Here is a 128,963-nt window from a genome sequence, read left to right as displayed (position 1 = left end):
TGGGTACACTGCTAGGATCCAAGTGGCTAAAGGCTCTCTTTGTTATCAAATTGGCTTCAAGTTATTTGGCACTAAAAAGTCGAATATATTTTGTGCATTTGAACTGCATTAAGGCCGATAGCGTATGTTCATGTGTCCTCAGAGAGCTTTCTGTGTGACACTTTGCCAAACCTGCATGCCTCATTGGCTCCAGATGCCATGCTAAGCATAAAGCATATAGAAAACACCAAATGGCTGCCATAGAGCAGCCCTCGGGGTGTGTGTGGGGGATGGGGGGTACATTGCCAAATTCTGCTCCATTGTGCCAACACACATATGCTCGATACGAGTGAACAAACGCCCCAGAGCCGTTGTTTTGCTGTGAATGCATGGCATGGCAGTCTATTTCATTTCAATTACTTCTGTATAAAGGTCTTACAATGCCCGAAAAGGAAAAAAACAACCCCACACCCTCCACATAAAGCCAGCCTGCCCTGAGGTGGTAGGTAGCGTCTGGGACGCGAGTTGGGGCAAACAGGGGCCATGGCATACACAGTGCTCCAGAAGGTAAGAGGGCCAAAGTCAAGTCGGGTCAGTCTGCCGAGGGACCTCAGAGGTCACTGAATGCAACGATTACCCCGATGGCAACTCAAAGATCAGTGTTCAAGTGTGTTCAGTTTTTTTTGTTGTTCTTTTTGCGCAGCTGATGTGGTGAAAAAAGGTCTGAATTAGCTGTCACAAAATAGTGAATGTGCTATACCTCCTCTTTAATATGGTGTTGCGTTCAATAAATGTACTGGTTAAATTCTATCACTGATGTTGAAAGTCACAGTTATTGCTTGGGGATTGAGCAGGCTGCATATACAGTACACTGCCCTTGAAAACAGCTAATAATTCCCCATGTTCCTTTCTCGCATGGAGAGATGTTACACTTGTGGTGGGTCAGCACATTGAAATACATAATATTGACATTGATTTTTACATTACCATGTTGTTAATGTTAACGTGTAATAAAGTACGAAACCAATTCTTCAAAATGTCAAGACCGGAAAAATCATCTGACACAAAGACAGTATTACAATGTACAGCCATCCTCGCTGGAAGGAAAATGCTTTACGAGCAGAAATTTCAGGAAAAGCACGTGCAGGAAGTCAGTGCCAATAGGGAATGATGATAAATGGGGTTGGACAGCATGTGAATGTGTGAAAGAGTCCAGTGTCACCTTTCTGTCTGGCCAGTTGAACTTTTCAAAGACCTCGTCGTACATCTTCGTCGCCCCGTCAGTCACAAGCATGATGGCTTGGCTGCACCCACTGCCGTGTCCAGTCTGGTTGAACTGCAGAGAGAGAGAGAGAACACCAGTGATGGAAAAAGTCGCTCACATTTTTTACATTAAGTATCAATACTGCAATGTAGAAACACTTTTACTACAAGTAAAATTTTACTTGAGTAAAAGTACAAAAGTATCGGCATCAAAATAAAAATATTCTTAAAGTACCAAAAGTAAAAGTACTCATTATGCAGAATGTCCCGTTTCACAATTATCATATGTATAGAATGTTTAAAACTCTTTTGAAAATATCCGATCTACAAGCTCACAACGCGTCACAATGTGACGCGGTGTGAGCTTGTAGATCGGATATTTTCAAATAGCCTAGGTATAAAATAGCAGTTAATGTATGTTTTATAATGTAACAATTTATATCTGCAAAGTAACTAGTAACTAGTTTTCAGATAATTGTAGTGGAGTAAAAGTATAATATTTGCCTCTGAGATGTATAGGGGAGTAGAAGTAAAAGTACAAATACCTCAAAATTGTACTTAAGTACAGTAATTGAGTACATGTACTTAGTTACTTTCCACCAATCTGTGTGCTATCACCTCGGACCATCAGATAGATACAGTCTTGTTTCGATTGCATCTGATGATGTCTGATATGGCAGCTGTGGTGTCTCGGGGACTAGATCACGCTATTGTCTTTGTAAATAAACTTGGGAAGTGTGTGGAACACACTAATCTGATGCCAGGAGATGCATTGCGGTAATTAACTGGCTTATTGACCTGTGACAGAGTGAATGTAGCGAAATACAACAGCATGAAGCACCATAATCACCGGATAAAAGCTGCTGAGTAGCTTACTGCCTACTACCACACACACGCACCCGCACCCCCACACCCACACCCACCCACCCACCCACCCACCCACCCACACACACACACACACACACACACACACACACACACACACACACACACACACACACACACACACCCACACCCACACACACACACACACACACACAGATGGGTGAAAATACAGCAAAAAGTATTTTGATACATTACAAATACTGGGTCAGAAATGTATCACAATGCAAATACAAAATACTGGTCTGAGAAATGCATTTATAGATACAAATACATATTGTGTATTTTGAAAATACATTTGATAAAAACTAATGCAATGATTAGTCAATTCATAGATTGATTGCCAAATATTAAATTAATTGCCTATGTCACCATTTCTAAGAATAAATTGATCTTACAAGCAGAGGTGTTTTCAGGGTGTTTGGAGCAGGCAGCAAAAATGTTTACCACTGTGTCAGAGTGCAGGCCAGAGTGACCGTGTTATCATCGAAAGCTAGACAAGAACTATGGCATGAGACTGAATGCACAATCCTACACAGAGCTGCCTCTACGCCTGTACTTCACAGACATCAGGATACTGACCATGATACTGAGAACAGGATACTGACACCAAGATACTGACACCAGGATACTGACACCAGGATACTGACACCAAGATACTGACACCAGGATACTGACACCAGTATACTGACACCAGGATACTGACACCAAGATACTGACACCAAGATACTGACACCAAGATATTGACACCAAGATATTGACACCAGTATACTGACACCAAGAAACTGACCAGGATACTGACACAGGATACTGAAGATACTGAAAGTATTTGAAATACATATTTCAAATACATGTATTTCAAATACTGCTCATCTCTGCAACACACGCGCGCGCGCACACACACACACACACACACACACACACACACACACACACACACACACACACACACACACACACACACACACACACACCTGTGTATGACTGCAGATTAATTGTTTGCGATTATAATACGATTATAATATATCGTTGCTGTCCGGCAGAAACCAGCTAACACCATTTTGACGCTTTTGCATTTTTTCCCATAAATCAGGGCCATTGAACACCCTCTACGTGGGCGGCCATAGCTGATTGGTTTGTGAGTCCGCCTAAGGAGCCAGAGGCCCTGGTTGCCGCAGGTTCGATTCCCGGCCAGGCCAGCATATGTGTCGATGAAATGAAATTTGTCCCTGAGCAAGACTCTTAACCCCAAATTGCTCACAGGTTCTCATTGGAAACAAGACCGCAAGGACTTTCATGAACGACCTGTTAAAAAGGAATTATCCTTATACGTCTGTGTGTTGGTAAAACAAATATTGAACCAATGAAAAGCATTAAAAAGCGCTTCTGACAAAACCAGCAAACTCCATTGGAGTTTTGCTGACTCCAGGCTCCACCCCCTTTTGACCTCCAACCTCATTGTGAGCTTGGAGGTCCATTCAGCTGTTCTTATCAATGATGAACAAAACCTCCTAACTCCACTTTTTTTCATTTCCTGAAAAATGAACATTTTGGAGTTTCTGTTGCCGGACAGCAGAGATATGTATCTACATTCACATATAATACTACATAATATCACATTTAATTTCATCATATCATGAGGTGTGCACTTCAAGGGAAGCTAGTGGATGCATCTCCTTTTGATACTGTCTGTGATAGGCTGCAGTCTGAATTTATTCCGTTGCCACCGGTGTAACAATGAATTTAAAGAGCAAGCTATTGGCTACCCGATTACCATATTCATTGCAGGGCTTTAATTAATCTGACAAATGCAGATGTAAAAGCTGTTCTCCCTCAGCCATTGTGGTGCAGCCAAAGCTTGCCTGAAAACAGTGAGATAAAAGGAGCGCAGAGTGGCTCCTGGTCTTATCTGCTTTGTGTTCCAATCAGCCACGTTATTAATCATCGACATTAATTAGAACCATTAATCACACTTCAGAATAGAGGTGTCTGTGTTCGGAGGGCAGAACAGGGACAGCGCTGGAGCGTTTCGATGGAAGACACCTCTTCCCAGCTCGCACGTACGTTTACAGGAGCACTTTTTATGATTTGGTTAGAACACACAAACCATTGTACTTGAACAAAATTACTCCAGTGCCAACTTCCTTCGATTGTAAATGAGAGTTTAAACGTTCATTCTAGTCAAGTGTAAATGTTCAATGTTATCAACAGACAACAGCTAAGGAATGAATGAATATTCACCTAAACTTGCTGTGGCTTATTGCATCAGCAGTTATGTTATAGTTATTCAAGTGGATTATAGTCTCATGACACAAAATGCATTTTGTTTAATCTTAAATCCTAAGAACTAAAGTGCACTTTAACATAAGGTGATATTAACATCCCACTGCGGTAGTAAATACAACTTGATTACATAACAGGTTAACATGTATATATGAACTTACATCGTTGAGGATAGTGAATGCTTCGGTCAGAGCGTCGCCCAGCAGCCCGATCCCCTTGGCAAACAATTTATCCAGATGATCCCGAAAATGCTGACAGATGACAAGGTTAGAGGTGACGAGAGGATTTAAACTGTAATAATAGCAAATTAAATCTGATAAGAACTGCGTATGTGTTCAATTACTGTCAGTCTGACTAGGACTCACCAGTTTATTAGCTCTGTCAGCGCGGACCAGCGTGCCATTCAAGCAAGGCTCCACGTAGTGTATCTCCTGATTATACTTTGGGCACAGAGGATATGTAGACATTAGAGGGTGAAATATACGCTGTACTAACCCAACACATTGAAATCTTCAGTGTTCATTTAACACTGAGGACTTTACTGTTTGGATCATTCAGTGATCTTTAGTAGAATCAATTCATTAGATAAGCAAGTGATGAGTCAGATATTACGCACAGACATACTGACGGACAAAGACACACATAGCATGCATGCAGTCACACATAAACACACAAACACACACACACACACTCACAAACAAATACATGTATTGGACACAAAATGCAGAACACAAAGTTTTGCAGTGGGATTTACCGCAAGGATGTTGAAGAAGTCATCATCTCCGAACGTGTCCAATATGGAGGCAACCGTCTGTCTGGCAATGGTCAGCCTCAGTCCCTTCATGCTTCCACTAACATCTACCAAGATTATAACATCCTTAGGAGATGTGGCTGCCTGAATGTACCTGCAATATGGAGAGGAACGCGTATGAGTATGGTAGTGGAGGACAGAGCAGACTAGAGCAAAGGTAATCATTTCTTTACTTTACTGACAATATGTTATGGGACCTGAGAAAACCTATAATTGACCGTATACAATTTACAATTTAGGCATTTAGCAGACGGACAACACAAGATAATACATCAAATGCAGTATATGTATATGTAAAGGCATACCACTTCCTGTTTCTGCAGTCAAAACCAATCACACCGTGCTCATCTGGATGCCACTTCACCCCTGGGGATAAAAGAACATCAGACAGTGACATCTGCACTCTCATAGTTAAATAAAATAATTCAGGGTGGGCAAACGCTGCGTTGGAAGGACAATACTATAGCAAATCTGAAAAGTAACAATAGAATGGTGCTGTCAGTTCAAAGAGTAAGCTCTAGAGCAGAGGTCTTCAACAGGGGGTCCGGGACCCCTAGGGGGTCCTCAGAGCTACTACAGGGGGGCCGCCAAATCTTTGTGTGATAGGATTTTGTTTTTTTACATTAACCACTTGAACCCTAGAATTATTTTTCTGAGGGGAACATTAGCCGAAAATAGCAGATCTACAAGCTCTCAACGCCTCGCAGCTTGTAGATCGGCTATTTTTGGCAAAGAGGCTATAGGTGTAGAGGGGAAAAAGAGCAGACTAAGTAAAAAAAAAATCTGAATCACAATTTTATACAATATAGAGTAGGGGGTCCCTGCTTCATCTCTCTCGCAGCTATGGGGTCCTTGGCCTGAAAACGTTGAAGACCCCGGATCTAGAGTACACAGTGACAGCTGATAAATGATGTCAAAGATGGCTGCAATAGAACTTCCTATTATTTAGATGTTAAAGCGGTAGGTGCATCACAGGGCCATATTATCTCCTGCTGTATATCAGATCTCAATGCCTTTGCTCTGTGCACCACATAGCGGGGCCTCCTGCACCCCTGCTATCATTGTAATGGTCCAATGGCTTCTGTAGGCTCCAATACATCTGGACTGCATTCCAATAGGCCATGGCTGCTGGCTGCTGCAGACCCGCATTGGCAAAATTCTGATTAATTCTCTACTGTATATATGCATCCTCTCTGATGGTCTGTAAAATTACAACATTAGCCAAATAACCCTTTTAGTGATCCTATTTCAAGTTTTCTCAATGCCCCCTCCACACTGATGGCTCCCTTGAGATATCAGCGGAGAGATGAGAGAGAGGAGAGAGAGAGAGAGAGAGAGAGAGAGAGAGAGAGAGAGAGAGAGAGAGAGAGAGAGAGAGAGAGAGAGAGATGCAGAAACAGACCCTGACAAAAGGTTAGAGAGACAGAGACAGGAGAACAAGCTCGACAAGCAGAGAGACAGAGGGACAAATGGAAAGCTATAAAACTCACCAGGGTACTGTCTGAAGAAGCCCTTGGCACTCCCGAAGTACTGCCAAATAAGTGACGGGTCCCTTTCAAAATTATCCACAAACACTTTATTTAGGGCTTCGGACCAATACACACCGTTCACTATATCAGGATCTGGGGACAGAAAGTTGGTGGGAAAGGATTCAGTGAAGAGACAACAGAGATGTACAGTGGAAAGTAACTAAGTACATTTACTTAAGTACTGTACTTATGTACAATTTTGAGGTATTTGTACTTTACTTGAGTATTTCCAATTTCTTTTACTCCATCACAAATTATTTGAAAACTTTAGTTACTAGTTGCTTTTTTTAAAGATTTTGATTATTATTACAAAACATACATTAACCACTTCAGCCCTATATATATATTATATACATTTCGGCAATTTGAATCTGCAGCTTGTCGAAAAAAGATTTGTATACATTTGAGAACTTGAAATGGGACATTCTGCATAATGAGCACTTTTACTTTTGGTACTTTAAGTACATTTTGATGCCAATACTTTTGTACTTTAACTCAAGTACATTTTGAATTCCGGACTTTTACTTGCATTTCTATATCGCAATATTGATACTTTTACTTAAGTAAGGTAAGGTAAACTTTATTGTCCCGAAGGAAATTTGGTTTGGGCTTTAACCCCAGCTGCAGCCACACATAAAACAATGACAAGTACAAAATACAAAATACAAAGTACATAACAGGGGGGGGGGACAACATTACACAAGTGCACAGATATAGTGATCGGTCTACTCTTAATGGTCAATGCAGGGCCTCATTTAGCATTTCAGTTGCCACAGGAACAAACGATTTTTTGAATCGTACATAATTCCATTTAGGTTTGCTATACCTTCTCCCAGAGGGCAGCATTACGAACTGTCCATGTAGAACATGGGTAGCATCACTGACTATTCTCTGAGCCTGTCTTAGCGTGGCCTGCTCGTAAATAGACTGCAGAGAGGGGAGTTGTCTTACTCCTATGATTTTCCCTGCAGTCTGCACCAATCGGAGCAATTTGGACCTCAGTTGCACTGAGAGGTTGCCAAACCAAACTGTGATGCCAAATCTGACCAGACTTTCCAAGACCGCTCGGTAGAACACTAACATAAACTTTTGGTCAACACCATGAACCCTGAGACGGCGGAGGAAATGCAGTCTTTGCTGTACTTTACTACAGAGACTGTCCACATGTGTATTCCACGTTAGCGAGTTGTCAATGCAAATGCCCAAGTATTTATATGAGGAGACCTGTGAGATGGTCGAGTCATGGATGACCACAGGCCTGTGGTCACCGATACTCCTAGGGTCAAACACCATCTCCTGTGTCTTCCTCACATTGAGAACAAGGTGGTTGTCATCGCACCATGCTACAAACCTCTGAACCTCTGAAAAATAGGTAGCTAAATCTCTATCCTTACCCAGTAGGGATAAGATGGCAGTGTCGTCCGAGAATTTAATAATGTAATTATTCGGGTTAAAGTAAAAGTAAAGTAAAAAATGAGAGTACTTTTTCCACCACTGTGTACAGTATACAGGCGGAAGAGAGACACAAACAGATTACTGTCATTTAGCAGAATTTGCACTGTTGACCTTTGTCCCTTACTCTGAACCTAACCCTCAAGGAGGAACAATGGCCGTGACTAAATAATTCCCCTCCCCTCCTGCTATTGGAAGTGCCGGCGGTCCGCTCCTCCTTTTGAGCTGAGAACAAGAGAGGAAAAGGAGCACTATCTGGGAACCAATTACAGCCAAACAAAGGGACTGGAGAGGTGTGACACACTCCACGCCGTAAAACAAGGAGCCACTGAACACCTCCTGCTCCATCATTACCTTCACTCCTTCCAATGTCTTTGAAAACTGCAAACAGTATCAGGCTGCTCTCTCTCTCTCTGTCTCACAAACACCATTATTGATCCCTCTGTTACACCTACCCAGCTGTAAAGAGTGCACCTGGCCATTAAGCCCAATTTACAGTGGTGGAAAAAGTACTCACATTTGTTACTTACGGTAATGTATCAATACTGCGATGTAGAAATACTCTGTCCGAAAGTCGAAAGTACTCATTATGCAGAATGTCCCATTTCACAAGTTTTCAAATGTATAATGAAATGACTAATCTTTTGAAAATAGCAGATCTACAAGCTCACAATGTGTCGCATTGCGATGCATTGTGAGCTTGTAGATGGGTTATTTTCAAATGGCTGAAATATAGGGCTGAAGTGTTTAATATATGTTTTGCGATTAATAATCAAAATCTACAAAGTAACTAGTAACTAAAGTTTTCAAGTAATTGTAGCGGAGTAAAAGTGCAATATTTGCCTCTGAGATGTAGTGGAGTAGAAGTAAAAGTACTGAAAATTGGAAATACTCCAGTAAAGTAAAAAATACCTCAAAATTGTACTTAAGGACAGTACTTGAGTAAATGTACTTAGTTACTTTACACCACTGCCAATTTATAATTTGGCGAGCAGCATTTGCAAAAATCTGTCATTTTTGGTGAAGATTTTGGTATGACAAAATATCAAATGTGCCATTACACTCCCCTTTCCTGTACTTTCCTTGGTCGCCAGCTCGGCAGGTAAATAATGCTGCCATTTACCTGGATAATGGTGGCATGTGTCAGTGCAGTGTGCTGTTGTTCTTACCTTTGTTGTACATATTGGTGGGCACCTGCACCACGCTCAGGCTGAGATTGACGGGGAGATCGTTGAAATGGTCGTTGGGCTCCAGCAGGAATTCTCCTCCCAGCTCCACGTTATTGCCCTCCTCGTCCACTTCATTGATCAGCACTGCGTTGAAATACTCATACTGAGGAGAAACAGTCACAGTGCACATGTTACAGCACACGTATACAGTGCAAATAGAAACATGACAAAATAGCAGATGTATACCAACATAGTCTCACTCCCCAAAATGCATATTGTGACTTCTTTGGGTCAGACATCCCAAGAAGTCAAATGGTGACTGGAAGGGGGTATATACCCTTCCAGTCAAACGGTGACTGGAAGGGGGTACCCTGTCTCGCCGGGCGCTATTATTGTTTCCATAGGAGGCAAGACGTAAGGGAGCACTTGTTTTCTGCCCTTGCGTTTTTCGGCTAAGAGGATTTGGTCTGGCACACCGGCCTGGCACACCCATACGGTTTGGTGCCACCATTACACTAACATGATTCATATTTTCTGAAGTCAAGATAGAGGTGTTTTTCCATAAACACAGTGAAGCAAGGGCAATGTCATAGCCACAGAGGGAGGAAACAAAAAATCACTGATTGTGCCCGAGTGACATCCCTGAGGTAAACCTTTCAGCACAACTTTGGCAGCGTTTCAGAGACACACACACTTACTCAGTGTTATGTCTGTGAATGAAGCATTCGACCCCACAACAAATAAGACAATATACGCGTTAATGTTGAACCTCAAGATGGTCTCCCTTTAAATATATTAGGTGGGCAATCTGGGCATAGTTAGCTCTGTGACTGTGGGACTGTCTGCCCATGGGTCTTTTCTTTTTTACAGTGAGTTTGACTGGCCTGTCCTTCACTGACACTGCTCCTGCAAGCCCTGTTAGAGGAGAGACTCTCTCATCCTGTCTAAGCAGCCTGCCTGCAGCCTCTGCTCCTGGGTGTGTGGCAGAGAGACAGAGAGAGAGAGAGTGAGAGAGAGAGAGAGAGAGAGAGAGAGAGAGAGAGAGAGAGAGAGAGAGAGAGAGAGAGAGAGAGAGAGAGAGAGAGAGAGCGAGAGGGTTGGGTGATGGACTCTATACCATACTTGGGGGAGGCATCACCATCCAGCAGCATCTGACAGCTCATACCACGCCTGAGCGCCTCTCTGACGAGCTGAGGCGGGGCAGTGGGGTTGGAGGGAGAGAGCTGCTAAGAGAGAGGGGCGGGGGAAGTAAAATGTGCACTCTCAGCAGAACTTATAGCACTGTAGAGAGAGAGAGAGAGGCACGTTAACCGCCGGGGTTATTACTGTAGAGCAGGTAGGGGACACTGCAGCTCCCTGAGACGCCCCAATGACTCTTACACCACTGCAGTTAGCTGGTGCCTATACTGCAGCCATTTGCACCATATACTATATAGTTGGCCCGGGACATTATTGCCGTTACCAGACCTGCCTTAATACTGGACATGTGGTGTCTCTCTCCAATGTTTATGCTACATAGGTTTAACAAGGCCAGATTGAGCATTGGTGTGGCTGTTACATCTTAACACCCTAATAGAGTGGTCCAAGTAAAAAGCCACCTTAAGTTGCCTTCCACTCAATGTATAGCAGCGTTTAAGAGCAAGTGCTGCACAAAATGCAGTGTAATATCGCTCATAGCAAAAACACAAACTTTCCTTTTCAAGAATGTTGCCTTTTTGCAATTTGTATGTAAACGTTAAGAATATAGTTTACCTCTTATTTTGTGATAAATATGGTGAAGTAGGACGTGGTCATGCCATAATGGTTGATATTTAAATATTATCATAATGATAACACAAATTCAAAAGCCATCTTAAAAAGTTTGAATGCAGAAACAGCAGAAATCAACTTGATTATTTACTATTTAATGGAGAATTAAAAATGTAAAAAACATTTTGTATGAAAAACAGAGATCCTATAAGGCTTGATTCTTAATTTTGCAGAACGAAAAAATAACATGGCCTACCTGATCATTTTGTAAGAAAACAAATTAACTATATATTTTTTAAAGCATATGGGCCCATTATTAGTATAGCCTAGCCTAGGCTACTACTTTAATAAAAGTTATAACTAAAAGTTGTAGGCTAAATAATCATCTTTTTTATCAAGATTAGACTAAAAGGTTATTTCCATCCTCTCAAAGTTTGTTTAATAAAAATAAAATAAAAAACACTACAGTACAACAACAGCATGAAATAAAGTTTTCAAACGAGGGAGAGGCCAGCCGTTGCTGCCACTTTATCTGAGCTGATCCATATGCCCTTGGATACCTGTGTGTCAAAGTAAAGCAGCACTCAGCAACCCTAACGCACGAGTCACGACACTGAGATACGAGAAGCCATCTTATCTCATTGTGGCTGCATCATGGTGATTATCATTATCATAACATCACGTCATTATCGCAGCGCAGGTGGATATTGGATTACATCCTTACCGTTAACTAGCTCAATGAAGTTGCTAGGCCAGGATGGTAGGCTGTAGGCTTATAGAAGTGAACGACACATTAGCCTAGTGTGGGGGGTTTATTTTTGAAGTATGGATCTGTCAGATGAATGTTTGGAAATTACTATAAAAAATAGCCAGCACATAGGACCTACCAAAAACGTCAAAACGGCTGAAAGCGAAATTAGCTACAATATTTCATTTGGCTCAAAAACGCGATATAACAACATGGTCATTTAGCATGTTTATTACATGATATAAAAAATAAAGAGAAACGGGCAGACTTATTTTGTGAATCATCTCACGTCGTAGCTAAATCTATGGAGTTTCACAAATCACAGATGTGTCGTTTATTGAATGGTGACTGACGTCGCACCCTAAGTTTGTTAACAACGGGTCAAAGAAATATTTTTTAATAGGAGAAATCCCCCGCCCCCAAACAACTCAAATGTATGGTAGGCTATGCACATTAAATATAGGCCTATCCATGCATGGGTAAAAGACAAAGCTAGCTTTTAGTGGAATGTTTTAAACTCGAAGGTAGAATGGAAATAACTTCCACGTTAATTAATGACATGAAAAAATATGAAATAAATAAAAAATACCTCAGAAAGCGGGTAAATTAGCCTACATAACAAAATCATACAAATGTTTTCTGAAAGAGGAAACGGTCAAAACCAACTTGCCCTGTAGGCTATATTTTCAGGCTTATAATAAATAATAGCCTACATTTATGACCATCAGAGAAACTGAGAGGCAATGAGGTGATTGAAATGTATTCATATGATGTAAATGCTTCTATTAACTGGAAAGCGGCTGCCATTATTTTAGTATTTTGTTGCTTGACTGGGTTTCCAATCTACACAGTCAGGAAAGTGAAACAATGCACCGTGGTGCACAAGACTTTCATTTATCTTTGTCTACTGGAGAAAAAAAGGAGAGAAAGAAAGAGATGGAGAAAGAGAGAGAGAAATGAGAGAGAGAGGCTATAGCCTATTCTCCATATGACAGAATTACTGCATTCCCTCCGCAGAGGAAGAGGAAGCTCACTGCGCCAAAAGAAGTCAGCAGCAGCTAAATAACGTCCTTTAAGGAGCTACAATCTGGACACCACAAGAACCCTTGTGTATATGAAATTCAATACCGAGGAATATATGGGCTACTTTTCATACAAATAAAATGAATAAATAAAATACATCTTTGGGTCCTGTATATTCATAAAGCAAAAGACAAAGCCATCTTTGTCTCTATAGCTTTATGAATAACAGGACCCCAAAGATGCATTTTATTTATTGGGCTGCCCATGTGTTACACTTTATAGTTTTTCTCTTTCATGCAGAATCCCTGGCTGTTCCTATAAATCAACATGCAGACAGCACGTGCACATGTTGGTTCAGAAGACATGAGGTTTAGTTACACACACACACACACACACACACACACACACACACACACACACACACACACACACACACACACACACACACACACACACACACACACACACACACACACACACACACACACACACACACACACACACACCTGACCATGGTGTGATGGTGACCAAGTTTAATTATCTGACCAACGGTGCAGCTTATTACAATTCCATTACTGTCCTACATGTTAAAATCCTCATTGCCACATGTTACCAAATGTTTAGATTAAAGAAGCTATAAGCCTACACGGTAAACAAAAAGAATCATCAGTGTTCATTTTGTAGGCTATATATAAGCCTACTTTCAGTTAATGCACAGGCTGCCTTTGATTTGGCTACACACTTGATAGATAATACGCCTTTAATAAGAGAAGCCATAGGACGAAGGCTGTCATAACTCACTACATTGTTTTAAACTTTAAAACAATATAGTGAGTTATGACAGCCTTCGTCCTATGGCTTCTTCTTATTAAAGGCGTATTATCTATCAAAGCGATAACAGGGCATTAAATTAGACACAAAGGGAAGGGCCTGCAGCCTGCAGCACGTTACCCTTCTCTCTCACCTTGCCGCTTCTCGCCAAACTCCATTTACAACGCTCCACCTTCTGACCTCATAACTTATCATAGTTTCCCCTCCATCTTTCTCTCTGTTTGCTTCTCTTCCTTTTGGACAAATCTTGTGTATATATCTATTTTTAAAATTACTTTAGACCTATATATTTTTCGACAGATGCCTCACCTGCAGGTCTGGGTTTTCCTCATGCTGGTGATGAGCTTCCTCCGCTGCCTCCACCAGCCTCTGATGGAAGGAAGGAAATGCACAAAATGATACTTATCATTATTAGACAGCAAAACAAAAATCGTCGGTGTTTATTTAAGAGTGTACAAATTGGGTCCATCTGTACATGCTCAGAAATAGATAAATGACGTTAAAAAAAAATGCATTTGTGTACAACTATATGTTTTTATCATTTTGTTTTTACCTCAGGCCTAATCAGTGAAATCTGCAGTGTTAATTTACTGTAGTTAAATGAACACTGTAGATTTAGGAATGTGTTGTACTATATGAAAAGCATACGTTCATTGTTAGTAAAATACACATTATGGAAGATAGTGCATAAGGTTCTTAAAATCCCTTTACTTGGAAGAATAGCCCATGTGGTTCCTTGGTAGCATTCCCTGGGTGTTTTTTTTAATAGCCCTGCAGAACCCTTTTTTTTCTCTCTCTTTTTACTTCTGTGGTCTATTGCATGCTGCCTCTCCAAGTCATTATTTTCACAGTCCAACAAATGTCATCAGTGGAAAAGGAATTTGAGAACAATTGGTTGGTTAGCTTTAGATTAGTCTTTAGTTTTTTCCAGACGAGTAGCCTAAAGGCCAACTGGAAAAAGCTGTCTCCAACAAAAAAAAAAGTTTGAATAGGCCTGTGTTCTTTCCGCAGCCATCTCCAAGTCTATATATGTAGTAGATGTCAATAGGCTACTGTATGTCTGAAAAATGATTGATAGGCAATTGAGGTAAGCAACGTTGGAGCCAGACTAAATGCCATTGCATTGCCCTAGATTTTCCTCCTTGAAATGTGCTTGCTGTGTCGTTTTGGGGGGAATTGCCGCCTAAACATTACAGTCACCCTTGCCTGTGGAACCGACCCGGTAATTAATAACTGTCAAATACGTCAAAAATAACTGCAATGTAAACAGAATTGAGGTTTTACTGCCAACACGGTTGCGGCGACAAAACTCATTTTACCCTGTCGAGTTTCATTCTTGAGTCGTCAGCATGACCAAACGTGAAATTGCAATAAGACTAAAATAGAATTATTCTTTCCGAATTAAGAAATATCCCTGCCCTGGTAGACCTATGTTATATTTGTCTTTTGATTAAACATTTCTTATAGGAATGAGACATGCCTTTTACCCACCTAACAAGCGTGTATTAAATTCAGTAAATTTTTCATAAACGCTATTTTTTCAATTTTGAGCAAAGTGATGACGTTGCCAATTATAGGGCTTTCATGTTGGAAAAGTCGTCTTTCACAATGCATAAAAACTACCTGATTTTTTCATAGGCCACCATGAAGTGTGCCTTCAACTGCCTTGTAAACGCACTCGACTTCTCAACATTGACGCATGTCATTATGTCAATTATTAAATCTGTTGTTGTTTTTATGAAATTGAATGAGGTTTCGTGTAGCCTAGCATTGGGTATTTCATGATTTATAGTGCACAACAACCCAGGCAGACAGAGATAACCGTTATCATCTCCCAACACTCACTGCAAGGTAGGCCTATAAGTACAGTAGGCCTAGCTATCTCTCTGCTAAGGGTCTCACGGGAAGAATGCCGGTGCTAAACAGGGCTTTGGGGACATGTGAACGGCATGTCGGCTCCAGTCGGTCCCAGTAGAATATTTGATTGATCTAACACAGCCATATTGCAACTGGCCATTCTATCTACATCTTTAAGATGTTGGGGTATTTATAGGACAAACAACAATGGGTATGGGCCATACCCATTGTGTATGGCTCCTTTAACAGAAGTTGCTATAAAAAAAAGTCCCAGGAAGAGAACTAATATTAGATTAACAGCAATAATAATAATAGGCTTAATAATAATAATAATTGTAGGTAATCTATATATATATATATATATATATATATATATATATATATTCGTATATATTATTGTATACTGAATAACATTTAAAAGCACTGTTTTTTCCACCTACCCTTGTGGCATCTTGTTTCCTCTTGAACATCTCCTCCATTTTTACTGCCAGGTTTTTGACCACTTTCATGCCATCTATTTCTTCCACTCTGACAGACTTTTCAAATTCCTTATATTTCTGGGAAAAAAATAGCACAAAACATATTGCTTCTGGGCTTTGCACTCAAGGGACACTTACATGACAAATCGTCTCACAGGTGCAGGTGTATGAAGAAAGTATAAGAAAACAAAACAAAATATACAAGATATGTGTTGTGAATGGATAATGAAATACAAATAAACACATAGAGAAAGAGAGTTGAATTCAATTGAATTGAGAGTTGAGAGTGTGTGTGTGTGTGTGTGTGTGTGTGTGTGTGTGTGTGTGTGTGTGTGTGTGTGTGTGTGTGTGTGTGTGTGTGTGTGTGTGTGTGTGTGTGTGTGTGTGTGTGTGTGTGTGTGTGTGTGTGTGTGTGGTGCGTGCGTGCGCGCGCGCGCGCAGCGGGTTTGGTGTTTTTTTTCTGTGTGAACAGTTAGACATTATTATGGTGTAATTATCGTCGTGTATTTACACCATTTCTTACCCATATAGAGGGGAAATGAAATCATTAAATAAAGCTTCTTCTAAGCCCTTAAGTGGCACCAACTATCTGACAAGCTTCAGCCAACCGGCCCCATCAGATCAGATGACTGGCTGATAAAATGTATCCCGCAAACAGACAGTGAATGATTGATGGGCTTTATCTTGTCTGACAAGATGTATCTCTCTGTCGCTCATTGGCTGAAGGGGCCAGGCTGGGTGGGCAAGGGGGCGGGTCCGAGTCTGAAGGCTATGCACGGTTGGAGGGTAATTGAAATGGAGTCAGAGCACAAGAGAAAGATAATAACGTGTCAAGCTCTGGCGATTCTGGATAATGAACTACACCTCACATAATGCTGATTCTGCTAGACTCACACAGGACACGCACTGATACAGAACAAAGCCCAGTAGAACAGACAGGGTATATCATTACATAACATCACAACTCCCTCCTGCATGCAAAAAAAATAAAAACAAAACCCTTAATGTTACACACGCTCCATTCACCCACGTTATAGATACAAATACACGTTAAAGTAGTACACACCCAAACACGCATTATACTAGGCTACAGACACACACACACACACACACACACACACACACACACACACACACACACACACACACACACACACACACACACACACACACACACACACACACACACACACACACACACACACGCACGGCCCAGTAGCAGCCTATACACGAGGCGACAAATTACCTAGTGAAAGGAAGAGTGTGGGCTCGCAGTGGAGCAGAACAGTTCATTTCACGCCTGTCCTCCTCGCCTCAGCAACCCAAGTCCCACCCAACCCCCCCCCCCCCCCCTCTCCCCCAACCCCCCCCGTCCACGCCCCTTGCTCACACTCCTCCAGTCATCAAAGGGAGGTTAACCCCCATCCATCAAAATCCATGATCATGATTATTGATTGTAGGAATAACCAATGCAGAGGTGAGAGGGGACACATGTGAGCCATGATGAATCACTGATCACATCACACACACAGCCACGAGAAAGCGCCTCTGTCTCCTTTCTCTCCCATGCTGTCCCCAGCAGAACTCTGAATGGAAATCAGGTTAATTCACCATAAAAGCATCTAATGATCACCCTTAATGTACAGTCCCTAATGAGCCGTCAGTTCCCTCCCACCTCGCCGCATTGTGCTGACTGGCTGAGAGCTGCTGTTCTCTTCTCACCAGACATGCCTCCATGAACAGGAACATGAGGAGTGCTTGCTACGCAAAAAACACACACACATCTGCTGGGTTTTTTTTTTTGTACCATTGACTGTTATTGTGCAAAGGCAAATGCATATTCAATGACGAGGAGAAATTAAAAAAAAAAAAAGAATAATATTTAATTTAAAGAATCGCCACCTTGCATCAGTGTGCATTATAATTTTTAGACATGGGTTAATAATACGAATTACGAAAGCTTTAGTCCAATGGAGAAGAATCTCTGCTTAACCTGACAGCTAAATCAAAAATGTAAAATGTTTTACTTTTAAAACAGAAAAAGAAAGTATTTGTCTGTCAAAGAAGAGCAGGCCTAATATAGCCTGTTGAGAAAATCTACTGGTAAAAACGTTACTGAAACTGATGTATTTCTACAAGATAATCTATTCCAGAATGACATAATATAAAACGTGTGGTCAGAAACTCAAGTGCATTATGCTACACACCAGCGCACACAATCATCATTATGACAAATTTTGGGTCTATTTTACACTGTCACATTTAAATTAACATTCAGAGACAATTAACATTAATTTCTCTGTGTACCTTCAATGCACAACCCATACAACAAAACGATAATTCACACAACAACACAAACAAGAAAGTCAAATTCAGCACTGACTGCTGTCCAATCACATGACTCAATTTTGAAACCTTTTTTTTGTTGCCTTGAGGCCTCTGCCACCACCTGGCCAGAGAGGTAAATTACATAATGAATCTACTACTACTACTACTGTAGCCTACTGTATGGCCAGTGGTTCTCAACTTGTGGGTCGGGACCCCCAGGGGGACGGTCGGGGACCCCAACATGACCTTTTCAATACCTCAAAAAAAGAGAAAAGAAAAAAGACCATTACTGCATCAAAAGTAATCAACAAACTATACTATGGGTCAAACATTGGCCAAATTGTCAAATACTATAAGAATATTATTTTGAAAATAGCCGATCTACAGAGCTTATATCTGCTATTGTCACAATATTTATCTGTGGAACTGAGTCAAGCAAACTGTAATGCCTCAGCTCCTACAATTCTAAGTGCTTGTTCAGGAAGGGAGGTCAAATATGATCATTTTGAGGGGTTGAGAACCACTGCTATAGGCTACCTGTCATCCTGTATTTTCCCTTACTACACCTTCTCCATCCACACCTTCTCATCCCACTAGGCTTATTCAATTTGTCTCCTTGTCGTGTTCATATCCCGCGGTTAACTTGGAACTCTTGACTCCAGAGAGTTTAACTGGAGAGATGAGATGAATCAGTGCTGTGGTTAATGGGCCGTATCGGACATATAGCACGCACGCACGCACAGGCACGCACGCACGCACACACACACACGCACGCACGCACGCACGCACGCACGCACGCACGCACGCACGCACGCACGCACGCGCGCACACACACACACACACACACACACACACACACACACACACACACACACACACACACACACACACACAGCTGAGTGCTGAACACACCTGTCTCCTCTGAAATCAGTATTCAGTTGAATGTATAGGCTACATTTGTACACGACGGACAAAGATGATTCACATTTAATCAAGTGTATATGTGAAGAGAGGTACAGCGAATAGAAAGTAAAGTAATACCTTTTGCAGTAGTTGTGATCCAGAATATTTTGCAGAAATAGATTTAATTTCTCCACCAAACGCTGATGCCCATAGCTTCACACTTGAACACAAAAGGAGGCAAAAATAGCATTTCAGCAAAAAAGCAAGTCTTTATAGCAACAAATAATGTCGATGTTTGCGATGTTTTATATTTCATTATACAGCATTATACAACATTATACAGCTAAGCCATTATAATGAGCCAAATGGTTCTCCTGCATTCTGTCCTCCTGCACATCAGGGTATAAGATTATGTGATTTTAAAGGCAGAGATTAAGTACCCTTGCGGTAAAAAAAAAAAAAAAAAAGAAGAAGAAGAAGGAAAAAAAAGTAAGGGTTCCAAAAAGGACTTCAGCAGTATTCTTAGTTACACTTTGAACCTTTCTCAAACATTTTGAAAAAGAAAGCTATAGTGTTATTAAAGGAAGAAAGGTTACAACCTGAAACATTCACAGACAGACATTTAGCTATATCCTACAAAAAATAAAGTTGGTTATTATTATTATTAAAAAAGTAATATGATCTTAGTTTTCTATTTCAGTTATTTATCTGACTGTATTTTAGAGACTCACACCTGAAAGACTTGTTAAAGGAGTAGTTCACCCAAAAAATGACCAATTTCTACCAATTACACACCCATGAAGCCTTGGAATTCATGGAGATTCTTATTTGTCGCATTCCTAAGCAATAATGAGTAGGAGACTCTATACCGGAGACTAGGCCGGTCATCAAATGATTGGCTCAGGAAAGGCTTCATGGGGTGTGTAATTGATAGAAAATACGTTTTTTGGGGGGGTGAACTACTCCTTTAAAATAACAAACTTAACAATAAATCCAATTAAATTGTTGCTCCAACTTTAAGAAAATGCTGAGGCACAATCTATTATAACAGAATCAGATGGGAATCACTAGCACAACGGAAGAGTTCTGCAATGCAGTGCATTCACATTCTATACCTTTGTGAATATTCATGGTGGTATATTACAGATACAATCTAGCCTTAAGACCTGCATGAAAAAGTCAATAGCAACTTTAATGTCTTCCTGTGTGGGGTATCATACTGTTGTACTGTTATTATTGTTTTTTGTTTTTTACACAGAGTAGCAGGTGTTTAACCTTATTTTTAAAAAAAAGTAAAAGTAACTGAGACCCATCACTGATGGAACTTCATATTTGAGTGGTCAGACGATAATAATTCTATAATAACAAGTTATAACAACTTCAGAAACCCCTTTCAGAAACCTAACGAAATATCTGAAAGATATCTGGGTTTACAAGAGGACAAAAGTTATGAGCAGAACCATTTTTAAACCTTAGGCTACTTTGGAGATTTTAGAGAACTAAGTAGCCTTCCAGTTCAATGGATCTCTAGGCTATTGCATGCAACTATTTCAATATATAGCCCACACTAAAAGGCAACAGTTTTAAACTTAAGTTTAAAACTAAAGTGCTAAGTCAATGCTTTTAATATGTGAAAATAATGTCTTCATTGCGATTGCATGCATTGCCAAAAAAAATACAAAGCCTAAATTGCGTGGATTGATCCGATTAGGCTACTCTAATTTGTCTGTTTGAATGATTTCGTTTGCAAATATCTAACATTTCGAGAGTGTAGCCTATAGAGTTAAATGAACACTGAGGAATTAACTGTGCATACTGGCTGCATAGCAAGATATAGCCTTGCTTTATTAGTTCTGTTTCATAAAAAGAAAAAGTTGTCAAACATCATTGATCACTCACACTGATAGTGGAATCCCTTGCTGGGACCCTACCGCCTCCGCCACGTTCATGCCGACAGCGATCCAAAACAGAGGGATGCTGGTGCAGCACATGTGACCAAAGAGCACCATCCAGTTCCACTGCATCTTCAGGATTTGGTATACCTTTCCAACACGGACTGGATTCCGGGTCAGCTTCTCGTTTCAATCCCGTGAACGAAATAACGGTCAGTCGGTCACGGCGCATTTGAAGGCTCAGTGCATTCCCACCACATCCCCCTCATCAGATCAGATACTCCTACTACTTCCAAGGGGGGCAGCAGTCAGTCCCGACGCGGCTCCCGTGCCGAAAGAAAAGGAAGAGGATGGCCTTTCACTTCAGCAACGGTCCTGGTTCTCAGGTTCTGGCCCTTCTCCACCAGAGGGCACAGAGAGAGAGAGAGAGAGAGAGAGAGAGAGAGAGAGAGAGAGAGAGAGGGGGGTGGGGGGGGGGGGTTGAGAGAGAGAAAGAGAATTGAGAGAGAGAGAGAGAGAGAGAGAGAGAGAGAGAACCTAATCTGTTTGCGGTTATGCCCCTAGTATTTTCTTACCGTGTGTTTCTGAGCGGCATATTAGGCTACCGGTATACGGTCTATCGCTGGCGTTTTGGAGATGAACTGTCCGCTTGATCACGGCTATTATGGTCCAAATGATCAATGTGTGGTCAACTTATAACTATGTAGGCTGAATATCAGAGTTGTACTCGAGAGACAGAGAACCAAACCCCGCTGAGGATGAGATCAATGGGTGCATGCGCTCAGTCGAAGACAGGCAGTTTTCTCTTCTTCAGTAAATGGGCAGCGATCTACAGTATAGCCTAGCCCTATACTACTTTCATAGGTTAGCCTAAGGTTTTCAGAAACACTGGTTTAATTTGTGAAATGTATAGAATTCTTACGGACTATAACGGCAATGGGCTGGCTGTCTCTTATATCTAGGCTATACTGTAGCACTGATTGTAAAACAATTTGTGAAACTGGGTGCTCTGATTGTGGTTGGCTAACTGAAACGATTTCGTAATATTTTCAGTTGTACATTTCAAATAAAAAAGTTTGTATAGATCATGCTTTTCAAGAGGAGTCCTCCTCTCCGATATATCTGCCGGGTGAGTAATGAGACTGCAGAGATTCGCCGCACCAGCACCAGCAGCAGCAGCAGCACAATACTCAGAAAGAGCAGAGCTACTGTAGATGGCCGCATCGAGCGCTATTTGTCAGCTACTTGTCACTTTGGCGTGCCAATAAGTGGCGAGTGGACAATCAGTAAAACAAAAGAAAACCGAGACATAAAGACTTGACGTTTCTGTGTGCAATATTCATCGGGATTTATTAGTAAAAACCCGACGATATTGCCCTATCTGAAGTACGCTGATTAGCCCGCGATAATGATGTCAAGGCAGGCAGGGAAGGGGTTGATGTATCTCCCGCCACACATGCAGTGTTTCGACACGAGCCTTTATTAACTTAGTAATTGCATCGTACATCAAACGCAAGAGGAGCCTGTACTGTCTGGGAGGCGTCGATAAGACACAATACAGGCTTCGCTTTGGATTTGATGACGAGCAATATCAGCCAATATCAGCCTCCTATCTGACTGGGCCCCAATCACATCTGGCGTGGAGGAGAGGTTGCTTTAATGCTTTAATTAACTATCGACTCCAAATAAACAGTCTTGCAGCACAAAGGAAAGTCCCACCTATTTTGCACGAGACTTCAAGGGGCCGCAATTGCATTGACATTAAATAGAACAGATTGGCTAAGAAGTGCCATCAATGACATTAGTGGTGCCTTTTTAAGCATGCGGCAAAGATGTCCACTTGAATCAGAATCACTAACTAAATTCTCCTCTTCTCCCCATTATTTCATGAACCATTATTATTACAGGCTTAATGAGCCAATCGCACGATCCAGAGAAAATGTATGTCATCTAATTAGAACAATTTTGAAATGAACAAAGGTCTGACAAAATGGTTTAACTGTTTTCATGCAAAAAAAGAAAAAAAAAGAAACGCTTGCGCTGTCCATGGTGGCTAAAAAAAAAAAGGCTGCAAGTGGAATATTGTCGGCGCTGTCCTTGGTGCTGATTCTGGTGCAAGGGGCCTGCGTCTTGAACAAAGCGATAAATAGGCTACTGTTCTTAAAACATAAAATACAATAATCTATGTGAAAGCAGAGGCTGATGACATAGGTCGAGTTGCAACGTAAAGCTGCATTCTGGGACTTATTTTAATGAATACAACGTTGAACCAATCTGTTTAGAGCAGTGGTTTTCAACCTTTTTCATGCCAAGGACCCCTAAATTGATATACATTTTGGCCACGGACCCAGATTTGAAAATGTTTGGTTACAGGGACCCCCAGAAGCAAAGATAACAGTTAATTTTCGCTTTAAAAAATATAAATATTCAAAGATATGGACACTTTTTCAAGGTTTTTCAAAAATAGCTGATCTACAAGCTCATAGCGTGCCGCGCTATGAGCTTGTATATCTGCTATTTTTCAATAGCCTAAGCTAAGTGAGGGGGTACCAGACCCCCTGGTACCCCCTCAAGGATCACTGGTGGTCCCCGGACCACTGGTTGAAAACCACTGGTTTAGAGTATGCTAATACAATATAGGCCTAACTGTGGGTGTACCCTACTCTTCCATTGCAAAATGTGGAGGGTAGTACACCTCCTGGTTGACAAGTAGTACTGCCTGAATCTCATAAACGCAATTTATCCATTCAGAGTGGTTTATTCTGGCATGCTTCAAATCCAGTTTCAAATCCAGGGTGAGACATGAACAGAGAATTGGCATTATGGCAAGAATAAACTTCATATGAGCTATATCTGTTCTCACTACAATTCAAGGAATGTTGCTATAAACATGGAAATCAATTTAGACCTATTACACAAAAGCATGTTAATCAGATCCATAATTCCTCTGGCTCTGCTTGGATTCCGTATAGCCAAACACTAATCCTTTCCTTGTCTTGATTAACCCGGCCTAAACCTCTTAGGTTATGGTCACACGCCTCTCTGTTGCACTCTCTCTCATTAGAACCCTTATATGATGCTTTGACTCAGTTCAAACCAACTGCCTTGTAGGTCTACCCATGGCTTCTCTGTCATGTACAATTTAAGAAGTTTGTCCTTTGAATGAATGAAAGCTTTATGGCTTAAGCACATTTCACCAGCACTAGTCAGTCTAGTAGGCATTCACCACGCAAAACCGAATACAAGCTGCATGTGCCTCAACATTTCTTTTTTCGGCTGATACTTTTTTCTTATTCTTTTTTAGTACCTAATTCTTTTTTAAAGTTTACAGTCAAAAACCTACCGATATACATCGGTAATGATTTATCAATATCAGTCAAACTTCGGCCGATTTGTTTTTTCTTTTCTTTTTTCGGCCTATCTGTACTTCAGAACAGCATCACAGCTTTCTATGTCCATGAACAAGTGAACTGGTACTGTGGTGCTTCCCTGTTTTCTATGGTGCTTCCTATGGTGCTTCCCTGTCATCTATGGTGCATCCTATGGTACTTCCCTATCTTATATGGTGCTTCGGTGCTTCCTTGTCTTCTATGGTGCTTCTCTGTCTTCTATGGTGCTTCCTTGTCTTCTATGGTGCTTCCCTGTCTTCTATGGTGCTTCTCTGTCTTCTATGGTGCTTCTCTGTCTTCTATGGTATGGTGCTTCCTATGGTGCTTCTCTATCTTCTATGGTGCTTCCCTGTCTTCTATGGCAGTGGTTCTCAACCTTTTTAGGTCACAACCCCCCCAAATAATCATATTTGAACTGGGGACCCCCCACCCTGATAAGCACTTGGGAATAGTAAGAGTTGAGGCATTACATTTAGTTTGACTCGGTTCCACAGATAAATATTCTTATATCATTTGACAATTTGGCCAATGTTTGACCAGTTTTTGTAATATAGTTTGTTGATTACTCTTAAAAGTCCCTAAATTGTCACTTTAATGTCATCTGGGACCCCCCCCCCCCCAATCATGTGGGGACCCCCCTGGGGGTCCCGACCCACAGGTAGAGAACCACTGTCCTATGGTATGGTGCTTCCTATGGTACTTCCCTGTCTTCTATGGTTCTATAACTAGCCTAAACGCAGTGTGAGTTTTATAATGTTTTATAATTGTTGGATAGCTAGAGGATCCTGTTTTGAGAGAAGCTCAGGAGGAATATTTTGTTTTGGATGAAAATAAAAGGTTGGACTCACTCATCTATCTATAATAATTAATGAATACTATTTCATTATAATTAATAAAAAATGATCATATCTATTAGTATAACTGCTCAAATCCTGATCAGATCTACTATGATCTATTCCACTCCTAACTGCTACCATGTCACTTTCGGCTAAGACACAGGAGGCTAGTCAGGGAGAGACAGTTTATGGAGTGCCCCTCACACACACACACACACACACACACACACTCTCTCCTTGTTAAATCCAGATCCGAGGGACTTATTCTTATCTTGGATGTAATCTGACGTGTGGCCCAAAATCAATCTCATAGAGTGGAGTTGTGGGCTGCTGAGGACGTGCAGTTCTCATATGTTGGCAAAGTGCACCAGTGTGTGTGATCCACGATGAATCCCTCTTCCGCCGCACCGAACGCCTCCTACTGGGGCCCAGAGCGGGACCCACCACTGTCCCGGGCAGGTTTCATCGCTCTCTCCATCATCATGGCAATTTTCACGGGCCCTGCCATCGTTCTCAACACTACAGTGATTATTGTGTCCCTCGTGCACAAGCAGCTGAGGCAGCCACTCAACTATGCTCTGGTGAACATGGCTGTGGCTGACCTAGGCTCAGCAATGACAGGAGGTGTGCTCTCTGTCATTAACAATGCCCAGGGGTACTTCTCCCTGGGCAGAACAGGCTGTGTGATGGAAGGCTTCGCAGTGTCACTGTGTGGTGAGTAATGCTTCATTTATACTCTATCGTGTATGACAGTGCACCTCGCTGACAATAGCCAATCTACAAGAAGAAACAGGGAATATATTGTGATAGGACAGGTATGGGTATTTCTTTCTTCACACAAAATAAGACAATGCCACATGTGGTTAATAACTTGCAGATTCAATACAATACTAAGGTAAAATAACAGGGCAGTTCTTCAGTGTAAAGTATCTTATTTTAAATATTTTTTCCCGCTTTTATACTGTTTTTTTTAAATACTTTTTTATTCTTTATACTTTATTGTGACTCTAGCAACCACCTATTAGGCTCAAGCGTTGAGCCCTGCCGTTATTATTTCTTGTGTAAGTAGGCCTATGGTTATGCTCCACTGCTGCTGCACTATCACTATGTATACACTGACATGTTTATTTGGCAGCCGCAGCTGGTGACTGTTTCTCACCTGCACAAGAGAGAGACTGTGCCTCCCATCCGACGCATGTGAGACTCCGAGTTCTTTTTATTGGTGTTTATTCAATGAAAACATCGTGGAACTGACAGTACATACAAGACACAAGACAAAAAACAAAACATTAACTTATACATTCTGACATTTACATTAATATTAATGACTTTCACAATAAGACTCACAAACAAATACTGACCACTTTGCCTGCTTGCACACGAATGGCGGGGGTCGACTTGGATGCGTCTTTTCTGCAAAACCTTTCCTTTTCTCTTCTTTACATTCTTTATTTTGCTTTACTTTACTTTCTTATATTTTACTTTACTGTCTTTCTTTCTGTTCAACTCTCCTTCTCTAATCATGCTCGCACTCAATCAAGTGAGAATGCTGCTTCCCTCTCAACCACTACAGGTGTAGCAAACAAAACTTGATTACAGAAACACAGATGTGACAAATGACCTAATTGGAAACTTACAACACATAGAACACACTTAGAGCGCCCCCAAGAGACATGAATCAGTCACTAAAAGGACAAATACACAAAAATAAAACAATGACTTGATGCCAGCAGTTACAGGGACAGACCATTCTGCTACTTTTTACAGTACCTGCCATGTTGTTGCTCCACTTGCAGAAGCATTTCAGTCTCCGTTGCTAATTTGAAACATGCTTGCACCATATCTATATTTAAATTAGGAATATTTCACACATCCGAGTTGTTTTTCTTGCTTATTTAACTGCAAACGTTGGGAGCTTGTAAAACAGAAATACACCTGCACATAAACCTGTGATGTGCCAATCAAGTTGAATCCAAATAGAGAGAGAGAGAGAGAGAGAGAGAGAGACACACAGACAGACAGAGAGACAGAGACATGGGGGATGTAGGGAGACTGGGAGAGGGTGTGGGTGTGGGAGGGGAGATAAAACGACAAGGAGAGTGAGAGTTAGAAGGGGATAGAGGGAGGGGGGTTCTAGGAGTCTGACATGCAGATATGAAGGTGTGGATCATGCTAACAAGAACACAAGGGACTGCTATGGGCCCTGTACCAACACACCTCGCTCCTATGTAATGTGGTGGTGGACACACCACCTGAAGGACAGCCTCGCCGCAACCGAATTGGAAGTTCTTTGCATTCCAGAAATTTCAGGAAGAATATAATGTCCTATGTTGACGTGGTTCTAATGTGCAGTTTCATGAAGCTACTTCAGTTGTAATAATAATGATACTAATTGACAACATTCAGAATAATTAGGTTCACTCTGTCTTGTGTCATGCAGGAATCACGTCTCTGTGCACGGTTGCTCTGATTGCAGTGGAGAGGATGTTTGTTGTATGTAAGCCTCTCGGACCAATGTCCTTCCAACTGAAGCATGCGGTGGGAGGCGTGGCCTTGTCTTGGCTGTGGTCCCTCATATGGAATGTGCCGCCTCTGTTTGGCTGGGGTCGCTATGAACTGGAGGGTGTGGGGACCTCCTGTGCACCGGACTGGCACAGTCAGGACCCAACAAACGTCTCATATGTCCTGTCGTATTTCACCCTGTGCTTTGCCGTGCCATTCGTCATCATCTTGACATCCTACGCAAAACTAATGTGGACCTTACACCAGGTGTGGTATAACCCATTGGTTCCCAAAGTGGGGTCCGGGGTCCCCCAGGGGTCCTTGAGGGAGTTCCAGGGGGTCCCCAGCTATATGAACCAAATGGACTCTTATGGGTCTGTAACTCTGAGAGTGTACAAATGGAACCAAATGGACCCTATACGGGTCCATTTGGTTCCATTTGTACACTCTCAGAGTTACATTAACATTGATTTTACAATACAAATTGGGGTCCCAGAGATAGAGATGCCATTAAATGGGGGTCCGTAGCCTAATACATGTCAAACTGGGGGGCCCTTGAAATTAAAATGGTTGAGAATCACTGCTAGAGCCGTAAAAAATCTTCTCTTATGTGGGTCCCTGGCTTATCTTTTCAAATGGGGGTCCGCGGGCTAATAAGTGTCAATTTGGGGGTCCTTGACATGAAAATGTTTGAGAACCACTGGTATAACCTACCATTTATAGCTCTGTTGGATGTTCAGTATTTCCTGTAAGCAAACCCCGGCTGATCAAGGATGAATTCTCAAACTGATGATATTGAAAGTGTATTCCAAAAACACTGTAAGAACTGTGTAGGTGGGAAAACAACAGAAAACAAAACATACATTACAATATGGCTGCTACAAACATATCCAACAAAACCATACTGTAACAAATTCAAATGATGCACGACATCAAATTGACAAAGAGCCTGTGAGATGCAAAACCTCAGCATAAATTGTTTTTTAACACAAAATGACAATCTCCTTTAGAGTGCAAACATGAGAAGTAGCAAAGATTATTAAAGCTTAATCACAATAAAATGTCTTATCTTCTTAACCAACAATACAGAAATAGTTACTGTACTGTACTTGTATGTATTTTAGCAAACATGAAATGCCCGTTTTACTCCATGAATTATGCATGGTAATTGTGGATTACCGAACTAAATCCACGGTAATTATTTAATTATTTAATCACGCCACTTCCTCCCAAAGGGTCCAAGAACAGATCGGCAGAACGACATTCACAGTGACTAATAACTTGGTGAAAATATGCAAAGAATACAACGTGACATAAAATATAAACAACACAAAGCAGCATGTAAAAAACATACCTTATGCCCTCAGCCAGGTGCTTAAAACAAATTAAACGTTTCGGTATGAACGCTGAAGTTCTTTGTTGTTATTGTTTTCATTCATTCATTGACGTGCCTTTTGCAAAGACGCGCGCTCTCAAACAGTACTACTTCCTACTTCCTTCTTGTTTAGGGCTTTTTCAAAATAAAAGCTTTACAAAGACAGACTAATAAAAACGAACTCAAAATAATTCTTTCAAGCAAACAAAGTAAAGTGTCAGTAAACCCAAGAATAATAACACATTATAAGACCAATATAAACAGTTAGAGGACCCAAAATAAGTGCAAATATTAAACTTTAGGCAAATGTCCACAGCAATGTAATTTTGATGTCCATAGGCTTGTGTTGTTTTAGTGACAATAGCGCCGTCTTCTGGCCAGGAGGTGCATCTGGTGGGCTTTTCTTATGGAAAATAATACTTAATTCTGGTAACAATTTCTCATGCAAGACAGTGCTTAAATGGTTAGTTACATTTCCATCTACAAACTGTCACCCTTTCATGCCCAAATCCACGATATTATGCCCCTTTCATTACATTGTGTTCAGGTGGCTAAGCTGGGCCGTATGGAAGGCGGTGCAGCAGCCAAAGCAGAAATGGAAGTGGCTCGCATGGTGGTTCTCATGGTGATGGCATTCCTGGTTGGCTGGTTGCCCTATGCCAGTCTTGCCCTGTTTGTGATCTTCAACCCTGACGTGAAGATTCCTCCACTGGTTGGCACCCTGCCTGTGTACCTGGCAAAGAGCAGCGCTGTTTACAACCCTATCATCTATATCCTCCTCAACAAACAGGTACTGTAAAACCACTGCACAATGTAGGCTATAGTGTATTTCTCTCCTCCATGCATGTACTAGGACAGTGGTTCTCAACCAGTGGTCCGGGGACCACCAGTGGTCCTTGAGGGGGTTCCAGGTGGTCCCCAGCTAAATGATGGAGAGTTGGTAACCAAATGGACCCTTATACAGTACATCTTTAACTCTTGAGTGTAAAATGAAACCAAATGGACCCCTACGGGTCCATTTGGTTACATTTTACTCTCTCAAGAGTTAAATTATTGTTAAACATCTGCATTACTTACAAGAAGTCTACACAATTAGAGAAGAATTGTTATTTTGATCAACGTTTGCCTGTTATCTCTCCTATGGTAGGCTACCAACTTCAATACAGCATGGAATTGTGGACAAAATCTTTTCCAACTTTTGGGTCTGATTGATTGATTGATGTACTTTATTTAGTAAGACATGAGAACAACAGTACATGGAAGTACAAATTCACAATACAAGGTCTACTAAACTGGAAGACTCATAAAAGCACTGAGCTTGTTTCAAATGAGTTCCCCATGCACACAAATCATGATACATATAAGAGACAGACAGATATACACAACTACTATAGAATGTCATACAATCAGTTTACAGGTTACTGGTATGAAGAGTGAGAAATATGTACAAAAGGAGAAGGAGAGAGGGCGGGGTAGGGGGGTAGGTTAGGTTAGGACTTAGACAGGGGCCATTTTCCAATTGCAGCCTCCTGAAGGTGTATCTTTAGGGCTGTTTTGAAAGAGAGTAGGGTTTTACACTCCTTTACTCCTTTTGGTAGGGCGTTCCACATTTTTGATGAATAGCATGAGAACGAGTTACTTCCCTTTGTTGAGCCAAAAAAGGGTTGGACAAGGTTTGTGGAGCTTCCTCTGGTATTGTGATCATGGACATCATTAACATTTTGGAAGTATTTTGACAAATACAGGGGGATCCCAATGTTATGGTATATCTTGAAGACCAGGCCCATAGCAAGTTGCTGTACTCTGTCCGCAACCCTAAGCCATCCAATCCTATCAAAATGATCAGGGGTTAGATGTTAGATGTCTGAGAGGCTAAATCTCATCAAATGGTGGTCCGTGGTTCAAATGGCGAATACAAAAATGGACCTTGATATGAAAAGGGTTGAAAACCACTGTACTAGGATATAACTGCAACAGATAAATTGTAAGGGAAGAGAGCATGCATTGCTGAGGACTGTAGAATGTGCTGGTGTAAGTTCAGCACACCAGCACCATCTAGTGATACATAAAGATAATACCTTGGCTTATTTGATCATTTCTTCTTAATAACTGTGTTATTGTATAGCTGTAACATCGAGTTTATTGCATATATTTGTGTCGTTCAGTTCCGGAGATATGCTCTGCCGTTTCTGCTGTGTGCCAGACAGCCCTTGGGAGAAGAAGATGGCGAGACTCAAACAACGGTGGAGTCTGCAAACAAAGTGTGTCCCTCTGAAATATAGGCTAGACCTGCAGACAGTAGATACTACAACATACACCCTCGTCCACTGTTGGACTGCATCATCGATAAGACAGTAATAAGAGAAGATGTTACCTGAAGCACTGACACGGTCTGACACTTCTGTGAGACAATGCTGATTTCGTTCATGTTTTTTGTTACTGTTAAGTGTATAATGTTCAATCGTGAATGTGTGATTTTCAGTGGTGGAAAGTAACTAAGTACATTTACTTAAGTACTGTATTTAAGTGCAATTTTGAGGTATTTGTACTTTACCCCAGTATTTCCAATTTCCAATACTTCTACTTCTACTCCACTACATCTCGGATCCAAATATTGTAACTTTTACTCCACTACATTTATTTGAAAACGTTACTAGTTACAGTACTTTGTAGATTTAGATTATTATTACAAAACCTACATTAACCACTTCTGCTCTGCATACATTTCGGCCAGATGTTTTATACATTTGAAAACTTGAAATGGGACATTCTGCATAATGAGTACTTTTACTTTTGGTGCTTTAAATACATTTTGATTCCAATATTTTTGTACCTTTACTCAAGTAAATTTAGAATTCCGGACTTTTACTTGTAACGGAGTATTTCTACATTGCAGTATTGATACTTTTACTTAAGTAAAGCAATTTAGTACTTTTTCCACCACTGGTGATTTTACAGTAGGCTATATGATGCTGCTGCTGTAAAAGATGTTTAACAAGGATGTTTTGGAATGCAAGCTACATACAAGAAAGAGCAGGTTGCATTTCAGTTGAAGTTTATTCAATAATAATCATTAGAAAATAAAATATTAGTATTGATTCAAATAAAGTCAAGGCTAAAATCAAATGGAAAAATACAAAAAATGTATTATATACAAAACCTAGAGGGTTATAGTAAAGCATTTGCTACTAAAGAGAAATGATGTTTACTGAATAAAAACATTACAGAGCAAATATCAAGACTTTCAAGTAGAGAACATTACCATGGGTCTTTCCAGAGTTTTGTACATATTGTTTTTTTTTTTTTTACATTATCTTCTTATTTTAATACATCTTTAAGAACATTAATAGTTGTAATAGTAGAATTGTAATCATAACATGATGAAAATGAATAAAAACGATCAAATCAATAGATGTTTCTCTGTAAACCGGTATTTTACCATTTTATTTTTTCTTACCCGCAAACAGAGGAACAGTGCACCTTGAAAAAGTTTTTTTTTCCCCCTTTAAATACTCTTTCAGTCCCAGCATTGTAAGGTGAGGTGTAAATGACAAATATAGAGTTCACTAAACCATACACAGTCACAAAAGGTACAAAATTGTCTCACCTTAATACACAAATGTTTAGAAAAAGGAGAAACAAAAGCACTATACAGTTACTTGTGCAAAGACAAACAGCTATGTGCTAATATTTAAATACCATTGGTATAGAGTGAACCAAATAATATTTTCTTCTTTCTTTTTTTCAGGAATTCCCTGACATGAGGTAAAAGTAAGTTGTTTTTTTATCTTTAGTTTAACACAACTTCTGAAAAATGTTTACAAAATAATGCATATCTTCAGTTCATCAGTACTGTATAAGGCCTGACCTATACTTAGTTGCACACCAGTGCCACACATAGAAAATAGCTGAGCTACAAGCTCACAACGTGTAGCACCGCAATGCATTGTGAGCTTGTAGATCAGCTATTTTCGATGCGCGACACGATGCACAACCCAAGTACAAATCAGACATAATTGCTACTATAATAGTACAATGTGCCTGTTATGTGCATTGGTCCTTTTATATGACAGCCATCAACAAAAAGGACAAGAACACATCAAACAACAATTCAAAGAGCCCTTTCAATGTGCACACAAAGCGGAAAACCTACATTTTCATGACAGTATTCGGTTGAATTAGAGTACAGTATGCACTCGACTACAAATCAAACACTCATGAACTACAGATCACATAGGTGTCTTAAGCCGAATTTATACTTGGACACACAACCGTGTCATTCAATAAGAATAACAGATATTCCCTTATTTTAGCTCCAAACCTTCGTCGGAGCGACACGGCCGGCTAGCAAAGTATAAATAAGTCCTTACCATAAACATCCTCTGTGCTAATTCAAACTCTCCAGGGTATAACGTTATTGCCTTAAAAAAAAGGCTATTTCAAGATTTTCTTTTCGTCCATTGTCATACATAAATAATTTATTGATCAGAAAACAAAAAGGATGTGATATTTCTTTATGCCTATAGCACGTGTTCAGGATTGGGTTTCACTCTGCCTATTATCCTCGATTCAAAAGTACAGTAAGAGGAAAAGTACAAAGCAAAACGAAAGACTGGTTTCAAGGGGCAGCATCACCCTATGTATATGCAGTTCAATCCTCTTATTAAAACTCTCTGACAAGACAAGTCGACACATTGATATGTTGTTCCCCGATGCTTAACGAGGTATACTTTATGCAGAAAACCAGACATAGGCTGAGAGAGAGAAGGGGTGGGGGGGACGGGGACGGGGGGACGTTAGTATTGCTTATAGCCTCTCTCCAGCTGGGAGACACACCCACACAACTGCTATCTAGCCGCCTCCTATAGACCAGTGGTTCTCAACCTTTTCAGGCCGCGACCCCCCAAAATAATCATATTTGAACCGGGGACCCCCCCCCCCAAAAAAAAAAATCATATTTGAACTGGGGAATTGTAGGAGTTGAGGCATTACATTTAGTTTGACTCGGTTCCACAGATAAATATTGGGAAAATAGCCGATCTACAAGCTCACAACGCCTCGCTTTGTGAGGCGTTGTGAGCTTGTAGATTGGCTATTTGAATTATATTATTTGATAATTTGGCCAATGTTTGACCAGTTTTTATAGTATAGTTTGTTGATTTAAAAAAAAATGTCTTAAAAGTCCTTAAATTGTCACTTTACTGTCATCTGTGACCCCCCAAAAAAATAAATCCACGTGGGGACTTCCCCTGGGGGTCCCGAACCCACAGCTTGAGAACCACTGTCCTAGACCAACAGAGGCATCTCTCACCTGTAGACAAGAGTTGGATGTGTTACTGTACAAGCATCTAAATCACAGGCTCTGTTCCAAGCCCTCACACACACACACACACACACACACACACACACACACACACACACACACACACACACACACACACACACACACACACACACACACACACACACACACACACACACACACACACACACACACACACACACACACACACACACACACACACACACACACAATCATGAAGGCTATGGTGTGATTAGGAAGATTTAGTTCAAAGGGATGGATGAAATCACACCACGAACAACAACAACATAAGAGCACGTCCTGGAAAATCCCAACACAAACCAATAGATTATAGTCATTTATATCCCTGTTATTAACATCTATCTCTACCATTTCCTCCCCTCTTTCTTTTCAGCAGCAAAAGGCATTTCAGCAGGGACTGATGAAAACCATAGGTTTGACTTTGATATAAACTAATAAATAAAATAAATAAAAGCAGCATTGTTTATGCACTATGTATGCATTTCAAATCATTGTGCATGCCCTGCACAAAATATGCAAACACACGTGTTCGTCACATCGGTATAAAAGTTTTAGCACAGGATCCTGGAGGTTTTTCCCTTCCAAAATGCGCCTTTAAAGGGGGGCGTAACCTTATGCAACTGGTGTTGGTTTGGTGAAATAAGTAACACATACAGTAACTCCTCCTATGCCGATAAAATACATTTGCATATCTTGTGCAGTAGTGTTGTCACACAAGCATAACCTCTTAAAAATGCTATTTTCACAGGCAAATTAAAGGGTGCATATTAGCGGAAACAGAAAAGGCAAACAAAATATCATACCCAAATAAAATAAAAACAATTCTGCTTTTCATGGCATAATAAGGATTCACAAAGGGTCCATATTGCTGATCTTTTAAATGGTACACAATTACAAAATATAGAATTCTCTTTACAAAGATTTCATTTTTTATATGTTACAATTCATTTACAGCATGTCAACTATGAAATATTAACCAGGCTATTCTAAAATTAAAACAACCTGCCCCGCTAGTAGTGCATTTATCACAAATGCTTTTTGTCGCATCAAAAGTGTGTATCTCAAGTTGAATGATGCTATAAGTAGGACAGAGATTTCCTGCATAAAATGGTACGACCCTACTGGTGCTGTTCTCACGTTTTGAGTCATCTAAAGCAATCCTGTAATGGCCTGGGATTCAAGGTCTAATCACTAAGGAAGGGGGATGTATGCCTTTCTATGCTTGCATTGAAAACTTGCATGATATGCCGATCCTTAATAAAGTGACTGAGGTAATGACATCTTACATCTGATTGTCATCACCCTGATAGGCCCGTCCCTCCAGAAATCTCACACTTTTTTTGCCAATGTGTCCATCTCCTGTACCGACAGCAATGTCTCGATCTTCGATTATGGCTGCAGGCAGAACCAGTATGTCTCCTCCGAGTCGTGGCCTTTGACAGGAAGGTTATAGGACGGTTCATTGTGTGCAGCAGTGGTGGTACCTGGCTCTGCTTCCTTTCCCTGGCAGGTGGAGAGAAGATCAGTGGACGGACCTAATGTGTCTCTCTTCTAGGTGCCTTTTTTCTCTTCAATGTAAAAGGCACTTCTTTTGGTCAGAGCCAATCGATGCATTTGTTTTTTTGTTTTTTATTTCACTGAAGGTAGTCTTAAAAAGGTTCAAATTCCTAGAGTAGTTCCTCCAGCCGCTGCTATAAAGTTGTGATACATATCATCTCATCTGCCAGATCCTCCTCATAGGGAGCTCTGGCTGGAGTCTCAGGCTCCTCGTCGCTGTAGCTGACCACCGTGTCCTGCAGATCAAAGTCTCGTGCATTCACCACGGGGAACACGTTTACTCCGTTAGCGGTCGGCGGCACCCCTCCGTTGAGCAGGTGGCTGGCTGCGCTCTCCATCTCGTCAATCGTCATCTCACAGGCGTCCGCTATCTCATGCTTGGTGGCGGCGACAAACTTGGGGTCCTTGGCAAATCTTCCAAGCCCTTCTGATATCAACACCTGTTCGACAGCGTGAGGGAAAAAACAATAAAAATATGACCAAATGTGTTATGTGATAAGAATCAGAATTTATTTTTTACACCTTGCCCTTACATCATGTGTCAGTCAAAATTGAATGTTGTGGCACATCAAGGCTGTGCTAGAACTGTTGAGGAAGCATGTCAAGTCTTAAATATAAACCCACGACCAACTGAGATAATTGATTTAGTCTAAAAGTTTACTTTTGCTTAGTAGAGGTACTGTGTGCTACCAGTGTAATGACATTTTTGAGCAATTCCAGTCTGGATTAAGAGCCCTTCACAGTACAGAGACCGCCCTCATTAAGCTCACAACGTGTCGCATCGGGACGCGTTGTGAGCTTGTAGATCTGCTATTTTCAAACATTTTAGTACTTTTACTTTTGGTACTTTAAGTACATTTTGACACCAATACTTTTGTACTTTTACGCAAGCAAATTTAGAATTACAGACTTTTACTTGTAACAGGGTACTTCTACATTGCAGTATTGATGCTTTTACTTAAGTAAAATATTTGAGTACTTTTTCCACCACTGCCCCAAGACTCACCGCCTCCACCAGGCTGGTGGCGCTGCCTCTCTTCTGGTGGTACTGGTTCCGGTATTCGGGGGGAACCTGCAGGTGGACCGGCGAGTAGGTCCTCTGGGAGTACTCGGGGTCGTCCGTGTACCAGGAGCTCTTGCGTACCGACACCTGGCTGCTCCCGATGCTCTCCCTGTGGGGGCGGTCCACGCGGATCAGCGGGGTGTAGTACGGCGACTGCTCTTTACTGGCTGGAGTGGCGGGGGGCGTGGCCCAGGATCGGGTGGAGCGGGTGGGCGAGAGACGGTGGGCCCTGCTGGAGTCCAGGCCTGCTACGGCCATGACCTGACGGTGCACAAGACAAGTCATGAAATACAACATTTAACTCATGGCTGGCTCACAAGCTATTGGCCACATTCACCCAAATATGACAGTACGGTGACTTCAATTCAAGTGACTGAGAAACTGTGATGGAGTGATAACACACACACAAGTGCACAAGTCCAAACCTTGGTGTGTGTAAAGCAATATTAGTGCTTACATAGGAAGTACAATACACACTAAAATCTTCAGTGTTCATTTATTCATTTGGAGCTACAATCTGGAATTTAACACAGATGCGTTCCCGGTCTTAAATAAACAACATGCTCTGAAAATGCACGCAGCCCGCCCATCTCACCACTTAACAAGGCAGCCTTTAAGTGGTGAGATAGGCAGGCCGCATATACGCTTTGTAGACTTTCAGTGGGCCCTGGTCCAGAACAGTTTGGGGACCACTGGCGTAGGTAGTGTGTGTTACCTGGTGCTGCATGAGGTGCAGTGTGAGGCATAGTGTGTTACCTGGTGCTGCATGAGGTGCAGTGTGAGGCATAGTGTGTTACCTGGTGCTGCATGAGGTGCAGTGTGAGGCATAGTGTGTTACCTGGTGCTGCATGAGGTGCAGTGTGAGGCATAGTGTGTTACCTGGTGCTGCATGAGGTGCAGTGTGAGGCATAGTGTGTTACCTGGTGCTGCATGAGGTGCAGTGTGAGGCATAGTGTGTTACCTGGTGCTGCATGAGGTGCAGTGGCAGCGCAGTGCGCTGGTGAGGCAGGTCGTCCTGGCTGCTCTGCCTGCGCAGACACTCAAAGTAGGACGGCCTCCTGGGACCTGAACATGTGAGGGAGTGGATCAGTGAGGGAGACACATGCGGGGCAACATGGAGGCATGCAAAGGTGTGCGTACACACACACGCACACAAGATGTGCGTACACACACGCACACGCACACACACACACACACACACACACACACACACACACACACACACACACACACACACACACACACACACACACTGCAATGCACCACCAATACAGAAACTAGGTGAGTGGATGGAACAGAGTGGAAACTGAATGTCCTACTGTATGTCATTTTAAACAGTATGATTATTGTGTGCTTTGGGGGAAGTGGCACAGTTGGTGACACATTAAGAAGGGAACAACACTAGAAGGATGCCAAGGGATACCTTGTCCTTGAGGCGTGGCGGGAAGCCGCCGTCTCTTTGGTGACCGCCGCGAGTCGCGGTAGAGCGGCTGCTCGTCATCGTCATAGTAACTGTCTGGTAGGTGATGGTAGCCTTTGGGAGTCTCATACTCTGTGTCGCTGTTCTGGTACCTGTTGACATAACTTCTGGTGAGATTTGCTGGAAGGCAACACTTTGGGCACAAGAACCAACAAAAAGTGTAATCACGGGTCAACTTAGTACTTAAAGGAGTAGTTCACCTAAAAAAATACTTATTTTCTATCAATTACACGCCCCATGAAGCCTTGAATTCATTTTTTTTGTCACATTCCTGAGCCAATCATTTGATGACCAGCGGTCCCCGGTAAGAGACTCAATTGAGTCTGACCAGCCACCCCGTCATCAAATTATTGGCTCAGGAATGCGACAAAAAAAAGAAAATCTCCATTAATTCATGGCTTTGAGGTGGCACCTGCAGCAGCAGCTGCAGGTGCCACAGCACCCACAAAAAGAAACAGGGGTGACCGGGCCTTTGCGGCGGCTGCCCCCATGGGCTCTGGAATAATTTGCCCATACACATCAAAGCTGCCCAGTCGATAGCTATTTTTAAACTTTTATTAAAGGCATTCAGTGACAGCTGATGTAGCCCTATTTTTTCCCTTACTGGTTCTAATGTTTGTTTGTGCTTATTTCATTGTATGCTATTGTCTGTTTATATTGCATTGTTTCTTTTCTTTCTTCTTTTTTTTTTACCTGTACAGCACTTTTGTTGACCTGGTCACGTTAAATGTGCTATATAAATACACTTTAATTTAGTTTGATTTGAAGGCTTCATGGGGTGGGTAATTGATAGAAAATAAGTAATTCTTTGGGTGAACTACTCCTTTAAGTTTTTTTTTAAATGCAAGTGATCCAAAATCACATAAAAAATCTGCTGTTCTATTTCATTTTCAGTAAATAGTAAAATAGTGGTGATTGCCACTTTAGAAGTAGTAAAATGTTACATTTTGATGAATGGAATGTAAACACAGTAGCACCCACCTATCTCCTGACAGCATGCTGTCTTCCTCATAAAACTCCTCGCCGCTGTAGTATTCTCCAGAGTAGCGGTCCTCATCAAACTCCTCCTCCCTGCAGATGGTGGGGTGGCGGCTGTCTCCTCCGTGGGATCTGGTACAAGGTGAGGGGACAGGGATCAAAGGTCAGAGAGGCTCTGACCTGCAGGAGGGGGGTGCGGGGGGGGGGGGGCGGGGGGGCATGGGAAGAGGGCCATGCACTGCCATGCAGACGCAAGCCTCCAGGGGGCAGCGATGCAACTGAACACCTACTACTAAAAACCACCACAGCCTATAAAGACAACAGGCAGAAGTGTCAAGCTTTGCATTCCTACAAGCATCACTCCATGAGTCACTTATATAAATTAAGCATTAGAATGTTTAAACGTAGGTTTTTACAAACATTCTATACATTTGGACATCCGTGTCTTCCTCCCGAGCAAGCACTTTCACCACGTCCTGTGGTGGCGGTTCTCCCTCCTCACATGCATAAGGCAAGACTAGTCTTAGTGGTATGCTGGCCACTCACACATGAAGAAGCAAGGTGTTGTGCACACTTATAAAAAGGAGACAGTTGTGTATGAGAGGACCTGAAAGCGTACGCGACAAAAAGACTTTTGCACACAGTCCATACTTGCAGAATATTCTATTCTACTCTATTCTATTCTATTCCATGACAAATTGTCCAATTATGGTCTTAGAACATTGTATTTCTTCCAATATATTATTTAATTTGGCCGAACGGTTAACCGTCTGGGCACCTAGGCTGGTGATCCAGCTTAACAGCATGTCGCGAGTTCCTGTCAATCTACGGTCCTTATAAAATAAAGGCATAAAAGCCCCAAAAAATACATCTTTAAATATCTGATTTAATTCGGCCCGGACCGCTGGCGTAGCGGTCCGGTTGTCGCGGGTTCGGGTCCCGATCCCGACGGCCTTTGCTGCGTGTCACTCCCCATCTCTCTCCCCATTTACTGTCCTGGACTAAAAAGCCCAAAAAATAGATAGATATATTAAAAATATATGATTTAATTGCAATTATAGACAGTGTGCAGGATCAATACAATATTTAGATTCTAAGACCTTTTATCAGACAATGTGTCCGATGAAGGTCTTAGAACCCAAATGATGAATTTCCTCAAAATAAATGTTTGAGGACGCATAGTGTGCAAGAGTCTCTATTTATGCTTTGGCCACTCATAATCAACATTTTCTTGACTTTACTTTCAATTTAGTGAACACAAACAAGCACGTGATAGAGATGGGCATGACTGGCCAGCATGTTGCACGTACTATCACTGACGTAGCAGAGGATGTAGTCATTCAGTGTCCCAAAACCAAGTCAAAGTGAATCAATAAATACGGTATATACAAATACTATAGATTTGTACAGGGACGTGCACAGATAGACTCTAGGTGGTGCTAGAGCACCTGCCCTTTGCCCTCTTGACCAGAAGCGCCCTTTTGAAAAAAAAAAAAAAAAGTTTTTAGTTTACTCAGGGGTCTTCATCAGGGGGTCCGGGACCCCTAGGGGTCCGCCGATTCTTTATGTGATATGATTTTTCTTTTTACCATAACCACTCGAAACCTAGCATCCCTTCTCTGAGGAGAACTTTAGTCAAAAATAGCAGATCTACAAGCCCACAACGCCTCGCGCTGCGAGGCGTTGTGGGCTTGTAGATCGGCTATTTTTGGCAAAGAGGTATAGGTGTAGAGGGAAAAAAAGAGCAGACCAAAAGAGCAGACCAACAAAAAAAAGTATAATTTACTTGAGCACCTGCCCCTCAAAATGTCTGTGCACGCCACTGGATTTGTATATACCGAATTTATAGCGTATTTATACCCCCCCCCCCCCCCCACCACTGTACTGCTGGAGCCATACCTAGGAAAACAACATACCTAACATAGGTCTCATAGTAGCGCCTTCTGTCCAAGAGAGCAGAGAAGGATGGTTGAGAGAAAGCATTTTGGTTAGGCAGGAGAAAGGGGAGAGTGGAGAGAGAACAAGAGATAACAGGGTGGAGAAAGGATGACATACTGTATATATAGTATATTAGTATATATATATATATATACAGTATATATATATATATATATATATATATATATATATATATATATATATATATATATATATATATATATCATACAGTATATGAGGCATATACAAGCGTTCTCATATATATGCATGAGGGAGGAGAGAGCATGATAAAAGGTGTGGAAGAGCGTTGGGTGACAATTCAATTTTCACTAAGAAAGATTGGAAACCAGCTGGAAATCATTTCTTTTTGGTAAAGGTGACAGGAATGAAATTGTCCCCCAACTTCTTTTTTTTAACCCATTAAAACCCGGGTAAGCATCCATGTCATTTGGGATTTTTTTTTGCGTTGGAAAAAATAGCAGAAATACAAGCTCACAGCGCGTCAGGAGCGGTGTCTTTTATGCATTGTGCAATGAAGTGTTTAACCCATTCAAATCCGGGAACGCATCTGTGTCATTTTAAGATTTCTTTGGCTATTCAAAAATAGCAGATATGCAAGCTCATAGCGCTTGTAGATCGTTTTTGAATAGCCCAAAGTATAAAATAATGGTTAAAGTGGTTGCTTTCCCGGTCTTAAGGGGTTAAACTACAGGTCTGAGACAAGAAGAGCAGGTTTGATGAGGAGAAACTGGTTCCTGTTTAAAGTTGCCAAAAATTAATCTTAAAGGTTTAGTTCACCCCCAAATCCCCCTTTTTTTCTATCGATTACTCACCCCATGGAGACTTGAATTGGATATTTTTTTGTTTTTGTCGCATTCCTAAGCCAATCATTTGACACAAAGAGTCTCCTTTGTCTCTCCTACCGGAACCGCTGCCTACCAGTCCGCCGGTCATCAAATCATTGGCTCAGGAATGTGACAAAAAACAAAAACAACTCCATGAATCCAAGGCTTCATGGGGTGACTAATCGTTAGAAAAAAAGTATTTTTTTGGGTGAACTATCCCTTTAATCATTCCTTTAAAAAAATCGTGCTGCCATTAAATCTTTTTTTGGGTCATTAGTTCCATTACCTTTGCCCCTGTGGGGTCCTGGGCTTGTCGTAGTCATAGTAGGCTCCGCGGTGGCCACCTGGGACGCCATTCGGTGGGCCGCCATGATCGTAGTATCGATTGTGGCCCCCGCCCCCGTTGGGCAGGCTGGACATGTTGGCGTTGTTGAGGTTGATGTTGGTCGATTTCGGCGACTTGCCGTAGGAGGAGTTGTGGTTGCGGTTGTGGTGCTGGTGGTGCTGGTGATGGTGGTGGTTGTTGTCGTCGGGGTGGGACATGGCGTTGGCGCGGCACAGGCGCCCCACCGGCTCGTCCATGTCGTTGTAGTGCGGCGGCGGCTGCACCTGGAGGGGCCGCTGCGTGGCGTTGGTTTGGTGGCCGTTGGAGCGGCGGTGGCCGCCGTTCATCTGGTTGACGTGGTTGCCAAAGAGGCCGCCGTTACGCTGCAAACGGAACACTCGTGGTCAAACGTTTTAGAGTGGCCTCACCACACTCGACACAGCAGAGGAGGAGACGGTGCTTATTTGATGTTAAGCTTTCTTTTTCAGAAATTGTTATGGGCAAAAATAAGTTCAAAAGCTGGTTCAATGGCATATGGCATAAGGGGCCCTATTTTCGCCAGTGCCTTACCCATTATCCGTAAACTTCTTTGCCATTTTTTACTATTTTTTTAGTTCAACTAGCCGATCTACATCGACACATTGGGAGCTTGTAGATTGGCTATTTTAAAGATTTGAAAAATGTTTTTAAAAATAGTAAAAAATGGCAAAGAAGTTTAGGGATAATAGGTAAAGCACTGGCGGAAATAGGGCCCAAGGTGAATAAAATGAATGCAGACTTTTGTAGTTTGTTTGAACTACAATGGAGGAAACAAAACAGAAACAAAGAAATTCAAATGCACTAAATAAAGCTAAAATGCTGTTATATACAATTGTACTGTTATGTAGACTAGTGTGTTCACTCAGTGGCTGTGTACATTTTTATTTATATTTTTGTTTTCAAACAGTTTTTATGATGTTTTGCATAGTAGTGTGTATCTGTCTGTCATTAAATGTCTCTATGAATTGAGTAGGAACCCAATGGAAACAAGCAATAGGCTTTCTTGGGTTTTAAATCCTCTTAGCTGAACTTGTATTGAACTGTACTTTCCTGTGCTTTTTTTCTGCAAACTGCTAATAAAATATTCAATCAATCAATCAATCAATCAAAGTGTATTGTGCTGTTTTACGTTCCACTAATTTAGGCAAGGATGTCTGTCAAGACATAAATGTCTTTCTATACAGTATGTACATTACCAGACAGCAGCCATATTGGACAGAAATTGGGCCCCTTCCTTGCTTCCTTCACAGGTGTTACCAATGACACTAATGACGGCTCTGTTCCATTTAGTGTAGCACAGTGGTTCTCAAACCTTTTAATTTCAAGGACCCCCATAACTCTTAGAGTGTACAAATGGATTGACAAATTTGTACACTCTCAGAGTTACACCCTCTCAAGGAACCATGAGGGTCCCTGGACCACACTTTGAGACCCACTAGTATTTCTAGTGAGCCAACATGCACAATATCAGCACCCTGACTCTGTTTGACCAGAATGGAACAGAGCCTTCATTAGTATCATTGGTAACACCTGTGAAGGAAGTAAGAAGAGGCCCAATTTTTCTCCAAAATGGCTGCTGTGCATAGAGCCTATTGGGTTGCCCTCATATTCCCAGGTCAATAATTAACAAGCAAAAATATTCAACCGAGTATACCTCTCAGGCAGGTAAAATTGAATTAGTTACCCTATAAACCTCCTCGTCTTCCTCTGGAATAAAGTCTACTAGATCGTCATCTTGCAGATCACATGATATCGCTCGGCGAATTTCGGGGCCAATATCATGCAGCGTGCGAAGGCCAGCCTGCAACCACAACAAAAGCACTAAGGGGGGGGCTACGGCCAGGACCCTTCTCTGAGCCAGAGATTCCTTTTTGCATTACCAAAATGTAACATCATAGGCCTGATTTATGCGTCGCCGTATGACGAAGTCGCACGCTGAAAATAGCCGATCTACAAGTGCACACTTAGCCTTGGCATGGCCAGACTAATATCACTGTGTAGATATTAGTCTGGAATCTCTGTGTGGAACCTGTATTTCCAAGGGGCGAATTAAAAAAATGCCTCTGGTGATAAACCTGCCCCATATTTGCATACTGGGCCCTGATTGGTCCCTCACTACTCCGGAGGGAGTGAAATCCAATCACAACTGAGTGGCGCCAGACCAAATCTGCCGAGGGCAATTTTTTTGTTTTGTTGCAATGGCAGATTCGTCTGGTTTCCAGGCTAGTGCACACTAGCGCGTTGTTGGTGTGGCGCGTTGTTGCGCTTGCAGATCGGCTATTCCCGGCGTGCGACTCCCGTCGTACGACAGAGTACAAATTAAGCGATACAAATCACAAACACACATACAAGGACATTACACACAGCAGCACTTCTGCTGGAATATGCATCACCCCCTGACATTTACAATGCAGACCGTGACAGATGGGAGACACTGCGAGACAGACACATGTCCTCTCCTGAATGTCCTGCTGTGAATGTGTGTTATTATTGACTGAGCTGTACTGTATTATTGTAGCAGTATAACCTTTTTATTTTATCTTCTTTGTCGTGCACATATTTATTATTAAGTGTAGGCTAAAGCATTAGTGGGTTTAAAATGACCAATCTATTGGGTGGTCTGAGAAGCAGCTTAACAAGGTGATCAGATTTCCCCTATAGGCAGTGGTGGAAAAAGTACTCATTATGCAGAAGGTCCCAAGTTTTCAAATGTTAAAAAAAAAAAATGTTAAAGAAAATCTTTTGAAAATAGCAGATCTATTTTCAAATGGCCGAAATGTATACAGCGCTGAAGTGGGTAATGTATGTTTTGTAATAATCTAAAAAAAGGGAACTAATAACTATTTGCCTCTGAGATGTAGTGGAGTAGGAGTAAAAGTACTGAAAATTGGAAGTACTCCAGTAAAGTAAAAATTCCTCAAAATCTTACTTAAATACATTACTTGAGAAAATGTACTTAGTCACTTTCCACCACTGCCTATAGGTTTATGATGATAAGACACATATGCCTTGAGAGCCTAACAGAAGGGTAACGGAAACAAGGCGGGGTTCATGTGGACTTCATGAGCCAATGGGTGACATGCGATGCATGGAAATTCACATATTGTCGCTGTCGGGCAGAAACCTTGTACGTCCCACTCCTAAACCATTACTACTCAGGAAATTAAAGAAAAGAAGAATTCCAATGGATCCAATGTAGTTATGTTTAGTCACAAGCTCTAGCAGATCCAAAAGCTCACAACATTTTGCGATGCGATGCGTTGTGAGCTTATAGATCTGCTATTTTTAAACATAAAGAAGTTAAATATGGAGATACGAGGTTACCGCCCGACAGTGATGATATGATGACAACGATGAATGGACTCAGACAGTGACACACACTTAACATCATCAGTACCACACACTGTAAAACTCTGAGTGTTCATTTAGCTATAGTAGTTCACACACACTATAGGACCACGAATGAACGCACAGGAACAAAACAATACTGTACATTCATATCACTGAATGACCTGCTGAATTATAACACAAGTCACATCATTAGAAACATGTCTTCACACAGAACTTAGAACACAAAACCCCATTTTACATGATATATACATTACGTTTTCACACACAGATCCTAATGTTCTCTCATTATCTCTCTCTCTCACACACACACACACACACACACACACGCACACGCACGCGCGGCGAAGCCTCACCTGCAGGGCGATGGCCGTGTTGTTGTTTTGGGAGGAGGGCGCACCCACCAGGCCTTCCTCTTTACGTTTTTTGAATTTCCTGAAGTAGTCCTGTATCAGGAAGGTGGCATAGAACTTCCCCACGGTTACCTCATCATCTGAGTGAACAGACCACACAAATGCTTCCTGGGTCAGACTCAGCAGGACCACTACACAACGAACGAACGAACGGCACCCTGGGAGAGAGAGGTCCTTGCCCGCGACCTTTGACCTTCTTCGGGTACAGCACACTGGGACCAAACCTCATGATGTCACACAAGTACGTATAAGCACGTCTTACTGTATATATATATATATATATATTAGTCAATGGCGATGCGCTCGCCGGCATCGACCAGCCTTTAAAATAAATTCAAATCATATACATCCATCTTGATGGTGTATATACTGTACCTCAAATCAACGAGATCCTCGTCTGTAGTTCAAAGAGAACAGAGAACCAGATGTATGCTACTATTTAACACGTATTCAACAGACAGACAGTCGCTTTACGGTCACCGCTGTTTGCTGTTCTCTATCCCCAGTGATGGGCTAAAGATAGAGAAAACGGAACAAGCGGGGTCAAGTACAAAGTGCCAGTTAACAGGACTGCATTGCTTTTACATATCAAAAAGTATTTACGTTTTTGTTCTTAGCTGCTTTGATCCATGGCACAGCAACCGTTTAGGATCTACTCACAGACGACATATTTGCTGTTGGTCCATCTCTATACAGTTTATGTCTGACGATGCCATTTAACTTACTCCACTACTTTAGCACATGCAAGCAAGCAGAACTAAGCATACATGTCAGTAGGTTAGTTAGTAGGTTAGTGTTTCTGCTCGTGTTGACCGTCTGTATCTGTATGTAATCAGTACTGTATGTAATGGTGTTGTATATTGTTTTGTTTTGTGTGTGTGTGTGTGTGTGTGTGTGTGTGTGTGTGTGTGTGTGTGTGTGTGTGTGTGTGTCTGTGTCTGTGTGTCTGTGTGTGCGCGCGTGAGTGAGTGCATGTGTGTGCGTGCGTGTGTGTGTGTAGGATTTTCTTTCTTTAAAGGGAGCTTGTGAGTGTGTGAGAGAATCATTCTGAAGCAGGGGTCTGAGTCACTTATTATACGTAACAAGGACGCTGGGGACAGAGATCGGAGAGACAGAGGCAACGCTAGTTCCATGCCACCACCCTGAAACAGAACTGCTTCAGAATATTCTGAAGCACTTACGACTGTTTGGATACATAGATATATACAGAGAATGAAGGAGAAGCTGTGGGAGCTCAAGCATGTGAGAGAAGGACGCAGATTTAAGACAACAGAGAAAGAGGCAAAGAGAGATAGAGAGAGATACAGGAAGGGAGAGAGAGAGAGAGAGAGAGAGAGAGAGAGAGAGAGAGAGAGAGAGAGAGAGAGAGAGGAATAAAAAGAGAGAGATTAGTGGAAAAAGACATAGCATGCATTGGCACAGTGGTCTACAACAGTGTTTCTCAACATGGGGTCTGGCGACCTCCAGGGGTCCGTGAGGGGGGTTCCAGGGGTCTCCAGCAAAATGACTTACAGTTAGGAATCAAATGGAGCCTTATACATAGGCCTGTAACTCTCAGAGGTATATTTTACAGTGTAGATTGGGGTCCCAGATATGAAAAAAATATCAAATGGGGGGTCTGTCTCCAAATGCATGTCAAACTGGGGGCCCTTGAATTTAAAAAGGTTGAGAATCACTGGTTCTACAAAGGCCATGCAAGCCCAAAGCCTAAGTGATCTCCATCAGCATCCAGGACAGGGAGGACTGTAGATAAAACACACACATGGATGAGGACAACACTGCTGAGCAGAGCAGAAATGGCCGGAAACAGCTGTCATTTGTGTATGAGACAAGGTTATCATAGTTAACCAAAACTAAATAACAAAAACGATTAACTTACGTCAACTGAAAAAAGAAAAAGAAAACATAACTAACTGAAACTGTATTGTGTGTTCACAAAACTAACAAAAACGAACTGAAATGATAGACAAAATGCCCTTAGTTTTCGTTTATGTCAAATTATTTATAAGCTTAATATGTAATGTAACTGAATATTAACATTATCAAAAATAAAAACTAATAAAAACTAGCAAATCCGCTCTGGAAACTAATTGAAACTAACTGAATTAGAAAACAAAAAATTCGAAATGAACTAAAACGAAAAATCCACAACTATTATAACCTTGGTAAGAGAGTGGCTGAGAGTAGACTGTTTGACTGCATCCTATTATGAATGAGGATGAACACATGTATTTTGGGAGAGTAGCTACAAGCGAAGGGAGTCTCTCTCCTCTGCACAGTTTAAACATGGAAACGTGGGGAATGGAGAACGTAATAAGCCTGTGGTGTCATTTGGTGTACTGTAGGTTCCTCCAATGAAGTTTTATGTGTATAACGTATCGCTGGGGGGGGGCTTTCAGGCACATGGAACGATTTGCTCGGACAGACAGACACAGGCTGTATTCACTGACCACCAGCAGGGGGCACCACTTGGTCTAGCAGCTTCGTGCTGGTCCTCTTCCAGATTTTTTTGATGACTGCTCGGAGCTCCTCGTTGGCCTGCTCTAGATTACCTGCACCAAGAAAAACAACAACAACAACAACACCCTGAGAAACTAGCTCACAAATCAATGGCCCTTTAAGCCTGATTTATACTTAGTCGTACGACGGTGTCATCGAGAGTACAAATTAAGCATTTTACAATCCACAAGCTGTAATAACTGATAGCAGGGAACACTGAATTTTATGTTTGTGGGGCAGTGGTACAGTGCAGTAGTTTGTCACATACCGTCAGTTTTTATCTTCAGGGCCGTGCGCACCAATGCAAACAGAGTGGCATTGAACATGACCGTGCCGTCACTGTTGAGAGGCATGTTCATGGCAACCAGTCTCTGAAAGAAGAGGGTTCCGTCAGGTCGTAATATAGGATCCATTAAGACCGGGAACGCATCTGTGTCATTTTAAGATTTCTTTGGCTATTCAAAAATAGCAGATATACAAGCTCATGAGCTTGTAGTTCTGCACAAGTTTTCAAGATTTTCAAAAATAGCAGATCTAAATTACACAGATGTGTTCCCAGATTGAACTGAATGTGAAGAGGAGAGAAGAGAAGAGAAGAGAAGAGAAGAGAAGAGAAGAGAAGAGAAGAGAAGAGAAGAGAAGAGAAGAGAAGAGAAGAGAGAAGAGAAGAGAAGAGAAGAGAAGAGAAGAGAAGAGAAGAGAAGAGAAGAGAAGAGAAGAGAAGAGAAGAGAAGAGAAGAGAAGAGAAGAGAAGAGAGAAGAGAAGAGAAGAGAAGAGAAGAGAAGAGAAGAGAAGAGAAGAGAAGAGAAGAGAAGAGAAGAGAAGAGAAGAGAGGAGAAGAATACCTTGCAAGCCACTCTATGAGGACATAGTTTCCCAAAGCCAAGAGGAGGCTGTATACGGCGGAGCAGAGTGACAACATCCAGATGCTTAATTCTGCCCCTGTTATGAGATGAAAGCACAAAAATAAGAGTCACTTACCAACGCACTTATTGAAAACCGCCTGCTAGATGTAGATAATACAATAGATATAGATACAGTATAGACATACAATTAAGCACATACTTAGCCTCTGGGTCGTACTCTGACCAGATTCTCTTCAACTCGTCTAAGTGATGTGGGCCCAGAATGGACCAATCGCGCGTCAGATAGTCAAAGTTGTCCATGATGACGGCCACAAACAAATTGATGATCTGGAAGAAGCACAACAATAGACAAGGTTTAGTATACATAACTCTCAGAGTTATGGGGGTCCTTGAAAATAAAACGTTAGTGTCCTCGTGGACTCCTAACGTGCCATACACAGTGTCATAGTAAATCAGTGTCATACATATTCTGAAGAAAAACCTGGAGACTTGACATTCAGTAATTGGGTCTTATGATCAAAATAAGAACATTATAATGTTATGTAAAAAAAACATTTTTTTCCCGCCACATTTGTCTGTGTACGGACACATTGATGACCCCTGTACACTAACGCATGGTGCATTACACAAGGACGTTCGTACCAGGAAGGCGCAGAGCATGTAGAAACTGATGAAATAGATGATGGCAAATCCACTGCCACAGACGTGCTCTCCGGGCGACTCTGACTCCGGGTCGCACAGCTTCCCTGACACACACGCCAGCATGATCTCCTGCCAGGATTCCCCCGTTGCCGACCTAAAACAGTCATAGTCATTTAGTCATGGTCTTTTGAATAAAATGATGTTTCGTTTTAGTCATATTTTAGTCACCTGAAATGTTTTACTTTTAGTCTAGTTTTAGTCGTCTAAATCTACAGTTGATCCAGTGGACTAAATTTTCGCTTTAAATAGCCGATCTACTTGTAGATCAACTATTTTGCGGTCTGTGACACCCGCGTGCGACCATGATGACTTGTCTTAGTTCTACTGGATCTCTTCTCCACTAGTCCCTCCAAAACATTTTAGTCAAGTTTTTATTTGTTGACGAAATTGTCGGTATATTTAGTCATTTAGTTTTAGTCATCATAGCTTAGTTTTTATTTTGTTTTCGTAAGTGAAAAAAGACATTTTTCATCATAGTTTTAGTCGACAAGATCAACACTGCTCTGATCAATGTACCTGATGATTTTCAACCTTTTCTGGATCAGGGCCAACTTGAAAATCTCAAGTGTTCGCGGCCCACCCATCTGACCACTTAAAGGAGTAGTTCACGCAAAAAAAAAAACGTATTTTCTATCAGTTACACACGCCACGAAGCCTTGAATTCATGGATATTTTTTTTGTTTTTGTCACATTCCTGAGCCAATTATTGAAGGATTCATGGCGTGTGTAATTGATAGAAGTATATTTTTGGATGAATTACTCCTTTAAATTAAGAACAACATTAAGTTCACATTTATCGGTATCGCAATAATAAAAAATACCCCCCCCCCCCCCCCCAAAGAAATACCATGATTTTTTTGTATTTTATACCAATGAATCATCATTACATCATTACAATCTTAGTGTTTTGCCAATTAGCTGGGGGGCCCACTTGCAATATCCTCAAGGCCCACCAGTGGTCCCTGGCCCCCAGGTTGAGAACCAGTGCCTTTACGTACCTAAAGAGCAGCAGCACAGCCTGAGGAAAGGTCTGGAAGTTGTTGTTCCTGTTGATCTGCGTGCCGTCCACCATGGCTACCTTGCCAAACATCTGAAATGGAGTCATTGTCAGTAATTTGGGTAAATATAGCAAGAAAATGCCAAGTACAGTCAATTCCTCAGTTACAGTTTAGACCCACTAGTCCAGGGGTCTTCAACAGGGGGTCTTCTGGGTTACTATAGGGGGGCTGCCAAATCTTTGTGTAATTTGATATTTATTTTTACATTAACCTCTTGAACCCTAGCATCTCTTTTCTGAGGAGAACTTTAGCCAAAAATAGCAGATCTACAAGCTCACAACGCCTCGCTCGGAGCTTGTAGATCGGCAAAGACCTTATTATGTGGGCATGTATGTACTGTACAGTATGTGTGTATATTGCCATCCATTGGTTTTACTTACTTATTGTTGCTTTTATTATTGTTTTGTTTTTAAGTGTAGCCCTTTGGACATGATGATAAAATGGCGCTTATTAGATTTACCAAATTGTAAGACCAACACACCAAACAACATGGGTGCTCGCCCATGAAAATGACAACCGCATTAGCTGGAACACAGGATTTTTTACTGTGTGGTAGGACTGAATAGATAAGAAATGTGATGAAACAAGCAATTTCCAACAAGCTCAGTCACTGACCTGCATGCCAATAACGGCATAGATGAAGAACATCATGGCTATCAGCAGAGCCACATATGGTAGAGCCTGAAAATGAAGAACATGATTAATGAATCCCAAGCCTTGGGAGATTTCCCCCTTGAATCACTGAGCAGGTCAACAGCACTGCACCCCACTGTTGATTTCGTCGACTAAAGAAAACTGAAAATACTGAAAATAGCAGATATACAAGCTCACAACGTGTCGTGCTGCGACGCGTTGTGAGCTCGTAGATCAGCTACTTTCAGCATGCAACCAAGTGTAAAATCAGCCATTACGACGCCATCAAGGCCCAACAAAAAAGATTTTTGTCGACTAAATTAACTGTATATTTAGTCGACTGAAACTAGAAAAAACAAAAACATTTCAGATTACTAAAATATGACAAAACCTCAATGGAAATGTATTCAAAAGACTATGACTAAAACTAAATCAAAATTTGCTCACCTGGAAAGATTTGATGAAAGTCCACAGCAGGGTGCGAATGCCCTCCCCTCGACTCAGCAGCTTGACCAATCGCATGACTCGGAACAAACGGAAGAAGGTGATGGAGATGCGAGCACTGTCCTCTGTGTTCTGTTGGGGGTGAAAGCATGGTCAGAGAACGGGAGGGCAACGGCGAGTTCACTGCAGGGTACCTGGCGGTTGCTTTGCTGGATGATTGAGGCCTAACACAGATACATATGGGCTGGCAGCATCACTGCATCCTCAGCAACGCGGAGAGTCATCAACTTAGGTTACAATTTAACCCATTAAAACCCGGGAACGCATCTGTGTAACCACTTAAACCATTATTTTGTACTTTGGCTATTCAAAAATAGCAGATGTACAAGCTCATGAGCTTGTAGATCAGCTATTTTTGAAAAATGTGTGCAAATCTTTGAATATACATATTTTTTAAAGCAAACATTTGTAACTCAAATCTTTACTTCTGGGGGTCCTTGGGACAAATTATTTTGAGATGGGGATTGGCAGCCAAATGTATATAATTTTGGGTGATCTTGACATGAAAATGTTTGAGCACCACTGACATAGAAACATTGTTTAAAAAAAAAAACTGTTAGGATTTAGAAGACATTTTGTAGAATCGGAACCTCAGGCCTTAATGGGTTAAACGAAGCATAGCATTGCAAATTTGAACCGTTTTCAATCCTTTTTTTGGGCGCGAACATTTTTGCCTACAGTTGATGAGCCAGAGTTGTGTCCCCATGCAGCGCGGCCACAGCTGATATGTTTCTGTGAGATTTGTTTCGAAAGCACCGACAGGGGCCTTGCCAACTGTACAGAACCTACAGGGGGAGGAAGCAAGGAGGCAAGCATGCTGGTAAAACCTCGCCATACTTGACAGGACACATCTGCACAAGCATGGCACCCTCTGTCCAGAGTCACTGCATGCGGAGTCACAGTGGGAGTCACCAACCCGTAAGCGGGTCAGCTGGGAGGTTCAAAAGGTCAAAGCTGGGTGACCTGATCCTAGGATAGGGGAGGGGGAGGGGGGGGGGCATCCATGGGTCACTCACCGCCCCACGTGAGGTGGTGGAAGTGACCATGTACTGTAGGGTTGTCAACTTTACAAACGTGAGGAGCGGCCTCTCCCACAACAAAACAAAACAAAACAAACGAAAGCACTCCTGCCGCTCCCACTCCTGCGCCACCACGTTTGAGTGACACTCTGCTTAAAAGACAAACAATAAAACAAAACCAAACAACTCCAAACAGTTGGAAGAATGAACAGCGAAGTCTAGAGGATATAATTTGCAAACAAAGAAATGAAGGACGCTAAAGAGACATCTGAGAAATGAATGCGAGAATTCAAAACAGAGAAAATGGAAACCTTGTCGAGAACAGAAAGGAGGTTGAAAAAAGTGATACAATAGGTATTGTAGACAACCGAAAAGCAAAACAAAACAAACAAACAAACAAATGCAAATATAACATGGGCATGGCCCTGAGGGGGGGGGGGGAGGCATCTTACCCCCGACTCATCCACCTGAGGAGCCTCCGTTGGCTTTAAAATCAAAGACCTGGATTAATGACTCATTATACAACGTTACCAGAACCCGCAGGTCTCCAATATGTTGGGACACACAATAAACACATGACATTGTACAAGCCCTTACACAGTAAGACTACACCAGGACAGACTACAGTATGCATCACTATGCTTACGCTTATCACATACGTACAATATAAAACTGACAGGACTATACTTATTCTTATTGTTACACTATGACATTAAACATAGACATTCATTGACAGTGCAGTTACTCTAATGACAAACATACAATGACATCTTAATGCTTTAAACACATAAGACTGCACCACAACAAAAGGGTTCTTAATGCTAGAGCATGTGCAAGGAAAACTGACAAACATCAGACGACTTAAACACTAGGTAATACTGAAGACGGGCACACAACTTTATCGCTCCCCCGGGTAATGGTAATGGCTGGCACAATTAAATGGTCTTAATGGTTTATACATGTTTGAAATGCTTGGGGCTCTATTGACAGTGGTAATGAAAAGCTAACTGACTGGCACAAACCGGTTTTATTAATTCATGTCACGGTAAAGGCACTATTAGTTGTCGGCACACAGCCCAGTTTCACACTATAGCTAAAGGTTATTTTTTTTTCCGAGTAACCCACAATATACACACACACCAACGTATAACTTTAGATCAGAATAATACTAGTATATTGTGTCCACTGTGGATTATTGTTACCAACCACACACACACACACAAAGAATCTACATGTATAGGCTGATGTCAAGGCAAAAATGCCAACAGCTATCTCACTTTAATCAGGATTGTGATGAATTAATGAAAAACAAGTGTTTAAAATGGTCTGAAGCATTGTAAGTGTAAATAAAACAGGTCAGTTCTCGCTGACCAAAGAACTTAAGAAAAAATATAAAGTAGTCTGGACTTTCACACAAATCCACACCACCACACACACACACACACACGCACACACACGCACACACACGCACACACACGCACACACACGTTTAATCTGATAAAATGTGAATAAAACGTAACAACATCATCCCAAAATCGACAGTGTCCAGTCTATATTTGAGAGAAACCGAGTAATGAGGTGAATTTTACTGGTCACAGTGGCCGACACACTGAACCTGCATAATGAGATGTATGGCTTCACAGCAAAAAGAATGAGAGCAACTTAATATTGCATTGCACGGCGGTGTCACAAATCAGTTATTGTTGACAATGACACTGTTGTGCTACGGAATATAAATCAGGCTTAAAGGTCAACTGACGGCAGCACTCAGCACTGTAAAAAACTAAAGAGAGCGACTCCAGACAGATAATGGCTTCATTCAACATCCCCTCAGCCCAGGAGTTCACACGCTTTCAATGTGAAGTGCAGAATAAGCAGAAATAATAAACGGTGGTATTAGCCTGAGGAGGTTCTTTAGCTAATCCTGGTCACAGCCTTGATGGAGCATGCGTTGAGCACTGGCACGTTTTTTGCAGACAAGCACCGCATACATACAAGATATTTTGATGGGGGGGGGAGAGGGGAGCCATTGGTGAACTGATAGAGCATTGCAGCAACCCATGCATTGTCAACAGTGCCCTGCAACAAAGCCGCCACAGGAGGGCGCTCTCTGCACAGTGCAGTGCAGAGAGAAATGAGTGAGTGAGGGAAGGAGACGAGGGCAGAGGGAGGACGAGAGAGAATACGAAGGGGGTTGGAGAAAAAGAGAGAAACAAATAATAAAGAGGAGGAAAAAACAGGCTTAGAAAGAATGAACAGGGGGGGGGGACAAAAAAAAAGACAGAGGCTTAAAGGGAAAGAGGGATAGAGGTACGTTTTGTAGAACTTGGTCATGCACCTGACTGGAGTCTACACACCTGCTCTACATATGAGTTCCGTTCTGAGCTTTAAGAGCTCACTACAGGAAGATAGAGCAGAACACAGAGACAATCACTCACAGAGACACAAACACAAGATCAACAAAGAACCTCAAACTCAGCTGCGTTAAACCTCTGGGGGGAATGATTACAACAATCACAACATCTTCCCGTTTTTATTCTTCAATCTCCAGTCTTACCTGATGACTGGATGTGAGTGAGCAGGACTAAAACCTCTGAAATACGTTTTTATCGCGCTAATGCCAATGAAGCCTCTCGTCTATCCAGCTTGTGTGTGTGTCTGCTGTCTATACCTTCACTGGAACTGTATAATTAATTAACAATGATGCTTTACAGTACATCAGGCGCGTGTGTGAAGCCGATTCAGCCTACAACAAATTTAAGGAAACGGAATTCAAATATATGACAATATTTACATTATTTTACATGAATGATCGCTGTCGTGAATCGATCCTCAACATAGTATAAGGGTGGACATGTCCAAGCTCTGAGCTCCAGGGCCATTCTGTCTGGAGGTTATAAGATCGGGTATGGCAAGAGAGAAAGGAAAAAACTTCACAGAGGGTCTAGAGAAACTGACCGGAGGGGTGGTGGGAACTGGGTGAAGGTGGGTGACCATCTGTGAGGGGCATGACATGGAACGAACGGATGTTAGCCGACAACACCTCACACACGACTACTGCACATGCACTGAAAGAGACTCCAACACCTAACACGTCTACTACACATGCACTGCTGGCAGAACTCAAGAGTGAAATGGATAAAGCATACAGCAGAAACATAGCCTAGATCAGCTATTAAGAATGCATAAATCAAGTTCTTTTTTTAAATGGTTGCTGATCTAGTTGATCTATGTGTCCAGTTAACACAGAGGAGCAGCCGCATGCAATGACAGCACACCACAAATAACAGGTGAAAGACGTCTCACAAGCTCTGCTATGAAAGACCTTGTGAAATCAATATCACCGTAAAACAATCATGGTTTACACACAGAAATATACGCACACACACACACACACACACACACACACACGCGCACGCACGCACGCACGCACGCACGCACGCACGCACGCACGCACGCACGCACGCACGCACGCACGCACGCACGCACGCACGCACGCACGCACGCACGCACGCACGCACTCACACACACACACACACACACACACACACACACACACACACACACACACACACACACACACACACACACACACACACTACTGTATGTACACATAAACACCCATGCATGAACATTCACCATCTATACTGTACACACCACAGATAGTTGAAACAATGTTAGTGCCTACTAGTACACACACACACACACACACACACACACACACACACACACACACACAAATACACTCATGCACAAATACTCCTTTTGAAACACAAACACAGGAAACACTGAGATATGATATAGCTCCAGAAAAACAGCACTGCAGCTCAGAAAATAGAGCACTCAGGAGGGCCTGGGGGTTAGGGGGAGGGGCTGGGGGGTTGGTTGAGCAGTGAGACTTCAATACACTGACTGCACCTACAGTAAGCATCATCACCACGTCGTTAGGCCTGTCACGATTATTACATAATCGTCTAATTGCAATTATTTGAGATAATCGCAATTATTTGAGATAATCATCATAATCGTTTCCATGTTGACATTTTTTTTCACACATTTCCGCATATCAAAAAAGCAGAAATAGCAGACCTATTTCTGCTTTTTTTTACATGTATAAAATTATTAAATATGTCAATAATTTCTTTGTATTCTTCTGCCTACACATATGTCATGTTGTATGAGCGAATAGGGGAAGGGATCAACGTCACGTGATGCCTTTGTTTAGCCCCAAAAAATCGTCAGCTGGCCCGGAATCGGGCAAAACAAAGATGCTTATTGGTCAAAAACCCAGATGTGTGTCTCAAAGAATATTTAAGTTATTTGTCATATCTGCCCTGTGGAATGTTTTATTACGAAGCCTAAATGGCAAACAGAAATAAAACATGTATTCACATGTTCCAATGTTCAATGCCAAACACACAATTAAATCATTAATTGCAATTATTTGAGTGACAATTAATCGTCAACTTAAATTTGTTATTGTGACAGCCCTACGCATCGTCTGGTCTAAAAAAGGAAAATGTGGCAAAAAGCGGTGTTCTTGTGTCAATTGGTGTGTGTGTGTGTGTGTGTGTGTGTGTGTGTAGATTACTTATTCTGAACATGAGTGTCACCTGTGTGTTTACAAGGGAAGGTTCGACTAGGTTTTAAAACACTGCCCAGCCAGGCCATAGAGAGAAGAATACTGAGGTACGGACGGGGTGGTTGTAGATTAGTAGTCATCCACCATTTTATTCCTTCTTGATATGAACTTGGAAAGGACTGATTCAGTCACTGTTACAGCGACCTTTAATATAAACACTTATTCTGTGCTTTTATTGTACTCCAGTCAGAATTGCATACAGTTTGCATATTTTTTTGCCCAAGTCAATAAAACATTAGATGACTAATTTTGTTCTTAATCCATTAGCACCGTAAAGGGGTCCCAAAGATAAAGTTGTCATCAGACGAAGTACACACAAAAAGACATTTTCTTTTTGTTTATCATTCCCATACTTGCCTCAACAAGTTTCTATGGAAACAAAATGAACAGGAGTAAGAATTAGACAAGCAATAAAAAACATTGCAAGCCAACGTTCTCTTAACCATAATACCAGTCTAGGTTCCCAAGAAAAAAAAACATGGGACACCTTTAATGGAACATTATACATGTGTGTGTACTTTCAGGTCAAACGTAAAACATTGGCATGTTCTCCAGAAAACAGGTCATGATTCCTGTAGCAAACATAACTGTAAACCATTATTATACAAGTCGACATGCAGAGGTTGTTAATACAGTGACCTACAAGGGAGGTTAATTCAATGGTTAATTCAATAGACAAGAGAACATCCACCAACAGACAATGCCAAATTGATACTACGTCATACGATCGTGTCCTGTGACGAAAATAGCTGATGTACAAGCTCACACAACACGTGTTGTGAGCTTTTAGATCGAATATTTTCGACACAGGACACTGCCGTGTGTATAAATCAGGCTTAAGAATCAAAACTGAAGCTTTACAGAAAAAGCCAAAAGCCAACAATCCTGAGCAAGATCAAATTTATTTTCCATTAAAGGGTTAGTTCACCCAAAAAATGACTTATTTTCTATCAATTACACACCCCATAAAGCCTTGAATTCATGGAGTTTTTCTTGTTTTTGTCGCATTCCTAAGCCAATACTATGATCACCAGCGGAAAGTTGCTATATGTCTCCGGTCATCAAATTATTGGCTTAGGAATGCGACAAAAACAAAAGAATATCCATGAATTCAAGTCTCCATGAGGTGAGTAATCGATAGAAAAAAAGGCATTTTGGGGGTGAAGTATCCCTTTAATGATTATATAAAATAAGAAAGTTATATTGAGCAGGGTAGCTTTTCATAGAGTAGCTAACATTCAGAAGTGAAGGCCTCTACTACATTGGTTCTCAAAGTGGGGTCCGGGGACCCCCAGGGGTCCGTGAGGGAGTTCCTGGGGGTCCCCAGCCAGGTTACAAATGGAACCAAATGGACCCGTTAGGGTCCATTTGGTTCCATTTGTACACTCTCAGAGGTAAATGAACATAGATTTTACAATATAAATTGGGGTCCCAGAGATAGAAATGCCATTAAATGGGGGTCCATACTCCGTAGCGAGATGCATGTAAAACTGGGGGTCCTTCAAATTAAAATGTTTGAGAATCACTGCTAGAGCCATAAAACTCTTCTCTTATGGGGGGTCCCTAGCATATCTTTTCAAATGGGGGTCCGCGGACTAATAAGTGTCAATTTGGGGGTCCTTGACATGAAAAAGTTTGAGAACCACTGCTCTACTAAGCACACAAATCTAATTCAAACATGACACAAAGAGAGATTCACAGGGACACTTTGAAACCGTATTAGAAACTGCCACTTGGCTTCATTGTAAGGCTTCAGTTCCATGATGGAGGCAGAAAAGGCAGTACTTACGTTCACTTCAGTGATAGCAATATCGACGACGCTACCAACAACAATTAAGGCATCAAACGTGTTCCAAGCATCAGGGAAATAGTGCTGTTAAATGCATATACAACATGTACGGGGAGGAGAGATGGTAATGAGGTCGATGGGAGGGAGAGAGAGAGAGAGAGAGAGAGAGAAACAAGCAGGAAAGAAAGAAATAGAAATTGGATGTGTAAAAGGATTGATGAAATGGCAGGGTCAGGAGTGGAGAAAGAGAGAGAGAGAAAACAGATCAGATATTAAAGGCTACAATCCGCAACTTTCACGTCCCACTCGGGATTTGAACCCTGGTCCCCAAAGATTTTAATGTTGAGTTATAATGGAGAGCATTATTTCCATGTACTGTAATACCTCACGTCAACCAATAGTGGTCCTGCCTCCTGATCGCAGGATCTAAATGTCTGAGAAGAAGAGTACGGAGACTATGACCAACAACCGTAGTTTATTACTTATATAGTATTAACATAGCCCTCTACCATTACAGATTGGTTAAAATAAAGTTTTATTCACAAAAAAAAGTTATGGATTGCAGCTTTAAGAGTTATGTTAGTGATCAGAGGAAAAATCAAGATACTTCAGGCCTCCAAGAGAATCGAGTCCTGCCATGGAAAAAGCTGTTCCATGGTCAGAGGAACCTCCAGATGACGGAGAGAGGACAGGGTAGAGAATGACTGGTCGGAGACTGGTCTTACTTACATCAATCTCACTGAGGACAATGTCTACTATGCTGCCCATCACAACCATGGCGTCAAACACGTTCCAGGCATCTCCGAAATACCCCTGAATGAGTTCAGAGGTGCAGGCAGGGCGGTGTTCAGATAAACATAGCATACAAACCGCTCAAATCTCATGCTGAATTTCATATGTACTTATCTTTGTTAAGTCTGCACCGCACACGCCTTTATTAATCACTGCATTATACAACTGCTGTTCACATGGCGGCCATTTATGTCACATGCCGATACTAATAGCCAGTGTGAAAGCCCACAACGCGCCAATAGGGCTGTCACAATTATTACATAAACGGCTAATCCCAATTCTGAGAAATAATCGAGATCATTTTTTTTACATAATCGTTTTTGCATAATCGTCATAATCATAATCATCAAAACAGTGGAAATAGCAGATGTACAAGCTCAAAACGCGTCGCATTTGAGCTTGTAGATCGGCTATTTCCATTATTAATGCTTGTTGTTAAGTATAAAGTAATAAAAAATGTGTTATTTGTTTACAAACCCTAAAAGCCATACAGAAATGTAATGTTTATTCAGAATGTTCCAACAAGGACAGAAAACACAATGAAATCGTTCATCGCAATTATTTAAGTGACAATAAATCGTCAAGTAAAATGTCATAATCGTGACAGCCTCTACGTGCCACGGTGTGACACGTTGCAAGTATGTAGACCGGTTATTTTCAGCATGTGACACCGGCGGAACAGCACAAGTATGTATGAAGCATATAAGTAACTGTAACACCACTGCACACCACACTGTGTTCTCTTACGGGATCTCTGTCCTTCTTTGGAACACAGATCTGTGTTGCCGGGCAGTAGAGTCGAGGGGAAATATGCGTGGGGGGAAAAAATCCAGTCATTCACAACCCTGTCCTCTCCAATTATATATAATATATATATAGATTATAATAGATTATAATATTACATTCATAAAATATTTTTTATATAATTCATATACTGTGTATATAAACAAGGATCTGCGAGTGTATATGTACTGTATTTGCAATTGCTGCACGTGTATATGTGCTTTAGTGAGTGAGTGTGTGTGTGTGTGTGTGTGTGTGTGTGTGTGTGTGTGTGTGTGTGTGTGTGTGTGTGTGTGTGTGTGTGTGTGTGTGTGTTTCTGTCTGTTATCTGTCTATGTGCAGTACAGTCTGTGTATGAGTATGCTATAGGTGGTATGTACATGAATATCGTTGCTGTTGGGCAGTATCTCCATATTTCAACTTCTTTTTGTAAATTAATGTTCTACTGAATGTCATACTACAGTGTCCAACAAAAACAAAGTAGCAAAAATAAGAAATAAATTAAAAGCTCACAACGTTGTGACTTAATGTGAGCTAATAAATCTGGTATTTTTTTTAGCTATTTCAGATTTTTTTCTTAAGTTTTCTTAAATAATAACTACATTGGATCGATTGGAACACAGATTCTTTATTTTTTCATTTCCTGAATAGAAATTGTTTTGGACATACAAGGTTTCCACCCGACAGTGACGATTATGGTACTGTATATACAGTATACAGTATAAATATGATGTGTAGGTCAGTTGGGTGAAGGTGCAGCCTTACCCTGGGTTTGAAAGCAATGAGCTTCAGAACCATTTCCGCGGTGAAAACAGTAGTGAAGACCATGTTCAGAATGTCCATCACATAGTTGAAAAGTGGAGACTGGCCGTAATGCTGCAGTGAAGACAGAGGGAAAAGCAAAAGGGAGCATGTTTTTTAAACTGTGAATTTGAAGTTACAGGATATCAAGACTGCGAAAGATTAACCTATCTTTTGTAGAATTTTGTAGCATTATAGTTAACGTAACGTTAACAGGCTTCTTACCTGGACGGCCAAGCAGAGTGTGTTGAGCATGATGAGAACGAACATGATGTACTCGAACGGCGTGGAGTTCACCACATACCAGAACTTGAACTGGTATGGGTTCTTCGGGATGTACCTCCTCAATGGACGGGCTTTGAGAGCGTATTCTACACACTGGCGCTGCAACAGAAACACATACTGTAACACTTAGTAAGACTTGTGTGTTTTGTTTGGCAATAACATGATAGGAAATGTCTATACTACACAGTTACTAAATATATGTATTTGCTTGGAGGACAATTTCACGATACATAAAATCTCTGTCATACGTTTTTTTATCACGATAAACGATAATAACGACTATCGTCCCATCCCTAGTATTTGCCATTTCCAACACTAGTGCAATGCCCGTTCGGGGGCATCGTGGTCAGTGGTTGGAACATATGACTGTTCGTATCAGGCTGGTTCTGGAGAACTAGTCCTCTGATCGACTTTACACCAGCCAAGTGTGAAGTCATTCAGGTGAGTGATTCGCATGATGTGAGTGCCGGGGCCGGGTCTGGAGAACCGCTCATCCCATCAACTTCACACTCAACCCTGCACTCCCATGGGTCCTCTGTACACCCGTCAAGTGTGAAGCCCATTGGATGACCGTTCTCTAGATATGCGAAGGACAGCCATACTGACACATTACTGGAATGTATAGATAGATAACAGCTATGATAAGACTAGAATATTGATCACACACACACACGCACGCACACACACACACACACACACACACACACACACACACACACACACACACACACACACAAACACACACGTGCACACACACACACACACACACACACACACACACACACACACACACACACACACACACACACACACACACACACACACACACACACACACACACACACAGGTTGCCAGAAAAATAAATAAAAAATATAGCTGCAAGCAGCGATAATACGGGGCCAGTGAATAGAGAGAGAGAGAGACATGGAAACGGAATAGATTGAAGAGAGAGAGAGTGACATGGAAACAATAGATTGATGAGAGAGAGAGATGGAAACATAATGGTTTGATTGGACATCTCAACCTACTGCCATTAACAGGATTCGAACTCTCAACCTTCAGACCAATAGGCTGCAACACTACCTATAGTGCTATAGCTTTGTCCAGGCTGATATTGTCTGTTGAAGATCATAAACTCTTGCCTTCTTTCATGAACCAAGCCCCTGTTTCACTAACACTAAGATCACTCGTTCACAAACCATTTACCAATGAAGAAATTGTACATCTCTTCAGAACCAAAACTAGTGAAAGTAGCCGATCTACAAGCTCACAAACCATGAAAAGTTGTGAGATTGTAGATCAGCTATTTTCAGAATGAAGTATGTCATACGTTGAAAAAACGTACACTCAAATAAGCATTTCAGGTTATCTTTACCATTTGCACATGTATTCATTGATACAGTCATGTTGTTTGCAATTCAACTTAAATGAAGTCTGCATCAAGTGAGGTTTGAACTGGCGACCTTGAGATTGTGAGGCATTCATTTAAGGGAGACGCCATTGGCCCAACAGACAAGTAACTGTGAAAAAGGAGATCACACAGATGATACAGTTTCACGCAAATAGCTGAAAATCCTGGGTTTAAGTGTTTTTCAAACTGCTCAAAATTGCGGACAATCTAAGGGCGGAGCTTACTGGTCAAAGCGATAGATGTGTTCCTCATGAGTCAAGGCACAAGTGTAAGCAAGTTTCACGACTTTCGGCCAAACGAGGCATGACTTTTGCCTGTTTAAAGTTTGCATTTTCAAAAAATTGCTATAGCGCCCCCCTTTGGCCAATTGGAGTGAGATTGGTTTCAGTGATATTTGGAATGACTCTCTACATTACTGCAACGTTTCAAAGAAATGTGAGTCTTATATGTATGTGTTAGGGGCAGATGAATAATTTTCATAAAACTGCAATAGTTAAAATCTATTTCCTCCTGGGATTTTTGAGTAATCTGCACAAAACATTTTACACATGAACTTAGGACCTTTGCCGACAAAACAAAAGCGGCGGATTTTCCATAAGTGAAAAAATGCAGAAGTTATGAGCCAATAGCTGTTTTTCATATAATTCAAAATGGTGGGCGATCTAAAGGTCAGAGGTCAAAAGTCAGACCACGAAAGTTGTCGGGCATGAAGAGACGCATGTGTGTATCGAAGTTTCATGGTTGTAGGTCAAACAGGGCATGAGTTGTACCTGTTCAAAGTTGGCACTTTCAATTGAGTGCTATAGCGCCACCCTTTGACGAATGAGTGTGAGAATTATTTCTTGGTAGTTTTTCATGAGCATCTACCATATGGCCGAGTTTCGTAAAAAGCGTATGCACGGTTAAGCCAGAACTGGCAAAAACAAGTATTTTTCAAACTGCTCAAAATTGCGGAAAATCTAAGGGCGGAGCTTAATGGTCAAATCGATACGTGTGTTCCTCATGAGTCAAGGCACATGTGTAAGCAAGTTTCACGACTTTCGGCCAAACGAGGCATGACTTATGCCTGTTTAAAGTCTGCCTTTTCAAAAAATTGCTATAGCGCCCCCTTTTGGCCAATTGGAGTGAGATTGGTTTCAATGATATTTGGAATGACCCTGTACATTTCTGCAAAGTTTCAAAGAAATGTGAGTCTGCATGTATGTTTTAGGCACAGATGAATAATTTTCATAAAACTGTAATAGTTCAAATCTATCTCCTCCTGGGATTTTTGAGCAATCTGCACGAAACGTTTAACACTTGAACTTTGGACCACTGCCTACAAAAATTTCCAACGGATTTTCCATAAGTGAAAAAATGCAGAAGTTAGGAGCCAATGACTGTTTTTCATATAATTCAAAATGGTGGGCGATCTAAAGGTCAAAGGTCAAAAGTCAGACCACGAAAGTTGTCGGGCATGAAGAGACGCATGTGTGTATCGAAGTTTCATGGTTGTAGGTCAGGGCATGAGTTGTACCTGTTCAAAGTTGGCACTTTCAATTGAGTGCTATAGCGCCACCCTTTGACGAATGAGTGTGAGAATTATTTCTTGGTAGTTTTTCATGAGCATCTACCATATGGCCGAGTTTCGTAAAAAGCGTATGCACGGTTAAGCCAGAACTGGCAAAAACAAGTATTTTTCAAACTGCTCAAAATTGCGGAAAATCTAAGGGCGGAGCTTAATGGTCAAATCGATACGTGTGTTCCTCATGAGTCAAGGCACATGTGTAAGCAAGTTTCACGACTTTCGGCCAAACGAGGCATGACTTATGCCTGTTTAAAGTCTGCCTTTTCAAAAAATTGCTATAGCGCCCCCTTTTGGCCAATTGGAGTAAGATTGGTTTCAGTGATATTTGGAATGACCCTGTACATTTCTGCAAAGTTTCAAAGAAATGTGAGTCTGCATGTATGTTTTAGGCACAGATGAATAATTTTCATAAAACTGTAATAGTTAAAATCTATCTCCTCCTGGGATTTTTGAGCAATCTGCACGAAACGTTTAACACTTGAACTTTGGACCACTGCCTACAAAAATTTCCAACGGATTTTCCATAAGTGAAAAAATGCAGAAGTTAGGAGCCAATGACTGTTTTTCATATAATTCAAAATGGTGGGAGATCTAAAGGTCAGAGGTCAAAAGTCAGAGTGTGAAAGTTGTTCAGCATGAGGAGACGCATATGTGTATCCAAGTTTCATGGCTGTAGGTCAAACAGGGCATGAGTTGTACCTGTTCAAAGTTGCCATTTTCAATTGAGTGCTATAGCGCCACCTTTGGACGAAAGATTGTGAGAATTATTTCTTGATCGTTTTTCATGACCATCTACCATATGGCCGAGTTTCGTAAAAAGCGACTGCACGGTTCAGCCAGAACTGCGAAAAGTGGCAGAAGTGACAGAATACTGCCAATAACAAAACAGGTCCAGAGCTGAGCTCTGGCCCCGTAAATATACAGTGTATATGTATGTGTTTGTGTGTGTGTATATACACTTATACAGAGTATGTGTGTGTGTGTGTGTGTGTGTGTGTGTGTGTGTGTGTGTGTGTGTGTGTGTGTGTGTGTGTGTATATATACTGTATATATATAAACCACATATGCCCAAAACTGTTGCTTTTCAGGATTCAAATAAAAAAAATAGCAAAAATAGCTTGTAGATCAGCTATTTTTGCTACTTTTGTGCGACACTGTAGTATGACAAAGTAGGGCATTCATTTACAAAAAAAAATATGGAGACAAGAGATTTCTGCCCGACAGCAACGATATACTTACATATATTAAAACTAACACTTTCGGAAAAACCACACAAGTTACGTCAAACCTTTCACATGCTGACCTGGTTCTTGTCCAGTTCACAGTTCTTGTACTCTTTCTCTCCCTGTTCCTGAAACGTGACGATGACGAAACCTACGAAGATGTTCATCATGAAGAAGGCGATGATGATGATGTAGATGATGAAGAAGATGGAGATCTCTATGCGGTAGTTGTAGATGGGACCCAGGTTCTCCCTGTTGGAGTCGATGGCCTTGTAGAGTAACCTGATAAAGAGAGCAGCGGAGAGGAGAGAGCTGTTGGTTTCATTATAATACTAATGACTAACAACAGCAAAACACACAATTATCTGAGTTAATGCTACAATCCGGGCCTTACTTTGGCTATTCAAAAATGGCAGATCTACAAGATCGTAGCGTGGAAATCTGCTATTTTTGAATAGCCAAAGAAATCTAAAAATGAGAGATGCGTTCCCGGATTGAATGGGTTAATGAATAAAATGTTATTTTAATCAATCTGTATGGTAGAGCATGTTATTACAACATAACAATGGATAATAGTGGTCATCCCTTCTATTCCATTGATACATTTCAATCAGGCTAGGACACTGATTGACAATGTAAATTAAATTATTTGAAGCCATAGACGGCCGTAGATCTGCCATCTTGGCAGTACTAGTTCGGCCATAGTTGCAATTACCCTTCTCTCCACCGGGATAAAACTTACTTTAAATTACATTTACGCTTTAAATTAATGCTGGCCTCACATCTGAAGCCTGAGATTTAGAAAACATATAATTAGCCTTAGGCAATATCCAAAATTGAATATTGTGATGTTCTGCCAAAATATTGCCATGTACATATTATCACCACCGTGTTACCACAGGGTTACTCACTGGATCCCAAAGGAGGAAGGGGGTGAATAATTATTATTATTTATCAATCAAAAGATACAGTCAATTGCAATATCAAGGAAGTATGGCAATATTCAATTTTATGGAAAATTGTGCCAAGCTTACTCATATGTATGTCAAAGCATGCAGAGCAAGAAGAGGAGTGTTGTCTTACGCAGGCCACCCTTCAAAGGTGGACACAGTGAATAGAGCCATCATGGCCATGAGCACGTTGTCAAAGTTGAACTCGCTGTTGTGCCACAGTCTCTTCTGAATGGAAGGGTGGTTGACGTCCCCGTCCTTATACAAGATGAAGGTGCCCCTGAGAGGAAAGGATAATAATAATGAATTGCATTTTTATGGTGCTTTTCTAAGTACTCAAACTTACTCAAAGCGCTTTACAATGGTTCATTCATTCATACATTGGGAGGTGAAACAGTGAACAGTCAACGCCAGCGTCCTCGCTTCTCACACCAACGGTGGAAAGCTTGCACCGACCAACTCACTGGAGGCAATGTAGGGTTCAGTGTCTTGCCCAAGGACACTTGGACCAAGCTTTGACACCGGGATTCGAACCTCCGACCCACGGATCATTGGACGACCTGCTCTACCTCCTGAGCCACAGCCGCCCAAATGACACGTGGCAGGGGTCGAAGCTTGGTCTTAAGAGCACGCTCTCGTGCTTCATTTATACTTGGTTGTGCGCCAGTGTCATCATGCGCCATGAATAGTCGATCAACAAGCTCAACGTGTCGCATCACGATGCATTGTGAGCTTGTCATTTTTGGCACGCAACACCGGCACGCAAACAAATATAAATATGGCTCGGGGCTAAATTGATTTATGAGCCTTGATACAAATAGTGCGACACTGAGATGATGATATAAAGGAACACTAACTTGCACTCTTCAGGGTTGTTCTTTCCTTCATCTGTGCAGCGATAGAACTTTCCCTGTGGAACGAGACAAATTTTTCAGTGATTGCACTGCGATAACATCGTCACTAATCCTCAATAACTAAACATTGACACGTTTTAATATGTAGCACTGATTGTTTTCAGCCTCAGCGTCTTGACGCTCACTAACCTTGAAGAGCTGGACCCCGATACAGGCAAACATAAACTGCAGAAGAGTGGTGACGATCATGATATTACCGATGGTTTTTATGGCCACAAACACACACTGGACCACATGCTGTAACATGAGAAAAACCCACATTAGAAACGAATGTAAATGCGTCGATAGCATTGATATTGATGAACAGAGACTGTGATAATACAGTATTATTGTGCTGTAAATAATGGGGTAACGGCGATGAAGGGCGATAAGACTGTACCTTTAGGCCTTTGGCTCGGTTGATAGCCCTCAACGGTCGAAGAACTCTGAGAACCCTCAGAATCTTCACCACGGAGATGGCAGAGGACCTGAATGACAGCAAAAGCGAGTGTGATAGTGTCAATATGAATATAATGTGGTAAGAAGCAAGGTTATAATAGTTTTGGATTTTTCATCATACTATAATTCTAGTAACCTCTGTAGTAGTGGTGAGTACGTGAGTGAAGATACCCGGTTCTCCTCACTGGCTGGACCAATTGCTCTGATTTTGCACACAGCCATTGACCATTACCATCTGAACGCAACTGTGAAGCCCGTTTTTCAATTTCATCAAATCTCAGCTTCTTATTAGCGTTTTTGTGTCAAACACTGTCGCCATGGTTACGGGGCTGCCCAGCTATGGGACGAACTGCCTCCCGGGTTGCCAGATCATGTGCGCATATCCCCCCACGGATGCGCTGCGCCGACCGGGTATGGTCTATTTTAGTTTAGTTTTAGTTAGTTTCGTGTATTTTTAAAAAAAATTCAGTTAGTTTTAATTCGTTTTTAGAGCGGACTTGCTTATTTTTATTAGTTTTTATTTTTGAAAATGCACATAGTTTTAGTTCATTTTTATTAGTTTTAGTTTTTTTTTATACGTTGGGTTATTTGTCAGGTGCAGGATTGAAAAGGTAAGTATTGTGTAATAAAAACTTAACAAAAGATAGCATTTAAAAATGTACTCAGTTACAGATGAACCACCGACCGCATCCACAAACAACTGTTATGAATAAAAGGCCATTTTGTCTATAATTTCAGTTCGTTTTAGTTAGTTTTGTAAACACACATTACAGCTTCAGTTAGTTAGTCAGTTAGTTAGCGTTTATTTATTTTTATTCTAGCTTTTATTTAGTTCAGTTAACGAAAATTATTTTTTGAAAATGGTTATTTTGTTTTCGTTAACTATAATAACTTTGGTAAGAAGAGAGACAGACAGACAGACAGAGGGAGATACAGGGTTACTCACTGGATCCCAAAGGAGACCAGGGACACGCCCACTACCAGCAGGTCCAACAGGTTGAAGTAATTCCTGCAAAACGCTCCTTTATGGAGGAACGCTCCATACGTTGTCATCTGAGGAGAAGACAGAGGGAGTCAAGGGGGCGAATGATGAAGAGCACACACACACACACACGCACGCGCACACGCACACGCACACACACACACACACACACACACACACACACACACACACACACACACACGCATGCGCACACAGTCATGTACACATCATCAAACGTACTATATACATCGGACACACACAAACACAGGTGCAGTGGAGTAAAGTAACTAAGTAAAATGTACTCAAGTACTGTACTTAAGTACAATTTTGAGGTACTTTTACTTTACTGGAGTATTTCCAATTTTCTGTACTTTTACTGATCTACTACTCCACTACATCTCAGAGGCAAATATTGTACTTTTACTCCACTACAATTATTTGACAACTTTAGTTACTAGTTACTTTGTAGATTTTCATTATTATTACAAAACATACATTAACCACTTCAGCCCTATGCATACTTAGGCTATTTGAAAATAGCCGATCTACAAGCTCACAATGCGTCGCGATGCGACGCATTGTGTGCTTGTAGATCTGCTATTTTCAAGCTTTTTAGACATTTTAGACATTTGAAAACTTGTGAAATGGGACATTCTGCATGATAGTTCTACTTTCGGTACTTTATCAAGTATATTTTGATACCAATACTTTTGGACTTTTACTCAAGTAAATTTAGAATTCCGGACTTTTACTTGTAACAGAGTACTTCTACAATGCAGTATTGATGCTTTTACGTGAGTAAAAAAATTGAGTACTTTTTCCACCACTGCACAGGTGTCAGATTTACACTCCACACATACAGTACTATGTAAAGACTCACTCACTCACTCACTCACTCTAACACTCACTCACTCACTCACTCACTCACTCACTCACTCACTCACTCACTCACACACACTTCTTAAGACACACTGTATAAACACACATTTCCACACCCTTGTAGAACACTCGTTTCAGGGTGGCGAGCTCAGAACACTAAAAACAGGAAGTTAATAAAGCTATCGTCGCCACCCCGCGGCCCATGGCTACATGAAGTCATTCATTTCACAATCCACTATCATGGGTCATGGCAATAAAACATGCAGTTTGTTGCCACGCCGAGCAGGGATCGTTTACGACCTGCACGTTTCGCTTTAGTGATTGTAAAGAAGAACGCCTTTAACTGTCACATTCATGTGGGCCGCCTCTTAAAGTATACATTCCTTTAAGTTACTTAAATAGTTCAGAAATAGGGGGAAAGCAGCTCCTTATCAAAGCTCCTTAGCAGGCAGAGAGAAGAAAAATCAGCCAAAATAACTCTTGCTTAAATCATAAAAGTAAAGGATTCATTTTCTGAGTGCATGTAAATGTGGAGCAGAACAGCCCATTAACAGAGGCTGGCGGTGCTAACTAGGAGCACTATAATCACAGTCAGAGGTTTCAACCCATACAGTACAGTACTGCATGTGGGAGTAGAAGTAGCACTGCATTTCTATGCACTCAGTCAGGGACAGCAGACTGAACCATGCTCAATGGGAACATGGTTGATTTTGCCCCCTCTTTTATGGCTCATTTGAATAGCAGTCAGTCAGTATGAAAGGCAATGGAGGAGGTTTTGACTGAAGTTGAATTAAATGTTTTGCCTACATCAGCCTTCACGTTTACATTGCCAGAAATGCTCTCCAAACGTTTTACAGATTCAACTTCAGTCAATGCCGTTATAATGTCTTGTTAATATTTGTTTCGCTGCACAAAGAGTTGCATATTTTTCGTTTATTTATCTCCGCCAGGCCAGCCAATCGACCAATCACCGTGAAACTTTGCATGCACACTGCAGTAGGCCAAGGAAGAACCTCTGCCTAAACTTTTACAAATCGGCCTCATGGTCGGCCGATTCACATTTTGGCCTATAACTCCTGAACCATACTGTAGGTCGTACAGTCAAAAAATGTTGTCCCTAGATTCCTTTACTCATGACTCTCCTGATAGGCCATGCCCGCTCTGCTCGACAAGATTTTGCGCCATTTTGTGTTTTTATTTTGCAAAACACACTTTTTGCTAAAACCTTTGCACAAAATGCTACAAATCATGAACAGTCAGAGATTTTTCATATTTCATATTCCATTCTAATTGGCTATGATCTTCCAACGTTTGTTCGCTTTGGGTAGCCAACTGGGCCTGACGGAGAGCTGCACTCAGAGAAGCGCAATTTTGTCTTTTCTTTATATCCGCAGTTCCGCACACAATATTGTGTCTTGAAAATTCTAAACCATTTCAGCGTCAATGGCCTAAATGTGATGAACGGGTGCGGATTTATGCCGAGGTGTCTTTGCCCCCAGCGAGAGCTCATTGATTAGTGCAGTCATTTGAACAACTCTTGTGTTTGCGCAAATGTGTGCAAAGTGGCTGTTAATGGACAAATCTAATGTTAGTCAGTTTTTATTTTATTTAAAAGAGGTGCCATGAAGTCAAAGTAAAGAGAAAGGAAACAAACAAGCCAGGTTGTATTATTGGCAGGTGACACACAAGGAGAGAATGCAGCTGAGCAAGGCACTCGTTGTCATTTCATGGGGGTTACCTTCAACACGATCTCAAATGTAAACATACTAGTGAAGACATAATCTGCATAGCCTAGGACCTGAAAGGCAACCAGACGTGTGGAGTGTTACTGCGGGGGGGTAATTAGTCACAGCACGGACAGGGGTCACAGGGCATTTACCTTCAAAACGATCTCAACAGTAAAGATAGCCGTGAAAGCATAGTCAAAGTAACCAAGTATCTGCAAGAAGCAACGTACATGTTTAAAAAGAGACAGTACAGTACATCATGCATCAAAACAAGCTGAATGGAGAAACATTTTGCAATACGTTTTCTAGATTAACCACTTAAACCCAATACAGCCATTTTCCAATCTAAGCTGATCTACAAGCTCACAATGTGAGTGTGTAGATCAGCTATTTTGGAAAATATTGTGAATGTTTTGAAAAGTTATGCCTATAATAACATGCCCAAAATAGGGACGCCAGGGTTAAAAGTGGTTAAGCCCAATTTATACAGTACTTCATAGTATGATGGTGTAGCCTGCCAAAAGAACTGATCAACAAGCTTAACGATTTGTCTGTTCAAGCTCTAAATGATTCATTTAGAGTTTGGAAGAGTACATAATGTAACTTATACAGTATATATGCCACAGAATCTATGTTATCTACAAGTTACATTATCTAACTTAAACATTATATGGAACATCCTCTTAATGATGATTACGGTAATAATGATTAATTGCTCTTAATAATTATTATTATAACAATGCTAATCATAACATTTCATTGAAAAGGGTGAGGCGGTCAGAAAAAGGGTTAACAAGTTATCATAATAACAAGCAATAAGAACTGTATGACTGATGTAAAAATCATGTTATTATCATCTAATTCACTCAAATTCACAATTCATGTTCACTAGATTGAAGAAAGGTCATGAATAATAAGTATAAGTAATAATATAACTATAATAAATAAATAAATATATAAATATAATGAATAGAATAATAAGTGAGGTTGGGCATACTTACAATATTGCGGAATGAGAAGTTTCGTATAGGATCCTCAGCAGCGAGGGAGGCAGAGCTGAGCATGATGAAGACGAGGATGAGGTTGGTGAATATGTGATGGTTAATGAGCTTGTGGCACCCCACACGGATCCTGAGGGACGAAGCAAACACGCATCTTTACTTGACACATCAGAATAACGCATCGTGTAAGGAACAACGTACACGTACTGAATGTGAATGTATATGACTGTGAACAAAAAAACTCAAATTATGTGAATGTCACGCGCCTGTACAGTATGCAGTGGTGGAAGAAGTGCTCAGATATTTTACTTAAGTAACAGTAGCAATTCCACAATATAAAAATACTCTGTTACAAGTAAAAGGCCTGTGTTCAAAATGTTACTTGAGTAACATTTTGAATGCGACGCGTTGTGAGCTTGTAGATCGGCTATTTTCAAATAGCCTACTACAGTATGCATAAAATAGGGCTAAAGTGGTTAAAGTATGTTTTATAATATAGTAATTTATATCTTCAAAGTAACTAGTAACTAAAGTTTTCATATAATGTAGTGGAAAAGTACAATATTTACCTCTGAGATGTAGTGGAGTAGAAGTAAAAGTATTTCAAATTGGAAATACTCTAGTAAAGTAAAAAGTAACTCAAAATTGTACTTAAGTACGGTACTTAAATACACGTACTTAGTTACTTTCCACCACTGACAGTATGTTTATGCCTCCGTGTGACTTACGGGTTTGTGTTACTGAAGATGAAGAAGGCACTTCCCTCTGGTATGGGAGTGATCTTCTCCTTCTTCACCAATTCAGAGATGGCCGGCCGCGGACCCGAAGGGACCTCCGGGTCCTCTTCCTCCGGTAAGCTTTCATCCACTTCCTCCTCTTCGATGTCCTATACATCGTCAAAAACACAGATGTGAAAATGGCCCAACGGCGACGTGTCAATGAGAGACCATGAAATAAAAACGTGCGTCGTAGTGATGTTGATTTGGTGTTAACCTAGTATCCTACTGTAGTTTCTTTGATGAACTACATTGTTCTATTTGCACTCGTTTGTTGAATAGGACTCATGCTTACTTTGCTTACTCTGATTTTGAGCTTCCGCTAAATGCCTAAATTGTAAATAGTATATCATAATTTAATTAAACTAGATTTTTACCTTCTTGTCATCTTCATCGTCATCCTTTTTGTCTCTATAATGAACAAAAAACATTTTCTTTTCAGTTTCCTTTTCATTTTACCACTGACAACAAGCAATGTTACTAACACATATTCAACACCTATAAATTACAGTTCTCAAATTCTGCCTGAACCCGACCCTACCCGACCCGACGGGCTAGGCTGTGTTATTAAAGAAAAACGGGCGACGATGGCCAAAACTCAATCGAAAGTCTGCGATCGAAAGTCTGCGATCGAAAATTGAAAAAAGTGGCCGTTTTCAAGATGTTTTGGCCATTATCTCTGGAACGGAAGGTCCGATTTGCTCAGTTCAAAGTTTGTTGTTTTTTCTGGGTTTTCAGGCCTAAAAGTATGGTAATTGTTCGGGCCGGGCGAGCCTTGGGCCGGCCCAGTAGGGCCCAGTTAGAGCCGGGCCTTAATTTATCAGGCCCATTGAGAACTCTACTACAAATGAGAACACGATTGTCACACAAAGACGTAAACATTACGTGGCCGCCGGTGCGTTGAGAGATTCGGCATCTGCCAAGTTGTCCACAGCGATAGCCAAGAAGACATTCAGGAGGATGTCTATGCAAAGTGCTCAGTAAAGGACAACACCTTAATTGGAGGGACTGAAAAAAATCATCCAATAATAATACGTCCTTTAAATGTACTGTAAGCAGTGGTGGAAAGTAACTAAGTACATTTCCTCAAGTACTGTATTAAGTATACTTTTCAGAAATGTTTTCTTTACTGGAGTATTTCCAATTTTCAGTACTTTTGCTTCTACTCCACTATCTCCACGATCTACAAGCTCACAACGCGTCACATGCTATTTTCTAAACATTTTTATACATTTTAAAACTTGTGAAACGGGACATTCTGCACAATGACTACTTTCTACTTCTGGCACTTTAAGTACATTTTGATCGCTAATAATTTTGTATGTTTACTCATACAGTACATTTTTACTTCCGGACTTTTTTTTCAACATTTGAGTACTTTTTCCACCTACTGACCGTAAGCAGATCACATTGTAAGGTGGAGATTGCAGCAATAACCCAATAACAACAAATCACATAACAGAGCATTGAAAGCTTGCAGACTTCTGGCTAGGAGTGCAGCGGCTGCATTATATAGACAGGATACAGTTTCCACAGATGAAGAGGATGATGAAATAAATGCACACGATCATCCCCGAGGACGAGGGCCCGCCGTACGCCATGATTCCATCATACATGACAGCGTTCCAGTCCTCTCCCGTCAGGATCTGAGGGCAAAGCACAAACAACAAGCCACAATAATGCAACTGTCATCACCTTTGGGAAGAGGCGGTTATTTATTATATCGATCTAAAAGATGTGCTACTGTAGCTATTTTTGAGCTAAGATTTACCAAAAAAAGTAAATGAAAGATTTGTGACGTGTTTTGAAATAATCGTGCCTATAATGATATGCCCAAAATAGGGACACCAGGTTGAATGTTGTTTAACTCATTCACCACCAATGACGTGTTTGACGTGATTTTTTCCAAAGCCCACACCACACGTGTTTTGGTGTTTTCAGTGTTTTCGCTAGATGGCACTCTTCGCCAATGAGTGATCTTATGACTTCCGGAGAAGAGTGTACCCGAAAATTATGTGATCACAACAAACCCAGCCCTGTCCGATCTAATGTTAAAGGATTTCTGCTTTCTTGTTTTTTTCTGTGTTTTTGGCGAGAACAAGCTACTGTATATTCAACAGCCAATAACTAAAGAACGGAGGGTCGCGGTGACACTTTAGCAACACTCTGCGTGTCGGCAGAGTCTCAATGGAGACTCTTTGAGTCACTTCGCCGGTCATCAAATTATTGGCTTAGGAATGAGACAAAAAACTAAAAATCTCCATGAATTCAAGGCTTCAATCAATAGAAAAAATGTCATTTTGGGGGTGAACTAACCCTTTGCACTGCATCAGACTGTAAACATAACACACCTGAAACACAGTGAGCAGGGCCTGAGGAAAGTTGTCGAAGGTGCTCCTCTTCGTCAGGGTCTCGTCGAAGTTGAACTTGCCGCCGAACACCTGCATGCCCAGCAGGGAGAAGATGATGATGAAGAGGAAGAGCAGCAGCAGCAGGGAAGCGATGGACTTCATGGAGTTCAGCAGCGACGCCACCAGATTACTCAGAGATTGCCAGTGACTAAAAAACACAGAGACAGAGACACAGAGACAGAGAAGTGTTTAATGGGTTAACCCATTAAGACCTGAGTTTCCGATTCTACAAAATGTTTTCTAAATCCTAACAGTTTTCTGAAAAAAAACGTATGTTACTAATACTAAACCAATGGTGCTCCAACTTTTTCATGTCAAGGACACCCAAAATTATATGTATTTTGGTCACAGACCCCCTTCTGAAAATGTTTTGTTCCAGGGACCCCCGGAAGCAAAGATTTGAGTTAAAAAGAATTGCTTAAAAAATATATATTCAAAGATTTGCTAAAGAAATCACGATTTCAAAAAAATAGCAGATCTCCAAGCTCCGCGCTGTGAGCTTGTATATCTGCTATTTTTGAAAAGCCTAAGTATAAAACAATGGTTTAAGTGGTTACAAAAATGCGTTCCCGGTTTTAATGGGAAACACACCGTACAGTGCACACACATACGTACGCACACACGTGCACAGTCCGCACACGCACGCACACACCCACAGTTTGAGGCTTTACCGTGTGACTTTGAAGATCCTCAGCAGGCGGACGCAGCGGAACACGGAGATTCCGAGCGGCGACATGATCTCCAGCTCCACCAGGATGGTCTCGGTGATGCCGCCGCTCACCACGAAGCAGTCGAAGCGGTTGAACAGCGCCACGAAGTAGGCCGACAGCCCCAGACTGTACATCTTCACCAACATCTCACACGTGAAACAGCCCAACAGCACCTTGTTGGCCACATCTGCAAACATATATATGAACATTATGGTCAATGTCGGGCGTGAGAAAAGACCATTCACTGGTCAAAACCATAGACTGTAAAAAGAAATGGACAAAGTTACGGCCATCTGAATAATGAGTACTTTTACTTTTGGTACTTTAAATACATTTTTATATCAATACTTTTGTACTTTTACTCAATTAAATTCTTAATTCCAGACTTTTACTTGTAACGGAGTATTTCTACATTGCAGCATTGATACTTTTACTTAAGAAAAGAATGTGAGTACGTTTTCCACCACTGTATAAGGGTGGCTGCTAACGGTACATACAGTACTGTATGCATTTGCAGTGCAGAGGTTTACGTTCCAGTACATACCCTGCACTTGTGTCAGCCACTGAGGCTGATTGTAGTGTTCAGATGAGATGGTGAGGGTGTTCAGAAACACCAGGATGATGACCAGCCAATAGAAAGCAATCGATTTGACTGCCAGCCGGCACTTCCTGCGCATGAACCTGTTGCAGCGACGCCAGCGTCGACTGCAGGAAAAGGCGGAGTCAGTCAGAAAGAGCAACATTGTATCAACGCGAGCAGATGGTTTACAGTCTGTGCTCAGGGCTGCTCGCTTCACACAAAACATTTGTGACTCGAGTTTTACAGAAGGTCTTGCCCTTGTTAAAAAAACAACATCTAATCCAAACAAATAAATACATCATCCCAGTGTCTTGATTACGGCCGAATCAATACGACGCTTATCCGTAAGTTAACTAACGTGAATGCAGTGGAATGAGGGGGGGAAGGGCTCATAGGGAAATGCGTCAATATCTTTTTTTGCAAGTCACACAGTACAGTAAATGAGCTCAAAAACACTGCGTAAGGCTATAGGCTCTAAAAATATCTTGTGGTACATGCTGACTTTTTAAGGGCTTTTGATTTATCACCCGCAGTAAAGTCTCATTAAAGTTTCTCCGGGGAACAGGACACAGAGAAAGCCAAGCACGGGTCTTTTTAGAAATAAGAGACTATATCACCTCATGCAGACACAAACCTTACAATAACAGCTGCATGCAGTGCACTGGACGGAGACATTTAGGTACAAGAATAGCAAGTATACTGACCTGAACTTTGACTTTGATATTTTTTGACTGAAAGAATTAAGAAGTGGTCAAAGTTTATATGTGCAGGTTGTAGGCAGAGGAGTCAGATAGTAGACAGTAAAATAAAGATAAAGAAATCTATGACAAGATGAACAGTTATTACTAGACAGTAGCAATAGAGAGCAGATGTACGGTACATCGTGAGTGGAAATAGGTGTAAGACAATTAAAGTGGAACTGTGCAGATATTCAATATAAATCCAATCGTTTTATAATGAGGAGGACGTGAAGATCCATCTGACACAGCTTTTCCCAAAGCGCTCGGTGTGCTGAGACCTCACGCTGGAACATTGCCAGCAGCCTACGTGATACACATCAAAGCGCATCGAAGTGTTTGTTTTCTGATTTTAACACGTCCTCCTCACAATAGTTACGATAGAATTTCCATTAAATATTGAGAAAGTTCTCTTTAACTGGCCAGCAGAAGAAAAGTGTGTCTGTGGCCGAAGCGGTGTGAGGAACAGAGTCAAACTAAATGTAATGCCTCAACTCCTACGATTCCAAGTGCTTGTGAGGGTGAGGGGTCCCCAGTTCAAATATCATTATTTCGCGGGGTCGAGGCCTGAAAACCACTGGCTTATATTACCAGGAGGTGGTTGTATTCCAGTCTTCTCACAGCATAGAAGCTTAATTTATACTTCACTGCACGACGGTGACGCTCATTGAAAATAATTGACTGATGCATCGTGGCACATTAAACGCTTTGGCCATTTTCGAACAAGCGACACCATCACACGACAAAGCATAAATGAAGACTTCAGATGAATTCTGTCTCTGTACACGAATCCACATTATTCTCACCAAAAAGATCCGCAGCATGGTGTCTTCTCATCCTCCACGTTCTCCGTGTTCACAGACTCTGTTTCACTAGCTGGCACACTCGCTATGACAACAAACAGGGCACACACATCACACACACACACACACACACACACACACACACACACACACACACACACACACACACACACACACACACACACACACACACACACACACACACACACACACACACACACACACACACACACACACACACACACACACACACACACACACAATTATAGTCATTTCGCAGACAAAAATATGACAGACTGCCCAAACGCATGCGCAAACCCATACACACACACACACACACACACACACACACACACACACACACACACACACACACACACACACACACACACACACACACACGTACATGAATGCGCACACATTCCTTCTTACAAACTCACACCTTAATACTCAACCACAAACAACAGATAATCTATCATTTCTAACAGTTAATGACATTACAGTCAGGCAGTCTGCATTGCAACACGGCTGTCTGAGAGGAAGCAAAACAACACAAAGCAATACCAGCAAAGGAAGGCTACGCCCGCCAAACCTTAGCGCATCAGAAGCAGCCTTGTACTGGGTTAGTATTTTAAGAAAAAAACAACAACATATACATACAGTAGATAATTGTTCATTTTTTTCTTCTCATTCTATCTGGTAGGGCTGCACAATTGATCGACGATACTTGAAAATCATGATTTTATGTTACATAATTGTAAAACTTTAACCTTTGCAAGGAATTAATCAAACAATTTATTTGATCATCTTGATGACATCTCCTAAAAAGTACACAATGTTAATAATTTATAACCAGACCAATGTACAAGACATCTCTATCTAAAATCACATACCATAAGTCATTACATAGGCTACCATATGACTACATATGGCAGACTACCGCTAAGGACAATAAGCAACAAAGACATTAATAAATGTCCACCCAAAATCATCATTATCAATAGCCATGATTAATCGTCGCGATTACAGTATTAAACAAAATAATCGGGATGATCATGTCAGCCCTAATCGTGCAGCCCTACAGCACTTATTAGAGCTGCAAAGCTATATCTACTGTATCCTCATAGAAGTATGAGCTGAGCTGTCACGGTTAGCATTGCTGTCACCCCTTAGCATTAAGTTCCTGCACATAATCCCTGTCACCATGATTTCACCATGTGCTGAAAGGGAGCTATCACAGGCCAGGTGACTGGACAGCTGCTCTATGAGGGCTGAGTTATATTATGCATATTATGATGATGAGGAGGAGGAGGAGGAAGAGTGGGGGGAAGAAAGATGATACAGAGAGAGAGAGAGAGAGAGAGAGAGAGAGAGAGAGAGAGAGAGAGAGAGAGAGAGAGAGAGAGAGAGAGAGAGAGAGAGAGCTCTTCCGACGCTATCTGAAAAATGCTATATTCTCAAAGCACTGCAGGGGCTTTGCGAGAGCGCCTCTGTGCAGACACATGATTAACCCGTTCAATCCGGGGAACGCATCTGTGTCATTTTAGATTTCTTTGGATATTCAAAAATAGCAGATCTACAAGCTCGTAGATCTGCAATTTTTGGAAAAAACATTTGTGCAAATCATTGAACATATTTTTTTAAAAGCGAAGATTTGTACCTCAAATCTTTGCTTCTGGGGATTCTACAAATGCCTTCTGAATCCTAACCAATCCAAGTTTTCAAACATTTTCATGTCAAGGACCTCCCAAAATGATATGTATTTGGTTGCGGACCCCCATCTCAAAATATTTAGTTCCAGGGAACCCTAACAGAAGCAAAGATTTGAGTTACAAATGTTCGCTTTAAAAAAATATGTATATTCAAAGATTTGCACTATTTTTTTTTTTGCAGATCTACAAGCCAAAGTATAAAATATTGGTTAAAGTGGTTACACAGATGCGTCCCCGGTTCAAATGGGTTAATAAGCCTGCGTGGTGAAGCGTTGCCCAGTTTCAGCGCTATGATGTGATGTGAGCTCACGGTGTGTCGAGATACTCGCTCAGCTGCTGCTGCTGCTGCTGCTGCTTAGATTGCGTCGGAGGAGCGTTTCGCTTTGATTCCCTGAGTCCTCAGACAGCTTTCTCTCTCTCTCTCTCTCTCTGCAAAATAGTGCTGACTGCTGGCGTATAGCGATCTGGATTTACTGTAGCCCCCAGTTTCCCATTCTCCTATTCACTTTAAGCCCCCCTTCTCCCCCCTCCCCTCCCCTCCCTCGCTTCAAGAGACACAGGGAGAGAAAGCTGTAGCAGCGGCTGCTAACGGCGCTGTATTTCTATTGCTCATCACATCACACTCACGGGAATAATGGAGAGGCCAGGCCCATTCATTTAGAAACGGCAGGGTGTGTGTGTGTGTGTGAGTGTGTGTGTGTGTGTGTGTGTAGGGGAGGGGTGTTTATACAGAGGATACACAGGAGGAGAAAGCCAGGACAGCAAAGAACTGTGATGTTCAGATAGAAGGGTCAAACACAATAGCAAAGCACAAGCAGGGTAATGAGGCGTCATATATCAGGCTGCACGCATCATCACGCGCACGTTCGTACGTACGCAGGTGTGCACACACACACATACTGTGTACACACACACACACGCACGCACACATGCGCACACGCACACACACACACACACACACACACACACACACACACACACACACACACACACACACACACACACACACACACACACACACGCACACACAGTTGCTGGAGAGTAAACTAACCACATAATTTACCATGAGTTTCGGAGGACTGGCTGAACCACCCAAACCTGCCTCCTTTCTTCTTCTCTGTAAGGTCAGCCAGTGTCACCCCTTCATGTGTTGGTTGTACATGCAAGCCCATGCATTCACACACACACAGCAGAGGAGCGTGTGGGGAGTGGTGGGGGAGTGGGGGGAGGGAGGGGGCGAGAATGGACTGCCATCAACATGGGTTATACAGTATACAGTTACAGTAGCAAACACTATAGGGCTGGGGCAATGAACTGTAAAATACATCGAAAAAACGATATTTAGAACCAATGACCGACCGGAAAGGCATCTGTGTCATTTTAGATTATTGCTGTTGGCTATTATTAAAAAATAGCACATGTACAAGCTCACAGTGTGGCACGAAGTGACGCACTGAGCTTGTACATCTACAATTTTTTTTTACATTTTTGAAAAATCTTGAAAGTGTTTGAACAATGTTGAATAATTTAGAATTACGAAAAAGTGTGAGAACTTTTATTTTTTCTTATATAAATGAATCAACACGAAAAAAATCTAAAAGATGTTTTGTAATAGACTAAATCGGTTCGCTGATCATACTGTACATTGTACAACGACGGCATTAAAAAATTGTGAAAATAGTCGATCTACAAGCTCACAACGTGCCGCATTGCGACACGCTGTGAGCTTGTAGATCAATCATTATCGTAATCGAGGCAAATAATCGTGATATTGATTTGAAGTCATTTAAACCCAGCCCTAGTACACACACACACAAAAACAAACCACAGCGATGACAACAGTATAGCATTCAAAGTAAACAACAGCGGATGACAACACCAGGAGGAGGAGCCACATGGACTGTAGACACTGAGGAGGGGTAGAGGAGGCATATGGAGAGCGTTAGTCACAGGTGCCCGCACGTGACCAAGCTCCACGATAACGTATAACACAATAATGTCACTGTTCAAATAAAATAAAAAAACACTTACAGGCATATATACACAGTACTGCGCCTTAATAGATACTTCTTCAAACGGTCGGGTCGTAAACGATGAAAACTGAAACAAAATCAGGTCAAAACCTAGCACAATCTACTATATGGCTGGACCCACTGGACCGTCGTGTATGAAACGCTGGAACTCTTTCAATTTGAAACGACCGATACGGGAAGGACCGCGACGTTCGGCTGGTGTAACTTCAATGGTATAACTTCATCATTCAGTGATTTTCCTGAGGTTTTATGTACTCGCCAGTGGCGGCCACACAAGTAGCACTAATTGAGAGCACCATTTGCTCACAATTGTCTGTTTGAATAGCTTTGAAATCCCTCCAGGGGACCTTTACTATACCATGCTGGCTAAGTGGCTATAAATGCTCATTTACGGCACGGCAATAAGGGGGCAATGCTGCTGCTGTGATATTGAAAGTATAATGCAATATAGGGGGACCTTTTGCTGTGGGTATAACTTGTATAGAAGACAAGTTATGGTAAAGAACCATAGAGTTATGATCTAGAGAACAGATGGCCCCGTCCCCACCTATTAATTTCAATTAAGTTGCTCACCAGCGCATGAAGCACCCGGAAATACTCTCTTCTTCCGCATTTTGGGCACAAAAATGTGGTGCTCAAGTGCGGAAGACTTGAGCACAGAGCAGGCGCACTAGGATTTCAAACGATAGAAGCATGCAGAAGTCTTGCAATGCCAGATTTGACCACCACGTGAGGGCAGCTTCACTGTTCTACCGCGGTTCTGGGGGGCTTTCAAAGAACAGATGCAAAAGTGGAGCAATGTGTAGAAACCACGTAACTTATATTAGTGACAAGAAGTGTCTTTTCTAAACAAGCGCATATCTTTAGTTTATCATACTGAACGAATTGGGTGAGTGGAGAGAAAGAGAGAGAGAGAGAGAGAGGTAGAGAGAGAGAGAGAGAGAGCGACCTTCCAGTCCAACAGTATGGCACCACAGTGAAGCTGTGGTACATCGTCTTTGCTGCGTACCGTACAACGATGGTTCCCAAACTTTTTAGCTTGAGACCCAAAAAAGAAATGTCTCGACGGAAACCAAACTAGTGACAATAGCCCATCTACAAGCCCACAACTTGTGAGCTTGTAGATCTGCTATTTTCACTACTAAGTATTTTTTCCCTCCAACTAACAGATTTTTTAACTATTTTATGGAATTCGTTTGAAAAAAACATTTTTGATTTATTTCATTTTAATAGTTGGAAGTTTTTTTTAAATGTAGGAAACAAAAAATAAAGGGGTATTCACTTGCGACCCATGAAAATCGGTCAGTTACGCACATATGGGTCCTGACCCACTGTTTGGGAAACATACAGTATATAAAGAGGCTTTGGATTAGGAGTTTTTTTCTTCAGCTCAAGTAATATGATTAAAGCCTAATGTATACTTTGTCGTTTAACCGTGTCGCTAGCCAAAAATAGCATGTTTTCAGCCAAAACACCTTTTGGGGGTTATTTTCGGCAAAGAACAAACAAGCCATTATCCCTCTCCCCCACTTTCAGACAAACTGAACTGGTTCACAATGCGAGTTCTACTAACACCAGTGACATGTACTGAGGATGAAGATGAGAAAAATGTGCAACTACTGTATGCCTTACACACGCCTTTCTAATTCTTAGAAAAGGAACACTACTACAGACTAAAAGCTGAATTATTCATAGAAAATGATTCTGTATGTGTAATGTATGAGTGAATGCGAAGTATACCTATTATATGTGTCATGTAAAGTGGGTTTGCTAGTTTAGTTTACTTTTGGGAAAGGCTTAGTTTTTGTTTAATTTGTAATAGTTTTAGTGTTACCCTAGCATCCCTATTCGGAGGAGAACTTTAGCCAAAAGTAGATCTACAAGCTCACAACGCCTCGCTTGCGAGCTTGTAGATCTGCTATTTTCGGCAAAGAGATTTGGTGTAGAGGGGGAAAAGGAGCAAATCAAGGACTAAGTATTGAAGGTTTAAGTGGTTAAATGTCTGAAATGAACAAAAAACCTGAATCTGATGATAGTCAATGAATCTATTTATTAAATCTATGAAAAGGTTTAATCTGCAACACAATTGTAAACAATGTAGTGGGGGGGGGGTCCCTGCTTCATCTCTCTCTCAGCTAAGGTGTCCTTGGACTGAAAAACGTTGACCCCTGCCCTGTACTGTAATAATAACCCTAGGGCCTTATGGTTGCGTTTGCTTCCCCCTTCATACTGTAATAACCCTAGGTCCTTACGGTTGTGTTTGCCCCCCCCCCCCCCCCCCCCTTCATACAGTAATAACCCTAGGTCCTTACGGTTGCGTTTGCCCCCCCCCCCCCTTCATACTGTAATAACCCTAGGTCCTTACGGTTGTGTTTGCCCCCCCCCCCCCCTTCATACTGTAATAACCCTAGGTCCTTACGGTTGCGTTTGCCCCCCCCCCCCCTTCATACTGTAATAACCCTAGGTCCTTACGGTTGCGTTTGCCCCCCCCTTCATACTGTAATAACCCTAGGTCCTTACGGTTGCGTTTGCCCCCCCCTTCATACTGTAATAACCCTAGGTCCTTACGGTTGCGTTTGCCCCCCCCCCCCCCCTTCATACTGTAATAACCCTAGGTCCTTACGGTTGCGTTTGCCCCCCCCTTCATACTGTAATAACCCTAGGTCCTTACGGTTGTGTTTGCCCCCACCTCCTTCATACTGTAATAACCCTAGGTCCTTACGGTTGCGTTTGCCCTCCCCTTCGTCCTCGTTGTCGGGGTCGATGTCCTCGGCCTGGGTGATCCAGTCCAGGTAGCCCATCAGATCCTCCTCCAGCTGCTGCTTCTCACGGAGCTTCTGGAAGTCACCGCGGGCTTTGGCCTTCTCTCTCTCCTTAGAGAACTCTCTGTGTTGTTGGCACCACACCAGCACACAAACACAAGCCCCAACACACATTCAGGCAAACACACACACACACACACACACACACACACACACACACACGTGCGTGCGCGCGTGCGCAAACGCACATGCACACGCACACACACAGACACACAGACACACACACACAGGCAAAATGCATGAGGGGGTGGGCAATATATTGATATTATATCGATACCACCCATGATGTGGCCCAGCCCGGCACAAGTACACACACGCACACACACACACACACACACACACACACACACACACAGACACAGACACACACACACACACACACACACACACACACACACACACACACACACACACAGACAGACAGACAGACAGACAGACAGACAGACAGACAGACAGACAGACTCACTCTCTCACATTAATGCAGGAAATGCAACAAAAAAAAAACCTCAATGTCACACAGATAAATGAACACTAGTTCATTAGAATGAGTCAACTTTGACATTGCTCTTCATTCATATTTTTGTCTGACGTTAATTTAGCTTATTGGTATTTATACTGCAGATTACAATTTCACCAGGTCTGATCATCTGGTGTGTTTTTCTGAACCTTAACCACTGGAGGGAGGTGTGGCTCCTTTCACTGACAACACATATACAGATCTAGTGCAGTGTTCAGGGTATAATTCAGCGTATGAATATGCAGTATTTTAATCATATATATGAGCAAATTATGGGTTGAAATATACAGTGTATCGTTGCTGTCGGGCAGAAACCTCTTATCTCCACATTGTGTTTTTTCCCAAAATTAAAGCCCTACTTGATCATTCAAAGAGAAAATAAACAGAATAACATGGAACCTTTTTGAAAATTTGCCTTAAAGGAGTAGTTCACCCAAAAAAATGTCTTATTTTCTATCAATTACACACCCCATGAAGCATTGAATTCATGGAGATTCTTTAGTTTTTGTCGCATTCCTAAGCCAATAATTTGATTAGTGGCGGAAAGATGCTAATGTATCCGGTAGGAAACTCAAAGGAGACTATTTTAGTCTCCTATGGGAGAGACCGCCGGTCATCAAATTATTAGCCGAGGAATGCGACGAAAACTGAAAAATCCTGATGAATTCAATGCTTCATGGGGTGTGTAATTGATAGAAAATAAGTCATTTTTTGGGTGAACTACTCCTTTAAATAGGGATATGCCAGGGTCAACGTAGTTAACCTTGCTGACTTTTCCATCACCCTTTTAAAATCCAGGCTATGCTTGTAGTAGGTCAGCAATCGAGCATTATAATTCTACAATCGCACACCGCCCCCACACTCCATACAGCTATAGTGGAAGACTGGGGTTTGTAAGAGCTTATACAGTAGGAGTGCAGAGGGAGTGAAGGGCGAGGAATAAGATTAATTTCTCTCTCAGGAGGTTGAGGGTTGGTTATGGACCGGGCGGGGGGGAGAAACAGATCCCTTTGCAGTTGCCGTGGAGAGGAGGACATGATAGTGGAGAGCCAACAAAGGTCAAAGAAGCCGGCCTAAGACACAATAGCCAACACTCATCTGCAGCTCTGGGGCTTAATTAAGCAGCCTGATTGTTGTCTCAGTTTTCAGAATTCTACGTTAAATGATTAGAAAGGATTTCTCACACTGCCAGCATTTGGGCATGGTCAAGCTTCAGAATGTGATATCTGAATGATATTTTGGGGGCTCAGCAACACACAGCATCACATATCACACACAGGGCCCTATTTTCGCCAGTGCCTTACCCATTATTCCTAAACGCCTTTGCCATTTTCGTTTCTGATTTGTCAAGTTTTTGTTTATGTATGCATGGATGTATTTGTTGTATTGTTCTGCCAATTGTACTTTCTGTATTTTTGTGATAAGGACCCTCTCAAAAACGAGATGATATACCTCAAGGGGTTATCCTTTCAATATTCAGTCAGTAAATATGTTTTACTATTTTTAAAAACATTTTCAAATAGTTCAAATAGTCAATCTACAAGTTCACAACATGTCGATGTAGATCGGCTAGTTGAACTATTTGAAAATGTTTTTAAAAATAGGGATAATGGGTAAGGCACCGGTAAAAATAGGGCCCTGACAGAGTAAAATCCTCAGTGATATCCATTTGTAACTGAAGATTTTACCGCACAGCAAAACAAAGCCACTCAAAAAAAAAAAGAAAAATGACCTCTTACCCACTTAGCACACCCAACACAAGGTTAAGCACGAAAAAAGAGCCCAGTATGATCAGCGTAACAAAATATAAAGCAGGTGTCCCAAAGCCCATAGCGTCATTGACCTGCAGGAGCCAAAAAGCAGCCGGTTAACAGACATACAACACATACAGGAGACAGAGAACCCCAGCGGAAGGTCTCCGTCCGCCTGGACATCAAGGTGCTTACCCGCTCAACACACCCAAAACCAGGTTAAGAACGAAAAAGGAGCCGAAGATCACAAGACTGACAAAGTACACCCAGGGAAGCTCAAAGCCCATAGCATCATTCATCTAAAGGGGAAATACAGGGAAGATGGAGGGAAGGAAGGAGGGAAAGACAGAGGAAAAGATTAAGAGCATGCGGCGGTGTAAAGTACATTTACTCAAGTACTGTACTTACGTAAGTACAATTTTGAGATACTTTTACTTTACTGGAGTCTTTCCAATATTCAGTACATCTCAGAGGCAAATATTGTACTTTTACTCCACTACAATTATTTGAGAACTTTACTTACTAGTTCACATGTAATAATACATTATTACATTTTAAAACATACATTAAAGGGGAATACCACTCATTTTCAACATTGAACTATGTCATTAATACATCTTAAAGCTGGTCATGTGATCAGTGACATACGTACGGTGTACTTTTGGCTCCGCCCTCTAGGCTGCTGCATTCACTAGAATGGGGAATCTCACTTCCAGCTGAAACAGTGCGACTTGAATATAAAGTTAAGACTTATTAGAGCATTTTCAGCCAATTGATCTCTATTACCTACAAGTACTATGTCTTGTGAAATGTGATATATAACCATAATGCCATTATAAACTACTACAAGTCACACTGTTTCAGCTGGAAGTGAGATTCTCCATTCTAGTGAATGCAGCAGCCTAGAGGGCAGAGCCAAAAGTACACCTTACATTTGTCACTGATAAAATGACCTCAACAATCAATTCTCCAGTTCTAGGCAACATAGAAGGGGGGGGACTTTTTTCTTATTTCCACACAACAGCTTTAAGGTGTATTAATGACATAGTTCAATGTTGAAAAATGTAACCACTTCAGCCCTTTTTTATACTGTACCTAGGCCATTTGAAAATAGCCGATCTACAAGCTCACAATGCGTCGTATCGCCACGCGTTGTGAGGCTTGTTGTCCACGCAGACAGAGACCTTCTGTTGGGTTCTCTGATTCTTTTACTTAAGTAAAACATTTGAGTACTTTTTCTACCACTGATTAAGAGAATAATGTTAAGGGGATATTTCACTTTAAAAAAAACTTTTGGTCATTTTATCGTCTACTCAGGCCTTTGTGACCCCCCAGACAGTTTTTAAGTTGCTCGATTCAGTATTTGGATATTTGATATTCATTTTATCAGACACGCCCCCTTCCTATACAAACCCATTATAACTTATAACTCCATTTTAACCATGTTAGATTAATCAAAAACACCCGTCCTTGGTTCTGGTGACTCATACCGCCCCCCTAATGCGTGAGGAGGCTGTGTTTTTCCGATACATTTTTTAATTTATCTAATTTTCTTTTTTTGTTTTTTTCATTTTCCCAAAAAATATATAAAAAATAAATGAAAAAAGTAATTGAAAAAACACGGCCCCCTCGCGTATTAGGGGGGCGGTATGAGTCACCAGAACCAAGGATGGGTGTTTTTGATGAATCTAACATGGTTAAAATGGAGTTTGAAGTTACAATGGGTTTGTATAGGAAGGGGGCGTGTCTGATAAAATGAATATCAAATACCTAAATACTGAATCAAGCAACTTAAAAACTGTCAGGGGGCTCACAAAGGCCTCAGTAGAAGATAAAATGACAAAAGGTTTTTTTGAAAGTGAAATATCCCTTTAAGTCAGAAAAACAAGTTAGAGAAACAACAGCAGCATGCATTTTAGAGTGGGGGGGGACTGTTTCTGCTGTTTAAGTGGATTCAATCAACCATTCATATGAGACAGGAATAGAAGTTAATGTGACCTAGAAAGATCTAAATTTAACAAAAGCTTCGACTGTCAGAATGTCAGTCCCATCCCAGCCTTTTGTCTGATCTACTATATAAAAGGTGTGAATCACAGGGCATGCATGAGGTCACACGCTATATTAAGGACAGGAATTCACCCAGTAGAGCACGTCCGTCCAGCCCTCCATGGTGATACACTGGAACACCGTCAGCATGGCGAACAGGAAGTTGTCAAAGTTGGTGATGCCACTGTTGGGACCGTGCCAGCCCTCCGTGCACCGGGTGCCGTTGACGGTGCACGTGCGCCCGTGCCCATTGATCGCACACGGAGCTGGATCGTCCTCCGGTGCCATCACTGAAGCCGAGAGTAAAAGACGTCACAGAGATCAATTTGAAGAACCAGAGGGACGCTGTCCATTTCATGACAATGCGTATTATTGAATTTCAATGTGAAGGGAGAGTGTGTAGTGCTTTATCTTATGTGCCGGCAGCTCATCATGTAAGCATACATTTTACATGTTGATTTTCTATTGCTGAAGCACAATTTTGAAACCTAAGTTGGTCAAAACACTACACACAATTCACAAAACCGCTGTCTTGCAAGAGAGAACATATAGCTAGATCGGTCCATAGCACTTCATCCACATCACAGCCAGGCTGCTTAATAAAAAGAAAATCATGCTTTCTTTTTGGTCTCCACAAAGTTTTTTTTTTTTGCTGTTTACGTATATGTACTATATTGTATTTCTGATTTAAGGCTTAAACTTGCATGTGGAGAGAAATATGTCAGTGTGCAGTTTTGTGTGTTGTGTTTGGTCATTATGTTCATGTACTTTGTTTTAGATTGAGCACAACAGTGTTTAACTGGTTGTTGTTTTAAATTTGTTTTTTGATATTAATCATTGTTTTCAATTACGGTAAGTCTTAAAGATCTGAAGTGTTCAGCTACTTAAGTATTGTGTACAGTATTGTGTCTGTTATTGATATCTGTATATTCAGCACTTTCAGCATAAAAATAAAGAACAAAGAAAACTCTTAACGAAAAGCATATCTACGTGCTGGGTCCAGCCAGAAGACTTGATCACATGCAATATTGGCCCTTGCCATGCAATAGAGAAAAAAACTCTGGTGTGCCTTGACTACACGCCACACCTATGTCACCACAGGCCAGATTTTGCCTAGTATATGGGCATGGGTCATAGACCTTCCAGCGCCAGACAGAGAAAAACTCTTTTACTGGGTTGAGGAAAGGGTATGATCACTTTATTGTGTTTGCCAGAGTGTCGCATTTCGGGTTGTCTGACAGGCTACTCTTTCCTTGCACTCTGTGGTTAGTTAGCCTCTTTAACTATTTTACCTACTTTGGTTATTTGATGCAGTCATGCAGATATGAAGCTTTGTATGCAGTGTTTTCTGTTGCATATGGAAACTTACTTTCTGATCGGAGGAAGGAGGTAAGAAGAGAGACAGAGAGAGAGCGAGTAGCCTAGTAGTTAATATGAAAAATAGAACATAGTTGCTCATTCTTTCTTTCGTTTAGGGTGTTTTTGTAACCCAAAGAGGACACATATGGAACCAAATGGACCCCGACGTGAAATAGGCCGCTAAATTTGATTATAATAAACGTCATAAAAGATCAGCCTTCATTTTATGTTCTCCTCCTACTGTTGGTGTGATTATAAAAACATATCGTTTATTGAGGGGGCGCGGGGGTCATGCATTTTCCTCCAGTCACTCAGGGGGGGTCACAGAAAAATATTTGGAGGTAAATAACTGTTAATTCAATATGTTAGAACGATGAAAAAAACAACCACACTGCTGTAGAGTGATCAGGCAGTGTGCAGTGTTGGACGTACCTGAGCCAACCATATGGAAGCAGGTGGCGTGCATTTTGCCAATGAACAGCTCCAGACCAATAATAGCATAGATGATGATGACAAACAGGACCAGCAGAGCAATGTGAAGAAGAGGGACCATGGCTTTAATGATGGAGTTCAACACCACCTGTAAACCTAAGCAGGAAGGAAAACACATACTGTATTATACAGAGCATGCCTATGCTTAGACAGTGTATGGCACAGATCAGATTTTTATGGGGCGCAAGTAAATACCCCTTTATTTTTTGTTTCCTACATTTTGTTTTAAATTATCATTTCAAAAGATTTTCCAAAAAATACCCCCGCCCCCAAAACATAATATCAAACATTTTCATACGTTAAAAACAAATTCAAACGTTTTTCTTTTGGGTCTCGAGCTAAAAGAGTTTGGGAACCACTTAATGGATTGTTGTGTTGGATTCCCTGACATACAGTAGCCACAGACTGAGTTGCTCTACCACCCTGACAGCTGGCTGTAATCACTGAACACACAGTTGTTCTGCCGTCAACCCTTAGGCCTAATTTATATAATTTATAATTTTATATAAATTAGGCTTTGACCTATACGTGACCTTCCCCCACCCAGAGAAGCTTTAACACCGTGTGCATGCACGTATGCTCTCTCACTAAAGCTTGGCCTCATTTTTTTTACGGACATAGGTATATGGTGTATCGTATTTATATTAACCACACAGATCATCAGGGTACGTAAAAAAAAAACAACAACAACAAATCAGTCATTCGATATTCAAGTCAAGACAGATACAGTAGGTAGAAGTTAGAACTAACAGCAGACTTAAGAGATTTTTTACAAAAGTGACATCGTCACCTTATTAAACTAATGGCCTAAGTCATTTTTTCAAGGTTTTCAGGAAAAATAAAAAACTGATCCAGAACAAAACTACATGATATTTCTTAATCATTTCACCCAAAATGTTTATAACAAATTATGACTATTTAAATAGAAATAACACTGTCTGTCAGTTATGTAACATAAGAGATTTAAATAGGTTTAAATATGATTAAATCTGACTTAGGCCAAAATAAAAAGCAAAACAAATTACAAAATGGCCTAAATCAGTAAATAATTTGGCTTAAGTCACAAAACCGTGTGACTTAGGCCAAACAAAAGGCCTATTTTGTCCTAAGTCACACTAGGGAGTTAGGCCATTATACTAAAAGGGGCGTGAACAGCATGATCCTTTTCAATTAGGAGATGGGCCATTTTACCAGAGGTGGCCAGTGTCATGAGGACCTGACTTAGGCAAAAATATAATTTTCCTCAAAAAATGACTTAGGCCATTAGTTTAATAAGGTGACGACGACATGCTTGTTTTGACACAGGGGTCTTCAACAGGGGGTCCGGGACCCCTAGGGGGTTCTTAGCATTACTACAGGAGGTCTGCCAAATCTTTGTGTGATGGGGAACATTAGCTGAAAATAGCAGATCTACAAGTTCACAACGCCTCGCGCTGCGAGGCGTTGTGAACTTGTAGATCGGCTATTTTCGGGAGAGTTGGTGTAGGGGGAAAAAGAGCAGAACAAGTACAGAGCCAACGGTCAAGTTGACTAAATATTGAGTGTTTAAAAGGTCTGAAAATACACATTAACATGAATTCAACAAATTAATAGTGTCATTAAAATGTAATGTGTCAAAACAAAACATTTCAATTTTTTTACAAAGCTATGAAATCTATATGCAAAAGTTTATGTGGTGGGGGTCCCTGCTGCATCTCTTTCTCAGTTAAGGGGTGCGCGGATTGAAAAACGTTGAAGACCCCTGCATGAACATATTTTTTTGTACTGTATAAATGAGTATAGTACAGCTGTACAGTACAGAAGTGTGTCATAAGCATGTTCTGCTACTGTACACAGCCCAGAGCTCATGTCTCTGAGGCATTGATTTAGACATTTTGCTCTGCTCTGAGAGAACATTCCTCAGGGACTGCACATGGGGCCATATGGACACATGTGCAGTCCTTCATGCTGCAAACACAGCAACGCATATAAACATTCAGAGGAAAGGAATGTGATGAAATGGATGAAAGTAATAATAAAACAAATAAACACAATACCAAAAAAAAAAGAGGAAAACAAATAGATGTAAACCGTTTGCCATAAAGCTTTGCATTACAATTTGGTCAGTACACAGAAAAAAAAAACGTGTTAATTTAAAGAGTAGAAATTGACCCATAAGTATCTATTAACCCATTAAAACCAGGATAGCATCTGCGTTATTTTAGATTTTTGCGTTGGCTATTAAAAAATAGCAGATATACAAGCTCGCAGCGCGTCACTTCGTGCCACGCTGCGAGCTTATACATCTGCTATTTTTGAACATTTTTGAAAAATCTTGAAAGTGTGAGTGAGAAACTACTGATTTAGAAGGCATTTGTAGAACCGCCCTCAGGTCTTAACACATTGCCTGCGAAGGACGTAGATCTACGTCATTTCAAATCCAACCTTTGACCGCCATTGACGTAGATCTACGTCAATGAAAAAGAAAGAAAAAAGCGCTCTAACGCAACTTAGGAATGATCCCTTGACTCTGATAGAAGGAATGGACGGATGTGATGTCAATCCCCAAAAAGTCAGTTCCGTCCACTCCTATGTTAGGATTTGTAGAAAACACATCTAGTCGGATTTCTTATTTCTTTGGTGAAAACGAGCCATATTCAACGGGCGATAGCCAGAAAATGGCCGATTGCTGTAACCCCCCAGACACTCTTTGTTTACATCCGCATGCACGACGTGGCTTCCGTGGCTCTCCAAAGATCGTCAATATGATGAAAACCCCAGTGATGGAGGCGCTGGTCTGAAAGGTTTTAGCTGTGTTCATTCATTCACATGTAAGGCTCTGAGTTTAGAGCTGGTCAACACTTACTGGGTACTCCTGAGACCAGCCTCAGGGGGCGCAGCACACGGAAGGCTCTGAGGGCTTTAACATCAAATCCACCCGACTTGCCCCCATGATGGCCGTGTGGGTGGTGCTCCGTGGGCATAGAGGCAGCAGCAGCGGCGGCGGCAGCGGCACTTGCAGCTTCTACCGATTCATCTTTGGATGTCAACACCTCTAAGACAACACTGAACAGTCTGTAGACAAGATGAAACAAAACAAAACAACCCACATAGCTTTAAACATTTTTCAGATGCATTTTTAAAGTTTTAAAATGGGCTTGCACCTCCACCACTGAAACAGTTCATAGAGCGAAAGGAAAGTGGTGACAGAACAACACGGGCAACTACCAGAGGGGACTGCGATGTACCATTCAGACGGCAGTGGCGTGCACAGACATTTTGAGGGGCAGGTGCTCAAGTAAATTTAACTTTTTTTTGTTTACTAGGTCTGCTGTTTTTTCCCTCTACACCTATACCTCTTTGCCAAAAATAGCCGATCTACAAGCTCACAACGCCTCGCAGCGCGAGGCGTTGTGAGCTTGTAGATCTGCTATTTTGGCTAAAGTTCTCCTCAGAAAAGGGATGCTAGGTTTCGAGTGGTTATGGTAAAAAGAAAAATCATATCACATAAAGATTTGGCGGACCCCCTGTAGTAACTCTGAGGACCCCCTAGGGGTCCCGGACCCCCTGTTGAAGACCCCTGCTGTAAACTGGAAAAAAAACTTTTTTTTCTTTTTTTCAAAAGGGCACTTCTGGTCAAGAAGGCAAAGGGCAGGTGCTCTAGCATCACCTAGAGTCTATCTGTGAACGTCCCTGCCAGACGGAGTGTGTTTGGTGAAACAGTCTTCTCTGTTAGAGCCCCCCATCACTGGAATAGTCTCCCTACCGAAGTAAGAGAGACCACCAACTATTTGACCTTCAAATTCAACCTTAAGAGATAGCTTAAAGCTAACCAAATTTGTAATCATGGGTAATTATCGGCTCCATTTGTCACTGGTGTCTTTTCTCATATTTTACTGTATTTGTTCTGTCTCCCGTACTATGTCTACCTGTCTTGTATTGTATTGATGTCTGTTTTTGTATGGATAGCTATACCACCAATTTTTAACAGCCTGCTCAGGGACTACAGATGAGAATTAGCCAACTCTGGCTAACTCTGGCTCATTTACGTGGATGTGAAAAAGGACATGTTGATTAATGCGCACTGCACTGTCCCTGATAAATAAATAAAAAGAGAGAACAGAAAGGATGTCAGTCTACTAATATATGTTCCTTAAACGCCAAATAAAAACATGTTTCATTACAACACCAAGTACAACCAATTTGTTTTTGCTGTTTCTTGTGGAATATTTACCAAAATGTATTTTGAAAAACGTATATTGTGGCAAAGAGCTAAGATGAAAAGCACTGATTTGATTTTAAGCAAAGCTAATTTAGTTTTAAGGCCACGATACCTGATTAACCTTTTTGATGCAATGTAAACTGGCAATGTTCCTAGGAATTGTAATCAGCAGTATTTCATTATACTTCTGTTGCTTTGTCCCACTTGCGTTCTCTATATTGATTTTGCTGAATTTGCCAATTCAAATCCTGCTGGAAAGCAAAATTGCTGATCTGCATTGCTTTGAAAAATGCCTATGTATCATAACCTTTAGAATTAACATTTTCAGTCCCAGAAAGAGAAGAGTGGCCAAGCATGGAGGGTTCTGTACTGTATAACAGCTTATAGAGCCAATTTTACATACAGCGTCATGCAAATTTAACATTGTCCTGAAGCCTGCCTTTCCTCTAAGTATGCTACGTGTGTATTTTATGACACACTCTGAACGATTAACTCTATAACAGATATAAAGCACATAAATGCTACTGCTATAGCTATAGTAACACTGTGAAATCACAGTGAAAGCACAGGAGTGAACCTCTTTACCATAAAAGAGAACACTTCATTACACTCGGTTAGACTTTCCTCACCTAGCCAGGAGGTGAAATGATCTCAGCACATCACATCAACGCTGTGCTTAAAGGGACTGAATAGCAGTGGTGTAAAGTAACTAAGTACATTTACTCAAGTTCTGCACTTACGTATTTTTTACTTTACTGGAGTATTTTCCAATTTTCAGTACTTTTACTTCTACTCCACTACATCTCAGAGGCAAATATTGTACTTTTACTCCACTACAATTATTTGAAAACTTTAGTTACTAGTTACTTTGTAGATTTTGATTATTATTACAAAACGTACAGTAACCAGTGCCAACCACTTCAATCCCATACACATTTCGGCCATTTGAAAAAAGCCGATCTACAAGCTCACAATGCGTCGCATCAAAAGATGTTTATACATTTGAAAACTTGAAATGGGACATTCTGCATAATGAGTACTTTTACTGTTGGTACTTTAAGTACATTTTGATGCCAATACTTTTGTACTGTTACTCAAGTACATTTTGAATGCCAGACTTTTACTTGAGTATTTCTATATTGCAGTATTGATACTTTTACTGAAAATGTGAGTACGTCTTTCACCACTGATACATGCAGCCAGTCAGAGATGTGACTGCATGGAAGATCAGCCCAGTGTGCTGCATACATGCAGCCAGAGATGTGAGAGCATGGAAGATCAGCCCTGCATGCTGCATGCATGCAGCCAGAGATGTGAGAGCATGGGAGATCGGCCCTACATGCTGCATACATGCAGTCAAAGATGTGACCTAGCTACCCACTGGACTGTGTGTGTATTAGAGGAGAGGGAAGTGAGAGAGGAGAACGAAGCCACTGATAAAAAAAAAGGAGATAACCAGAGGAGAGGGTGTGCAGGGGTGTGTGTTTGTGTTACAGTGTGTGTGTGTGTGTGTGTGTGTGTGTGTGTGTGTGTGTGTGTGTGTGTGTGTGTGTGTGTGTGTGTGTGTGTGTGTGTGTGTGTGTGTGTGTGTGTGTGTGTGTGTGTGTGTGTGTGTGTGTGTGTGTGTGTGTGTGTGTGTGTGTGTGTGTGTGTGTGTGTTGTTTCCTTTACCCATGATTGTTGTCCACTCTGTTCGACAAGTATGCCATCTTTTGTTTTGTATGTACAGTAACAATGCTCTGCTATACATGCACTTTGTAACTGGCTGTTTTCCCTTCATCTGACTGCACTGGCAGTGTTTATGTCCTTTGTACATCTTGTACTTCTGTTTATGTGGACATGAATACATATTTCAAATGTGTGTGTGTGTGTGTGTGTGTGTGTGTGTGTGTGTGTGTGTGTGTGTGTGTGTGTGTGTGTGTGTGTGTGTGTGTGTGCGCGCGCGTGTCATTTACTGTAAAGGTTAGGTTTAGGGGTTAGAGTTATTTTTTATAGTAGTTATCGTGCACCAAAAGTAGCTGATCTACAAGCTGACAACGTGTTGCAGCGCGTTGTTTGTGAGCTTGTAGATCAGCAACAACACCGGTGCACAACCAAGTATCACTCATGCTTTCAAGGTTAGGGTTGAAGTCCAGCTGAAATGGCTTTTTTTGCAACCTTCATTGTGTTTCCTCATAAAACAGAGGCTGGTTGTGACTCAGCCAATCACAGTCTCAGCAAACCGTCCTGTCCCCTTAGGCTATGGCATCTCTTCCTTGCGTCGGCACTCACTTACGTACCGCCGAGGCGCGACATACTAAAGCCTATACCATTGGTTCTCAAAGTGGGGTCCGGGGACCCCCAGGGGTACTTGAGGGGGTTCCAGGGGGTCCCCAGCTAAATGATGGACAGGGACCAAATGGACCCTTATGGGTCTGTAACTCTGAGAGTGTACAAATGGAACCAGTTAAATTAACATTGATTTTACTATATAAACTGGGGTCCCAGGGATAGAAATGCCATTAAATGGGGGTTCGTAGCCAAATACATGTCAAACTGGGGGTCCTTGAAATTAAAATGGTTGAGAATCACTGCTAGAGAGCCATAAAAACCTTCTCTTATTGGGTTCCCTGGCATATCTTTTCAAATGGGGGTCCGCGGGCTAATAAGTGTCAATTTGGGGGTCCTTGACATGAAAAAGTTTGAGAACCACTGGCCTATACAACTTGTGCTATAACCACGCCCCCCTTCTGTGGCCAACGCCGAAGTGCCTCTGCCTACAACAACTGCGGGCTATTTCTTGAGCCCGTATAGTTTTTGACCACAACGGAGGCACGCCGTCTCAAGCGAAACTTGAGCCACGTGAGGCACCACCGAGCGATCTAAAGCGAGCGAGTTGCCGCACCGAACGTCGCGAAGTTCGCTTGGGCCGACTCAGCGCCGTCCGAGTTATGTACCGATAGGGACAGAATCGTAAATCATGTTTTGGCGGGAGCGTTTGCCCCAACTGAAACTCAAAGCGGCTACTGGCCAATCACAGCGCGTCCTTGCGCAAGCGTATTGGCCAATCACAGCGCGTCCTTGCACAAGTGGTATAGGTTTTGGGATCACGGCCGCGAGACAGAGAGAGGCAGTGCAGAGGCAAATTTATGTTACTGCACAGCCTATTTCTCACCTCAAATGTTTACAGATACATATTTTAGTGTACTGTTTAAGTTTAAACGAGAACGTTTGTATTGCACCGTCCATCATGATGTACTGTATGATTATTCATAGGGTCTTGCTGATGTAATCACACATTCAATTTTTGCTTGACAGGAAGTAAATCATTTTCTTTTTTTTGGCAACTATTGATAATTATATCTCCGCATTATGAACACAGTTATTCTCTAAAGGTGTGAAAAACATATTTTTGATTCTTTTTCAGTCTTTAAAAATGGCAAAAAACACACGCATTTGTGAGTGTGTGTGTTTTTAGGTGTGTGTGTTTTTAGGCGTGCGTGTTTGTGTAGGAAGTGTAATAATGAAGGGGGAGTGAGAAGTGGAAAGCATGAAATATAACAATTTGGGAGATCAAAATGGAATGGAATGGAAATAATGACTTAGTAGTGATATATATATATAAAAAAACACAGCGAGACAGGAAGAGTGTGAAAATACGACAGTGAGGGAGAAGAGAGTAGAGTGTAATGAAGGAGGGAGGGTGGTATAGGAGAGAAAGAATGGTGAGATGCATGGTGACTCACTCCAGTGGTGGTAAAGCTCTGATTTATTCTCTCTGTCTTTTCTGGGTCATAGATTGTTGGTGTATCAGTGGTGGAAAGTAACTAAGTACATTTACTTAAGTACTGTACTCTTGTTAATCCAGTTGAGGTATTTTTACTTTGCTTAATTAATTTCAGTACTTTTACTTCTACTCCTTATTCTATTACAAAACATATATTAACTACTTAAGCCCTGTTTTTACAAGCAAATGTGAGCTATTTTGTTATTAAGTGTGACATTTTCTTTTTAAATTTGAGTACTTTTACTTTTGATACTTTAAGTATATATTTATGGCAATACTTTTGTACCTTTACTAAAGTAAAATCTTGGATGCAGGCCTTTTACTTTACTATATTGTGGTATTGCTTCTTTACACTTCACCGAACTTCAACCCATCTTCATATAATTGGTCCTCACTAATGATCATTTTAATAGGGTAACATTTTGTTTACTCAGCCTGCATCTCAGAGGGCTGTGGACAGTTCAGAAACCCGCCTAACAGTGACATTTCAAAAAAATGTAAGAAAATGTTCGACATGGAAACGATTATGCAAAAATAATTGTGATTATCTCAAATAATTGTGATCAGGCGATTATGTTATAATTGTGACAGGCCTATCTGCAAGTGTACAAATCTAACCAAATGGATCCTTACGAGTCCCTTTGTACACCCTCAGAGTAAAATTAACACTGAGGATTATTCTGTGTAGAAAAGGCTTAACCAATTTTAACTTAAACATGGTCTGCCTGCGTCTTGAAATACTGTACATTGCAACTGTCAAAGAGACATCACAGTACAAATCCTAATCCTGAACTGGAATAAGAACTCATGACGTGGTCCATGAACACACACAGATCCACCACCCCCATTGACCCACTTGGTAAAATACCCCCCCCCCCTCCCAGGGTTCTAGAGACGTGGTAATTGTGTTCACTGCTCTCGAATTCAAGTGACATTAAACATTTTTCTTCTTATCCTCAAATGGGAAAACAATGAATTATTAAGTCTTTCATCAATAGTAATTCCATGTTTGGTCTGGCAGGTCTGTCAATCCAAACGTCTTCTCACACAAAGGATTGCCGAACACAAGACTGCTATCCACATGAAGAATATGGATTCTGCAATTCTGTCACTATTGTTCATTATAATAATGGTTCTCATGTGTCTCTCAAATTCTGGGGGGTTGAACAAAATGACACCTTCCCCTACTAGATGTGGAGAGATTGTTATGGGAAGCATTCTGAATCACCGAACTCAACACAGTGGAGTCCTAAGGACTTAACAAGGAACTAAGCCTGACTTGTTTTTTTGTGAAGCCAGTACAAGGTACAGTACGTATTGATGTTGATGCAGATTTTTGGATGTGATTATGAATACTGTACAATGTCATAAATATGTATTGATATATCTAGTTCTTCTTTTCTGATATGATCGTTTTGATATAAGCTAGCATTGTTACTGATGTATTGTTATTTGGATACAGTGTATTGGATGTGGTTAATGATATGATTAGATTAATAAAGTGTGATATAATTGGTTATTCTATAGCAGTTATTCTATCGATAACTTTATATTATATAATCTAGTTGCATCTTTATTTTTCATTATTTGTTTTATCTTTTTTTTTTTCAATAGATTTATCTTTGTCTGAATTGATTAATATGATTAACAACTTAAGCCCTGTTATGATAATATGATTGTATTGTATAATTGTATAATTAATACTTACAACTCTGACCAGACTCTACCAGCTCACAACAGGATGCGACATGTTGTGTGAGATTGTAGATCTGCTATTTTTATAATTAGTTTGATTAACGGTTGCACCCCCCACATACAATATTATATCATAACATAACAATATCTACCAAGTCTTATCAAACTAAGTCAATGCAAACAAAGTAACTGAACATTACAACTTACCCAATAACGACAATGACAAAATCCAGCATGTTCCAGCCATTTCTCACGTAAGCGTTCTGGTGCGCCACCAAGCCATAGGCGATGATCTTCAGGCCGGTCTCAATTGTAAATATGATGAGGAAGGCATACTCAACTGTTTCCTGCAGACACATAGCAAGAGAAGAGAGAGGTGAGCTGATGGACTTGCAATATGATGACAAAAACATACAAATGTTGTATTAACCCATTAAGACCGGAAACGCATCTGTGTCATTTTAGATTTCTTTGGCTTTTCAAAAATAGCAGATATGAGCTTGTAGATCTGCTATTTTTGAAAAATCCTGAAAATGTATGCAAATCTTTGAATATACATATTTTTTAAGCGAACATTTGTAACTGTTTCTGGGGGTCCCTGGAACTAAATATTTTGAGATAAAAAAAAAATCTTTTCTTTTCAAAAAACTGTTAGGATTTAGAAAACATTTTTAGAATCGGCCTCAGGTCTTAATGGTTTAAACTTAACAAGACACACGTGGGGCTAAATTCTTAATTTATTAAGCGGTCAGACATGAAATTAAATGTTTTCAATAGGGAGTTCACTAAATAACTTGAGAGACAATTGGAGAGATGAACAAAGAGATGGGAGAGGCGTATAGGAAACCAAACTAAAGTCACACTCATTACGTAAACATCAATCACGTTGATGGCTGTAATTACAAAACAATCAAGACTCATTCTGTACACAGCACACATTCAGTGTGTGTTGGGGATTATCCATCCATCCATCCCTCAGATAGACACGCTATCTGAGGGCCAACAGGGTGACTCTTGTTAATCCAGTTGATCAATGTTACACGTGGAGTTGCTCTGCACATAACAGGCCAATCAAGGCCAGGTATATCCCTTGAATAAAACTCCATATTGTCCTGATCACACATTGACCCCTTTGATAATCAATAATCAATTAACGTAAACACAAAACGCCATATATTTAAAATGAGTAGCTTATTGAAATAAGTGAGGAGTTGATTAGCAGAGTCTGTCTGTGTGTGTGTGTGTGTGTGTGTGTGTGTGTGTGTGTGTGTGTGTGTGTGTGTGTGTGTGTGTGCGTGCGTGCGTGCGTGCGTGCGTGTGTGCGGCATAAGAATACACAACATATGCACAACATCCTAAATTGAGCATGCTGCTGACTACTGATTACACATCTAAATCTGTACTCTGCGAGTGTCACAGATTCATACAGTAAATTGGCAATAGACCCATTTCGCGGCAGACACAGCTGAATGTAATAACATTCAAAGTGGGGGTGTTTTATTTAAGCAATACAACACAAGAGGGTGTGCTTTACTGTCATTATTGGCACCACCGTGCGCCAAGTTCCACAAGCATCACAGAACTGCCAATAATGACAGTAAAGAAGCACACCCTCTCATGTAACACAACAGTTAATCAACATAATCTATCATCAAAATGTATTCATATTGTGGGGCAATTTGCTCTCAAAACAACAACCTTTTTGTGAACATTATCTCTGTTTCCCTAGAAATACATGGGTTTGACAGAGACGATAACTATTCCATATACTCGGCCAGTCCAAAACCATTGAGATGGCCCTGGTGCAGCCAACCTGAGCTAATGAGCTAGATCTGCATCATGCCTTCCCAAACTTCATCAACACCACAAAGAGAAACAAAACTTTACTGGTTAGCCGTTTTGAAAAAACAAATGCCACAAATTATGAACGCTGCGTCACAGAGACACATTTCAGTCACACCAATAGGAGGCACCACAAATGCTACTAACGTCACTGATTGTTTCTGAAATTTGTTCGTTTTTTCCCCCACGAAATTAGCCACAAATGGTATCGTGAGTCATGTGACAAGGACTGTCAAACAGGGTTTTGATGCTCCATACCATTTGCCTCTATTCGCCTTCACACATTTGCAGGTGAGGCCTATTTCGTACAAAAAAAACAATATGTCATGAAAGCAACATCCAATCAGGGGCGCCGATTTATGTCCACGCTACTAGGTGTGCAACACACAAGTTTTCAAACAAGTAAATTGTATAAAGATCTTTTGAAAATAACCGATCTACAAGCTCACAATGCGTCGCGATGTGACACATTGTGCGCTTGTAGATCGCCTATTTTCAAATGGCCGATGTATATAGGGCTGAAGTGGTTAATGTATGTTTTGTAATAACTAGAAGCTCGCCCCCGCTACGCGGGGGCTCGCGTCTAGCCCGCGGCCACAGCCACGTAGCGCCCGCGGCCACTTGGCAGCTCATATAAGTGGCGTAGCGTCATGAGGGCCAGTGGGGCCGTGGCTCGGTGAGTGAAGACCCTGTAGTGCGGATGATATGTGGCATAGAGGGGCAGATTGTAAATCCCCAGAGGAAACATCCGTGGGCTACCCTTGGTTCAGCGATGTGTGCGGTCGCCCTGCGGCCCCTCCTCCTCCACCAATGTGCAGTATTGAGAGCCCTGACGTCACAACAATTGGAGCGATGGGCACTGCACTCTGGTTGGTTAGGGTACACCTAGGGCCCAGGTAGAACCCAGTTAAAGCCTGCATGGGCAAACCCAGTTAGGACCCGCCTTGGTCCCACATAAACATGGCTAGTTGGGGCCCACCTAAGGGCCAGGTAGAAGCTACTTATAGCCTGCATGGGCATCGCAGTTGGGACTGAAGTGGATGCCGCTGACATTGCTGACATGGGGTCCATATGGTTTAGCCCACCTTGAAACCATATGGGAACTACGCTGGCATGCAGGCTGGAATGCAAACGCTGCGTCATACCTGTAGTGTGTAGTTTGATGTTGTGTGTGTAGCAGATATACCTGCAGTGTGTAGATCAATGTCCATATGAAAGTCAATGCCCAGCAGTGTTTTTTTTTTTCTCCAGCAGAGTTTCTAGTGTCTCTGTCTCTCTCTGGAAGAGGTTGCACATGAACTCTGCAGCCGCACTGAGGCGCTCCAACACAAACACTCTGACATTAAGCTGCTTCACACAACAAACATCAGCACCACGCTGCTGTTTGTCCAAAAGACACAATATCTCCTCTCCCACCGACGTCATGTGTTCATTTATCGACAGCCGTACAGACTCCTTTTGACACATTTTACCTCGTTTATCCAGCTCTCACTGACTCTCCACATCGGGCTGTTATAGCGCCACCATGAGGCTGATTAGAGAAATCTCAAGTGGAATTTCTTCCTCGGCATAGTGGGAATGTGGGTGCAAAGTTGCATGGAAAGTGCATGCTGTGTTCATAATGTGAGGCATTTTGGTCCAAACGGAGCAGTCCTGCAGACTTTGGAAGGCATTTTAGCCAATCAGGATGGAATATGAGAAATCTGAAAGGGCTTTTTTTTTAATGACTGTGGAGATACTGTGTACCGATTTGCGTGATGTTTGGGCAAAATATGTAGGAGTACTGTGAGAAAATGTGTTTAGCAAAAAGCGGCCTCCTGGTGGCACTGTAACAGGTCCATGTGAAAGAAATAGGGCAGAGGTTCTGAATTGGCATCCAGGGAGTGTGTGTGCACAGTTTCGCTGCGATCAAGTCAACGATGTGAGAGATTAGCTATCACAGACGGACGGACAGGTCTTGCGCCATGCCTTTAGGCCTGGCGGAGACAATAAAAAAATGACCATTTCTGCAACAAAAGTAGTCAACAAACTATACTATAAAAACATTGGCCACATTGTCAAATAATCTAAGAAAGAGGCAATCATGTAGAAAATAGCCGATCTACAAGCTTACAAAGCCCCTCAACGTGAGGCGTTTCGAGCTTGTAGATCTGCTATTTTCACAATATTTACTTGTGGAATGGAGTCAAACAAAATGGGGGGGGTGCCCAGATCAATTACGTTTATTTGGGGGGGGGGGGGCCTGAAAGGGTTGATAAGCACTGCTCTAATTGGAGCGAAATTATCTGAAATTACTACATGACCATAATGCAGCCTAACATGCGTTGCATGGGGCGGTCCTGCCATTACGTTAGTTACTGTAGTTGCTGTGGAGCTACATAGTTCTCCAGAAGACACACACAAACATACACCATCTACAATGGACTAACTGAGCAGCAATATTGACATTCACCACACGAACGTGCATTGTTGACAAAGTGATTGCACAGCCGCTGCAGGCATGACAACCACGTTAGCGTTAGCGACATGGCAGCTATCACAGCGCCCTGTCCGTCGTCGCTGCGACTGACTGTGATGGCTACAGCAAGCTCTCTGCGATGCCATTGTCTGGGAACTGCTCTTAGCGTGACACGACCAATGAGAGTGAGCGCTGTAGTTGTTGCTAAGATACGGTGGCGTCTCTGCCCCATAGCTTGTAGATCTCTCACGCATGATTGGCGTAGGCTGCGTTGCCAGGTCTGACTGTTTGTCTAAGCGATTTTGGGCTTATTTGGGTGCACTTTTGGGCTCGTTTCCATAGACCACGGCAGTGCTTATTTCTTTCCCGTGACCGATGTGGCATAAAAAGGTGCAAAACGAACCATCCGGAAGTACATTGCGAGATGAAATATATCGCACTTTTTGATTATTAGAGAAGGAGACACATGTGAAGGTGGAAAATTAAATGTAGGAGGTTATATAGTTTTGCATGAGCGATTTTTGTAGCAAGTTGTGAGAGAATTGGGCCACTCCTGTGGGCGGGGGGCTCAATAGAACCATTGGGGTTTGAAAGGAGACGCTCTCTGTTTGAGTGGTGAGATACTCAAAATCTACAAAGTAACTAGTAACTAAAGCTCAGTTATTTGGCTCTGACATGTAGTGGAGTAGAAGTAAAAGTACTGAAAACTGGAAATACTCCAGTAAACTAATTTGACTTAAGTACAGTACTTGAGTAAATGTACTTAGTTACTTTACACCACTCCATCAACATCAGTTGAGTGGGGGTTGGGTGAACCAGGAAGTTCTCTTTGCAAGTCTTTCCATGTTTACAGGGAGGGTTCAGCTGTGGCCTGAGACAGGTGTGAGAGGTGTGTGTGTGTGTGTGTGTGTGTGTGTGTGTGTGTGTGTGTGTGTGTGTGTGTGTGTGTGTGTGTGTGTGTGTGTGTGTGTGTGTGTGTGTGTGTGTGTGTGTGTGTGTGTGTGTGTGTGTGTGTGTGTACAGTACGTATACGTACGCATGATAAATTAGACAACAGTACACACACACACACACACACACACACACACACACACACACACACACACACACACACACACACACACACAAGACAGGTGTGAGAGGTGTGTGTGTGTGTGTGTACGTAGACTACGTACGCATGATACGCATGAGTTAGACAACAGTACACCACGGTGTGTGACTCAGCTGTTTAGGCCTGGAACACATGAAACAGGAGCAAGGCCCTCTTCATCCATGATACATGAGGCTGAGTGGGTCAGGCTAAACATTCTATAACACTGCTGGGAAGCCATTGTGTCTGCCTATCCGTTTACGTTGTCTTGTCTACCATTCATTCTATACTGTAGATGTCAGTAAAAAAGAAAGAAAAAAAAGACTGTCGTAGCTGGGGGCAGTGGGGGCATGATGGAGGAAGTCAATAGTGAATGTAATTAGACACAGTCATTTAACTCTCCACATTATGTGGAGCCCAATGCATTCATATTACACACAATACACACTATAAAACACACAACTGCATTTCCCCTTCCCTTTCTCTCTCAGACAGACAGACAGACAGACAGACAGACAGACAGACAGACAGACAGACAGACAGACAGACAGACACACACACACACACACACACACACACACACACGCGCGCACACAAAGGACATGTACATGAATGCACACCCCTCCTGAGGGAGTCCTTAATCTCTTGCTCTTATAGACACCACCATGATGCAGGGAAACTGTGGGGCCGCGGGGCTCGCTTTGTTAAACAGTTTAATGTGGATTTATAGGAGCACTTAGCCCAGTGTGAATGACATGGGTCTCTCTGTTATACTCAAGTAAAAGGTTGTGTTAGTCTTACGGCTGCAGCATCTCCACGGAGCATGCTCAGACCGCAGAGAGAGAGAGAGGGGGGGAGAGAGAGAGAGAGAGGGGGAGAGAGAGAGAGAGAGAGAGAGGGGGAGAGAGAGAGAGGGTGCAGTAACATTCATATAGATGGAAGGAAAAGTGACAGAGTGACAACTGAATGATTTTAGAGGCGTTTACAGGCCAAAATGACCAACGGTAAAACTCTGTGATAATCTGTCGGTAGGGATAAGGCTCAAATTGCGACGTTTAACCCATTCAATCCAGGAACGCATCAGTGACATTTTAGATTTTTTTAGCTATAACCATCATTTTATACTTTGGCTATTCAAAAATAGCAGATATACAAGCTCATAGCGCTGCACTGAGTGCCGCTCAATGAGCTTGCTGAGATCTGCTTTTTTTTTTTTTTAATCATGAACATTTGTGCAAATCTTTGAATATATATTTTTAAAGCGAACATTTGTAAAATATTTTGTTCCAGGGACCTCCAGAAGCAAAGATTTGAGTTATGAGCTATGAGCTTGTATATCTGCTATTTTTGAATAGCCAAAGAAATCTAAAACGACAGGAGATGCGTTCCCGGATTTAATGGGTTAACAACTTTGCCTCTTTTAAAAGTACCGGTAGTTGCTGCGTGTCATTACAAAACAGTAATCAGTCACTTATGTTATAGAGGTAGCCACTAGCCAGCATATTTGTGCACGAACATGACAGAATTTTAATACAATCCAGCGCACGTGACTTTAGAATAACAGGAAATTATATTTTACAGTTGTAGTGTCTGGGTACGGTAAATTATTATATAGATAGTGAATCTGTAGTAATAGGCTTGTGACTTTGGCTTTCCTAGCAACAGTAATTTGATACTGTAGCTAGGAATAAAAATAGCCACATCCCTTGTTCATGAAAGCATGCAAGTTTAATAAATGATTCCCGATAAACAGACACGTATTCATTCAGCAGCAAGGTTGACTTGCTTGCTATCCCTGGCAGAGACAGAAGGAGAGAGAGAGAGCGAGAGAGAGAGAGAGAGAGAGAGAGAGAGAGAGAGAGAGAGAGAGAGAGAGAGAGAGAGAGAGAGAGAGAGAGAGAGAGGAAACAAAGACCTTTGGGGCACAGGCGCACCATAAATATACCTCTGACTCATCTCTGTTTATTTGCATAGACTTACTGTACTGTGTTCCTTTGTCATATACAGTAGCCATACAGTATGGGCATCGTGTACACTAAGCAGTGCACAATAAGGGGGCGGATGCACAGAAGATGCTGATAGCACGGTCAGTGTGTACTATCAACAGCTTATACACATCTATATTAGGGTATTAAGTATATTGAAGACAATAGTTTGGTCACTAACAAGGAAGGCAAGATAAATGTACTGCCATGCATGCCAAGACAGGATGTAAGTCATCAGGTCTACCATCCTTACAGGTTCTTTCATGGCTTCATAATTGAAGCCATCTGATAATCACATGCGCATACATGAACATACATACACACAAGCCACATTGTGACCAGAACTACATACCCATACAACAATACACACACGCACGCACGCACGCACGCACGCACGCACGCACGCACGCACGCACGCACGCACGCACGCACGCACGCACGCACGCACGCACGCACACACACACACACACACACACACACACACACACACACACACACACACACACACACACACACACACACACACACACACACACACACACACACACACACACATCTTCATCTCATAGACTCACACAGATTGCTGTCTTTGTATGAATGAGGCAAGATGAACTGCAATTGCTCTCTTGAAGAAACATTATCCGCCAATATCACAGCTTTTACAACATGTTTGTGACCATGCAGCCTACCCTATCACATAGCCAGACACCCCACACTGATATGTCATGTCACACAGCTCTGTAGAGAATTGGAAAACTGGAAAAGATTGGAAAAGGTGACAAAGGTGTAATAGTATCCAGGAAGGATTTTCTTTTGGTTGTGATCCGGTCCATTTCCTGGCTCCAGGCTGATAGCACTACTGTGATATGAACCAATTAGTTGGGAGGTCAAAGTTCAAACCCGGATGCCCAGTAAATAAAACAACTAGCTTGGGAGAGCTGTTCATACCTGTGTTATTCTGACAGAAGAATGTAACACAATTGTAATTGTTGGTTTTAATAGTTAATCTAAGTGACTTCTCTTTATGATTAATACATCGTCGCTGACGGGTGGAAACATTGCATGTCCAAAACCGTTACTTTTCAGGAACTGGAAATGTGTTCCAAACGATCCAATATAGTTATTATTTAGTAACAGGCTTTTGTTAATAGTTTTCGTTGGTTCAATAGAAAATAAAACCCACCACAGACAGTCGTAGCTACTTTCACTTTCAAAATCTTTCCAAAAATAGCAACTAAAATCGACAATGTAGGGCATGCATTACGAAAATACATCAGATATGGATTTTGGTCCTTGTATACCTCGTACATACTTCCTAATCATTGGCCCAGACTCGCTCATCCGCTCCACTCATCACCACTCCCTCAACATTGATGGCTCCGTTGTCACCACTCCGTTGTCACCGCTTCCACCCAAGACACGCAACCTCGGTGTCATCTTGGACCCCACCCTCTCCTTCCAGTCCCATGTCAACCAGATCACCAAAACTGCCAATTTCCACCTTTCTTTGCAACATTGCCCGCCTTCATCCCAACCTGTATCACACACTGCTGCTGAGACACTCATTCATGCCTTCAGGGACGTGCACAGATAGACTCTAGGTGGTGCTAGAGCACCTGCCCTTTGCCCTCTTGACCAGAAGTGCCCTTTTTTTCAGTTTACAGCAGGGGTCTTCAACAGGGGGTCCGGGACCCCTAGGGGGTCCTCAGAGTTACTACAGGGGGTCCACCAAATCTTTATGTGATATGATTTTTCTTTTTACCATAACCACTCGAAACCTAGCATCCCTTTTCTGAGGAGAACTTTAGCCAAAAATAGCCGATTTACAAGCTCACAACGCCTCGCGCTGCGAGACGTTGTGGGCTTGTAGATCGGCTATTTTTGGCAAAGAGGTATAGGTGTAGAGGGAAAAAAGAGCAGACCAAGTAAACAAAAAAAAGTATAATTTACTTGAGCACCTGCCCCTCAAAATGTCTGTGCACGCCACTGCATGCCTTCATCACATCCAGACTCGACTACTGCAATAGCCTACTATACGGTGTCACCACTAGGCATGTAATAAAAGAGTTTTCAGTAATTTGCTACTGTATTGAAAAGAGGATAAGAGACGGGATTTGTGTAAGAGAAATCATTTCGAAAATATATTTTTCGGTCATCTATCTGGAAAATCATTTTGTGTTTAAATCATCGTGAAAAATGGTATCGTGAACCTAGTATCGTGATTCGAATCGTATCGTGAGTTGAGTGAATCGTTTACATGCCAAGTCATCACCACGGTTCTCAAGAAACTGCAGTCTATATGAACAAAACTCCTCTGGCCGCCTGCTCACCAGAACCCGATCCAGGGACCATATCACACCAGTCCTCCCTCCATGAACCTGCACTGGCTCCCAGTCAAACAACAGAATAGATTTCAAGATACTGATCACTACCTACAAAGGCCCTTAACAACCAAGCTCCCCCCTACCTCTCTGACCTCCTACACCATCATGCCCCCTCCCGCTCTCCTCAGGTCAGGTGATACCAACCTCCTGGACGTCCCCATGACAAAGAAACAAACCTGGGGTGACAGGGCTTTCTCGGTTGCCGCTCCCCTCCTTATGGAACTCTTATTATTATTATTATTACTACTTTCTCATAGATATAGAACATGAACTGTCCTACGTGGGAGGGATGGTTTTTTCTTCATTAAATGTCATGACCACCTGGGCTCTCAGTGTAAATACATGTGCATGTATGAAAATTCACAGCTTGAGCATGTGGGCAGCAGGCCAAAGTCATTTAAATCATACAGTGATATCATGCATGATGCATGACATCAATGTATGACCACTGTACTACTTCCAGGAAAAAAACAACAGCATAATAGAGTATGCTATACACAGTGAAATCCTCAGTGTTCATTTAAACTCTGACTTCAAAAAATAAGTAAAAGTGGCTTATTGTCAGAATCAGCTGAGCAATGAGGTCTATATCCCCCTGACAAGGAACTAGACCAGGGAGATAAGATGGATTGCTGAGGTGGAGCGCCACACATGTACCATCAGCTCCCAGTACTTACCACACATCTTAAGGGCCGTTTCTCACTATGGTTCCGCGTGCGCACTCCAGACCGCTCCGTTTCCGAGTGCGCTTGGCTGGCCCGCATTCACACTGGCCAAGGCTCTAACGCGCCCGAGAACACTTGCATATATACCCCCGATCCTATAGGTGGCGGCATGCACATAGTGCTTCGCCAGTGGACACAGACGTCATCAACTATGCGACAATGTTTGTGCTGGTCGCGCATAAATATAAGGTTGCCGCCTGGAGAGAGTCAGGAGCGCACTGAGCGCACAGAAGTCAAGGCACAGACTGCTGTGTTGTTGGCGCGCGTGTTGTTGACAGACAACGGATGCACGCTTATGAGAAACAACACAAATAAAACCTGGTGAAACACTTGTGTGCATTTGCGCAAGATGAGGATACAGGAAACATTCAGTCTAAATGTCCAGTTTGCTAACCTTCACAACAACTACTACTTTTGTATTTGAAACCTTACATTTCTCTGAATATTATAAACTTTCACGACAGCTTAAGTACAAAAGTATATAATTTATGAAAAGGCAACTAGCCTATACTTCATACAGTGAAGTCAGTGAAGTAACGTCTTTTCTTTTTTTACTCTCTTTGTGTGGGGATTATCTGGCACATGTATGTATCTGTTATGAAAGAGAAATTGCATCATGAGTGAAACGGCTATAGTCCATGGGAAACCATAAACCTACCATCTAAATGAGTTATATTTACTTACAAATTTCAAATTACAAAGCCTTATAAGCTATATATTTCTGGGATGCATAGTAGCTGAAACTCCACAAGATATCCACAAGATATACTATTATATATATATATATATATATATATATATATATATATATATATATATATATATATATATATATATATATTGTTGCTGTCATTATATGGCCATGACACGGCCTCTCTTTCTATCTCGCGCTCTCATTCTATTTCTGTATGTAATGTTTTATATAAATAAATAAATACGTTTTATATATAAATATTGCGGGTTTTAGCGCATCATCCCGCGGGTTCATTTGGTCATTTAATGATAAAATTAACCCGCGGGATGATGCGGTACTAAATCTTTCATCATCCCGCGGGTTCATTTTATAATTTAATGATGAAATTAACCCGCGGGATCCGGCCATGGTTGAACCCCTGTGGATTGATCTGCGACGTCTTTTTGTTGACTGTTTTTGTCGAGTTTATATACCGTCACCTATTACAAATAGCGGGCCACTTCCGTCAAACAGTACGCTTGCTTTCACACTGCAGCGTACCGTCTCCGAGGACGCATGATTCGGATCCGAGACTGCCTCCGGAGGTGGTTTCGGGAACGGAACGGGGATCCGTTTCGGGGAACGATACGCAACGTTCACACTACCACAACATCAGCCAAGTGGCCCAGGGTGCGCACCCGGGGCCGTAGTGTGAAACCGCACCCAAGCTGTGCTACTCACACGCTGTGGGGCAGCGCCCAGTTTGAACCAAGGTTATAGGTTCGTTTTGACAATTTCTTTTCTAATTTAGTTAGTTTTAATTTGTTTTTAGACCAGATTTGCTAGTTTGTATTTGTTTTAATTTTTTTGAAACTGCTTAGTTTTTTGCTTAGTTCGTTTTTATTAATATATATTTTTTCATACTTTATTTGTCAGGTGCAGGATTCAAAAGGGTCAGAATAAGTATTGTGTAATAAAAATAAATAAAAACAACGTTGCATCAAGATTTCACATCAACTCAAAATGCTTATACAAATAAACTTACAAAAACTAAAACAAAGGGCATTTTGACTGTAATTTCAGTTAGTTCTGTAAACACACAATGCAGTTTCAGTTAGCTATCGTTTGTTTGTTTTATTTATCGTGTTTAATTATTTCAGTTAACGAAAATGTTTTTAAAATGCTAGTTTTCGTTACTATAATAACCTTCGGTTCAGTGCCCAGTATCGAACACCTTGTGATTCAAAGGCGCTCTACTGACTGAGCTACCCAGACACAATGTAGCACGGGTCCATTTTGTATATGTACACAACCGGCCTACCGGTATGCAGTGTTGCCAGATTCTGTGAGAGAAACAAGCAACCAGGTCTAGGAAAACCAGCCCAAAAGAAGCGACTATGGGCCACATGAGCACTTCAACATTTACATCAGCTATTTGAAAATAGCAGATCTACAAGCTCACAACGCGTCGCGACGCGTTGTGAGCTTGTAGATCTGCTATTTTCAAATAAAATCTTGCGGGGAAAAATTATAATAAGCAGATCTGGCAACCCTGCTGGTATGTATAGTGTCACTGAACCAACATGCAGGATAACCTACTGTATATCCACCTATATATAATGTCTGAACCCATTATCAGCAGTGTGACAACATCTCCTGACTGTCAAAGTGACTTTGTGATGGCATTTTCTATAGGACTTCCTCCCGCCACCTCGCTCTGGTGTTCTCTCCCCTCCCCCCCATGCTCTCTTCCTCTCTAGTCGACTCTCTCCTCTTCTCCTGTCTGTAGAGATCAGTCACTGCATCGCCGGCAAGCCGGGGGGTTACAGGGCAAGCCAGCATTTAATGCTTCTCTCCACCGCCTACACTGTCAAATCATCAGCGTTAATTTAACCCCCAAGAGTGTACGAATTTGGTTCAATGTGTACACTCTTGGGGGTTAAAGGAGTAGTTCACCCACAAAAAAAAAACGTATTTACTATCAATTACACACCCCATGAAGCATTGAATTCATGGATATTTTTTTGTTTTTGTCGCATTCCTAAGCCAATTATAATCCGGCGTGAAGATGCTTTTGAGTCTCCTACCGGAAATACACCCGGTCATCAAATGATTGGCTAAGGAATGCGTCAAAAACAAAAGAATCTCCATGAATTCAAGGCTTCATGGGGTGTGTAATTGATAGAAAATACGATTTTTTTGTTTCCTTTGATCAAATATACACTATATAAAATATATAAAACTAAAAGGCCTGTTTTAAGGAAGCCTGTCCAATGCTTTACGTATTTTACCGCATAAAGCCAATCACAGCACGGTTAATTAATTACTACATCTAACATGAACACATTAACACTCATTGATCTGCACTGATCACAGCATGATCCTTTTGGGTAACACCACCATCCAGCGGCAAACCAATGACCAGTCCAACAATTACAAGGTCTCAATTCTCCCAGAATGCACTTTTCATATAACACACAAGAAACCAGCTAATGTGTCTCATCCTATAGAGTATAGACACACTCTTACAAAACACTTCCAGTGAAATTCCTCTCCAGATCACTGCATATGTGTGTGTCTGTGTGTGAGTTTGAAGTGGGTCGGTCGGGCGGTTCTCGAGATGCGCCAAGGACAGACACACAGAGATTTCATGAATTTATAGAAGGATCTTCACACACCGACGGTGGAGGCAACCATTCAAGGCACCACAATGCTCATCAGGAGCAGATAGGTCTTGCTCAAGGACACCTTGACATGAAGACAAATGGTCGCTCTCTTGTACCTCTTGAGCCATTGAGCCATTGAGCCATTGACGCAAAAATACACTGATCTGTTGTTGAGGTTTACTATTCAGAAAAGGGAGTACTATAGCGTACCATGTTGGAATGTGTGTGCTGACGCCATAAGCACAAGGCTGAAGGCAGCGGACGGTGGCTGTTGCTAGGTTACAGTTAAGGTAAACAAGGTGGAGTGCTGTTAATGGGATATAGAAGGCCCCTCAGCCAATCTCAGTGTGAGGGTCAAAACTAACTGTGGAATGAATACATTATTATACAGCACTGCCCTTAAGACATGCAGTTCTATGTTCTGAATGGAGGAACATCAGTTATCAGTAGGTGATTTGAGGGAAGTATACTACAACAGTGGTTCTCAAAGTAATGATTGATACTTAAAGGAACTAAATGTGAATGTGCAAATGTAACCTTTCTGATCTCATTTAAATGTGTTAGCACCGGTGGCACGCTGACATTGTTGGGCAAAACATTCTGTATCCTGAACAACAAATTAAACGAGCTTGCATAATTTAAGGACCACCATGCAGTTTAATTTCAGGTAAACATGTTTACACATTTACTTTCTAGGACACTGAACACAAACACATGCTGCTCTGCTGCTCTTTCACTCTGACTCTCTGTCTGTGTCTTAGACAGCACAAATGCACTGAACTATTCGCTGCATGCCTTCTGTACACACAGGAAAGTCATTTCTATTAATTTAACTCAGTATGAAAATGGGTCCAAATGGGTCCATTTGAGTAAATGACTCATTGTGACAGTTCAAAAACGTAATTTGATCTGATTCGAAAAAAGTTAAATGCAGATTCAGAATCGTCAAGCGCATCCTTTGCCTACAAGTAAGATTAAGATATCTTAAAATAATGCAGAAATATCAAATCAGTTTCAGTCCTCCATTATTTCACACTACCATGAATCTGATCTATCTGATCGTGTCCATCCTTCCTACGATCATGCAGCAATGTTACAAGAACAATCCCTTACTTTTGTCATGTTAATTAATCCTAGTTTTGAAATGAAAATAACATGGCACATGAAAAAGGACACGGAGGAAGTGAGGCATTACAGACATATCTGACTCTTGCCTTCTCACACAAATGGGAGCACTGCTCCACATTGAGCTCCAGGACGATATTCAAATGCAATGAGTTCTGGGATAGCGTTCTGGCCCAGCCAGCAAAAAGCAAAGCGGCAAAATTGAGAAATTCTCAACGTTGACACTTTTGCATAGAGAGACTGACCAGCCAATTCAGAGTACGCTGTGCTCTGAAATAGGCGTGCTGTAGGCATGATACACTTGACACAACAGAAAGACTACTGAACGGAAGTAGCGTATATTGATAACAATGTTTTAAACTAGCAGTTTTAGGTGGGAAATTGGTCAAGATTGAGCAACTACATAGCCAATTTATTGTCTGTATGTGAGCTTTGATCTATCTGCTTGGACCACCAGAGCTCTCACTGGGCACGGACTAGGCAGGCACACACACCAATGTACAATTAAGGCATTTAGCAGACACTTATCCAGAGCGAGATATTGGTACAGGGGGGGTGAAGCGCTACTCATGGGGTGACACACACACATGACCGCATGGCGTACGCATGCACACACATACATACATACGTGCAAGCACATGCACGCACGCACACACACCCACACACACACACACACACACACACACACAAGCCTGTGCATGTGCACACAAATACACTTCCATCAGGGTAATTTCATTTCGTGCCTCGTTCTAAAAGGTTGTTATTTCGTCATATTTCTGTAAATCAATTAATTACTCTTCCATCTGCACCATCATCATGTCTTTAACGTTAATTTTGTTTTGAAAGTAGCAAAAGTAAAAAAAGAAAGTATTATGGTATAAGGCACTCTTACAGTATGCTTGAACAAGGCTTATTTTCTGTAACAATAACAGCTGGAATCTTGTATGAGGCGTATGATCATTGTAGCATATAATCATATACCATCATTGGGGTAACTTCTGGCGTTACCTCGCCATGCAATTACTCAAATTCCCGAAGCAATATACATACTGATCTCAATCTGTTTTGTAACACGGCGTGCAATTACTGAAGCTACTGTATACCTCCTAATCTCAATCTGTTTTGTTGTGATGTATTAAGCACAATGGTGACCTCAATGCCACCCTTCATCTCCCTAATTATATATGTGTGCAGTGCACAATACAGTATGTATTGTATGGTATGGTGTATGGTTCAAACCACGGTGAGTCACTGCCTGAGAGCAGTATTGCTTTTTAATGCCTATCTGTGCCAGATCACCACACGAGGAAGCACAGGACTCTTGAAGTGGACTTTCAGGATGTGCAGTGTAGGGATGCAATATGTAATCGAACTAATCACAAATCGATTTTAAACAAAATAATCGATGTTGAGGGTGAAATTCTGAAATTCCGCTTTTCTCTCCAAATCAGTATTTTTCTGCAACACTGTTGTACGATTAAGTATTAATTAGAGCGTGGTTAATCAGACTTATCGATTTAGTATAATTGTTTAGCATCAATTCATTAATAATAAATGATATAAAAAACACGCTTTTCGATTGTTCAATTACCGTAATCTAAAAATGATCTATGGAATAATATTAAGTATGTATTAAGTCCGATACAATGAATGCCAACTTAAAGCTGGAAAGGAGTATGTGAAAAATGTGCTTTGATTTTGACACTTGCTGTCCCTTTAGACGAGCTGTCCTGCAAAATGCAAAGTGCAAAAGGTCTATTATATAGTGTGAATACATTTTGCATCCCACATCCCTCCCCCTCCCTCTTTTTCTCTCCCCCTCCCCCTCCCTCTCCCTCTCTCCTAATCAGTAAAATCCTGTTAATTTAACTGTGAAAGTGTGCAAGTGGACCCAAATGGACCTATTATAGAATCATCACCCAGGATTTTACAGTGTACCTCTTCCTTACACGCACGCGCACACACACACACACACACACACACACACACACACACACACACACACACACACACACACACACACACACACACACACACACACACACACACACACACACACACACACACACACACACACACACACACACACACACACACACACACACACACACACACACACACGTGTGTTACCAAGCAGGCAGAGGCAGTGTCACTGTGTGAGCCATAAATGAGCAGTTCCGTTAAGTGAGTAAACACCCACTTCTGTCTCCATCTCTCCATGGGTGCCCAGTGTGCCAGCCAGTCAGCCACAGCTCCACCCACAGCCATCCCGTTCTTCTGTCACACACATCTGCTACACCACAGTGCTCAGCCAAAACTGACACATGCTCTTTAACCACTTAACCGCTCTAGTCGACATTGAAGCGGATTTGACTTACAACTGTACTCGGACCGTTTTTTTCCCCCGTCTACATCAAATCTCTTCACCAAAAATAGCAGATCTACAAACACAAAACGTGTCACAACAGCTCGTTGTTAACACACCACATCATTTACACACTGCTCACCACACACATGCTCTTTAACCACTTATTTCGATGACAGGGGTCCTCCAGGGTTCTGTAATTCCCCTCTACACCAACTCTCGTTCCCTAAAAATAGCAGGTCTACAAGCTGACGCGTTGTGGTGTGAGGCCCTGTTATTTTCACCAAATGTTCGCCTGTTTTTGCAGAATGTTTGCCAATTATGACAAGACCAGAGTAGGGACACGTCAAGGGTTCATGTACAAACAATTATTATTAATTATTATGCCACCAATGTACAACGAAGTACTGAATAATACAGGCCTTAAGTGGTTGACCAGACTACGATTTAGTGGATTATGAAAAGTCCATTTGAATTATTTTCGTGTTGATTCGTTGATATATAAGAAATGTTAAATATTTTTCATAATTATCACAAAAACTCTGCTGCTCGATTAATTGATTAACCTACAGTACATGAGCAAATCTGTTCAGATCAGAGGTTCTAAATTTCGGTTTCGATATATTTTCTTGTAGATTTGAGCTTGTAGATTTGCTATTTTCGCTATTCGTCATTATGACAAAGTATAAAATATGGCTTCCAATTAATCCGATACATCCCCAACCGCACGAATGCTCCATAATACATTACATCCAACACACACACACCAACCGCACACATGCTCATTAACACACTACATCCAACACACACACACACACACACACACACACACACACACACACACACACACACACACACACAACCAACCGCACAGCCAATCTCCTTTAAGCATTTAACTGCTCTCATCCAGAGAGTGAATTATACAAAGAACAAGGTCGATGTGTATGCACCATGAACATGTGTTAAGCCACAACAAGGCACATGGCCATGGCATTAGAGCAGGGGTCTTCAACCAGTGGTCCAGGGACCACCAGTGGTCCTTGAGGAGGTTCCAGGTGGTCCCCAGCTAAATGATGGAGAGTTGGTAATCAAATGGACCCTTATATACATTTTACTCTCTCAAGAGTTAAATTAGTGTTAAACATCTGCATTGCTTAATTAAATAACTGTTATTTTGATTGAGGTTTTGCCTGTTATGTCTCCTATTGGTACCAACGTCAATACAGCATGGAATTGTGGACAAAATCGTATCCAACGATAACAAAATATTCTAAGTTTTGGGTCTGAGAGTCTAAATCTCATCAAATGGTGGTCCATGGGCTCAAATGCAGAATAAATAATGGACCTTGACATGAAAATGGTTGAAAACCACTGCATTAGACTAGAGGGCTACACAGTGCTACAGAGTGTTCATTTAATATTGAAAAGTTGAAACACTTACTTAAGTGTATGACAATAAATATATATGCTGAAGTGACTAGATAAAAACATGCGATTGTCTACCAAAGACAGCAGGAGCAAAGGGGAGCCAGGTATCAGACAAAAGTGTCCTCTCTCTATGATTTTGGTGTTTACATGCCAGTGTCCTTTTGTCCGCGGTCAAATAAATGCTGTAGCTCTGCAGGTCCGGGCTTATGCAATAACACTCCATGATACCAGACGCCACGCTCTGCATGTTGCCTTACAAAAGGATGAAACGCATGAATCATATTCACCGTGAAAAGGTCATTGTTTCAGGGCGCTTTCGCTCAGCTACCTTCAGCAGCAGGAGCTGCCTGGAGTGCTGAGTCTCAGATACATAAGACACAAATGACCTTAAAGCAAGGCATGTCTGTCTGTCTGTCTGTCTGTCTGTCTGTCCCACAGACAAGAGGGATGCAGATGACGCTCAGATGTGCGAGGAACTTCTTCTCATCAAAGAGAAACAGTACAGCAGTAGTACAGTAAAAAACTATGGCAAAAGCATAACAAACAAAAGCCAGACGGGAGGCGTGTTGTCTTTAGCGACTGAATTTCCCTCGTGGGCTCAATAAAGGTCTTATCATATCTTATCATATCTTATCTTATCTTATCTTAACTTATCTTACATTACATCTAAAATGTAATGTAGGAAATGAGGAATTACTGTTGGAATAGCTGAAGGCTTGTTCTGCTATTTCTCTCATTTCCGTGCATGCATTTGTGCATGTGCGTACATGTGCATCCCTGTGCCTCCTGGTTGTACTGTAGTAGACCCCCAACCTCTGCACTTTGTTCTGCCTGAGGGGGACATTTCTTTCTATTTGTGATGAGCTGCAGCATTTAACCAAGCCTCACCAACAAGACTAGCAGGTCGGCGCTGTAGAAAGGCCCCTGACATTGCAGCACTGCATTGGTCTAACTCACAGCACCTCAGCATCTCTGCTGCTCACTGCAGACAGTGTAGCAAAGAGCAAAGTAAAAGGAAAACATTCTGCATTCTAAACCTCCCAGGTATCAAATATTGAACAAAACGTCTCCAGACAGCATTCAGTGAAGTTGTATTTGTAATATCACTCTCTCTTCCATGTACCATTTACATCTTGTCCATTCTTCAAAAAACATCCATAACTCTACCCATGCATGTGTGACTACATTTTGTCTACATTCCTTTTGTCTTTTCTTCTTCTGTGCTTCTGCATGTGGGACATGTAAGCCCATTTCAGTGTATCAGTGTGGTAAGATGCTTGCGATACGCGCTGGTTCTTATAGGTCCATTTGGTTACATTCGTACACTCTCAGAGTAAAATCAACACTTAGGATTTTACAGTGTTATGTGCCTGCAGAGCACAAGAGAGCAGTGTGCGATGGCACTGTACTCCACAGCCCTTGCTTGCTCGCTGCTATGTCAAACCAACTCAGCATTTTTCTTCTCCTGCCTTCCTCCCGTGACTACAGTGTTTGTGTGCGTGTGCGTGTGCGTGTGCGTGTGCGTGTGCGCGCGCGTGTGTGTGTGTGTGTGTGTGTGTGTGTGTGTGTGTGTGTGTGTGTGTGTGTGTGTGTGTGTGTGTGTGTGTGTGTGTGTGTGTGTGTGCACGTGTGTGTGTGTGTGTGTGTGTGTGTGTGTGTGTGTGTGTGTGTGTGTGTGTGTGTGTGTGTGTGTGTGTGTGTGTGTGTGTGTGTGTGTGTGTGTGCGCGTGTGTGTGTGTGAGTGTGCGCGTGTGTGTGCGTGTGTGTGTGTGTGTGTGCGTGCGTGCGTGCGTGCGTGCGTGCGTGCGTGTGTGTGTGTGTGTGTGGGGGGGGTGCTGTATAACAGTTGAAGGCACACTGGCACACCTGCCCTACATAGCACATAGATCTATTGTTCAACCTCTGCCGAAAAGAGAGACATTGTATTGTTCTTGTTTTATCACTGCAGTATCAAAGCCAAGTCCCAAGCCACAGAAAGCTGACTGGCAATAATCAGCAAACACCTGTAATACAAGGCAAGCCAATGCTTCCTCTAAACATAGAGTAGTGCATTGTTTACATTTCAAGTTGCTGTAGCGTATTTGGTTCTATTTTCCAGGTGTACATACTTACAGATAATGAGCAAAATATATCACACATAATCTCATTTCATAAGAGCATGACCTTTCATGTTGTTTTATGCTTTTGCTTCTGCTTTTCTTTTTTTGCTTTATTGTTAAATTATTTGTACTTTTTCTGTAAAGCACTTGTGCTTTATTCTTGCTCTGTAAAGCACTTTGAGCTGCATTTCATTCCATGAAAGGTGTTATACAAATAACGTTTATTATTACTATCATTATCTAATACAATGTAGCATTGCATTTATTTAGCATGCGAGCATATGTGCCATCCTGTTTTCTTGCTTTGTGTGATGGGCAACACATGCAAGGGCGTATCGTCATAGAGGCCAACGGGGCCATGGCCCGGTCTATAAAACTCTGCTCCCCCAGGGGAAAGAAAAACAAAAAAAATCAACATAACAACATTAGCACCCCTAACCCTATTCTGTTGTTGCCAACCACAGAAATTCGCCTTTGTTTTCAAATCGGGCTTATTTGCATTCGGCCGAATTGTTAATGGGTGGCCATTAAAAAACGTTTTCCCCGTCAAACCGGTTCTCTTGCCAGGCACCAGCGGCTGCTGGTGGGGGGCCAGTGGGGCCACAACCAGCAGCGCCCACCACAACGCCAGACCCGCCACCACCAGCAACCATCTCCGCGGCCAGCAGCACCATAAGTGCGCCCCTGCTCCCCGGATTCCAGCGGCGCAGTTGCGCCTACAGACCTCTCTGCTATCGACGAGCCAGCAACTCAACCCAAACTAAGCCGCTTCCCAAATATACTTGCATATTGTGTTTTATTCACGTTTCTCTCGCTTGCATTAACGCTGATGGTAATTCTCAATAGACTGTCACTTATCAGCCATCGTTGCGCGAGCCCCCACCCGCCCCCCAGATTCTAACCCCTGGCCCGGTCCACGTTAGAACCCACGTACGCTACTGAACACATGCAACATGGTTTACAAAGTTTTTCTTTTGCCATTTTGCCTCCCCCCCAGTAGAAAACCACCACGGTTTATTTACATTACATCATATATGTATTGTTCATCAATATACGCTGTCCCGTCCAAATAAACGAATAAAGTAAAAGTAAAAGAGCAGAGTGAGAAATAATAGAGGAAGAGTAGCACGTAGATAGTAGACATGAGAAAGAAATTGCATATTTGCATATTACTTCAAAGCAGGGAAGAGTTGTGATTTTGAGTTATGGTGACGTTGTGTGAATTAGAAGTGTAGCCAGTTAGAACAATTTGGATACATTTGGATCATCGTTACAAGAAAAACTGCTACTCCGCAGTCAGACTGCCCCAGGTTTGCTCTGAACTCTCTTTGAACATATGAACTGATCATATCACATGAATCCCTTCTGAAGGGGGAGGTGGATAAGATGCAAGGTGTGCACAGACAACATAACACGCACATGGTTAATTTGTACTGTATACAGAACTATACATTAGGGAGTGGCATCAGACACTACAATACTTAAGCTGAAGAATCACCAGAATACTCTCCCTCAGTTTACTAACATATACAGCAAATCCATTGAGGGATTAGTTACATTTACATTGTACATGCTTGGTGTGGTCTATAATCCTCTAAACTTCCAAATAAAAGATGTTGCATGCATGCTGTATAAATACATCACAATAGCAACATTTCATTAGGATTATATATTTGAGTTTTGCATAATGTACCGCACCAACGCATGAGTACTTTCCTCCACTTTTCACTGAGTTAGATCCACGGCTGTTGCGACCGACACTGAGTGGTTAGACAAACTTGTCCCAACTTCAGCTTCAAACTAAAGCTGACAGCACAGACAATACTGTCTCAGACACTGTACTCTCCAAGATGACCTACTTTCCTCCAATGCACCACCACTGTGCAAGCAAACACCCTGAGGTCACCCTCCAGGAGGTCAAACTGGGAGGCATTACACCGCACTTCTCAAAAGTAGACCAGAGAAAGTCTCACCGTGCCAAAGCTTAAGCTTATCTTGCACACTAGGCAGTCACAGCACAGCAGGACTGCAAAACGCAGGTACACTCTCCACAGATTCTTTCATGGGTGGTTGCTAACCTATCTTTCACATACTCTTAGAAGCCGTCAGACAGAGATTCTAAGAGTACTCAGAACTCCGCAGACATAGGAGCTATTCATGAATCATTGAACACCACCGCTCAATTCTGCTTGTGTAAGAACCGAAATCAGTGTGTCGTCTGGCGGTTGGAGAGTGCACTCCTTCTCAGCTGTGGAACATTGCTTACAATACTACATCACCCATAATTCATCATCACGCAGACATAAATGCACAAGGTGCACAGAGTGGTGCAGTGACGGTAAATACTAAAAATAGAAAGCAGAATAAAACTTTGTTATGGGAAAGTGTGACATGATATAGCACCAATGAGGGTAGAAATGTTTTTCTTTTCTATGTAGGCATAAGTAAAACAAATCCCAAATATGCATGACAAAGCAAAACATAATATGTATGCAAAACCATCTCTATTTTTCAGACCACACCTTCTAAAAACACAATGCCAAATGCCATATCAATTGACAGAATTTACAATAAACTAACATATGAGAACTATCAATAAGAAAAATGTAATTGCATAATTGCTTAATGCAGAACAAACCCAATCTAGGCTACTTGTTGTTCATGAAGTGAGGCTAGATAGAAAGACACAATGGGAGTGGCACTGTGATAATACATGTCAGATGAAGGGATGGTGACAAAATTGTATTATACCTTCACTCATCAATAACATTACACACGTGTTTTAACAAAATGAAAGGACACCTACCAGGTCATGGTTAGTGGAGTTGGTATCTTCTTCAGGGAAGGGGATATAGACAGCTAAGGCCATACAGTTGGCAAAAATAGCAATTAATATAAATATATCAAATGGCCTGAGAAAAGGAATTAAGGAAAAATCACTGGAACACTATACACTGTAATGACATTGATAGTTACAGTAGCATTTAAACTGACACAGCTCACTTTTGCACACATATGTTGTAAAAACAAATTCTAAATAAGGTCTATCTACACTTGTCACAGTCATTTGTTACTTTGAATGGCTTTTTGGTAATGTGGCTCATGGCCCATTACACACCCTGCATGAAGCATTGAATTTGTGGAGATTTTTTAGTTTTTGTCGCATTCCAGAGCCAATAATTTGATTACCGGTGGAAAGACGCTAATGTATCCGGTAGGAGACTCAAAGGAGACTCTTTGAAAATAAGTATTTGTTTGGGTGAACTACTCCTTTAATGTAGTCATTTAATGTTTGCCATTTTCATAAATAAAATCTGATGGTTATCCTGATGACAGCATCTGCTCAGGCAATAAGCCCAAGCAGTGTCACACAGCAGCTGTGTTATACCGTGGAGTCACTCTATCAACATTGCACACCAGTATTTTGGGATTTAGGACAGGGTGACTTTCACCGTGTCTTTGGTGTGAAAAAACAGCTTTTTTTCCACTTAACCTGACTGAACATTTCTAGCACGTTCACAGGGTATGCATTAAGCCTGATTTATACTTGGTTGCGTACCGCTGTTCCGCGCCAAAAATAACAGATCTACAAGCTTGGCTTCTGCAAGTGACACCTTTGCTAATCAAGCATACATTTTGCATGATCAGAGCAAACTGCTACACATTAGCAAAGTATATTGCTGAGCATTAACAAAACATATTGCCGTGTGTTAGCAAAGCATACTGCTGTGCATTAGCAAAGCATAACTGCTATACATTAGCAAAGCCAGCATACTGCTTGCCAGCTACCAGTGCACTGAGTTGAACATTTCATAATGACATTACTGTTCCAACAATAGTAAAACATGATCTGAAAGCAAGTAATTTGATCAAGTGTATCGCTTCACAACTCTGTTAAGAAACTATTGTGCAGAGATCTACATGGATTTTTGTTTCTCTGTTTCGCTTTGGCATTATAATGCTCCAATTAATGTGTTATTAATTCACAATGGCCCTAAACGCGTTGAATTGTCGAGAAAGGTGTGAAGCATAAAGTGGACTCATCATAGCTGAAGTAAATCATAAAAAGATTGGACTTCTCCTTTGTAAGAGAAGATGTGAACAACAGAAGTACGTTCAATTCATCTTTGTCTCGTGTTTTTTAGTCTCCTTTTCAGAGTATCGACTTTAGTTTGTTTTACAAGGACTATAATGTGACAACAACGCGGTACGTTTCATAATGAGACATAATCAATAACATTCGGGGCACAGCTAAGCTATTACAAAGGTATAAAGTATCAAGGTAACTGAGTCAAACCTTACACACTCAGTCACAATACACAGACAGACAGACAGCGTTAAAGGATACTTCCACTCCACCAGGCTGATGCAGGCCCTGCGTATGGGGTTGTTGAGGTTCAGGCAGAACAGAGCCCTCGCTGGCCTGGTGTTGGCATTACTGCCCTGCTTCTTGCTTTTGGCATACTGCGCTCTCTTCTTCTGTGCCAACGCACCTACCGGGATGGTGGAGGTCGCTGCAGGTGCGGGCGCGGCCGGAGGAGCGGGCGAGGCCACAGGGGGTGGGGGCGGGGCAGAGGTAGGGGCAGGGGGGGCTTCTGGGTCCGCGGGGGCAGGCCCGTTGGCGCTCATGGTGTGGGCGTGGCTCTGCGGGGAGCATCCAGCAGCATGTATCTGTCAAAGGTAGACAGGGAAGCTACAAGGGGACAGAGTGGTCTGACCGGAGGGCCTGGCGTGTCACCAGCAGGAGAGACTCTGGCGCTGCTGGCGTCATTTAGCCTCTGAGAAAAAGAAGAATGTCACAAAGAAACGTTTGTCAGTGTGATTTGAGCATATTGTCTCTGTCGGGGGGAAACGTCATGTCCAAAACTGTTAGTTTTCAGGATTCATATTCAAAAATAGCCAAAGTAGAAGATCTACAAGCTCAAAACGTGTGCTCGAGCTTGTATTCTGCTACTTTTGCTACTTTTGTGTGATGCTGGAGCATGATCAAAACAAAAAATATGGAGCCCAGACGGCTGGCGTAGCGGTCCGGGCACCTAGGCTAATGATGCAGCCTGACAGCGTGTCGTGGGTTCGAATCCCAATCCTGACGACCTTAGTTTGCTGATCTCTCTCGCCATTTCCTGTCAGACTACTGTATACTATCAAATAAAGGCAGAAAAAGCCAAAAAAATAAATATGGAGATAGTTGGTTTCGGCCCGACAGCACAAACGATATGGATTTGGTAATACTTCTATTGTGTGTTTATGACAAGTTCAATATTGACACTCTTATACAAAGTACCGTAGATCTGTCTGTAACATTATATGACAACTGTAATAATGTCTCCCTTTGGCTAAAGAAGGATGTAGATTATGTTTTGGCATCGCTGCTTTAGGCTATTTTTGATCGGACAGTGAACAGTGAGAGAGAGGGAAAGGCAGGAGAGAGAGGGATTGATAACATGCAGTAAAAAAGTACCGTGGGCCGGATTTGAACCTGGGCCAGCTGTGGGCAGGACTATAGCCTTATTTATATGGTATATGCACTCTTTCATTTGTGGGACACCTGGCTTGGGGGTTGCAGGGGGTCATACATAATGAAGTCAAGTCTACAGCATGCTTTGTTAAGCTTAAAGATGTACTGTAGTGGGATG

The 128,963-nt window shown here is 41.7% G+C and overlaps 3 protein-coding genes across 3 annotated transcripts in view; 1 reads left to right on the top strand and 2 right to left on the bottom strand.

The window, feature by feature from the left end:
* cacna2d3 (calcium channel, voltage dependent, alpha2/delta subunit 3) overlaps window positions 1-21,310 on the bottom strand; it is a gene marked incomplete at its 5' end in the record, with an annotated part of 51,613 nt that extends 30,303 nt beyond the window's left edge. The window contains 11 exons of the mRNA XM_084062041.1: window positions 1,202-1,315; window positions 4,569-4,658; window positions 4,773-4,847; window positions 5,162-5,312; window positions 5,524-5,584; window positions 6,709-6,840; window positions 9,369-9,531; window positions 14,029-14,088; window positions 16,017-16,133; window positions 19,425-19,506; window positions 21,186-21,310. Coding sequence (XP_083918167.1) covers window positions 1,202-1,315; window positions 4,569-4,658; window positions 4,773-4,847; window positions 5,162-5,312; window positions 5,524-5,584; window positions 6,709-6,840; window positions 9,369-9,531; window positions 14,029-14,088; window positions 16,017-16,133; window positions 19,425-19,506; window positions 21,186-21,310 — 1,170 coding nt within the window. The remainder of the gene's footprint in view (window positions 1-1,201; window positions 1,316-4,568; window positions 4,659-4,772; window positions 4,848-5,161; window positions 5,313-5,523; window positions 5,585-6,708; window positions 6,841-9,368; window positions 9,532-14,028; window positions 14,089-16,016; window positions 16,134-19,424; window positions 19,507-21,185) is intronic.
* A 4,479-nt stretch (window positions 21,311-25,789) lies between these two features.
* Window positions 25,790-31,562, top strand: LOC311048583 (parapinopsin-like; the record flags this gene model as incomplete). The annotated part of the gene is made up of 4 exons (XM_084061846.1): window positions 25,790-26,117; window positions 27,844-28,172; window positions 29,828-30,070; window positions 31,446-31,562. The coding sequence occupies 4 exons, from the start codon at window positions 25,790-25,792 to the stop codon at window positions 31,560-31,562; spliced, it is 1,017 nt and encodes a 338-aa protein (XP_083917972.1).
* A 3,681-nt stretch (window positions 31,563-35,243) lies between these two features.
* On the bottom strand, window positions 35,244-127,956 carry cacna1da (calcium channel, voltage-dependent, L type, alpha 1D subunit, a; the record flags this gene model as incomplete). Its single annotated transcript, XM_084062040.1, has 48 exons — window positions 35,244-36,621; window positions 37,188-37,505; window positions 38,206-38,309; window positions 38,668-38,816; window positions 39,706-39,834; window positions 41,619-41,645; window positions 42,772-43,193; window positions 44,534-44,650; window positions 46,554-46,690; window positions 49,061-49,162; window positions 49,378-49,480; window positions 49,956-50,052; window positions 50,176-50,303; window positions 50,619-50,772; window positions 51,677-51,768; window positions 52,352-52,417; window positions 52,817-52,945; window positions 54,345-54,377; window positions 60,324-60,407; window positions 62,664-62,774; window positions 62,925-63,083; window positions 67,266-67,467; window positions 68,269-68,415; window positions 68,993-69,045; window positions 69,179-69,286; window positions 69,429-69,516; window positions 70,434-70,540; window positions 73,087-73,146; window positions 73,228-73,287; window positions 74,077-74,206; window positions 74,805-74,962; window positions 75,230-75,263; window positions 75,738-75,816; window positions 76,378-76,498; window positions 77,204-77,411; window positions 77,935-78,160; window positions 78,518-78,678; window positions 79,258-79,284; window positions 80,097-80,178; window positions 82,869-82,946; window positions 86,561-86,724; window positions 89,124-89,227; window positions 91,068-91,264; window positions 92,766-92,921; window positions 95,671-95,879; window positions 102,695-102,834; window positions 126,134-126,239; window positions 127,676-127,956. 48 exons carry the CDS (start codon window positions 127,954-127,956, stop codon window positions 36,316-36,318), a joined length of 6,453 nt encoding a protein of 2,150 aa, XP_083918166.1. The 3' UTR covers window positions 35,244-36,315.
* Between the last annotated feature and the right edge of the window lie 1,007 nt (window positions 127,957-128,963).

The sequence above is a fragment of the Gymnoscopelus microlampas genome, assembly GCF_963454915.1.
Source record: "Gymnoscopelus microlampas genome assembly, chromosome: 7".
Classification (NCBI taxonomy): domain Eukaryota; kingdom Metazoa; phylum Chordata; class Actinopteri; order Myctophiformes; family Myctophidae; genus Gymnoscopelus; species Gymnoscopelus microlampas.
This window is presented reverse-complemented; position numbering and strand designations above follow the sequence as displayed.